The sequence below is a fragment of the Vanellus vanellus genome (genome assembly GCF_965231255.1).
Source record: "Vanellus vanellus genome assembly, chromosome: 2".
NCBI lineage: Eukaryota > Metazoa > Chordata > Aves > Charadriiformes > Charadriidae > Vanellus > Vanellus vanellus.
Genome location: NC_138906.1, coordinates 118,271,692 through 118,415,870, shown reverse-complemented (window position 1 = coordinate 118,415,870; position 144,179 = coordinate 118,271,692). Strand labels below are relative to the sequence as shown.

General features: G+C 40.7%; 1 protein-coding gene across 1 annotated transcript; it reads right to left on the bottom strand.

Annotated features, from left to right (window-relative positions):
- Positions 1 to 64,539: 64,539 nt before the first annotated feature.
- On the bottom strand, positions 64,540 to 143,632 carry MIB1 (MIB E3 ubiquitin protein ligase 1). Its single transcript, XM_082499669.1, has 21 exons — positions 142,990 to 143,632; positions 132,529 to 132,700; positions 129,593 to 129,722; positions 127,708 to 127,812; positions 120,118 to 120,184; positions 116,120 to 116,324; positions 114,355 to 114,538; positions 113,904 to 114,048; positions 112,589 to 112,722; positions 111,410 to 111,517; positions 107,430 to 107,627; positions 104,730 to 104,881; positions 86,467 to 86,599; positions 86,009 to 86,095; positions 83,070 to 83,231; positions 77,689 to 77,870; positions 76,191 to 76,383; positions 74,008 to 74,086; positions 72,318 to 72,431; positions 70,890 to 70,990; positions 64,540 to 65,728 (listed from the first exon to the last, which is right to left on the bottom strand). Exons 1-21 carry the CDS (start codon positions 143,216 to 143,218, stop codon positions 65,588 to 65,590), a joined length of 3,021 nt encoding a protein of 1,006 aa, XP_082355795.1. The 5' UTR covers positions 143,219 to 143,632; the 3' UTR covers positions 64,540 to 65,587.
- Between the last annotated feature and the right edge of the window lie 547 nt (positions 143,633 to 144,179).

The following is a 144,179-nucleotide window of genomic DNA, read 5'->3' as shown; positions in this document are numbered from 1 at the left end:
TTTCCCCCCCCTCAGTTTCCACTTGTTAATATTTGACTGAGTCTGTAGTTTGAACAAGTACTTCCCAAATATATTTCAGCTTTCAAAAAAAAAAAAAAAGCCACCGAACATTTAGGGTTCTCAGAGCATTTATGGCTGAAACTCGTTTTGCAGGTTCAGCCATCTGTCCTGCCCGTCCTTGTGTCCTTATACTCTTGTAAAATGCAGTCGGTCATCTTATTGGGGAACTCACAACGCCGCTGGCACCGCATTTGGTTCCTGGATATCTCACCAGGATGACTTCTTGGAAACACTAAAAGCAAGGAAGATGCTAGGAAGATGTGGCTCAAAACACTTACAGCTGCAAGGGGGAAGTAGGCTTCAAAATGCAGATAAAAATCTCTCAAAGGATCCACCTGAAGGAAGGACATACCCAGAATGAGGCATTGTGATCAGCTCCATAGAAAAACGATGATAGGACACATGCTTCTGACTAGGTTAAAGTGAATTGCAGTACTAGTAGGAACACCACAGCACGGCCAACATGATTACCAAGATTACCAAGTGGGGTGATTATCGTTACTAATCACTATCCACATAAAAGAGTTTGTCAAGGGGATCCATTCTTGCTATTTGCCATTGGAGACATGTACCTGAAATTTCACAGAAGTTGGAATAAATGAGGTCCCATCAACTCCAGAAGCTGCTCTTCCAAACACTTTGTGAAGGTCTATGCAGTCTTAGCACAGGTGACTGGATGCGAATCTACACAAAGGCTTCTTCATTCTGCTTTTGGCAACATAAACCATTTTAAAAAGGATATCAAATGATACCATTCTGGTGGAAGTTATAACAATTGTTCTTATGTGAACCTGTTCATCTATTTTAAATCTCCTTAATCCTATGCCAGGACAAATGTGAAATTGGAGAATTTTACATGCCCAGCTTCTTTTTTCAGCCATGCACATATATCAGACCTGGATTTTGTATTTCTGTACACAAGACTATTCCCTGTGTGGTGATATTGTTTGTACACCAAGATGGGGAAACGAGGATATTGCAATAATAATAACAAGGAAGCCCATTTTCCCTTTGAAGAAAAGCTCTTTGTTTTTTTAAAGCTTTGTGATAGATGTAAACAATTGTGTGTTCTTAGAAATGATAGGTATTTTTTAACAGGAAAATATGGTATTATTGTAATAACCTTCAGCAAGCCTGAAAGGTTTTCACATGAGCAAAGAAGGTGGTTGTGGGGTTCATCTCAAAGCTTGTCTAATTACACAGACACAGGAATTGCAAAAATAGGGTGGAAACTGCACTGCATGACTGCAATTCCTCTTTCATACTGCCTTGCTTGTGACTGGAACAAAGTTACCTTAGGTGAAGCACCGGTGTGCTAGGACAATTAAAAATTCCTGATCTCACCCAGTCGTGTGTGTGTGTGGGGGAAGTGTTGGGAAGACTAAAAAAGGGATAAAAACTTTATCTAACAGGTTGACTTCTAGTAAATACATAATTAAGGTCAATAACATTTATTAATGGTGCAGGATAAGTGTTTGAATCAAGTAATTATTTACCAGATCTGTCTCACTTTGCCATTAGAAACCTCAGAACCAAAGAAACCCCTGAACCCAAGAACAAAACCTAAAACCCGTTGCTGTCATCCCTGATGCTGTTTCAGTGCTGGTGAATTCAAACCATTTCACACTGCCCCTTGCAGACATCCTGGGTGAAGGCCCAGTTTTGTTGAGCTGGGTTTTGCATAGCCACTTAAATAACTAGGTAATTTTCCATTGATTTCTTCCCATTCCTATCCCAGGCCCTGGATGCTGCCTCTCCACCCTTGCCATTCTCTAGACTGTAGATGTTATTGCCACATCTCTACTGCCTCTCCTTAGTTATCCCTTTTCCCAGGTGTCGTTCGCCTTCATAGATGCTTATTCCACTGCACCTTCTTATCTTCTTCTAATTTCCCACTGGGAAATCACAGTTGGAGCTATCTTGTCGTTTTCTTCCTCGAAGACACCACTTTTGCTGCAGCACATGGAAAGATCAGGGTTTTCTTTTCAATAACACCTCACCAGCTCAAGTAGGTAAGCAGAGGCAACCTGCAAGCCCTTGTCTACAGGGTCTATGGTTGCTGCTGAACAACCCCTCTTTGTAGCGCTTCTTCATCCTGGAAATGCAGCCACAGAGCAGTTCACATTTTCAAAGAGTAAATCAGGCTCATATCTTGGATGCAACTGGTACAGTTAGAGCACGGTCTGTTTAAATCAGCTCGGAAACTGAAAACCAAATAATGAATGAGCACAGAAAATTAGCTTGGCAAAACTCCACCGCGATGATTTGTTTTCCAAAGTGCAGCTGATTTACAGATTTGAGGCCTCCATTGGTGCTCTCTAGGTTTAAAGCAAGATATTTCAACAAAAATTATAGCTGAAGAGCAGTTCTGCTGATCCAGGAAATGTTCTGAGGGTGACAGTAAACGCTCGAGGTATGTGCGAGAGGGCTATATCCCAGCTGGTGCTGTTACATCTCTGCACAAAGCGGCCAAGCAAGCAGACTTCCTGAATTTTTTGGCTTGCCAGATCCCTGTCCTGCCCACAGCACCACGGCCGCCCCACTGCCCCAATGGACCAAGAGCGGGTTTAGCCAGATTCCTGCGGATTCTCACCAAAAAGACACCCTCCATCCATAGTGGGCACACAGAGGCTCAGCTGCCTCTGCATAGCTCCCAGATACCCACCACTGAAACCATCCCTTCCCAAGGGGCCAAGGTGATTCCCCAAATAGTTTGGGTGCTGGGGCTGCACTGTAGACGGTGAGGATCAGAGCATCCGATTTTAAAATGGCCTTTTTTTTACCCAGTAGCTTTGTTTGTCATCATTATTGCTTGCTGGTGGGGATGGCTGCAGTGTGGTGCAGGCCCTGCAATGGGTCCCTCACCTCTGCCACACTGTGGAGGGCAGAGAAGGTCTTCAGGAACCAAACCACACATAACAGCCCTTGAAGGAAACAAATGCTAAATAAGCCGCTTCCTTGGGCCTGCTGCAGTTTTTCTTACACTGATAATAAAGGGGAACAAGATCTCCGTGTGCTCGTTCCTATCTGCTTTCCACCATAAATGTTTAACGTGCATCAAACTCTTGAGCGAGGAACCAGCAGTTCTTGGAGAGATTGACCTACATGCTTCGTCAGTTGTAATGGAGGTTTTATCCCTTAATAAACTGGAAAGCGACTCTTTTTTTGATGACAGAGACACTGGTAGCTGACACCAAATGGAATACCTGGCTGCACGCCTGCCAGTGGTGGGAAGATGTACACAGGCATTTAGGAGCTCTGTAGGATCGAGCAGCTTTTCTTTACTGCAGCATGCAGTTAGACAATAGAAATTTAAGCCTTGACAGGTTGGGAACTCAGGACCTTGACAGGCTTGAGAGGTGGGCCCATGCAAACCTTATGAAGTTCAACAAGGCCAACTGCAAGGTACTGCACGTGGGTAGGGGCAATCACAAGCATAAGTACAGGTTGGGTGGAGAATGGCTTGAGATGTATGCTTGCAGCCCAGAAAGCCAACCGTATCCTGAGCTGCATCAGAAGCGTGACGAGCAGGCCAAGGGAGGTGATTCTGCCCTTCTAGTCTGCTCTCATGAGACCCTGCCTGGAGTACTACCTTTGGCTCTAGGACCCCCAACATAAGAAGGACGCTGACCTGTTTGAGTGAGTCCAGAGGAGGGCCACAGAGCTGTTCAGTGGGCTGGAGCCCCTCTCCTATGAAGACAGGCTGACAGTTGGGGTTATTCAGCCTGGAGAAGAGAAGGCTCCAGGGAAACCTTATAGCAGCCTTTCAGTCTCTGAAGGGGGCCTACAACAAAGCTGGAGAGGGACTTTTTACAAGGGCATGTAGGACAAGGGGGAATGGCTTCAAACTGGAAGAGGGTAGATTTAGATTAGATATCAGTAAGAAATTTTTCTCTCTGAGGGTGGTGATACACAGGCACCGGTTGCCCAGAGAAGCTGCGGATGCTCCATCCCTGGAAGTGTTCAAGGCCAGGCTGGATGGGGCTTTGAGCAACCTGGTCTAGTGGGAGGTGTCCCTGCCCATGGCACAGGGGTTAGAACTAGATGATATTTAAGGTCGTTTCCAAACTAAACCATTCTATGATTCTAAACTATCTTAAGGTACAAAGAAGTGCCCATTAGATATTATGTAAGCAGTAGAACCCTATTAATTTATTTATAAATTATTAATAGAATTCTATGATTCTATTCTAATTTCAGTGTCCTGAACATAATGGTTTATACCCACTGTGTCAATTTAAAAAGCAAAGCCAAAGGACGATGCAAACTCAAGAGGTTGGATTGTGCTCTTACTTCAACTCCTATACTGTAATTAAGTCATCTGGCTTATGGATGTGATTGAGGGTGACAATCTGCCTTTTAGATGATGAGACATATTGGCTAGGAAAGTAGTGTGGATGTTTACTAATAGCTTTCTCACAAATAAAAATGGAGAAAAGGGTTCATTAAACTTTTAAACTTTTAAAGTTAAGAAGACAGATGATGTGAGGAACGAAAAGAGAGAGATCCTTCCACCATGGTGAGAAAGACGGCGAGAAAGATGGCGAGAACGAAGTTTCTAGCACACCTGAACTCTAGAAGTTATGAAGCAACAGAATGGCAGGTGATATCTCAAACTATTAATTTACCTGGGTCTATAGAAAGAGAAGCTAAAAAGTTCTGCCACAATATTCCCATAACCAGAAATACCGACAGTTATCAAACCATCCTCAGGAAGCTGGGAAATACTTTAAGAAGACCTTTGACAGGACAGGAATTCGAACAAGACACCCTGAAATTACCCAGAAATTACTTGGCTGCAAGAGGGGCTAGTCAGACACGTAAATTCAGAGTTAAAGGCATAAGATTTTTCAAGTGGCATTGTGACATCTTGCACAACACCTCCTGGACCTCTGTGGCATGTAGATTTTAGTGGTGTAAAACCAGAAGTGTATGGGGCACCGTCTCCAATGAAGCGATACAGAGATGTGGGTGTTGCAGAAAGCCCTGTCCTGAGCCCAGGATGTCCCCGCTGAATGGATAGGGGACAGTAATGCTCAGAGGCAGCCGGGAAACACAACTCGCACCAGTCCAGTTGGGCAAACAGGACTGGACCGACACTCTCACCACCACCCGGTGCCTGTCCAGCAAGGCTTTCGGGGGTTAGGAGCATTTTTTCAGCTTTTTATTAGAAAAAATAAATTGTTCCACATTTTCAGGGTTTTTTCTTGCTTCACTTTATAGCCCTGGCTTCTTTCATGCTACAAGTTCTTCCTCTTTATGCCATCTCCATGGCTTTCTTTTCCTCCCAAACAGAAATGGAAAAAAATGGGATAATAATAGAAATTTCTCTGAAAAATTTCTTTTTCTGAAGATAAATTCTGAAATTTCTTCTCTTTACTTTCATTTACAAATTTTCACCTTGGGTGCTTCCTATATCTGTAAAGTAGCCTTGGAAAGACTTAATAGCTCCTAAGGGCATGTGAAACCAAACTCATTGCCCTGAGACTTAAAATCCTCCGAAGGACAGCACTCAGCAATGTAAAGCGGAAGACTATTATTTCTTATATTTGCACATCATCATTATCTAACTGAAATTGTAGCTGAAGGAGAGAGAGAGAAAACCACAGAGCTGGCTTCATGTGGCTACCAGAGAAAATTTTTAATTGCCTTTATGTGGATAATATTATTTTTTCATAAATGTTTCCAGGATACAGTAAGGGGACAGCTCAGCACTGTACATGCCATTCACACAGAGTGGCACGTTTGTGGCATGAGCAGAAGTTTGGGGGTGTTTTTTTGTTTTGTTTTGGTTTTTTTGTGCAAGTGCTTCACTTTTTTTTTTCCAATAGATGTGGGCAAAGTTTTGTGTAATTTTCCAGTGACCTTGATTATGCAATTCTGTGTGGCTGCTGCCCTAGACGACATCAAAGATGCCACTCTTGTTATCGGGTGGCGGGCAGCCCCAGCCAGGTGAGGGACATCCCGAGGGCACCTGGCAGTGCCAGGGGCAGATGGCCCTCCAGCCTGCATTGATTACCGAGCTCTTCCTGGGGAAGACTCTTATTGGTCCCACTCCACTTTTTTGAAGGGGGGAAGTTACAGGGCTGGCAGTCATAAAACATACAGAGGCATCATCAGGTAGATGATGATATACCACAAATAAGCTGAACCTATTTATTTCCAAATAGAAAGAGGATGGTCCCAACCCACCACTAGCACGTGCTTAATTCCAACCAGGGGCTCAAACCCCACTGAAAGGGTTAACTTCAGCCCCCTTTGAAGTCGGCATGGGCAAACCTTCATCTCAATAGGGCCAGTTCCTCCTCCCAGCGCTAAGTGCTTTGATGAATCAGCACTGTAACACGAAAACGAGGTGCAAAGCAAAATCATCTCTTCCCGGGTGCCTCCCTGACGCAGGCATAACCCTTTCCAGTGAGACTGGAGCTGGGGTGAGGCCATGGCCCTTCCACCCTTACTCCTATAGACCATCAGGAATATCAGCGGGAAACACCACTCACATTAAGTCCCTGCTCCTTTCCGCAGCCTGGACACACAGGCGGGCAGACAGTGAAGGGTCATGATCCTGCAGAGGCAATGGGGAGAAGGGAGCAGAACCAGCATTTCCCGAACGCCTCTTTGCTATGGGAGTCCCTGATCTTGCTCGATAAACATCCTCACCAACCTCACAGGTAGAGAGGAAACCAGCTACAAACCAGAACTGCAAAAATGTGGCTAACATTGCCCAAAAAACCTCCCATCATAGCCAGATTCTCTTTCAATGTTACCGTAATTTAACCCTCCCCCAGAAAAAGATGAAAGCCAGCTACACCCAGTGTTTCAGGTGGTTGAATGTTAGTTATTTTTGTGGTAGGACCTGGAAAACTAACCTATGAGAAGTTTCTACCTGCTTCTTGTTGAATACTCCTCTCTTTTTGGCCCCTTTTCCACAATTTCTTTTTCCTGCAAGCCTGGGATGGAGGTTTTAGCAACTAGGTGATCTGTCTCCCAAGTGCTCTTGACACAGAGAAGCAAAGAGGAATGAAAATTGCCCACTAATCCCTGGTTTTCAGAATTGTTTTGCATCATGTTTCCTGCTATACCAGGTAAGACTTTTCTGATCAAAGCAAGTCCTTTCCAAAGCATGTCTTCTTTTTTTTTTTTTTTTTTTTTTTTAAAAAAAAAAAAGAAGGCAGAAAATTGAGTGAAAAATAAGAAGGAAGAAAAAGAAAAGATAAGCTCTGGTCAATCAAGCCCCAGGTCTCTTGTCTCCAGTTTGTGATATGTTTTATGATCTCAGACACAACAGATTGTGAGCCTGCAATGTTTGGAAATAGTAGATGATTAAACCTTCTGGCCAGGTGTAAATGCAACCTTTGTCTTCTGATGACTGTGTGAGAATTACCTTCCTTCTCAAAGTCCCCGGCTGGCCCTGTTCTCTTCACTGTTAAAAACGTTCCCTGCTTGGAGCTGCAACCACAATGTGCTTCCACTTTATTTCTCATCTATCCAGGCACCAACGCAATCCATATCGCTCCAATCCATATTGTCCTGAGATACAGAAAAAAAATTGCTGAGCATGCTACTAAAAATTTGAAAGAATGTGGCCTGTGAGTTTTTCTACTTCTTTTCCCGGGGGGATTTTGTACCAGGTAAATAATAAAAAACGTGTAATGATTGACTAGGCTTTTAAACCTGAGCTGAAGGTAAGTTTGCCTTGCTGTTCCAGTTAAATATTCTCACTAGCCCCCTTCTCTTTCTCCGTTTATCATGCCACAAAGTCCCCTTCAGCCTGATTCATTCTTTATTCTTTAGAAATTTGGGCAACAGTCAAATCTGACCTTTAGAGTCATAAACAAATTAAATTGTTTCACAACCAAATAATATGAAACAATATTGAATAGCTGGGCTTCCGCTGAGTTTCCTCTTAAAGAGAAAGAAGCCCCAAAACAGCACAGACACGGGAGACAGAGGGAGAGAGATGGAAGACAAGACGTGCTGATACTCCACACAGCAACGAGGTGGTGAAGCACCAGGGTCTGGCTCTGGACTGACAGATACCAGCACTTTGGAAGATGGTGTGAGAGGTGTTTATTAATTATTTACTCTTCTGGGAGCAGAGTGCTCCCCAAGAGGCATGCCCTGCTGCAAGCTTGTTGCTGCAGGGCCACCAGGCGCTGGCAGCACCCCACACTCTGGCTACTGTTTAAGGTGAAACCCAAAGGTGGCCAAAGCAGCCTCGGTGCCACCAGCTCGGAAACCATTTCTCCTCTCCCCTCTGTTTGCCTGAACTTTGGCTGTGCGTGGTCCGGCCTCCCTGCACACGCGGAACCTGCTGCCACTGCTCACGGTCCTGCTGACCGGGGCGAGGGGCAGGGCTGTGTCACCTGCTGTTGGATCTGCGAGGACATCCTTGGGAGTGGGGCCGTTCCCTTCCCCTCAGCTTGGACGCGTGGCCGGAGGCTGCCAGCCCCGACATGGCGAGCAGCGAGCCCTCTTTGGGGAGATGCTGTAGGGTTCAGCACACTTGCGGAGCATCGCTGGAATGTGAAGCATCTGGGGCAGATGTGGAGATGTGATAAGGCTCCTTGCTGTCCTTAAAAACACTGTGAAGTGGCCAGGTAGGGATTCCCCTGGCAAAGGGGGATTCCCCACCTGGCACGGAGCTGATCCCAATTGCCATCGAGGCTCTAGGACCATTACAGGCAGCCCAGCCTTGGGCCCCCAGGGGTATCCCTCTCCTGTGGGTGGCAGGGTGGCACCCGGGCGCTGGCTCACCCCACCCCCTTTGCAAGGGGACACCTCAACCAGGGACAATCCACCCCTCCTCCTCCCTTACTTGAGCAGTTATGCAGTTTTTGCATAAAAGCACCAGACAGGGAAAGAAACAGAACAATAAACAGTGCCCTGGGCCGATGCCAGCAATGCGGCACAGCGGCTATATTGGGAAGGTGGGGCCCACCACCTCCTTGCTCCTATGCCATGGGCAGCACAGGCTTCTCCATGCCCCTGGCCATGCATCGGCATGATGTCGGCCCATCCATGGGGCACCGCTCCACATCTGCGCTGGCACCGTGACCCCCCCAGGGATGGAGCGTTTCTGTGCCATGTCAGCGCTGAGCCCAGAGGATCTCACTGTACTTGTCCCAGCAGCACTCTAAGAATGGTGCGCTCACATGCACCTAACATAATGAGATCCCAAACTGCCATTAGTTCTTCCCATACATGATGTCTGCACACAAGACACAAGCAACGATCTGTTTACAGGAGACGTACAACCAACATGCAGAGCTGCTGCTTTTCTCCTCGGCTGGACACCCAACTACAGATGTGCTGTGGACAACCATCAACGGCCAAAGCTGCTGTTACTGTTACTGATACGAAAAGCCTTTAATTGTCCACTGGTTTGTACCATTTACGTAGTGGAGGCAGACAGACGTGAAGCACATTTGGATGCCTTAATTAACCTGAAGAATTATGAAGCCATTCCTGTAACTGAAATATGGTTTTGCCTTTTGTAAACCATTTGACAGAAGAATTATGAGGCTAAGAATTAGATGTAGGAATACTTCTAAATATTTATACTATGTTCACTACACCAGCATCTGAACGTATGTTTATGTTGTAACCTCCACTTCTACATCCGTTAATTTTGCCTTGCTGTATTACTCCGTGTTATCTAATGCACGGTGCCACCGGTGCCCTCCTGCAGGGACTGCCTGGGTCTGGGACGATTCAGGTAAAAACCCTTTTTCTGGGCAATATATTTCCCATGTTCTTGGTGCAAGACTCGCTGAGGCTTCAAAACCAGGACACTGGATTGAGCAGACTCCTGACCTAAACCCGTCTGGCAACCCCTGTGCCTTGTATAGTCCTGACAAACTAAACCCCCTCACATCATATTTCAAAGTCCTCTGACACAGAGCTGCAGCCACCACATTTCATTACGGCAAGGAAATGCTGCGGCAGGGATCCAGTAGCTGCTGTCATCAAAATGCTAACAGAAACTGAGGTTAAGGGTACTAAACGTTTCACTGTTAACAAAGCCAATGCAATGATGCTTCACTATTAACAAAGCCAATGTAATGTGTCTTTTTAGAAGATTGGGGAAAAGAGGACACTGCCAACAACGATCCTGAGATTCACGTAAAGCTGTGAAAATAACTTTGAATAACATTTTAGAAGTCTTCTAACTAAATAAAATGTATATGTATTTCAATCAAATGGTTTGCTCTATCTTTCATGATTTTTTCGTTTAAAATATGCTAGCCAAAAAAGTGAAGAAAATAAATTTTGGGAAAAAAAGTCAACATGCTTGATTTTGAAAAGTTCAAAACAGAACTTGTGCCTTGGAATTTCACCCCTGAAATACATTTTCCAGTAAATAAATTGTTTATCCAGAATAATCCATCTAATTCTACATTTATTCCAGTGAAAAGCAAAAAGCAATACGTTAGTAATTACGCACACACACTCACACAGGAATTTACCTCTTCTTTTTTGCCAGTGGAACAGAATTGCAGGCGCTACAGATAGAAGTTTTGGCCAAAGGGTGTTTTGGAACTTTGTATTAGAAACCTAAACAATTTGACAGGGTATTTCTATTTTTTCCTACAATATCCCAAGACACTTGCTCCTTATCCCATTCCAGAAGATCTCTTTTGCAGTCAGGGTCTTCAAGGAGGTGTCCCAGGAAAGGCTTTCCCTCGGCATCCTCCGTTCTGCCTTACCAGCCCATCTCTTCTGCCGCCCTGAGCGCCAGACGTGGACATCAGAGGTGTCACTGTGGTCTCAATGTATGACAGTCCTTGAACTGGCCTGACACTAGTCATGTAACACCGTCCCTTTGTTTCTACTAAGCTAATTAAAAAAAAGGTTTTGTCATTTCCATGAACGCATTTCTTCCCCCCCCACACACTAATTTCACCCGTCAATGCCCTCAGCGTGGTGCTGGGCAGTAGCAGCTCCCTTGCCATCCTCCCTGAAGAATGAGTTTTGCTTCGCAAAAGACAACTAATTTTTGCCAGCAGGATGGAGAGGAGTGCCACCCCACCCTTGGCAGCTGCATCCTCTGGGAAGCAAGTGGGAGATGTCAGCTGCCAGCAGGAGCAGAGCCTGGTACAGCCAACTTAGGTGGGATGGGGACTTGCCCCCTGCACACACGTTGGCAGGCGGCTGCTGCGGAGCCTGGGCTCCTCGCTCAGGGCAGTCTCATGTTTGCACTGTAGGGACATCTCTTACCTCCATCCCTGTGTCTAAGAGCAATTCTGGTTACTGGGACTCAGCCCCAGACTGTTTCATGCTGTTCCTGTTTCATCCACCTGCTATTATCTTCTGCTGTTCTTCAGAAATTACTGCCAAATTATGCTGCCTTTTTTTTTTTTTTCCCCCTTCCATCATTAATTTCTTTTCTAGGGTGGAGAGCTTCCCAGATCACCCTCCACCCACTTACACACATGCATGCACACACACTTTATAGAAAGTGTTTACTTATGCGGGGGCAATAGTTTAAAAGGTAAATGAAATAGAGGACGCAGCCTGGATTGGCTTAGCAACACAAACAGTGCCAGCAGGTAAAGGGCCCAGGCCTGTTCTTTCCCACCTCAGAATTGTTTTAAAATGACACCGCTTCATAATTAATTGTACAGCACCTGATTAGTCACTATTGACAGACCTAGAGCCAATTGACTCTTTTTTTTTTTTTCTACTTCTTTTTTTTTTTTTTTTTATCTGACTGGAGAGAAAATATGAAGTGCCTGTAGCCACACATACAATATACCTCCTGGTGATTACATCAGGCAGCTGAGCAATTAGAGCCAGTAGTATCAGCTCAGGAGCTGGAGGCTACAGTAGCAGGATCACAGCCCAACCTTAGCCTTTAATATGAAAATGAAGAAGGGAAGCAACAAATCCAATAAACCTTAGAAGTCAAACAAAGCCAACTGGGAGTTCGTTTGTTGATAAGCCGAAGGAAGAAACGTGGCTGATAAAGGCAGGCGCTTCTGCTGCTGCTCCAGTCTCTCTCTTGGGTGAGGAGGATTAAATTACTCAGGAAGCAGCCCAAACCCACCCAAATGGGAAGGCAACCTCAGCGGCAGAAAACATGGAGTTGGGTCAGAAGGGGTGCGTTTTTACCCCTTTCCAATTTCAGGCATCTGTGAGTGCTTTGCAAAGCAAATGAGTTCGCTCCGGAACAGGGCAAGGACACATGACACCAGGTGAAGGGAACAGAAGCTTTTGCTCACCTTGATCTAAAATAGCATTATCTTGCTGGAAACTCTGAAAGAACGAAGTCAGTCTCCGTTACCAAGAACGCAGCTGAGGTCCTCGATCTCCAGATCTCCAGCAGCCCTCTTCTGCAGATACACCAACTTCATGCACCTCAGCGCTGTATCAGTTTAACTCAGTCATTGTACAACCCAGTGAAGCTGAGTCCTGCCACTGTGCAAACACTTTACTGTCAAAGAAGAGGAATCCCATACAAGACCTTAGCCAACTTCAGAGTACTTCTGAGTAAGGTATTAAGCCAGTATCAGTGCCTACATAGGCACTTGCTCCAGTGTGAGTTAATCAGTTTAAACCCATAGCTTTAGATAAATACTTGTGGGCAGGTAGACAATGACTTGGGATTTGACCAAGGCTCAGTGAATACAATGTGAACGAATGTGTGCTCTGAATAAATAAATAATTAATTAAAGAGCCAGTAAATTAACGCTCCTCTGTGGTCATTCTTCTTGCAGAGGAGGCACCATACCAGAAAACCCAAGGGTCAGCTCTAAAGCAGATTACACAAATTTGGCGAAGGATCTGCTGTTGGAAGCTGAGGAGCTCATCAAGAATACATTGCTCTGGAAAAGCTCGCCTGCGTGGAAAGACCTCCACACAGCCTGTATTTAGACTTCTTTAACGCAAGTGGTTTTACATCCCAGGCATAGTGACTTCCAAACTTAGGCACAGCAGCACATTAGACTGCAGAGCAGAGATCCCACAGCTGACTGATGTGAACCTTCTTTGATCCAGGAGGAGTCCAAACCACCTTGGGTCCAAGGTGACAAACCCTTCTAAGCATGCCGGGCCAAGGACTGGGTTGGTATGCATGGTCCAAACGTGCCCTGAGATATTTTCTCAGTTTAAACCAGTATAAAATGAAGCATATGGTTAACAGAAATGACACCAGTTAAGAAAGAACTGAATCCCAGCTATTTATAGTTGCACATTAGGGTCCAGTTGTCCTTGGAAGAATGTAAATAGGGCACTAGTTGATGTCCACACAGCCCATAGATGAACCCTGGGATCAGGACCATATGTGTCCTTCTGCACTTGTTCACAGCTACTCCATAGAGAATCAACATTTATTGCTCAAAAGAATGATGCAAGGACTTTGGAAAAAAGAAACTGGGCCACATTTCACTTTTAACTGGAATAAATTTTTTTTTATTTCTGTAAAACCATTATTAGCCTCAACCATCATTTGTTTACAGGAACCATGACACAGCCTCTGTCTGAAAATGCAGTTTTCTGAAGAAACACACTAGAAATGTGACTGAACTTGCGCCCCCAAATGTCTGCAGAACAAGGGCCTACACAGAGGTAAGGAATCACAAGAAGGATGAGAGAATAGTGAGCCTACAGGGTAAAACAGCATATTGGGATCACAGTGGCAAGACAGCACAGCTTCAGAGAAGAGCGCATGAATCTCACTTCAGCTGTAAAATTTTTCTTCTGGTTCATTTTTAAGCCATAAATCATCTTTCAGTCTTGCTTTCCCTCTTATTTTTCAGGGAGGGATCTTACACCAGTTCTTCCTTCCCCTTTTCTCATTCCCTTCTAGAGTTTCTGCAAGGAGCAGGTTTTCTGCATTTTCCATTCCAGAAATCTCTTACAGGATTTGGCCCTACAGTAGATGTTGCAACGAACAGTCACATCACATATTTTATCCTATGCCTGCTGAAACAAACCACAGAGGTCCCGCTCCAGTAAAGGGTACATGTACTTGGATGACAGCTCAAAAGATGAGCAACTGAAGCTGTGTATGGAAAGAATACCTGAACTGGTTTACCATGGAGGAGAGGTACACAATTCAAAATGCTCTTTTGGTAACACATACTTGTACTCACACTGAAATTCAGACTCTCAGAGTCAATTCACAATCCATTTAACACGGCACTATCTAAACATTGAGTCAGAAATTTACAACCAGTTTCCTCTGACCCACCACTGAGCTATGCAGCCGATGTCTAACTCACAGCCTATACCTCCAGAAGGAGCATTTATACTCTTTTGCCCAACCAAGACTTGCTCTCTAGGTCCTTGCTTAACTTCTGCAGATGACTCCCTCTGCTTTTCAAAAGTAGCTTATATCTTCACCAGTAAACCATGCTCACTGAACCCAGTAGCTACCTGGATTGCCTGGCCTTAGTGACAGATGGCTTTGGACAACAAAACAGAGTCTGTTCCAGTGGAAGAAGGGTAGGGTAGTCTTTGAGGGGTTTCAAGTCTCCAGGTTTTGTTAAGAAAGCCATGCTCTTGCCTATACATCTCTATACATCACCTCAAGGTTTCCCTCTTGCATGTCTTCAGAGACATGTAACTTGGCACATAGGCTTTGTCCTCCTGGTTTGAAATCATTTCCCTGTCCTATTACTCAGCCAGAGCCGATCTTCTTTCCCTCCTCCTCATCCACATGCAGAGACTTTCTGACTCCCACAGCTGCCTCTCTTTTGCAAGACCTGTCTCCATGCAGCTGTGCTAACAGGTCTCTGCAGGATCCTGCCCGGTCCCCAGGGTCCCCCGCTGGCTCTCCAACTGCCTGGTGTCAGGAGGTCCGTCTCAGCGCATGCAGGCAGGCAGGTCCCACATGACCTGTTAGGGCACCCCTCATCACCTCTCCCTCTGTCCCACTCTGTTTTGCTCCACTCTGATCTCAGCACTAAAGCCTGCACAAGGGTGACTTAGCAGGGATTCAGTTTGCTGGCTCTTGTCCTCCTGACCTTCCTGCAGGAGTCACCCACTGCCCAGCCTGCTCCATCAGGACCCCTGGTGTTCCCTGTTTCCAATCAAGATGTCTCTCTTCTCACTTCTTTCATCTTCCTTGTGAAAATGAAAACCATACCTCGTAGCTGCAGTTCCAGTCTCCAGCACTCTGTGGTTGCAGGAACGGGCAACATAAGCAAGGAAAAGTCATGTTCTTGCAACCTGAGACACCAGCTTGAGGCTTGAGAGTCCAAGAGTCTTCTATGCCTAGTACTTCTCCTTGCCTTAACCTTGAGGTCTCATTTCACCACCCTGTCAGCTAGGTTCTTGGTATAAAAATGTCTTTGGGATACTCAGTTCAGCTGAAACGTGCACCCTGCATGAATGGATCAGCTGTTACCCCCGAAAGAGTGCTCTGGGCTTCCCAATCTGAAAGGCATTGGCATAGACAAGGAGGGAAGGACAGGCACAAGGAGCTATGTGGGTGCTTTCAGATACAAACGTAGGACACAGGGTTGTCAGAAAATGGAAATCCCTACTAACCGTGGTGGTGTCTCTGCCTTCAGTAACGCTTGAAGAAAATAAAGAAGTCATTCATTCCTGGAAGATGTACTTGACTTTTTTGCAGAGTTTGCAGTGATCTCACTGACATCTCTTATAACCCATCAAAGCCACTCCACAACTCAGCCCTGAGCTCTCTTAAGATGAAACAACCCTTCTCCACGGTGCCCAGTTTAGATAGCAATACTATGCAGGGAAACACTGCAAATGGGCCATTGCATGAGGTTAGTCCTGCTCAGGCTGCAGGTTCCTGTAGCCCTGCGGTGACAGCCAGGTCCACATCACTACAGCTTCTGAACAAGGGGAAAAGCCTACCCAGAAGCAAGCTACAGACTGCAAATCCTTGTTAAGGGTTCACAGGTGAGGTATTCAGTAGTGAGTTATATGATGAATGTTATCTTCAGCAGGACAACTTTTTTGCTGCTTTGCTTTGCAGGAAGTACCTGGAGAAGGGCTGAAGTCGGAAGTGCACTCATGGTGGGGGGAGAGGGGTGGTGAGGGGACACTGAGGCAGAGGGTGAATGTGAAATCTGCAGGCACAGCAGTGTTTAATGCTACCTGAGAGGAGACTCTAATTACAGGTGTCTCAGATGATGCCCAGATGTGAAGATCTGAATGCCACTGTTGGAGGAAGCAACCAAGAAACAAGGTCTTCCAGGAGTGACGCCTGTTGTTCCAGACCACCTAGGTGCAATTGAAGATGGGTGTTGGGAAAGCACTTAGGATGGGAAAGCTGGGCCTGATGGCCCAGGCGCTGGCATGGGAGTCGGGAAACTCAGGTCCTGTTGCTCACCTCTACATCTGACCTGCCACAAGGACTTCACATGAGCTTGTTTGCCTTTACCCTATGGTATCTACTTAGGTAAAAAGCATCCTAGAGGTTGTGATGTTGTCTTTGTGTGTGACAGCGAGATCAATGGATCCCCAGATCTCAAGGTGTTGCAGCAACACAAATGATCCTAACAAGCTTCACCAGGTCCTGAGCAGCTGTAATCCATTACAGATGACATTGTAATAAATGCTGATCATTATTTGTTTGTGGGGGAGAAGTGTTTGGGGGGTGAGAGGGCAATGTGTTCAGGCTGAGCGCTTTGAGCCAGATGCTGAGGAAATGCTGGCAAACCTGGATGGTCTGAGCATGGGGGACACCTTTCAAATCTCCATGGGAGTCCCACCTTGCTCATCAGGAAAGACCTACCAGTGAGTTTGTACTCCTGGGGCTATTTATCCCTGACATTGTCATGCTTGCTGCGGTTGTATTTTTCCAGTTTTTGAGTTTGAAGGAATGTGAGGGAGAGAGAAGAGAGGGAGACTGAGTCCCCCACATCAGGGTGGCTTTGCCTCCACAAGTTTGAAGCTATACATATGTAAAGGAGATGTGCCTGTACCCATATCAGCAGATATGCATTAGCTATAGGTTTATCTAAGGGATATTCTGTGTGTAACAGCTCTGAGAGTTGAATTATTACGTCTTCTCATAAGTAGTGGCTAGAAATTATTGTTTCTATTCTGCAGATTATTTCACCATTACAAAATTTTGCACCATTTTGACAATAAAGTGTAAACCTGTATTGCTATTTAATTTTAAATTACAGAATGGATATTCTGGAGGGCTTTGTTGGGATAATTCTAGAAAACTTCACTTTGCCAGAGGTGATTCAGTAGTTGAATAGAACCTACAGCTACTTAGAGCAAAACGCTGAAATAACAGATTTCAACTTTATCCTCCACCTGAAATACAGAAGACTTAATGATTTGTTTCAATATATTCAGTGCCATCAGAACAGGATTTTTTTTTGCATGAAATGTTTAGAAATTTCAAAAGGAACAATTGTTCCACCCAGGCTTTATTATATCCTGCAGTTATACCAAGCATCACTGTTGCTAGTTTGCATATCTTTTATTCTTTTCTTTTCCCCTTGCGTGTGGGCGTTAGTCTACAGGTAGTAATATCCAAGAAGCAGGCTGAGAGAGAGATCATTTAAAAGGCTTAGTAATCTCTGAATAATATGCCTAAGAGAAGCCACAAGTTTTGCCACAGTGGTCTACCTCTGACTGGCGGGATGCCCCACAGTACTCCCACCAGTACATCGTTATTCCAGAGGACCATTTGGTTCTGCCAACTTTTGCTCATTTTTCAGTACGTATTTGACCAGGGTTTTGTTCAAACTAGGGAATGATACCAAGACCATACCTGCACATTAGCAGTATTTGCTGTTTACTGTTTGCAGTGTTATCTTCTATCGTCTTCAAGCAATTGAGTAAAGATACAGGAACTGCACTGTGGGACTGGGGCAACGCGCCACAAGTTGTCTCTGAGAACTGTTTTATCAGATAAGGAGCATGTTGCTCTAAGAACCTGTCGCAAAAAGAAAATTTGCTAGATAGATAGCTTATTTCCAAGGAAAACCTGATCAGCTTGAAACTTTGTCAATCTGCTTCCAGCAGCAGTCAAGGCTTGGTGTTTAAAGAAAAAAAAAATATTGAAAAAATAAAAATATAATGCACCCGGAGAATTGTGCATTCTTGTTGCAGGAAAGAGCACTACCTCTGTCCTTACTGCTTCTGATAGGGTGTGAAGGGTGTAATGAGGTCCCACCACGTAGGGGCAGGGAAGTGGAGAGAGCACTAGTAGGATACTGGCTCTTGATCTGGGTGTCCACACTTCCAAAAATACCAAAAGAAGTGGAGGATGTGCAGGAAGATACAGATCAAAGGCACCATCTCGCAGGTGTTCAGCTTTCTAAACGAAGGCTGAGTTGACTTGCTGATGCTTCAAATTCATTCGGAAGGGAATGGTGTCACGTAGCAAAAGCTTCTTCTTGGTAGAGAAAGACACGACATAAATAGCTGGAAGTTGAAAACAGATTTTAAAAAAAAATTTTAAAAAAAGCCATGTGAGAACTAAGAACGATATTTTTACCAGTGAGGATGAACAGCATGCCAGCAAAGGGTGGCAGCCTCGCTGGTGGATGTGTTTCAGGCAAAGGCAAGCTGCCGGGCTCACTACAGAGACAACATGTGGGGAGGAGCTGTGAAGCCGGCGTTAGGCGGGAGGCCCACAAAGCTGCCCTGCCGGCGCCTTCCAAACTTTCACAAATATCATAGCAAGGACTAAAACTACTAACACTTGTGTTTAGCTGCTGCTGTCAGTAGCCACCTGTTACACAATTTTTCCTGATTGTCATCTTTCACAATCATTTCTATTCCTGGAGGAAAAGCTTTGGAACCTTACGAGCATCTTTATCCACTTACTTCAGTGCACATATAATTTTTCACAGCCAAGACCACCCCCGTCCGCTTGCTATCCCCTTAGCTTTCCCAGGCTGTTGCATTTCCAGATGCTAAACACTAATCACCAAGCAGGGAGGCGTGTGCAACCACCAGGAATAGATCTTTTACATCCGATGTTATGTCATGACAAATGATTTGCCATTAATTAATTTCACCAGGACTAGTGGGGTGGTGGTTGCAGGTGTGCTTCTCAGAAGTCCCAGCAGCAGACGTCTGAGGTATGGCAGCCACAGTGCAATGGTCAGACCTGTCCAAAAGACAGAGACGTGACCAGATGCAAGAGCCAGAGGGGGCTGAGGTCAGCTAAGACTGGCATTGCTTGACCAAATCCAAGCTGTACGTGAGACTCGTTGATTTAGGGTACTTTTTCTTCTTTTTCTGCTTTCTTTTTCAATACATCCTTACCCATAATGTGCCTTAACCTTTGCTCTTCCACCATTCTCCCGGTCTGTAGTTCCCCATCCCATCCCTGGCCTATTATTTCGTCATTACTGACAAAGCAATCCTCAAACAGAGGCAGCACCGGTGGGCTCATTACAAATCAGTGCTCCACAAAGTCAGTTTGGAGCTGGCCCTGCATGTCCCAAGGGTGGGATGGGGTCACATCGCAGTGCTTTCAGTAGTACTGTCGATGGCACCATGCTCTCCTGGCTGGGTGTCCTGCAGCTTGTCAGCCCAAAGGACAGTGGCAGAGGCAAGGCTTCCCGTTGCGTTCACACAGAGCTGCTTATTTCTTCAGCCCCTTCACCCAGCCTCGCCAAGAAACATCTTCCCTGCCCAGACGTCCCATGTTATGACTAAGGCAGAAGGCCACAGGTTTAGTCAGTTTGTGTAGTTTGCAATTATTCAGCTGTTTTAATGAGAAGAAAGACCTTGAGGCCCGTGATGTCAGAGATAAGAAAGTGTGGAAAGCAGCAGATGTGTGACCTTGCTGCTCTCCTATTGCTTTCTCCTTTGTTCTGTGTGCTGCAGCTCTTCAAGGTTTTAATACTGGGAAAGGGTGAGGGGAAGGCGAGATGCAGGTTTTACAGTAACTCAAACTCCTGACTTGTGGAGCAACTCACTGGCTTTTAATACAGGCCACTAATGGCAACTGAAATGCAGCAGCTGCTTGAGAGTTGGGATCTTGCAGGCTGCAGCCCTTTCCAGTATCTGGATATTTGCTCTCATCAGTAAGTCAGGATAAACGTTCTCAGTATTCAGTATTTTCCTGGACAGACAAGTTTTCCAAAAGAAAAACTTCAGTTCATGGACACTGAAAGCCTTTTTCATACAGAACAGTATCTCCACACAGGTGAACACGGTTGACTGAAACATTTCAGTTTGCGTGCGTTTGTGCCCTTTGGCCTAACTGGGAGAGCCGAACCGCCAGAGCTGGAGCCAGCAAACAGGCATGGGTACCTAAATCAAACCTTAACGGTCCCAGAGGCACCTAAGTACAAAGGTTGAGTGCTCCACTTTTCTGCCCGGGTGCCACTGTGCCCTTCAGACACCTGGGATATACGTGGCTTCTTAAGGCATGGCCAAGCTGAGCTGCAAACACCTAAACCCTATGGGTGTCTGTGCCAAGGTGTCCCCCCAGCTGTCTTGCCAGCGGCATCTCCTCTGCTCAGCACAGTCTGGAGGTGGGGTTGGCGTTGTCTCACGTGCCTTCAAAGCAGCCTCACATATTTTCAAGCAAACCAGAAAAACACAGTTTTGATGCAAAACTGGTTGGATAACCCAGTCCAATGAGCAGCTGGTTTTGATCTTTTGTAAAAAAGGGGACAGTCACAGAGGGGGATATAGGGCTGGTGCCTGGCTCTACCTGGCATCATTTGTCACAGCACGAGGAAATATAGGCTGTGACCACAAACCTGGGCAGATACAGGTATTTGGGAGAGAGGAACAGAATTTTAAATTTAAAACAAGGGAAAAAAGGGAAAATAATACTTTGTTTTGACAATTTAGAGAAATGATGTGACAAAATTCAGTGGGGAAGAGCGCAAGGATCTACAGATAGGCAGGGCTAATCAGCTGAACAAATATCAAGAGGAAACGTCTGGTTAAGCACCAGTTCTGTAGGAAAAGACTCTAAATCACAGTTACCAAAACCAAAACCAATAAAGCAAACATCATGTTGGAAGGAATAATGAGCAGCATTGCCCGTACAAAGAAATTACCCTTTTGTTCAGTGCAGTCCTGGTACGCTGCTGCTGTTATAGTGTGGCCAGTTTTGGTCAATGCATTTGGGGAAAGATGTGGACCCTTTGGAGAGAGTCCAGGGACAGCAGAGGTCTGGGAAACGCGACCTGCACGGGACGACTGAAAGAACTGGATGGCTTAGGCAAAAAAAAAGATGACTGATGGGGATGTAGTAAGAATCCTCAGCTACATAAACCAGGTCATAGACAAAGAGGGGAACAAGTCTGCTCCGCTGTTCATAATGGACAGGGCAAAAAACCTTTCTTATGGTAAGAAGAGTCCTTAAAAGTAGTGTAAGAACATCTTTCACAACACAGGACAAGTATAGTTGGTCACTTCTTGAGCAGAGAGATGCTTTTGGAGACCTCTTCCAATCCCTCTGTCCGTTTCTGTGCTCCAGGCACAGGATCCCCCCTTGCATGCAGGCGGGCAAGCAGCCACCCTTATGAACCCGGCACCAAATGAATGTTCTCTCCACCAGCCTTCAGGCACCGCTCCTTTTGAAATTATCCCACTTTGCACAGAATGACGATGGTGCCGTTTGTCTGGAGACGGATATCACGCTTGCCTGGCCCAGTCCTTGTAGGTCTGGTTGGAGTGGTGTGGATTGGAGAAGGTCATCACAGCTGCCAGTCCCTGGTGTGGCCAACCAGCAACTCTTCCTGGGGTGTTGATAGGAAAGATAGGCCTATTTGAAGAGTATTTAGAGCATCTGTGTTACCCCTGAAAATACTTCCTGGGGGAGTTTCTCTCCCTTTCTTGACTATAGAGTGACTAGGTGATCAGGAGCTAGATAAAGAAACTAGGGGCATTAGCTTATATGATCTCCCCCTTCCCCAAAATGCTCTGCTTGGAAAAAGCGGCATTTTTGCATACATTGCCCGGGATGTTTAATTACATTGTCGCCATTTCTCTAAGTAAGATGAAGACCGTTGAACCGTGAGGGGGAAATTAGGTATTAAAAACCATTAGCCAGACATGATATTTATTTTTCAAATTAAAATCCCGCAACAGCGCCTTATTGATTGCAGCTGGAAATCACCATGGCAGGCCAGCCCCACTCGCAAATATTTTGCCTGACACATCAGCAGACAACAGCTCCAAGCAAACTGTGCCAGCCACAACACTGAGGCAAATGGTGCCATCTCCCAGTGCTTGACCCTTGCCAGTGAGGGGGCCACCACCTCACCCCTGGCCCCGCCACCACCAAAGGGACGAAGCAGAGAGAAAGTAGCCACCCTCAGGCTGTGATATTGGGAGCTGCGCTCATCTCCATCTTTATTTGGTTGCTACGCTCGTCAAGGAAACTTTTTGGGATGAGGTGCTGCGTTCACAACGCCTGCAGCACCGTTGCACCCAGCAAATCCCCCTGTTCCAGCCATGTGACGGCATTCTTCCACTTAACTCCCATGGTTTCCCCAGGAACCCCTCCTGCTATGCCTTCAAACATATACGAGAGGCCAGGGACTGGTGCATTAAGCTATCCTGCATGGCAGGGCTCAGGACAGGGGGAAAGCATGGGCTGGGGACAGTCCCGAGGCCACCTTCCCTCGCCCCGTGGAGCAGGTAGGTAGCCAGCAGGGCGCTCCCCGTTTGCGGCCCGAGTACCCTATTGTAATTCTTATCGGGCCGATGCACATTTTTCGCTCAAGGTGGCAAAACGCCCAGGGGCTGCCAGGCTGCCAAGCTTTCTGCTAAAAATACCCTTCAGACACATTTCAGCCTGGGTCCATTAAAGAAAAGAAAGAGGGAGCGTATTCTGGTTGCAATGGAAATGACGTGGACTAAGGCAGGGGAAGAGAGAAAGGGAGAGGGAGACGGAGGGAGGGAGGTGGGACGAAGGCTGGAGAGCTGCCCATGGCACGTCAAAGTCAGGCTGAGCCTGAGGGAGGTGTTTGCCGTCCTCGGGGGTGAGCTGCAATGCCGCTGATGTGCCATCCTGCTCCCCCTTCCCATGCTGTAGAACACGTGCGTTCTTGCCTTGATCTCTAATCTTGGTGCCATTGCCATGGCAGTGGCAGAAGGGACACCCACTGGGCTGTCCCCCAGCAGTGGCATGGACAGGCAGGGACTTGGTGTAAGAGAGAGGGGGACCGGGGTGAAGGCAGGAGAGAGCCAGAGAGACCAAAGGGAGCCTAGACAGGGTCAGGACAAAGGTGGTCTGGCACAGAAACTGAGGAGGGTCAATGAAAGAGGTCGGGAGAGGGCCTGAAGCCCATGCACAGCAGCGGGGACAGTGCATGGGAGAGGACTGAGAGCAAAGGGAAGGTGATGCTGAGCCGCTGGCAGGAGAATGGGAGAAGGAAAAGATAAACAAAAAAAGAAAAAGAGAGGGAAAAAAAGAACAAAGGATGGTATAACACTCTTGGTATGAAAATCTTCTGGCCTCATTCTCTGTCAAGCAGGATGCCATTAGCTTGGAGACCCCCCGGGAGATCCCCACTTAGACGGAGGTGTGTTTTGGGAGCCCTGCAACGTGGCAGGTTGTTCATTGACTTTCCTGGCCTTCATCAAAACTAACGGCCATTAAACGTAGCTGATTATGTTTTATCAATATTGCAACTGGAATGAGCAATTTTGGGAAGCAGGTTAGGAAGGGCTTTATGTTTGTCAGGACTCACTGAGGCATTTTGCTTTTCTTCTTATTTTTAACGCACTCCTCTGTGTTTAAACTGCACGAGAAGCAAAGAACCTTCACTAACACAGGCTGTACTTCTCTCTGACCTTGCAGATAACCATGAACCAAAACGTGCAGCTCTCTAATTGCTGTTCCTGATGGCGCTTTACAAGCTTGTGCTAAATTTAACGAGGAGGAGGAGGAGAATGGGGCTGAAAACTTTTCCAAACGTTTCCTTCCTGCGGCAGGGGAAAGGATTGGAGGTGCAGGAGGAGTCACTGTGTGCCTCCTGTGGAGGGCAACAAAAGCGCAAGAGAGACAGAAAATTCCAGAGGACCCGACTTTACTGTATGGAGCTAATCCAACCTGAGACTGGAGTCTGCACACACATATCTCAGCATTTATATGCCCATATGCCCATAGCAAACGTAATCTCAGGTTTCCACGTCGCCAGTCACGATCCCTACGCTTCAGGTCCTGCCACACGTATGCCCACGAGGTTGGTACGACAGGGGAGGACCCGAGGCATGAGGAGCCACTCCTTGGCCAGGGGTCCTCCTGCCCTGCCAGCCCTGGGGGGTTCCCGCACGGTGGCAAGGACATGAGGCAGCGAAGTGCCGGCCAGCACACAGCCTCGGTGCCGGGAGGTACTGCTGACGTGCTGTAGCTCCTGAAGGGTATTTTATTTTTTTTATATATTTTTTTTAATCTCAGAAGATATTGTCTTTTTCTCAATTCTGTCCCTTCTGGCCTGGTATGTTCTATCTTTGTGATACTTCAGAGGAAGCAGATGTTGCTCCGATCACAGCGATTGTCAGAGTGTTCAATTTTATTAGGCTCTTAGGCAAACGACTCTCAGCACCTTTCACGAGCTGCATACACCAGCCTGAGAGTCTCAGGCAACACTGACGCAAAGCCATCCGTCAGGTGGATCACAGCATGTTCAAAGAAAGACCTTACAACCAGGAGACATCAGATCAGCTTGAAATCACTTGCTTATTGAGTTGGTGCTGCAAAAAAAAAAAAAAAAAAAAAAACAAAACCCCAAACTTGCCAGAAATACACAGAATAAAATAAAAGCAGGAATGTCAGAATATTGTTTGAAACATTCACTGATCAAACAAAAGGGGCTATAAAAATCTATTTAGAGTCGATGCCTGCTTCAGCGGGCAACTTAGAGCCCTTCATGAGCAGGAACCTGGATTTAATTACTCCTCACTCCGGCCCCAATATCTGCGTTCCTCCCTGCCTCCATCTGTCTTGTCTGAAAGGACTGCAAGTTCCTCAGGCCAGGGACTGTTTCTCGCTTGAGTTTTACACATTCCCAGGGCAGTGAAGCTGTCTCGGCTCTTTCCCCAATCTGCGCAGTGGCAGCAGCAGCAGCAGCAGCAAACCAAACCTTTGGGCACACTCGATGTTGACAAGTACCACCACGGACTGGGTTGACGGAGCGGAGACTTTGTACTGCAAAGGAGCCCAGGCTGTTGTGTCCTTTCCAATTGTATTGTATTGTTTGGCTTGGGAAAAGAGGAGAAACACATGACTTACAAGGATATGGGAGATTCTCCCATGTCCCCACTGCATATTTCAGTCAACCAAAATTAACCTCTTCACAGGAAGTGAAGATTTAGTGTGGGCAGAATTACGGTGAGGGTAGTGGATGCACAAGGAGGAGCAGAGCAGAAAGAAATCATTTCACAAACAGAGGAAACATAAAAATCTGCTGGAGATAATTCAGTACAAAAAAAAACCCCATGCACCAGCTGCAGAGAACTACCTGAGCTGGAAAAAAGGCTAAATAGCCTGTGCAACATGTGACGGATGAAAATGAAGGATTAGAGAGCCACATACTTGCAGGTACGTACAGCCAGATGTGACCATGGTAGTGACAGAAGTCACTTCAGCCTCTCAGGGCATATTTAAAGGAGGCCAGTGTTTTCCAGAGGGTGGGGGACAAGGGCATGGAAGACATACCGAGGGAAAGAGCTATGGATGAGCTGCACGTGGGAGAGAGACATTTGATAATACCGGCTTGTGTTGCAAAGATCTTGTTATCCATTTATTTTTCCTGAAAGAGCACTCAACCTTAAAATAGTGTAGGAAGCAAACGCCCACACTCCTGCAATGCAAGGAAACGGGCTGTCAGTACTTGGAGTACCTGCGCTCCGCTTTCTCCCAAAGGCTGTTGTGTTAAACCATCCAGCTAAAAACCCAAAGCCTTGCCCAAGCGTGCTGGGCGTTTGCCCACCTTCCCTTCTTGCCTGAGCGTGCCCAGGTGCCCGGCTGCCGTCCGGGTGCCGCAGCACGGGGAGAGGAGATCGGCACACAGCCCAGGACAGCGATCCCAGGGAGCTGCTGTGACACACCAAGAATTCAGCAAAATATCTGAACTCATTGTCAGGACTTTAGGGAATAAGCAACACAAGGATCTAAAAGGTGCCATAGGTCTTTCCTGTCTCTAGCCATACGTGGATGCGCTGGGATGAAGTACCTGACAGAGCCTACGTGAACGTTTTGTTTCATTTCTGCTGGAATCGAGGTTGGAGCTGCAACCCCAGCCACCTTGGGTGGCAGGAAAACAGCAATATTGGCAGAGTTTGATGAAAATGATGGTCTAAGAGCCAAAAGTACAGCTCTTTACATTGGCTTGTATTCCCTCCCTTCCTTGCCAGCCCTGGCTCTGAAGTCAACTGCTGAAAAAACTCTAACTCTACTGCAAGCAGTGGTGGGAATTCGCACCCAGAATTAACCAGTTAATAATAATCTCTATATTTTTCCTAACTAACTGCCATGTTCCAGGGCACTTGAATTAACAATTCACCAAGCATGTTCGTTTTGAATGAGTGCATTGAAATCAGCACAAACTCAAACAGGAGCCCTATAAAAAGCCAAAGCTTTATCGTGTGCTCGGTGGTGGCACCAAGAAGGCCGGTGGGAAGGAAACAATACCCGTCTGAGCGGAGTGAGGGTTTATCTGCTTGCCATCAGAACAGGCCAGTCATGTTGTTTTTCCGTCCGTTCACCATGTGAGCGGGCTCCGGTGTACAGTACCAGGCTGTGCAAAAGCCCGCGGCCGGGTCCTTCTGTTTGTAGGGCTTGCTGACATAAGGTGGAGTTGAGGTTATTGTGGTGTGGGACGTTTCCTGCCCCGGCCGCTGATAACCGCAAATCCCAGCAGCCTTACAGGCTCCCTTTGTCCGCCGGTCCAGGACCCGAGCTATGTATAGCCTATACCAGCCCAGTCCGGGGCGGGAACGCTCTCATCCCTGTGCCTGAGGATGCTTCATTGCACACGGACCGTTTCCCCGGCGAGTTGGGGGATGCTGAAAACCTTTCTGCAGGCAGAGTCCCACTGAACTTCTTACCTCCAGGGGCGAAGGAGGAGGCTGAGGACGGGTCTGTGTGGGGCAGTCCCTGCCGGCGAGCACACATTCCTTCACACCAGAAGTAAAAGGATTAAACTGACCGCTAAAACCCGGCATCATTTATACCGGCTGAGGTGTAAATGAAGGCTCTGCCATGAAAACAGCATTAAACTCGCTTTACATTGTCCGGCTCAGTGTCGGTGTGGACAGCAGCGGGGGTGACACCTCCGTGTCCCCTGCCCGTCCCCCTGCCCAAGCAGTCAGTGCGGTGGTGCCAGCCGGCACACGTGGCGACGTGACTCTGTGTGTGGCTCTCATGAGCAGAAAAGCGGTGCAAGAGGATGTGTTTTCATAAAGAGGTGATAGAAGAGTAGGTGCGGACAGTCGGTCAGGAGAAGGATGAAGTGTGGGGATGAGGAAGAGGGGAAGACAGGCGCAGGAAGGTTTGAGCATCACCTCCCAGGAGGTGGGCAGCACAGAGGGGGTTGCAGCAGGCAGCCTGGAGGGAGAAGGACCGCTGTGGGATGACGATGGAGCAGCAAGGGGGTAATAACCAAGACGGGGTAAAACTGAAGGCTGCGGAGTTCCCCTGAGAGTTCCCCTGAAGCCACGGCTCTCTTCCAAGCCGTGCTGCACGCCTGCTGCAGGATCACCCCAGGGACCAAGCTCTGCCTGGAGCCGAGTGCGCACTGCAGCAGGGAAGTAAAGGATGGTTACATCTCTGTAAGTAAATAAAATGCCCCAGGGCTGGTCCCTGGCCCCGAAGCCTGCTAGCCCAGTGCAGTTCACAGCCGTGCGGCCAGTTCTCGTGCCTCTCAAAACAGACCGGCCACAAGCCACATGCTCAGTGGGCACAGCTTCGGCAAACACCTGAAACGCTCTCATCTCGGGAGGGCGATAACTGGCATGGGTCAAAAACCATGCAGGTACAGTGCTAACAGTTCAGTGATATAGAACAGCTACGTCCTGGCCTCGTTTAATTTATTGGTGTAGATATTGCCGATGACGTGGAAGCTGTACCTGCTAGCATGGAAAAATTTCCACTTTCCTTTTTTGATCCTTTGTGTGTGGGCGACAGCCCAGACTGGATGCTGCCTGAGCTGCCCTGTACTGATGCTTTCCATGTCCAGACCCATCAGCCAAAGCACACAGGCCACCACTCCCGCTCAGGTGGGCTCTGCTGCCCCGACCCCTCACGTCAGATGCATTGTATGAGCCATGAGAGCTGAGGCTGGTGCTAGACAGGTCCACCCAGTCTGCTTAACTGCTTTTGCGCAAGGCAGGGCGTGAGAGTCCCTCCCACCAGCTGGGCATGGGGACCATGCTGCGGGGACCTCCGGGCTTGGAGCCAGCAGAGGAGTAGCTTTGAGGACTGGCGACCCCCTGCTCTCAGGGTTGGTGCCGATACTTGGCAGGGGGGTGTTAACAAGCAGCAGTATTTCACCCAGACTTTTGTGAAGGCCTGACAGGCTGCGCCCCGAGGCTGTGCTGTGCTGCCAAAACAAATGGCAGTCTCCCCGAGCGCCCCGGGGGCTTAATGAGGTGTCCCTGGTGCCATCCCTTCTCCCAAACTGGAGAGCTTCTCCTCCCCACCCTGCTCAGTGAACAGACCCGCTCTGCACGAAGGATGAGGCTGTCCAGTGGCACCTGAGGAGAAGAAAACAGAGACACTGCTGAATCCCTGTCCCTCACCCCAGTGCTCCAGCTTTTTGCCGAAAATCTGGCTGTGCAATGGCTTTGGTGTGGTCTTGTGCATGGCAAAGCAGAGAGTGTGGTGGGGGCAATTAACTGGAACACAGCTTGAGGGTCTTGGTGTCTAGACCTCACTCTGCATGAGATACGACTCACTTCTTGCCTCCACAAGGAGCTCGGCCACTCCTGTTACTCCCAGTACAGAGCTACAAGCTGTGGGACGTTCCCTTGCTCCCCCAGCAAGCCAAACTGGTGTGCCCTCCAGGTAGGAAGCACTGAAGACTTTCGCTTTTATACAATCTTTGCTTTATCGTGTTCACACCAGCTTGGGAAAACAGCACTAATGGCATCAGCCACCAACGTCTGTCTCCCATAATCAAATATCCTGCTCCCCATGAAACTCAGACGCGGGGCACCGACACTGCTGCCCCCATGGGGCTGCAAGGCAGGAAGGTCCCCCATCTTCTGAGCAAATTCAAGTGAGAAAATAATCTGAATAAATCCTGCTCACCTCCATCTGCAGCCACAGCGCCTCACACTCACGAATTACCCAGCCACGGGAATCAGACCAGATCCTGTTTAATGCAAATGTTAATTTATCAGGTGTTTCATCTCTCTTAAACGTTCATTTCGCTGCCATTTGATCAGGCAACATCCACTTCTTCCATTTGGGTGAGTGTTTCCCCACCCTCTTGAATGCTCAGGGCTCTCATTCCTCTCTTTTCTCTTTGTTGGCCAAAGAGTTTGCCCGACGTGGGCACTGCCATCCTCTCCGAGCCCTCTCTTTACCCCCTGTGGGGACAGAGCCCTCTGCCCAAGGGTGCTGCTTCACACCTGGCAGCGAGCGTGGCAGCAGAGGCTGGAAAAGGCCTCGGGAAAAGGATGTGGCAAACACAGCTGAGGTGAAGCCGCTCTTGTCTGAAGTCTGTAACACTAATGGTGTTGTGAGTCAGACCTTGGAGACTCCTCTTACCTGTGTGACCATTCCCTGCATACACACAGCAATGGTGGTAGTGGACGAGTCGTGGCAGCGGGTTCTCTTCCCCCGTCCCCATGGTGGCCCTTCCATCAGCCTGGAGGTAGTGGTGGTGGGGGGTGTCTCAGTATGCATCTTGCATGGAACAGAGACCCTTTGATCCTCACCTTGAAGGCAGTTTTTTGGGTATTATCACAGGAGTGAGGGGATGCCCTCCAGCCACATTTCAGCTGGAGCTTCTGCCCCGGCTTAGCCAGAGCCCAAGCAAGCTCCTCTGACCAGCTGGCCATGCTGGCCTGCACACCCACGGCAGACGGTATAAACCAACCTGGTGCAGTTCCCGTAGAAAGGAGGGGGAAATAAACAGGCAGAACATACAGGGCTGGCAACGTACGGGCTGAGACCGGAGCAGATGCCTTGGCTGTGCCGCGGTTCGGCTACGCTGTGCCAGTAGGAGGGAGCACAGGTTCAACGCTGCAGAGGGAGGAAGGCTGGGAGGGAGGGAAGGAGAAGCCTCGCATTAAATGACATTGGAAGGCAGGGAGCCCGGGTACAATAAGCATACCCAGGGTGACAGCTCAATCAAGGCCAAACGCTCCATCCATCTCTCCGTGCCAGTCACTGCCGGCAAATTTTGCTCTCTGTGAATATTCCTCCCGGCTCTCCTGACTCACCCGGGATAATGGCATTTCTATTCAAGTTGTTTAAACTAACAGCACCACAATTCGCAGCCAGCGGCTTCCCCAGCTTTGTGTTCATTTGCTCAATCACTCAATCAACATTCACCCCCTGGTAAGCGACTTTCAGGGAAAACTGTTACTGGCGGACAATGGGCTGGCAGTTAACAGCAGCCGTTTTGCGTCTAAATGTTTGCAGACGCTGGGGTAAAATGTCTCAACCCAAATTTAAAAGGACAGTCGCCTCCCTCCGGTGCACGGGGCTGGAGAAGCAGCAGGGAGATAAGGGTGGCTTTCCTTCAGCCCCATCCCTGTGCCGGGAAGGCTGGAGGAAGGCGTCTCAGGGTGGTGAAGCTCGGTGCCACTGCTGATGGATGGCCTCCCACCTTCCCCGGGTGTCACCGACGGGGACATCCCTCTCCGAAGGACATGGCTCTGCTTGGAAATACTGCTGCGAACACCCGCGCTGCCCGGGCTCGACAGTCCCCTGCCACCGGCAGCTCCCTGGCACGGCCCCCAAACCTCAGAACTTCATGAGAATAATTTGCCTCCCTCTCTGCGGCTCACTTAAAACATTTATTTTGACAATGAAAGCGATCATTAATTCCACCCATTGATTTATTTTTCCTAAAAGCCCATTGTTACCCCTTAAATGTGCATGATAACTTGCTATTTGAGATACCAGAAAGTGGTTTATAGACTTGTCTACCAGAAAAAGCCCTGTCAGTTTATAAATGGGCTGGTTAATGTGGCTCCCTTGTGGCAGTGTCCTTATTTTGCTTTGAAAGTAAAGCTTGATATTGTTTAAACTTTAGACAAATCATTACTTACTTAAATTGATATGATTTTCTCTCATGTAGCTAAGTCCTAACACCTCCTGGATTTGATCATGCCATACATGTACTCTATATAAGCCGATCATCCAGAAGCTACTGTTGGACGATAGGCTCCTTCTCGTCCTTCTAATGAGGACAAAGTCTCAAAATATTGCCCTGTGACCACGATGGAGAATGGATCAAAAATTATGGAGCAAGAAATGCTTTCAGTGTAATTGTTTCAGACATTTATGTGTGTGTCTGTAGAAATTCCCCAACCCTTTCCCTCCAGGCTGTGACTCTACCAAAGCTGCAACACAGTTGTCCCTGTCCCCAGCACAGCTTTTTGTGTCCCTCAGTTCCCTCCCTCCTCTCATCTGAGCACCCATATTAAAGCTTTGAGGACTACTCGTTCTCTGTAGACATATGGGTAGTTCCTTCCTTTTTCATCTCTCCCTGCCAGCCTTCCTCTGCATCTGTCCAGGGAGCCACATGGGGTAGAGGAGGACCATCCCTGGTAAGTGCGTAAGCCAGGAGAACATGTTGAACATCTAGTCTTTCACAGGACATTCAACATATATGTCACGGGATATCCACCACATACGTATCTTTGCCGTAAAATAGTGATAATAACTGGAGAAAGTACTGGTTTGTTTGTAGGCAGCATGCCCCAACCTGAGCCCCAAGAAGAGCTGTTCCTGGAGTATTGGGGTGAGGGTCAGTGCAGCTGAGTTTCTGCAGTGTTGCCAGTTGTCAACCCTTAGTGGACACCAGTGTGGCTTCCCTACAGCTTTAATTAGAGTCTTTTCACCATATATATATCTACTTCCACATCTTAGGAAAAATGAGTGGGCATTTCTAGCCTTTCTGGCTGCACAGTAAAGCTTGAAAGCCTGATCTTCTAAAGATTCAAAAATCAGAAAGAGAAAAATGAGGAGTGTCTTAGATTTGTCTCTGTTTCTTCAGATTTTCAAGAGTCTCCAGCTCTTTAAGCCAGACCCGATTACTGCATGTGTGAGGCTCTGGCAGCCTGGGCTCCTGTCAGGTGATGAAGCTCCACGTTTCACATAGCTTGAGAAAACTGCATCTGTTTTTTGCCACCGGCGTTTCCCACACGGCACATGTTAAAACGAAAGCTAAGTGGGCACACCAACCTAAATCACCCTGTGCACCTTCTGCCTGCTCACATATGCACAGAGACCTTGCCCACCCCAAGAGCTATTGCCCTTCAGAGACGTCCTCTCCCTCCCTCTCCCAATCACGCCACCAAGACCCTGCTTCTCCCAGGGGTCTTTCCCTGGGGATGTCCCACGGATATTCCTCCCCCCCCGGGACCCGCTGGCAGATTGATTCTGGCTCTGCGACCCGGAGCAAGGAGCCTTCCAGTGCAGGGTACCTTTTGGGAAGGTAAATACACAACCAAACTATCCAAGCTGCAGGGCGGCTTGACCTTCGAGTGACCCTTAGCCTGACCTGACGCTGGTCACTCTCACCAGCGGGTTTGTTTATCTTGGGACCTCGAGGCTCCCAACCCCAAAGCACTGGGTTGTCTCCCAGCTCCGAGGCCTGCCGGCTCTGGCTGCTGGCCCCGTTAGGAACGTCCAACGAGATGCAAGTCTTATTTTTAGTCCCATCCACCTCACACTAGGCAAGCAGCCGCCATCCTGACAAGGAAAAAAAAAACCAAAAAACCAGTAAGTTAAATCGGGGCGTGAGCCCCTTCCCCAGCCTGTGCAGCATCTGTGTGCACGCACTCGGGAAACGGCTCCGAGAGGGGCTTTTCCTTTTTTCAAAGCTCAGAGGAAGTTTTTCCCAGGGGTTTCCCCTCTTTTGGCCAGAGAACTGCAGCACAGCCAGGGAAGCAGTTAGGGCAGCAGATGCAGAAATTGGGCGGGGGGGATTTTTCTTACCGTAAGAGAGCAGGACACAGGGGGAGGGCGGGGGGGCGGCAGCAGGATGCATCATTTTGGGAATGTCTGCTATCCCAGAAGTGAGTGGAAACAACCCATCTGAAATATGCAGAGCCATTATCAGGCCGGGGCTTAAATAAACTTTACTGTCCATTCAGTGATCAACCTCCCTGGGAGCCGCCGGCTCCATTCATCACTGTCACCTTTTCAAAGTGACTGTGATGACAGTTCATGATCATTAACTAGTAATGGTGTGCTTTGCATTAACAGGAGGGCACATCAAACGGGCAGGCTCGCAGCTCGAAAGTTAACTAAATTATATAATAAACATTCTCTGGCTAACCATGTACAGATGGTGACAAAAGGTGGGACAAAGCGGCAGGCAGGAGAAAGCGGGGACGGGGGCATCAGGAGAAGAAGCACTGTACTGTACCTATCATGCTGCTCGCCCGTGACTTGCTATTAATTAGGAATAAGGAAACGTGGTGCTCTAGCCAGGGGAACCAGAGCCGCTCGCTGGAGTTGCAGAACTTTTTACTGTCGGCAAAGTTGCCTTAAGATTTCACAGATCTGCAGTGGCTGGGGGCTTTTTGATGCATTTTGTCTTTTTTCCTCAAATGGCATTAATTGCGGGCAGAGCTGAGGCACTCTGGGCACAGTTTGGATGGGCAAGATTGAAAATTGAAAAGAAGAGGATGTGAGTAGGAAGATTTCAAACGCGTCCTTCATCTCGGAGGGCTGGGACGGCTCACCATCACTTTCTATTGGTGCAAAGCACCAGCTTCAGCCCCCGGGCATCCTCGGTGCGTGCCCAGAGCCAGAAGAGCCCATGCTCGAGCAGGTCCACCAGCTCAGCCGGCTCAGGGAAAACAGCCTTGTTTGGAGAAGAGCTTGGGAGGCAAGAGGTCCCAGCACAATTCCCAGTGCAATCCCTACTGCCTGAGAAACATTAAAAAAAAAATAATAATCTGATTTTTTCCGTCTATTCACTAGCAGAAAAGGCAAAAAAGCCATAAATCTTTTTAGTACAATTTATTATACTAAAAAATACAATTTATTATATTATACTTGTAACAAGATCTTTCACACAGACAAAAACGGTGCCTAGAGTCGGGTTCTTAAGTCCATAATTCAGCACTTTAGGGAAATGGAAAAATATTTTAACTGGGACTTCAGTGGGAGCTGCCAGACGCTCAGGGGTTTTGCAAAAGTCCAGCAAACCCACTGCAGCAAAGGGGTCTCCTGCCACAGATGTCAGCAGCCTCTCTACTTAGACGCTTAACTATACATTTAAGGGGTTTAGATTTAGGCACCCACTTTTAACTGGACATCTTAATGTTTTAAATTAGTGCATGGTCACAATCGGGCAGACTTTTGTGTTCCCCATGACTTAGAAATGAAGAAAAAATCATCAGTCACTGACAGTTTGTCTTCGTTCACTTCCCCACACCTCAGTCCCTTCAGCAATCTCTCAGATTACATACTTTTCAATCATTTACCCAGTTTTTGTATCGAAATCTTCACAGAAAAAAGTCCCAGAAAAGGTAACCTGGACTCAGCTTTTATCCTGACCTGAATGGTTGCTGAGGGGGAGAACAGGGAAAGAAGCTGGCCTGATTTTTACAGTTTCTCTCCCAACAGTGCTTCCTTCAATCTGCCCTTGAAGAGCTGACACCTCTGAATGATGCAGAAAACATTTCTGGACATGTATTTTCAAAGACCACCAGTTTTTAAATAGTAAAATTATCTGCGAGGGGCGTCGACTTTTCCTCCACGCACGTAACTACGTGCTTCCATGCGCCATGGAGCAGGGTGACTTTCCCACCAGTTCGCTTTAGCTTTTGGGAAGTTGTTAGAATTCAAGTTTTCAAAAGAATCTTTTTAATTCTGGTCATTCACTGTTTGAGTGCATAATATTGAAAACCTCTGGCTTGACTTTCTGAGTTGCCCAGAGCTCCCACTTGTGTCAGGCAGGAACAAAATATACCAGGTCTGTGGGAACACCATGGAGACTAGGTCACTCATGCTCACAGGGAGCCAGGCGACTCACGGGCAGAAGGTCCTATCGAAGCATTTGAGCAGACAGACATAAATTCAAAGCACTTGAGCAGACAGATGTCAATTCAAAGCACAATCATCTGCTGCTGCCACCTCCCCTGTCCCCTGCACTGGGGCGGCAGCAGGAGGACACGAGCTCTCCTATCTCAGCAACATCCCTGTCGGCTCCAGCTGCTGATAAAAGGGGGGCTGCTCCAATACCGCAAGCTGTGAACTGCTTTGACCGAGATACACCTCTGCCTCTGCTCCTGCATGATGAGGCACCTTGGGGAAACGGGTAGAGCAGATGCCATCAACCACTTTGGCCACCTGAGCTCTTTCCCTCCCAAGGCACAAGCCAGAGCCCTTTGTGCTCCCCTGCCGTGGTGGTCACTTCATCCCCAGCCTTCTTGGGTCTATCCCGTGCTTTAAGCCTGGATGAAAGACTGGGACTTTTATAGCACTGCCTATCTGAGCACCCATGTGCTCTATTCAAGGGGGACAGAAGAGCAAAATAAACAGCCGTCAGACACTAAGGTGAAACATCATGTGAAGTCAACCATTTAAATAAGGAGGCACAGGTATGGCAACACCAAGCTGAAGAAACGAGAGAGAGACTTCACTTCCCATACCACTGCCCTTGTCTCCTTTAAGCTGCAGGAAAAGAAGTGACAGTGTCCAAACGCTAGCAAGCCAGCTGGGACACCCACTGCCTTTCATCCCTCCTCTCGTGCCCTGCCAGGATCACAGCTGGGCTCCGCCGCCTGCCCAGCACAGCATTTCTCCTCGGGAACATGCTGGGACATCAAGCGTATACCATCCTATGAGGGACGAAAGCCTTTCAGGAATCAGATAGGATGAAGAAGCTGCATTATTTCCCCAGATTTATATTGCTCATGGGATGTTGCTTAACAGATCTTTCTGTCCCTCTTCCTTGGTCCAAAAACAATGCTTCTGACAGAACAGAAAGGCGGAAAACTGCAATTGGTTTATGATTTGTTCTTTTATACATGCAGATGTTTCACAAACATTTAAAATAACAATCCACCCTGGGAACGTAGTGGGTGAGAGAGAGGCAACACGGGCGAGGACTTCTGGGTCCTATTCCTGGCCCCATCAGTCGGTGGCTGTGTCATCTCATCCGAGTCATTGCGGGATTACTTCGTGCCTCTGCCTCCTGCCCCTTTCTTCTGCTGCATTTCTTTAGATGGTGAGCACGTCGCAGGGCAGGAACTGTTTCTTTTAAAATGCTTGCGCAGTGCCCGAAATAATGAGAACCCTATGTGCGACTGCCTTGCAAATGAGATGCTTTGTATTTTAGTATGGACGTAGTCTTTCAGGCAGCCCTAAAGCTGATATTGAATGGGAGCTGATGGACTCAGATGTACTTAAAGCGAAAACAAACAAACAAACAAAAAGGAGCTAAGCCATAGTGTAATATTAACCATATGCCCCATGTGGGATTGGCAGAGAGATTTTGCACTTATTCCTGAAGGTCTGTGCTGGGCTAAAGGTTACCATATGCTGTAGGAATGCTCTGCAAACACCAACGAGTGGCCATGAAAGTTGAAAACTTGAAGTTACTATACAGTCAAAGGTGGTTAATTGCAGCTTCTACAACCTGTTTGCCCAGGTATATAGAGCATTCAACTGCTTGGTTACAAGGGATGTTAGCTTTTCTCCTCACACATGACCGACTAATTTTCTACATACCATTTAAAAGAAAATGCAAATAAAAGTGGCTTTCAAACAGAACAGGAGTTCTTCTCCAGTGGGGCCTCTACAAACCTTTATGAGTTCTGCGATGACTGGTCAGGAAGAAAAGATCAAGAGCCATAGGCGAGTGGCTTAGAAAGGAAAGGGAATGGAGTTTTAAGCAGGAAAAGCAAACTCGGATATTGCCAGGAACTGTTTTCTGGTTACGCTGTAAGGTCTCCTTCTATTTTGCAAGCAGTTATCTCCTTCCACACACCTCATGCATCAGGCAACTTCCCTTGGCCTCTGACGTGGGCAAAGGCATGTGATAAAGACCGTATTTTCCAAAAGCGCTCAACCCTTTTAAGTGCTATGGACATTTCAACCTAAATAAAGAGCAAGAATACAGATGGACATCAAGAAACATGGATCCACTGAAGCTAGGTTTATACCGACAAATGGTGACTGTCATTCTTCAAGGACTGTGAAAGCAGGGCCAAGAAAAGTAGGGCAGGCAAGCACATCAGAAGCATGTACGAGACAGGGTTTATATCACCATATTGTGGGACCCAACTATAACTAACAGAAATGGAAAGAAAATATCTGTATTGGTCTGCCAATATCACTTGGATGGAGCTGTGTTCAATCTGAGTGATACGTTTCCTTCTCCCAGGCATGGCTGTAGCTGTGGGGGAAGATGTTCCTCTGTGGGAAAGTGCCTCCTCATTCACAGCAACTACATGAAGGAACATGCCGATATGAGGAATGCCAAGCTAAAACACAATAGGAAAGTGCCCTTGAGGCACATATGAGTCTTCCTCTGCCACTGCAAAGTGTAAACTTAAGAACACAAATTATAGAATATACGGAGGTGCAAAAACCACTGGAAATCAGTCTGGCACGGAGGTGGAAAGCAGAGTGGGAATTAGGACTTCTGACAGTATAATCCAGCCATTCTCCAGTGGTCTTGGTTCAAATGTTCAAAAGTGGGTGGTGATTTAGGTTCTTAATTGCACCAGAGTCCACAGAGGCACCTCTGTCCCCACCATCTAAGCAGCTGAATAATCTGTTGCAAAATGTCTGCTCTGATATCTCAGCAGAAAGCTACTCCAAGGCACTGGATTCTTTGGAAACATTTGTCCCCACCCACACTTTATTCCTTCTTCACAAACAAACAAACAAAAAAAAAAAGCCAAAACCCCAGGAAAACAAAAAATGGCAAAGCCATTCCCACCTGACAGAGGATGAGAGAGACATAGCTGGAAAAGTGACTTGAGGAGGAAAGCACGTCAAAAGTTATTTTATTAATCCAGACAGATAGGAGAAGACAGGGTGCAGGATTCTGATGCTAAGCTTTGTCCTAAAGGCATAGGAAGTATAGACTACAGCTGAGCAAAAGGGAAACCAGAAGAAAGCCTAAATACCGAAGGCTGGAAGGAAAGCATTGCCCACCGTGCTCAGTCGCAGACCTGACCCCTGCAGCTGGATTCCCATTTCCCACTTTCAGGAAAAATGCTCTGAAAAGACAAAATGGCAAGCTCAGCGCTGACTAGGAAGCAGGTCTGGTTAACATTATGAAAGGAACTTAATTTCCCTTCCCCCAGCCTCTTCAAGGGCTCGAGATTTGTGTGCAAAATAGCTCGACTTTTTCCCTGTGGTCAAAGACTGGTGGTTTTATTTATTTACGGTCAGTAATGTTGGACTTCTGTCATATTTTGCAGTGGTACTCTATTATTTAATAAAATCCTGTGGACACTGGCCAATGCTTTTGCTTGACAGGGACTACTTTCTGACATTGCACCTGGCCAACAGGATCTTTTTTTTTTTTTTTTTTTATTGAGGGAGGAGGGGAATTAAAGGTACAACAAGAAATTGGTTTATAGCCCAAAGGAAGGGGAGTTGTCAACCCTCTCAGCGTTTAGATGAATACAGCTGCTTATGCCACAGAGCACTCATATGTATATATCAAGCTGCTTTTAAATCCTTTTAAACAGTGCACACCTCGGCAATTTCCCCTTGTGACCAAAGCAATAACGTGCCCGGCCACTGCTCGAGAAAGCATTGGGTTTTATCCTTTCTAAAAGTCCAGAGCGAGACCCCTCGAACAGCTCCTTATTCTCCTGTCCCAGGAAGGCAACCCAGCTCTCGCGGTCCCCTGTGCTGATAGACGTCCGCTGTAGTCAGATTTTATAGCCTTTCCTCAAGGCAAGGACCCTTAACGCTGCTCATCGCCAGCCCAGAGCCCTCGTTCCCATCCTGCAGAACTGAATCTTGAACATTATTAGACTTTTTGGATGGAGGCAGAACGCAGCGACACCGTAACACCAGTCCTGCTATTGCAGGGATGAAGACTGTGAAAACAGGGACTTCCCTGCCTTCTTAGTGAGAACTTTTCAAGACAGCAGCTACTAGGCCTGGGAAAATAAACCAGGGGAATTAGACAAGAGAAAATTATAAACTGTTGAAGTTCTGGAGTACTTCCAGGTATTCAAACAGGTAATAGATTCGTTTAAATAAGTGGAAATAGTTTCAAAACGTCAACTTTGCCACATTGTCTAGCTTCTCCTTTCTGGTCCAGCTCCAGTCCAGGAGGTTTCTTCATGCATGAGCTCAGAGAAAAGCACCTACTGCAGAAACACAGCAAAACCCCACAGCATTTCAGCAGGGGATTTTCAGCTGGCACATGTCTAATGCTTCCATGATTTCCTGTTGGGCAGACAGCTTTGGGGAACCGCTTATACAGTGTACTGCCCAAACAGCATCAAGGAACTATCCACAGAACTAAATAAGCAAGAACTAAAAATGCGACACTTCTTACTCTCCTCTTTGCCAGAGTCCTTAAGGCTGTTGTGTTCTTGATAACCCAAACAGAATTTTGGCCAGAACTTTACAGCTAGTTTCAATTAAGTGGGTGGCACAAAAAAGCAGTGGCCCTACTGACTTTCAAAGCTCACCAACAGAAACCAATGGGTATGTCAGAAATAAAAAAAAAAAAAAAAAAAAATTGTGGTATTTCCTCTAGGACGCAGCACATAAGGATATTTGCTTCTCACAGGGATAAGAGCATTTTGAATCTACGTGGATAACCTATTAAACACCACACACAGTTTAAGATCTTTTTACCTTCTTGATATCCAGTATTAATTTGGGATAAAGACTACTATTTGAGTCTTTCAAAAGCTGTTATTTTTCTCTGCAGCCCTGGCTAGGACAATAATAATGTACCTATGAAGTACAACTGTCTACCTGTAAATATTTTATAAATATGAACGGACTATAACTTCAGCACCTCTGAGATTCTGTAGGTATTATCCCTGATCCAGAGGTATGGGAAAACAAGGCAGATAGTGATTATTGGTTACTCACAAGAACTGTTGCTGGTTAGGAGATGACACAGATCTCCCAATTCTCATCAATGTTCACAGACTTCAAGACAATCCCCCTTATTTATGTTAATGATCACAAATCGGCTGCAAGATTTACACCATTTCATATTTGCTCAGCATCCTATGGAACTGAAACTCAGGCAAACCAAATTTGACAAACTGAACTCAGAGTTACCAAGTTCAAAGAAGCTTGAGAAAAATATACAGCTGCATAAAAGGGGGAGAAGAGGGAGGAGAGCGAGAGACCAGGAGAGAGCAGCGTGGTTCACTCATGGAACAGCTGAAGCTCAGAGAATCCACTCCGGTGAAAGCTGATGAAAATCTGACTCAGTTCACTCCGTTGCTCAGAGAGTGACTTGTTCCTCCATATGCTCCATAACAAAAGCACTCCTGATGTCAGTAACATGTGGAGAGAAAAAATATTTCTCAATTGCAAATGATTCATTGACTCAATAAGCATCTGGCCTAAACATCTGATATATATTTAAAATTCCATCTATTTCCTAAAAAATATTCCTTATTTTTTGAGTGATCAAAAGCAACGGACAACAGTAAAAAAAGTTATCAGGATAGCCTTTTTTGATGCCATTTGTGATCAGAGGCAAAAGCTGTTTACCATTGGTGTGGACCAGATTGGGAGCAATTCTTTGCTAAAGCCCTTCAGCTGCTCCTTTCTCAAGCAGAAGAAACCGAAGACAGGCACATAACTCTGGGCTGGACCAGCGATGCTACTGGGGTCTTTGGGGGAAACAATTCAGCAGGGGAGGTGCTGATAACATTCCTGTGCAGAGGGTTATTCCCAAAGGCAATTAGTGACTCACACTGCCACCGCACACCCACCCAGGAGGACATGGCTCCAGCTCCAAGTCACACCCTTCACCACTGGTCTCTATCAGATGACTTTTGCCATGCACGGGAACCAGCGTAAGGTACAGATCAATTTATCACTTCGGAGCTGGATCAAACACCAGCCCTCCAGGTCACCGCGGCTCCAGCCACACATGAATCAACATTTAATATGGCATTAAAATTCTCTTGCGATTGCTTTTAACTTTTGCGCAGCATGTGCTTAGGGTTGCAGAGTGGGGGTTCTCCTGCGCAGCCAAAGAATGGCATGTTGTAGGCCAGCTTCAGCTGCGTGTCCAGAGTTACATTCCTCCTCTCCCGGATGATCCAGAGCAAGACACTTCAGCTCCCTGCGCCCATTTCCCCTCTTTTCTCTATCTAGACGCAAAGCAGCCTGGTCACAGGGATGGCTGCACACAGCATCCCTCTGTGCCATGCAGCACGGTCGGGATGTGAAGGAGCACGACACAAGGGTAAATTGTTATCGTGCACTCCTCCAGCATTTTAACTTATTTTCTTTTTCTTCCCCATTTTTGCTGGATTAAGCTTTTCTAACATAACAGGGCTGACTCTGGGTGTCTGGGCTACATTTAAAGTTCAATGAGGTTGGTTATTTTCCAGGAAACACTCTTCCTTCCTCTCCTTCCGTGATTGTTCCCACAGGTTTTAGAGTTTCTTGTTGTTGGGTTTGGTTTTTTTTTTTCTCCCTTTCTGGGTTTGACATTTGCTCAGTTGCTCTTTTAGCAAGAGTCTTGTGGGCCTCACAGAAGATTTCAACACGGTCGTGCTCCCCGTCCAAAAGGGGACTCAGCTGGTCAGACTGCAAGCCTCAGCTTCCAGCATGGGCTCAACCAGTGCCTGGTTCTCACCTTACTCCACATCGTGGTTTACGCCTCCCAACAGACTGCACAAGGGCTGTTGCTCTCATCAGTTCAAGAGTTCGTTCCTGCCCATGCCTACTGCAAGCAAGGATGGCTACAAGAAAGGCAAGGTGTTTTTTCGCCTTTGCTTTGCAAAATTTACGGCACCATTTCTGGGAACTGAAATCCCCTATTGAAGCAGGAATCCCTTCCTTGACCAGACACATCAAGGCTTTTCATGAAACCTATATATACGTACATGCGTGTGTGTGTGTACAAAATAATATAGAAAATAATACAGAACTAAAATCTGCCATCTTCCTCCATCACATCCCACAAGTGTCTCTTCTCCACTGCCAGGTAAGTAGTTACCATCTAGCAAATGACAATATTTATTTCGAGCTGCCTAATACCACTCTACTGGCAGAGAAGACAAGACCTCAGAGAAGTATTACCTGACCTAAAGCTTCCACATCTTTTCCATCCTTCTGGCACAGCTCATTTGGCTCATGACTGCTCCTGCCCTTCTTTCCCAAGGATCCCTCAAACATCAGCCAGCATCACAATGAATATTGCCTGCTGTCTTTGCCAATCTGGTAATCCATGTACTAAACACTTTAAACATTCATCAGGTTGTCTAAGCTGCTCATATTGGAAGGCTCATCCAGAACCTCACAGCTCAAATGGTGGGAATTTCCCTCTTAAAACTACAGCCTGTGCTCTTAAATCTACAGTTCATGGTGCTCTGTACTAATTTATACTAACATATACTTCTCATACTTACTTATACTAATTTTTTCTTATAATCCTGTCCTTCAGTTCCAGCTACTCTACTTTGCACCTTTCCGCTTCTGTAGTTACTGAGTGTGAGCGAAGCTGGTTTAGCCTCTCACAAGACAGGTTTTCCAGCCTCCTGGTTATTCTGCTGGCCCTACGCTGCACCTACTTTCAGGGTGGACTGCTTTTTTTTTTTTTTTTTTTTTTTTTTTTAATTCTTCTTGTGAAGGCAGCTGCCCAGAGCCGTACACAGCATTTCACACGAGGTCTCTCTCACCAGCACCTGGGCTCGGCACTATGACTACAATGCTCCCCTCTTTCCTGGAAAGGGTTGCACCAACACCGCATCCAACTCGAACTTCCTGTGACTCACTACAGCACCCCAGCTTTCACCTCCTCTGAACCCTTCGGCTTCAGTTTGTTGCCAAAACATTTATTATTTCTCCCTAAATGCTGCGAGATCTCATCTTCCGCAGTATTACATTTCACATCACTTCTGCTACTGTGATTATTTCGTTCTCCTTGTGGAGATCCAAATTCCGCTCTTTATGGATAATGTTTCCCAACTCCAGCTCATCAGCATGCTCCTACATTGACGCTTGGTGAAAATATTAGTGCAACTTGGTCGCCAGATTTATTTTTGTAAAACTCTGCCAAGAAAAGTCCCTCAAATCTATTATTTCTTTTTCTCACATAAGTCGCTGCTGTTCCCTTATTAGCCAGTTCCTTACCCATGTCAAATAATAATTTTAGCATAATTCAAACACGATGAGAATAGAAATTAAAATATTATAAATGCTTATTAAAGTTGTGAAAGATGAAAAAATGTGTATTTTCTATCTATAAATACAGTTACATTACAAAAGGAAACAACCCTGCTAGTCTGTCATAAGTAGTTTTTGCTTCCCCCCCCCCCCCCCCCTTGGTCATTTGCCTGTGTGTATTTGCGTGCATGTATTTAATAAGCCTTTCCTTCAGAATCGATACTGAATATTTTTTGGGTATTTGAGGCAGGATTGACAATGGAGTAGGTATTCAAATCCCATAACACTGCCTTCTTAAATATAGGTACTTACATTTGCTACTCATTAACCACACATCGAATTCTCAAATTCCATAGTTGGAATCAAAGTTGTAATAAAAATCATGATAAATAATTTCATGTGTGAGTTTTTCTTAGCTTTGTGAGACAGAAACAGCAACGAAACAGCTTCTTTCTGCACCTCTTCAACTGATGTTACATGTGCCAGCTCTGCCTTCATTAACCAAAGCAAAAGGAATAGGCACTCTTGATTTGAGCTAGCTGAGGTAAAAATCCACGTTCAAAAAATAATCAAACTCGTAGGTCTTTCTGAGCAGGTAGGTTTTGAGTTCTAATAACCCATTTCCCCCAGTCTTTAATTCAATCTGCTGACAGATACAAAAGCTACGGTGTCCTTTACTTGACTAGACTTTGAGTTGATGCTGCATTAACACTCCCCTTCTGGTAATGCAGAGAAAACGTCAGACTAGCAAAATTGAACCAAGGCCCTCCAAATCTTCTGCACAGTCTTTTTTGCACATTTGGCCCATGACTCCTACCTCTCTCTCCAAAGAATCCCTTAAATACAAGCTGCATGAATTGCTTTGCCAGATGCCAATTGCAATTTCTCCTGGGAAACACACTGGTTGATGTTAATCTCCCGTGACATCGGGAGATTACAAATATAATCCCTCCGGGGATGAAAAAAATAGAAAACATCCTGATTATCTTCTTCTATCCTCATATAAAACTGGTTACATGGAAGAGAGCACCCCATAGGTATGCTGCCTACTGAGATACGTCTGTTCAATCCACCTTCGGCACCAAATTGCCCTGAATTTGTGACTCTACAGCTATGGATCGTCCATGTTTCCTTCATTCCCAAACAGTCTCATGGGTTTGAAGACATCTTACTGACCAAACACAGGAAGAAAAATCTCATTTCCCTCTCTTTGGATCAGATCTAATGCTGGAGACTAAATTAAAAGGAAAAAAAAAACAACCAACAGGTGGGAAAGAAGGAGTAGCTGCAGCAGCTGAGGACAAAACTCCAAGCCAGGACTTACCCAATATTACACAAGCAATTCTGTTAAACTAATAAAATCTGCGTGAATGCTAGGCAAGCAAAGACTCATACAACCTATCCATCAAGTTGATGGCACCAATCCACCTTTCTGGTAAGCCACCACACAGCCTCTGTTTTCAAGCTCCCAGTCCCCTTGTCAGGGCATGGCGGTGGACAAAGCCACTTGGACCCTTCTCCATTCCTGCTGGTTTTCCACCATGGCCTCGTCACCCAAGAGCAGGCCGTTAAAGACACACGCTCTGCTGCCAATACTCATTAGCCAGGACTCAACAACGCTTGCAAAGCGAGGAAAACCGGGGTGGCTGAAAGTCATCGAGCTCAGCACCCTTTCTTGGGGGGTGCCCAGTGCCTTGTGAAGCTCAGGCCCTCGGGTACTTGCTACGTGAAGACATGAATAGCCCTTTCTGTCCGCCCTTCCCGGAGACACTGGCAGCATTGTTAAAGCACAAGCGCAACCGAGTCTAACGTGGCTGAAAATTTGGCAGCGCCGCGCTGGCCTTTTTTGCTCCAGTGTGATCAAATGGCAGCATTGCTCCCAGAGTGCGCAGGGCATGAAAGGATTAGCCGCCCTCCCCCACCAAGCAGGTGAGCCGAAACCCTTTCCAATTCACTACATGTCAGTTTACAAGTAAAACATAAGGTATAAATGCAGCTATTGTTAAGGTGAAGCAGCCATCCTGGCTGGTGAGTTAGATTAGCAATTTACCCTTTGTAAAAGGATTAGCCAAGCCCTATTGTTTCAGTGTTTATTTATCAATTTGCATTTTTAAAAGGGGGCTTATATCTGACAAGGGCCCACGTTCGCCATGTACCCTGGGCCACACTGTTTTCTTCCAACTCCCCCTTGCCAGAACCTACCAGAGCATTTTACAGACCAGAAATCGTGGAGAAACCAAATCTTTGGCACCGCCAGCGCTCACACAACAACATTGTGTTGGGCTGGCTGGCATTCATGAGTCTTTCAGCTGAGGGCAACTGCCAGGTTGGTTGCTGCTAGCCACGTAGATCAAAAATCAGAACTGAGCTGAATGCACAGACATTTACAGCCCGTTCACCGTAGTTTCTAACCACATGGGCTGCAGCACCCGGTGTGTGGCAGGTCGCTCGCTCCCTTACACGGATCACGGACACCAAAGCAATGAAGCCTTAGCATGAAGCATCTCCATAATTAGCACTGATTCCACACGTGCAGTCTTCAAAACCCCTCAAATAATTCATACAACTTTCACTGGGCTCACAAAAGCCTGTTTTTCTCACTGAGGAGGGCGGTGGTGAGGAAATTACTTGGCCCATTAAGCAGAGAGGTTAGCACCAACACAGCAGCTCTTGGCATCCCAACATCTCCACCGGGTCCTCAGCTTAGGTTGTGTTGGGTGCTTATGTGGTCTTTGAGCGCCTATGTGGTCTTTGGGCGCCTTGTAAACGAAGATTTTTTTTTGCCGCAAAGACTAGTTCAATCTCCACATGCCGCAGGGACTCCTCACTGGAGTTCAAGTTGAGGGAAGAGGTTTCACACAGAGCCGTTCGCAGCTCGGGAGAGGGGGAGCGCCCCTCGCCCCAGCGGACTCGGCCAGGAGCCCAGGCTGGCCATTTGGCAGACAACAGCTGCTCAGTCGGATTAGGTAAAAATTCTTTCGGTAGAGGGAACGGGGATGTTTTGGAAGGTAAGTGGGAGAGCAGATTTTTTAATTAAAGTGACGCTGGTGCATTTGCGCTCTGGTGCAGCCCCACACCCTGCTTTTTCATAAGACGGCGATTTAGGAAGCTATTCTTTTAAACCATAAAAACAGTTTAGAAAACGGACAAGCATCCAGCTGTGCTAAATTACTTTCCTGCTCCCCCAGGACCCAGCAGCAAAATATAGTGTGTATTTTGCAGGCGTATGATTTATTTACATGGCGTAACATACAGGTATTGGTTTTGACCCGTGAAACCCCTCTACGGCCGGGACCCTACACATCCAAAAGCTTTCTCCCAGCCCAGGCTCCATCACCACAGCTGCGCCGGAGCAGGACCTCCATTTGTGAGAGGGGGAGAAGCGACTACAGGGTGTTCTCTGGCTTTTTGTAACTCCCTCCACCCACCCATTTCTTTTTCCCAAACAATTCTAGTTTGTTGATCATCAGACTTCTCACACAGGCAATTCATTTCTCCTGGTCATGGGGGGAATGGGGAGGCTCTGGTGGGCCATGCTGTAAAGATCTTAAAATATGTTCTGTGCTGCTGGCTTATTGCAGCTACTCTGATTCATAGTCGAAAAGGCAGGTCACGAGTGGTCTCAATTAAGGACATGAATTTAGGAATCATCAAGGAGCACATAAAGCAAGTGATAGGCATTCTGATCCGAGGACCATGTGCAAACATTTAATAAAAAAAAACAAAACAAAACAAACCACACCACACCACACCAAAGGAAGGGAGAGTGGCGTTTCAAATGCAAGGGACAGACCCTGTCCCACAGAGATTACAATTTACATTTAGATTAGCACAAGTAGCAGTAACATTGCGGGAAAGGTAGATAAGGGTTACAACAACAAAACTTTGTGGCTGGCCTGCATTGTAATTTCACTAATCAGAAAAAATGAAATTTTTAGTTAATAAATCAGTGCAAATGACATTTATATAAATTTGAGGGAGGTACACAAATACCTGTGGGATAAACTCTTTGATGGATTTAGCCGTTCTACTCTCTAGAGTGATGGTTTTCAATCAGCAGTCTCTAGGTCTGCTTTAAAGATATGTGAAAAGTATCTTAAGAAGAAACAAGCCTGTTCCCTAAACTTATATTCGCTGTATATCCTTGAATGTTTCTGGTGGGCAGGAAAGAACAAATCATGTAATACTGTAAGCAATTCCTCTAGAATGACAGACAGGGAGAAGATTTCTTCCTCTTCTTTCTCAACCGAGAAAATCGATTACCACATCCTCATGGACAAGGGCTGGCAACCTCCCAGTGCCCAGAGCTACTAATCTCTCTATAGGAACTGGACCAACAAGGCTGGACATTGGCGAGCCTTCAAGTGCCTGTAAACACCAACCTACGGACAGATGCCACAAACTGGCGAGCAAGTCTTCTCAACAGATCTGCAGAGGCCTCAGTCATCTTTCAGACCGGACCAGCATGGCTGTAACCAATAAATATCTAATTGCACCTCAACATAGCAACAGCCCACACACATTCATCTATCACCAGGTGCCATGGCTACAACACAACACACTGCAGCAAAGCAATGGCACCACCAGCACCACCACCGCACTTTTATCAGTGTTATACGCACCTCCCTTCACGAGGCAGCAGCATGCTCTGGGCAGGCAGTGGTGTTGGCACATGCCATTATTCACAGCTTCTCCCATAACACGGCCCCTCTTCCTTCTGGTTTGCCAAGATTCCCCTCTTGATATGCGAGGGGAGAAGTGATTCCAACCTTCCGATACCTCTTAACACTCCTCCAAAGGATGGCGATAGCAGCCTAAAATCCCTCTGTGAAGACAACCACCAATGCCAAGAACTGCAATGGGGTGTAGTTTCCGTCCATAGTTTCCAGTGCAACATTCAAGGTTTGATACTGTAGGTGGGACGACTACCAGGCATGGCTAAAATGAGAGTTGTGTGAACATGACTGAATGTATTGCTTGATCCAAAGAAGAACAGAAGGAAAAAGTCAGTTATTCAGCACCGAGAATGCCTTCCCATTTCGCTAGTTTGGAAACAGACCAGGGATCTCTTTGTATTGTTAATATTTAAGTCAGTTTATTTTTCTATACTGGATTATAATCTAGTAAAAATTGCACTTTTTCCAGCCTAATCAATACTCTGCTCTCATAAACTTTGGGATTTACATGAGGAAATAGAAATCAATATACATTCAAAGCCAGGTGAGCTTTTGGATGACAACCACATTCTGGCAATTTAGCAGAATTTGTGTAAGCGCATGTGTCTGGGATGGGACTTCTGCACAGAAACTGGAAACTGCTCCAAATCTGTTGCCATACTTCAGATTCCCTTTCCACGCTCTGCCAAAATCGCTCACTGAGTGAACAAGGCTTCCTGAAGTCAGCAGTTGGCTGGAATCAAGATGCTTTCTGCTTTAATTCCAAAAATACCAAAAGGCAAATCAATTATGGTTTTAGAATGGCCACAGTGGATGGATTGCTTTAAGAAAAACAAGAGGTTGAGAACCACTTCTTGTTTGTTTAGTTTTGAGGCAAGCAGAGAGAAGAGACATTGTTAGAAGAAAAAAAAAATCAGAAAAAACCCTACAGAAAATCTTAAATATTAATAAAGGTTTCATAGAGATATCCAAATCAGATGTCCAAATATGCTTCCTTCAGAAAAGCAGGCAGGTAGATGGCATTGCTGTGTACCACCTTCAGCAAAACCTATATTTTATTATTTGTCTGCACAATACATTAGTAACGGGGACTCCTAATCTCCTTCTGGAAACCAAAGATGTTCTACAGTGGCAATAAAGAATGGAACACAGAAAACACAGTGGTGTGTTCATGAAGCACTAAGACGCAAGACCTAAGGGAAACACTGGACTCCACCCTACTATATTCCAGGGATGCTATTAGCACAGAATAGCAATTCTGCTTCAAAAGATACTGTACTACTGGATAACCAGAGAGTATTTCATCGCCAAAGCTAAATGGACGCGAGTGCACCAGGTAAAATAGCTTCATCCCAGGAAAATATTCTAGAGAGTACCGTGACTACTGTTTAAAGGCAAACAGATAGAGTGAATTGATAAGACAGGGATCAACAATTCATTCCAATATAAAAGATTTCACAAAAAGCAGACCAGATCACGCTACAGTAACTTTTACTGCAGAGATCAGTAGGCCAGGGCAGCTATTCATAAGTATTGTATATACAAGTGCCTCATGCTTAAGCCAGCCAGCATAGAGCTAGAATGGAAGCATATAACAAATTAGCGTTAATAAGCAAACAATCATTAGAAGTGTTAACAAGTGATGGTGGAGAGGCTCTGGTTTTCATTTTATTACTGATCTCTAGTAAGTGTTATTATCCTCATAGAATAACATTTTATTATGAAATGCACATGCACAGCATTAAAGCCTTTGATAGTCCAAAGCTTGCCAGCAGCAGCAAAATTGTAAACAAAGTGAAAGAATAATTTCTGAAATGCCAACAGCCATCAGTATTCACGAAGTTTATAAGATGCAGATAGGGCCAATATGCTGCAGCGTAAATAACAGGAATTTACTATGACCCGGGGATCTAAGGAATCAATTGAATATTCAGTTTCTTCCCATTTTTCAAAAGAGTCTAAACATACATGCTTAATCTCAGTAGATCTGTGCCTGAACTAGGGTCTTGAGTCTGTTAGATATTTTCAATTCTTTTTAGCCAATAGATTCCTTCGACATTTCCTTCTTTTATAATACAGCAAACAGCTGCAACTAATCATTTTTCATTATGGTTTTGTATATCTGTTTTGGTTTACAACAAGTTTTACTTAAAACAACAAAAATGCAACCGAGCATCTTCTGCTTACTGTAGAAATGAGATTTTTCTGAAGATTGGCAGAACTGGACGTGGTATGAGATACAATTAGGACAATGTGTTTATTTTAAACTATAGCTACGAAAAGGACATGGGCCGAGAAAAAAAAACCCCAACCACTTTGAAATGAAGGAGCTTACAAGACAAGACAAAGAAAGACTTAATCTCTGCCTACTTTCTATTACTGTTTACCATAACCCGAAAATTATTGTCACATTTTTATGACTATCTATTTATCGCAATCATTCCTTCAGTTTTGACATACAATCAAAACAATAAGGCAACGGGGTTTACATTTCTGCATTGCAAATATGCGGTCTCCATCTATAGGGAAAAATGGCACCGGGAGCTCGACCTACAACTTCCTATATCATAACGGAGTAGCACCGAACCCCTCCTGAGCTCCCTTCAGCAGCAGCGCAACACGGCAAAGTGCACACAAGCCACTTTACTGCCATGTGCAAAGGAAAGTTTACTGAATTATTAAATAAGCAATTATGATAACATAAGATATTAAATCCAGATAGGGTTGTGTCAACCCAGCTATGAATTTTGGCTGTTTTTTTCTTTCCCATGGAAACACTAGAAACACTAAAGTAAGCACGACGCCTTCCCTTCCTACACGTATCTCTCTCTTCAGGAGATGGCTAAAAATCAGAGAAGAAAGGAAAAAATGCACATAATACAGCAAAGTCCTACTGGGGAATAGGGTTTTTATGAACACACAAAGCAACTAGGTGACATCTTTATCAGCCCTCATAAACCTTGATTGAATACACAGTGATAAGGCCTGTTTAAACTGTCATCCTCCCGATAACATAGGCAGAGACAACGCGGGCCTTAGCAACGACCTGTGTAAGAGAGGCCCTTCCAAAAGTGCAGGCACCGTTAGGTAATGTATATCATGTAAACAGTTCAAAGCTTGGGCGGCTGGTTTGTTTGTGCGACGGTGGGAGGCGGAGGGCTGGCCGAGAGGGTATATGCACATCTTCTCCCAGCACCGGCCTGGAAGGGCGCTTGCTTCAGAGCTAGTCTGGTTCTGGGGATGGCGAGCCAGCTGGGGAAGATGGGTGCATTGAGTCAGAGTGACCTTTAGCACTTAGATCTGCGAACGCCAAGAATTTCATATAAGTGGTTTTAAAGGATTTAAGGAAAGACTGCTCTGTGTCTTCTTTCTTTTTTTTTTTTTCTTTTTAACCCCAACATCATACTTGAGGTGCACATCCAGCACTAGGAAGCAAGTGGGCATTCGGGGCCAGCGTAACTATGAAAGCTGGCAGTAACATGACTTCTATCAGAGGATCTGGCCTTGGCCATCTGGGATACTTATTTAAATTTTTTTTTTTTTTTTAAGCATTTCAAACCCTTTTAAGCATCTCCAAGAAACATCTTGGCAACCACACAGTTAGTAAGCAAGGATTTAATTTATTTATTTCTAACTTAAAAAAAAAAAAAAACAAACCAAAAATTTACACTTGAACTTTTATTCTTTCTGCCCAAAATTGTTCTTCCCTCACTCCAATGGTTGCAGTGACACCCACTGGCTGTGGCAGGCCGAGTTTCAGAGAGTCATCACTAAAATGCTTCAGCACATAGACAAGATCACTAGGAGAGAAACCCAGAAAAATACTGCAATCCAAAAGCTGGCATTTTGTCAGCTCGCTTAGTATTATAGCTCAGTACCTGCATTCAATACAGCTTTCTTCCATTAATAGCTTTAATAAGTAATTAATGATCAACAATTACTTGATAAGTATAATAAAACATACATTTGTATAAAATTAGTAGTTAATTAATAATTCCCACTGCTTGGGCAGTGGAACATATTAGTCCATTCTATGCTTACGTGGTCTTTGGCAAGCCTGTGAAGTAGTACTAGTACTAGGTTTTAGTTTTTAATCTGAAAAAACACTAAACTGAGCTGGTACACCACTGCCTGCCTGGCTGGCAGAGGAGTCATTTTAGCTACTCCAGAACTCATTTATGCTTTTGTAGGCTTCTTTGTATACACCAGCATATTTCTTTTAGTACCCTCAAGCAGTATTTTTCTCATTTCACACATAGGAAAGAGGGGAAACACAGAACTAAGTGACTTAAGTAAAGACTCCCAGGAAACCCATGGAACCCAAATCTAACAAATCCCAATCTAATGGCCTCAATTAGAAGATGACTTGTTTCTTCAACTCTATTAGAGCAATCTCTCTATAACATATGTAAGTTCTTAATGTTTAAACAAAATTATCCAAGTTTAAGCTTGAACACAAACAAATAGCTCCTATTACACAAAGCGCTCACCAAAAGAAAAGGCTAAGTTTTAATTTAACTACAACCTGATGGCTTGGAAAGGATCAAGGGAAACTTCAGAAATACTTGGAATAAAAAATGAGGAAAAAAAAAAAAAAAGAGAACTACTTTTAGCGTGCTCTATGGCATGAGCCAAGAGCAAATGGCTCCTGGCTGTGAGCACGCAAGGTATGTTTGCTGACTTACTCAGATTAAAAGCATTTTAGTCAACTTTACGTTATTTCCCGCACCTCAGCCATAACGTTCTCTCCAGAGAAGGGTCAGAAGCAGAACTATTATATTCATGGAAAACACATTTATACAGGACTTCCCGCAGAGCTGAAAAAAAAAAAAAAAGTTATCCAATGCCTTCCCAGCCAAACTTCCTCCTGAAGTGAAAAATCCTTCCCTTTGATAAGAAAGTTGTGTCAGACCACATTTCTGTCCCTGACAAAAGAACCGCTCTCCCTTGGCTTGCTCCAGTTTTGGCAGCTGTGCTCAGCAGAACCACACTGCTCTTCCCAGCTAGTCACCACACTTAACAGAGCCACCAGCTTATCTTTGACCTCAACAATAAAATAAAAATGAACTACGCACAAGCACACAGTTACTGTGGGTAACACTACCCACCTCAGCTCCGAGGCAGTCAGTTCTCCTCTGGGTTAGAAATTCCATCAATAACCTAACACGTCGTTAAAGCCCTCTCTCTCCTCCCCCCTCTGACTCTTCCCCCCCCCCCCCCCCCTCCACTTCCAGACACAGCTATCTACAGAGGTCTTCAATGCTGCATATACATGGTTCACAGCAAAATAAGCTAAGCTTGTTGGCTTTCCTGCTTCTCTCAGATGCTCTTTCCATATCAGAAGAAAATAAAGTGTGGGGAGGGACACTTTCACTCAAACACTGAAAGCTGGTGTCTTTTAGATACCCTTGTTTCTAATCCTCTGACAACCAATCCAAGGATACACACAGCTGCTTAGCAACCCTGTTCCAGAGATTTGGGGTAAGTGTCCAGAGCACCATACGGTGGTCTATGTCCAGGTTCCCTGTGGAACTGACCTCCTCTCAGGCTAGCTACCCTTCAAGAAAAGCCAGATGTACCAGCTCATGAAGAATGTTATCTTATCATGGATGCACTGCACTTCTGCTCTCACTGCTAGCTACTACTGACAGGGTATTGAGCCACAAAGATGTCTTAAGCTATACCTACCCTTCAAGCAAAGGTGTAACATAGCATCACCCAAGTTAGCATCTGGCCATGACAGGGAAGAGCTTAACCTAGGATGTGCTGAGCCCTTACCTGTCTTCCCTAGAAAAACCTGCCAGCCGCAGCACACATCTATTAATATTCCTATGAGCATTCAAGCTGGCTAGCTTAATGGTTAAACACCTGTACCTGATAAAACAATCAGGCCTAATTGTGTAGGAAAGGATGGGCCAAATCCAAGAATTCCAGGAGTAGCAGTGATGCCCCCATTGATTTCCTCTCAGAACTACATGCTATCCGAAAAAAAGTAAGGCAGCCCTACATTTGAGAATTGAAGATGGACAGAAAAGAAAAAAACAGACCAAATCAACATGAGAGAATAAAGTCCTTTCTTTGTCCTGGAAAGTTACAGAGGATAACACTACATCTCCTATAACCCCACAAGCACATCCTCACACCCTGTGGAAGGATCTTCTTGGGAGAGATAGGGTGGTGGTGGGGAACAGATGGGACAGACACATGGGATATGTTTGATTTCAGCCAATCCAGACAGCAAGCAGCAATTATGGCAGCATTTTTGGCTAAATGAAAATTGGCAAAAGAAATGCAAACCAGTCGCAGTTCTCATCCAGAAAAGGGGGAGAAAAAAAAAAAAAAAGGTACTTCCCCTGCTAAATCCTCCTTTTTTTCTTAAGACTATTTGACTACCTCCTTAATGTTGAGAAACTCCTGCAAAAGCAAAGCTATGAAATCATCCAGTGACTAAATTTTCCTGGAGTGCTCAATAATGGCTTACCAAATCTTGGTGTCACCATTTGATTCAGCATAGCAGATACAGCCTAAAATTAAATGTCCGGTATCCCAACTTTGTTAATGAAGATATACTTTTCATATCTAATCCACTTCCATGCTACTTGTCCTGAGCTGACATTACTTCATGGGTAAGTAGATGCCCAGAGGGCTTGGCCCACTCAACTTTACTTGGCTGCAACACGGTGAAAGAATAAGTGGCCTTCAACTCCTGCCTGCTGCAGGGCAAGCACCTCACAGAGCTAATTACTGACCAGTTGATCTGTAGTAGCTTTTTACACTGCTGCCTGTTTGCAGGCACACACAGTTCACAGTAAATCCAAGTCAAGGTCACTTCCCCCTTTACATCCTTTTGCGCGTGTCCTGGGAAAAGAGTTGTATTAGGTGGAACAGCAGATTCATAACTTCTGCTACAGGGACTGGCTTGTAAATCCCACACCTTCCTTCTCCACCTGTGGAACAGTTCCAGTTTAACTCTAGGACATATTACTCCATGGAGATGTGGTGCGGAGGCACTTGTCTGCAGTGGCAAGACACAGGAGATGACAGGGTTACAGCAGGATTCAGTGTATCCATCACACAAGCTCTCAGGAGAGGGAACAGAAGAATTCAAAACTCTTCAAGAGACTACTCTGCTCACAGTCAAATTTGCCATCTGAGTTTGTCACCTCACAAAATTCTTAAGAATTAGGCCTATGACTGCACTTTAGTTTTAGGTTTCCCTGTGCCCTTATTTTAACACATTTTTCTGTCCCAACAAGGTCTGAAGTGCTTCCAGACTCTATGCTCTCCACACAAAGCAGTGAGAGTTTCAGAGGACAAGTTACATGAAGACTCCCTCAGCCTTAAATATAATCAGAATGACCTGACTGAAACCCAAGAATAGTATGAATTAGGTGCTTTAAGTGCCCTGTGCTATAGATCAGATAAATAGAGTAAAAAACCTTGGGCTTGATGCTTTGAATTGTAAGGGTATACTAGGAACAGCTTAACTAAGCCCTTTGTATTAGGACATGCAGCCTACATAGATCTGAAGTAGTCTCTATTTTACAGGTCTCATCACAAAGAAGGAAGAAGGATAGCATTGTCTTTCAAAGCCAACAAATGACATAACATGCTCATTGAAAAATAAACGCTGTATAAACGCTATTTATTTTATATCGCTTTCATACAGATTATCACAAGACACATTATGATCATATAAAGAGTGGAGATTACGCAATCTGGAAGAGTATTACTTGGAACGTGGTTTCAGATTTAGTTTATTCAAAGAGGTAGAACTTTTTCATAATTCTCTATGGAGGCAGCAAGAAGCCAAACAACAGAAACGTTCTCTATTCAAACCACCTATGCTCTTGCAAGCAATCCTACTGAACTGAACAGACTTCCTCCGGGCAACTCAAGTGGGCAAGATACACACGACTAGGAGACAGTAACCTCCATCCAGAGTGAGTTTCTCTGGGTAGTACCTTTTCAGCAAAAACAGAACATGAGATATGGTAAAATGGAAATTTCAGGCAGCCTATGGATATATAAAAAAAAAAAAAAACAACCCAAACCACAATTGAACCATACCACTCACCCTGAAACATTTACTTGTTCCTGATTTTCCTCATATGGTTGAAAACCGCTGCAACTAGACAAAAAGAAGCACCTCTACCCTACCACTGCCACCGAAGTGGTAGCCACAAACTTTTTTATACTGCCAATATAGAGAAATAAGGGTTGCTGATAAAGGGCTGCTAAGACTGACTTCAGGAACTCCCCCTTTCAGTACATGCAATTGAGAATGGAATCAGACACAAGGATAGGGCCCCACTCTGCTTACGTGAAGGCACTGTGCCAACTTCAGTGTAATGGAGATTAATTTTAATGAGTCAAGGAAAGCACTATATTGAGAAGGGACACATTGAGAAAGATGGGGGGGGGGGGGGGGCAGTTCTGCCATAAAAAAAACAAACAAAGAATTGAAAAGAGGAGTTGAGTAGTGAGGGACAGAAGCACTGGAGATATGAAACAAAAACTGTAACAGATGCAAAAGAGAGTGACAAGACTTGCAAACATGAAGGTAAGGAAGGCCCCTCGTTAATTCAGCACGTGTAAGTGAGAACCTGTGCCAACTTGAATGACATTGACCATATTTCAGATTCCTATTTGTGAAATATGACTTTGGTAGAAGGGTTGGAAATTTTTGTCTAGGGAATAGCTGTCTGGTCTGTTCAGCCTCTTGGTAGAAAGATAATGAGTTACTTCAAACTTCTGTCTCCAAGTAACTTGCATACTCAGGGAAGCCTTGAGAAGCTGGACATTCCTTCCACTGAGCAGACTGATAGGGTTCAAAGCATGTTTCACTATAAGCTGTGTTACTATAGGGTGGAAAATATTAATCAGCTCTAGCCATCTAGGGAGACTGTGGTTATCATTAAGAATATGCAGGACACTCATGCAAGAATTCTTTCCCCTGCCCACTGGACAAGCTCTCTCATAGTTTATCTGCTCCAATTGCATGCTTTTGAAAAAAAATCTAGACAAAATGAATACTTTCAACTAGAGCTAAAGGTAAACACTCCACTGGAACTTTGCCCTAATCAATAGTAGCAATGTTCATGTCACATGAGAGTCAGAGGATAGAATATGGTGCTTACTGAAGTCAGCAAATAAGCTAATTATACTTAGCCTGCTTGAAGAAGGGGACAAGTGAGGTCTGGTCCACCCACGTATTAATGCAATCATCATTATCCTTATCCCTTGTTTGCTTTGTGCTTATATTACAAAAAAACTTGTCACCAACGGAGGGTGATGCTGACCCCTTGTGGAAGAAATACTCGTGCGTTTTAGGATGCACAAGCGTCACTGGGGAAATCAGCTCAGACTTAAGTTTATCTAGCTACTTCCCTCAGATTTATTTTTAAAGAAAACTCAGTGAAACTGTGTTATAGTGTTGCGAGGGGTCAGTATATTCTCACAAGTGTATTTTCCTGATTTTAGGCAATTTGGCAGCAATTAAATTTTGTGTTATCATCTTTATGGCAGTCAAGTAAGCCCCAACAAATCCCAACTATAAGTAGTAGATTTTACACTAAATTTCCTACAACTTGAAAGTCTTGCATTGTAACAGGATAAAACTTTTACATTATCAGCTAGCATAGTTCTTGATTTCTAATGTAATTTAAACTCATTTCAATCCATTGTAGCATTACTAAAAACTTTTTTTTTTTTCCCAGTTATTTTCTGGATACCTGGGACGTACTACTGTCATCACTGCAAAAGAAACAAAGTATTTAAATCCCTAAAGTAACTTTCATCCAAAATCTTTTCAGAAGCATCAAGAACAGTGTTGATAGGCTTCATTCTTCAAAGTAAAAGCTTTCCTATGTATGCTACTTCTGTTGACTTGAATCTGGCTGCATAAAGCACAAGAACAAGATCTTCAATTATATTGGTTCTGACTAACTGAAATTACCTTTCCATCTTGTGGAATACCAAGCCTGAAAAGGAAGGCTTATCACTTTTATTCAACTACTGCTGCTAATTTTTCTTCCCTAAATAAAACAGGTTTCTCAGCCTTTCCTCATAACAGAGGTACTCCACTCCCTTGATCACCTTTGTAGCCCTTTGCTGGACTCTCTCCAGCAGTTCCCTGTCTTTCTTGAACTGGGGAGCCCAGAATTGGACACAGTACTCTAGATGTGACCTCACCAGGGCAGAGCAGAGGGGGAGGATAACCTCCCTCGACCTGCTGGCCACACTCTTTTTAATCCACCCCAGGAGACCATTTGACCTCTTGGCCACCAGGACACATTGCTGGCTCATAGTCGACTTCTTGGCCACCAGGACTCCCAGGTCCTTCTTTGCAGAGCTGCTTTCCAGCAGGTCAACCCCTACCCTGTACCTGTGTATGGGGTTATTCCTTCCTGGGTGCAGAACCCTACACTTGCCTTTGTTGAACTTCATTAGGTTCCTCTCCGCCCAACACTCCAGCCTGTCCAGGTCTTGCTGTATGGCAGCACAGCCTTCTGGGGTGTCAGCCACTCCTTCCAGTGGAGAATTGCCCTCTGCCTTTAACTAAATGTCAAATCTGAAGAAAGTCTCCACAGTTTCATCACCCTTGCTGCAAACAGATGGCTGCATTATTGGATACAACTAGAATTAGAACAGCAAAGTGCATTATACAGAGATTAATTATATTATACAGTATTTATATTATAAAGTATTAGATTATTATATTATACAGTATGAAGCAGCCTTCTCAAAATCTAAAAACATCAATATCAAACAAGCAAAGACAGCAGCTTCCGTTGTGACCAACATTAGAGGCTGAATCCCTAGAGACCAAGTCTTAAGCCTATGCCAATGCTGTTACCATCACTCTCAATGAATAGGTACAGAGAAGTATGTGAACTGCTTGTAAATCCCAAAGCAAAGAACAAGTGGCAATTAAAAATGTATTTTGACAATTTGGATCAATTGTTTTCAAATAGTAAGTTTAAAAAAAAAAAAGACATCTGAAAATACCATGTTTTCATACAGCTCTGTCATATAAACCAAGAAGAAATCTTGAAAAATGAAAAGAAACCAAGGAAGAGAGCAACAAACTTTATTCTGTCAATTCATTTTTCACCTGTACACTATGATAAATTAAAACACTAAGTCTGGTTGGTTTTGTTGCTTTTCATTACATTTTTTTTTTTTTTAATGCAAATGCATCCATTAAACTGAATCCTAAACGTATAAACTGTGATGCAGCAACTGTTGTCTCAGAATATGGGAGTTACCTTACCTGGCAGGAGATTTTTAAATGATCACATTCACATAGCCAGATCTGTAAAGGCCATTCAGTTATGAGTAAACCCAGAGTCCAATGTAAACTTAACAGCAGCTCTAATCAGTATTACGAACTGACTATTTACAGAAAAATTTGCACACATGCCACAGATAAAAATTTAAAATCCACCTTTTTGTTGTTACATAACCCACCCTTCATACTTCTTCTGTGCTGCTTAAACAATATTTGAGTATCTGGGAGATTCAAAGGCACATAACTTTTCCAATTTCGCTACAAACTCTTCAGGGATGCATTATGAAGAACCAGATTTTTTTTTTTTTTTTAAGTTTGGATTACAAGCTTTCTCAATAAATAAAGTCTGGTGCACTTTTAAACATTATATGTCAACAGCTAACAAAGTTACCAAGCATTTGTTCACATATACAATTTTCTAATTCCATGGTGAAATCTACAACTAAGGAGGAGGAAGTCAAATGAGCCACCAGTCCCTTCCCAATGACGTGTGCACAAAAATCAGTATTAGTTCAGTCCAATTACAGTTTTAAATCAAAGCTTTTGAGAAAGTCAGCATATATAATAAGTTTTATTAACCATACAGTACATTAGCATTTCCTTTGAAAAGCTTAGACCTTGCTAAGCAGTTTTAATGAAAGCAATTATATAATGCTAGCTGCATACAGAAATCCACTACATTGACAAAGGCAACCTTAAATTTCTCCAATAAACAGTCATGTCAAAATCTACAATTTACTGAAAATACAAAGTTGGTTTTAACAAAAGCAAAAATGTTCCTGTGGTTCAGTAAAATCTGTTTTCTAACATGAATAGTTTGCACTCATAAAGACACTAAGCTTGGGACAAATAAAGTATTTCCTAGAAGCTCAAAATGAGATTTAAATTTTTGTAACTATGAAATGGCATGCAAACATACAGATTTGTTGCCAAATATTTCTCTCTCTCTCTCTCTCTCTCATAAGAGACTTACTGGGCCAGAGTAAAGCAGGCATTTTTACATGTTTGTTTATACAATGGCCTCTCCCCTCACATTAAAAATGTCACATACAGAACATTTTATCAGCTGTCTTTGTCACAAATGCTGCTTCTGTAAATTTGAATACTATGCCCTTCAGACCTCCATGACTGGTGCAACAATCAAACAACTTTCAGAAGAAAGCTTAACAAAACCTAAGTTTGTCAATTTTCCTTTACAGAAAGTATATACAAGTTTATAAATCCATGGCAGGGCTGTTATAATTATATTAACATCAACCCATCAACTGGATTCAAAAGATACTTGCATTCTGTAAGGACTCTATGGCTGCTGCCCATTCAACAGTTCTATCAAGGCACTGTACAGTCATTAAATCTCTAATATTCTCCAAGATGTGATGAAGAATATTGTGAATGTGTTTAAGTTGTTAAAAAGCCCTGAGTCAGAACTTTTATGTTTACACAGGCTTAGCTATAAAAATGTCACATACTAAAACTTCTGCAGATAACAGTTTTGCTTTGTCAACACAAACAAGTTATGAAATGCATAAAAAGACAATATTACAAATCCTAGCAACTTATGCAAGAACGATATATAATGTACATTGTGGCAAATCACACGCTTCCATTGTACATAATTTATACAGTCAGTGAAAAACCTTTGCAATGTATTCAGACATCAAAACTGATGAAGCAAAACAAAACTGATGCGATCCCCATCCCTTCCCAAAGACAAAGAACAACTAGAGAGGAATTCAGTACTTTGACAGAAAGGAGGTAGGACTGCTAAAAGTTAGCCTGTAGTGTTGTTGTGTTTGGTTTGTTGTTTTGTTTTGGTTTTTTTTTGTTTTGTTTTGTTTTGTTTTGTTTTTTTTTTTTTTTAAGTGAAAACTTGACCCATACAGCACAAAGAACAGGACAGGCTCTTCGGTTCACCAGCTGCTACCAGAGGACTAAAATTAAGTTTCTGACATTTGATTTTGTAAAGGAGGCGTAGATGACTAGCTCAAATCAGCTTCTTCAAACAATTTAGTGTTTACACAAACTGCAATTCTGTGATTAATACTGCTAAAAATAATTAGGCGTACATAAAACTTCATCTCTAGAAAATATCTACGCGAGAAAGACTTAAATCAGATTATTGTTAAAGACCATTTCATGTCCTTAAAAGAAGCTAAAATACCGATCGTAAGACTATGCTAACAAGGCACAAGTACTTGTGCAAATCTGCTATATCCTCACCCAGTCCAAGTTAAGAACAACACAGCCTAATCAAACTTGCACATTTACAAAGTAACTTGTATATTCTCTTGCCAGTCTAATTTTCAGTGTTCACTTCAGCAAAATGGGATTCCTCCAAACCCCAACACATAAGTGCACAGTATTTCAATAAATGGGAAGTAGGTACTAATAACCCAAATTTTAAGAAGTGCCACGTAAGCTTAGCGTATAGTGAGTGACAGTATGGTTGGGGAAAAAAAGTCTTAGTTATACAAAAGTTAACAAGCTACAACTATTTAGCATACTCTGTTAGCCTCTTAGGTTGTCTTCATACTTTAAATCACTGTGTACTGATCATGTATGTGTTTTACTGAATCGGAAAAATGGAAAGTGTTGTACTTAAACATCTGAGCATACCTCATATCTGAACAATACGTATTATTAGGTGTCTTCTTGATTGTTCCAAGAAACAAACTGAGATATTTCATCCAATTTCATTTCAAAACTGCTATTAAATACTGGGGGATAATCGTAAGAAATGTAGCTTTCAAATCTTACATTTTACGATTTTATAGTATATTAAAGATAAATGCCTTACTGATTTTTCTCTCATTTTCACTTTGCTCCCTAATAATAGTTACAATAATGAGATTTACACTTTAATCTTTTGCTGAAGACAGAGGTACAATGACATATCCTCAATTCTCCCACTTATTATGATCCCCTTTGGCTTACAACCGAGCTTCTGTTTTTCACTCTTCGATTATTTGTTACCCAATTAAACATTTGCACTCTGTGCACATTGCACAGATGATACCAGACTAAATTGAGTGAGTGAACTTACTAACTTACTCAACAACACTAGTTCACCTTCTACATCAGAATCCAAAGACAGTGTGTGAATCTAAATATCTATTTCCGTAAGTGAGACTAGATTTGCAAACATTTTTCCTCAATAGGTTTTTTGAAAGACAAGGACTGTGTAGCCTTCCCAGTAAGATATAGCTCTTTCACAGGTTAATAAGAGGCCTATATCAATAATTTAAGCATGTTGGTTAGCTTGCCTACTTTCTCTAATTCAGCTGTTTCTCATGGCACCGTGATAGCATCAAGTTAAATCCCTGACATTGACATACTTCAATTTCAAGTGGCAGACAACATTGCCCAATGAGTCCAATCACAAACTTGAATGCAGTCACATACATCTGGTGTGACTACAGTATAGAAGACTACAGTTGCTCCCATAGCAATACCTTCAGTCATGGTCTCTATTCCCACAGGACCGTGATGGCATACAAGAATTACGAGTGTTAGAAAGTAACTTACTGCTTCTCTGTTGAAAAGTGTAAGACTAATAGAGCACTTGCTTATCTATGCTACAGTCTGTCTCCTGCACAGAAAGAGCACTTAACATTTTACTCCAGTTTCCCACCCAGGACACTTTCGATCTGTTCTTACTTAGCTGAATTATTCAACTGATGCAAAGTCGAAATACTTTCAAGTAATTCTGGCTTGTTCCAGTGAAAAAGAATTAGGAAAATGCCAACTGCTATATTGAGGTTTTGTTTTTGAGCTGCATTATCAAGAAGAAATCCACCCTGCCTTTGTGCTGACAACAGTTTACAGAAGTCACCTTGAAGAATAAATAGGACACAATATTCAAAATATGTCAGGGGAAACTGAGGTACAGATCTGACGCACTACAGGATAAAACTCAGAATGGATTGTCAAATGACATGTCCTGTTATAAAATTATTTTTAGAGGAAGACTGACAGGAAACTGAAGCCTACTGTAGAAAGTTCAACTGTCAGACATGCCACACACACAAAAAATAAATATTGGCCAAATGAAAATTGCAGCCAGCACTCAGGTGCACTCAGAGCTTAAGAGGAGATAGTGAAATGCCGAAATGGAATGGGAAAAAAAAAAAAAAAAAAAAAGCCTTGTATGAAAAACTTTCTAAAGCTCCTTGACATCTTGATATTCTAGAATAAGGACCCAAGAAGCAAGAAAAGGGAGGACTCTTTCATTTGGCCAAAAAGACAGATACACAGATTATCTGAGAGCAGTACTAGTATACAAAATGAAACAGACTAGTATACTGACTCCAGATTGAGATTGTGTCCAATGAAAAATTACCGAAAAGAATGATGAACATTTGCAATTCTGGATCAGGATTAAAGATGGCTATAGAAAGGCTGTGTATTACATCCCTTTGCTATGTTAAAAGCCACTCTACATACATTTTTCCAATATATCACTGTATTGTTTCCTGGAAAACTCTATATTCAGTGCTTAAAACTTACTGGTTAAAAGTTCACCTGTCTTTACAGTTTACTAGTAACATTCCTCTGAGACTTTTGCTAATGTTTGCACAATTCAGGCATACCAACATAACCTTCAAAAGACCAAGATTGATTCTCCGAAGAGACCACAATTTTGTGCCTGTACCCTTACATGGATCTTCCCCTGAACTATCCCTTTTGCCACATTTCTGACATATGCAATAAGAATTAAACGAGAAATTAATCTTAACTGCAAGTAAGGCACCTGAGTGACTCCAGTCTGGATTTCTTTATTGTTCTGCAAGAGCACATCCAAATGAAGTCTGCACAATAGCAAAGGACTGCATAAACTACGCACTCAGAAAACTGCCGAATCACTTAGGAGTAAGCACACATTCCTTTTAGCTACTAGAGATCCTTAAATCAGCATACTCTCTTCCATCCAAAAAGATGGAAGGATGTACTTGTTAACAAAATGTTAATAGTTTGCAGTTCCTGACAGTAGCACTTTCAGGGTCAGGAACACCTCTTTACAGCTACCTCCCTTCAGCCAAATTCAACTCACCTAGACACGGCTCACAAAATTCACTGCTCTGTCAGCAATATCTTCATTTGCAGTACTACCCATTGATGTTCACAGATAAGTCCTGGTGTTAACACCCAACTTAGACGAATAGGCAATATTAAATCTTCTCTTTTGCTGTGGACACTGTTTGCCTGGAGACAATAAAACTAATTTAAGACAGGAAATCTTGCCAAATCTCTAGTTTTTCCTAAATCATAGACCCAGAATTTTTAAATAGCCCACATATATATATGTTTCTCTACAACTGATAAAATTCACTCATCTGAAATGGATAACTGACCCATTGCTCCAATGTGTTCCTTTCCAGTCAAGTTAAAAACAATTCCATACAAAAGCATGTGGGTAGCAGAATTAAGAAGTTCACTATTTAAGTTAGCTTGAACCTGTTAGGCTAATGTGCAGTTTTGGGAACATAGTATTTCTAAACTAGATTTTTCTTTTCACTGTTTCCTTCCCACCCCATCGTCAGCAACAAAGGGCACGGTAAAGTTAGAATTACCTTATCATTGTATTTTGAGGCCTGATCTTACAGGAATAGTATAATATTTATTACTATTGTGTATACACCTTGTATTGATTTTACATTATTGTAATTTCAAGACAAAAATTACTGTGAGCCATAACTGTCACAGGAAATTTGAATATTCTCCAGAAAAGCATAAAACAAAAAATCCTGACTATCTGACATTAACTGATAATATAGAAAAACAACCCCTTACATCACTTGACACCTCATACATACATTAAAAAAAACATGAACGTAACCAAAATAAGATTGTCCCTTTACACTTTAAGGGGAATAAGACGACTAAGAAAATTAAAAGACTGCTTTAAATTAGCTTCAGGCTTAGATTTCTTTTTTTTTTTTTAAGAGTAATGCTAAAAGCTGACTGTTCAAATACTGTTCTCTTATTTGATGCGTTCACAGTCTTTAAACAATTACCATGCAATGAACATGTGCTACAGTATTAGAAATGTATTTGTTAGAACCCTTTACTGCCTTTCAAACTTACTAAGATTTAAATCATCAAAATGTCCTTACTATCTCATAAGCTAATAAAAGACACTGGTTCCACTACTTAATACAAAAGGATCCTTCGTTCAATTGCCTTGCGGCATATAGGGCATTCACTCATTCGGTCTCCACAAAGTTGACAAGTTCCATGGCCACAGAGAAAGATCATATTCTTCAGACGGTCCAAACAGACAGGACACATAGTCTGTAAAAGATTTTGACAAGTTACATAGTCAATGGCAGTAGTGATACAGTATTGAATATGCAATAAATAAATTCTTGATATTTAACAATAAATATGCCACCTTAAGCAGAGTAGATCATTGCCATAGCATAACCCAGCCACTAAACTGAAAACTAAGAATTTTCTTTTAAATCGCATTTATACTTCACGTTGACTTAAAATATATGGGCTTTTCCTACCCCATCATGACACAAAAACTATGTAGCTTCTTTCCAAATGTGATCCCTTTAAGTAAGGCTACCAAGTAGTAGGTTGACATCACATTTTCAATATCATTACTCAAGTTTGCAACATTAAAACATCTTTCAGCAACACTCCCCTTTATGTCATGTAATCTTCCAGTGAACACACAACACAAACAGCTTTATGTGTGCAATGCTCGGGTAATGATTTACCAATTTCGTATGCTTACCTTTAAACACCAAGCACTGAACATATGCAGAAGTAATAAAAATGCTGCTTAATCAATATTATACATAAAGATTCAATACTGGTAATTTTAGCCTTTGCTTGTGGAAGTTATCTGGATTTTTCAACCAAAAGAACACCTTGAGTTTCAAATTAAGCACAGTATGCGTGACCTTCAGTCATAACAGTAGCACAGCAAACTTTTAAAATCAGTTTTAATTGCTGAACGTTAAAGTGACAGCCAATGCCCAAAAATGATCTCCTAAAGTTCTTCAACAGTAAAGTTCATTTTGTACCAAGACACTACGGAACAATGTCCTTCACCTTTTGTCACATGCAGGAATTGAAGTTTTGGTAAGGCATGTTCCTTCACCATAAATATACTGTAGCCATATTAGGATTTCATTTATAACAGTTTATCAAAGGTTAGTAAATGAATGGATGTTATAACACAATAATTGTCAAGACCACTCTATAGTCCAACAAATCAAATCTAAGATGTCCTCAGATGTGAGACACACTACTGGTATCGAACACTTATAAAAGTTGATCTCATATATAATACGAAATACTGACAGGGCTCATATTTCAAACGCAAATTCATTTTATCACCACCTTGCACCTGTGACTTGTTTTCATACTCATCATTGGGGGGTTACGTCAGTTTGTTCATCTCATAAAACAGAACCCACAGCAGGAACCCCATTCAGTATAGCCTTAAAGCATACTTTCTATGGAATCAATAGGTATTACTTCCTCAGGTAGACGGCTTAGCTGAAGACCAAAAAAAATTCACCATCAGTCTGCTTATACAGTTTAAATTGGCATGGAATCCAGCCAAACGCCTATTTTAATCTCCAGGATACCAGTATAATGGGCTAGCAGGAATACAAAACTTCCAAATAAAACCTTATGTCAATTTATGTTTAAAAAAAACCCACCCTTCTTTTTTCTCAAAAATGCTGTGCTCCAGCTTTGTCAGAATTTCCACAGTACTACAACACACACTCAAACTAAAAATTTGCAAAAGACCAACTAACTATCTGTCAGTCAGTCCTGCTTATTTTTCCATTCACACCAAGTCATCATCTACACATCCCAATGGGGCAAAATTAAAGCATTCTTCCTCCAGTAACCTACAGTCTTCAAATATCAACAAAACAGCTATTTCCAATGAATATCTAGCTATCCTCTGACAAATGTCTATAACCTGATAGTATTGACATGATGTCCTTTGACAAAGGACTGACAAAGCAAACCCAAATCTTATCTTTGGAGAAAAAACTTGTAGCCTTTGTTCTACGTTTTTAGCATAATCGTTCGCTTTTGTGCCTAAATATAATGTCAGAATTACTGGTTAAAAGAGTCTGTTTCTCTCCAAATGTCACACCATCACTTGAAAATATATCCATCAAGAGACTGAAATAATAAAACCCAAAATCTGTTCAAATACCATTACTTTTGATTGTTTCATTCAGTGAAGCACAGAAATCCTCACATTTTCTTTTTATAGATTTCTGCAATTGCATGCAGTATTTCAAATTGCCCAATTTCTCCAGCTTAGTACAAATGCAGAGTATTTAAAATACATTAGCTGTTTAATTTCTTAATATAATATTATTTTAACATTTAGGTTACTTCATACAGTAGGAGAATTCAGCTGGCACGAACAACTAAGCTTCCTGTTTGCTACACAATTCTATTTTGACAAGGATTTTCTCGATTAGTTCAGCAGTTCCCCAGTGGCATACAAGTCCAAATAAGTGAGTTTTATCCAACTTTCAAGGAGCATTCATTACTTAACCACCAGCTTATATGCACTTTTACAGTGGAAGAAAGTTCATTGCATGCCTTATACCCAATCTGTGCCACAGCAGCAGGAAATGAGCAGTATCTGTTTCTATTGTACTATTAGTTTGTTAGAACATCCTCTGTGTGAAACCACACTCTACTTTTTTTTCTTTATCTGCATGAATCATTTGGCTTCCATCTTTTGAAATAAAACAAATGGTATAAAAAGGTACTATAGCTGTTCTATGTGAGAATTATTTCTTTGGGTAAGCTTTTCGTATAACTGGGTTTGAACTTCAAATCAACTTTTACCACTAACAAAGTGTTTTAAACTTCTGGAAATATCAATTCCTCATTATTATGATTAGTTTTTCCAACAATATACAGGTGCATAGTGACAAAATAAATTTATTTTTAAGGAGAAGGAAAGTGATGTAAGTATGGTGAAGGAACATACAGAAGATATTAGACAGATGAGGGTGATCATGTATGAAATGGAGTGAAGGTATTACAATTACAGTCAAAAGGGTTCACATTCAGGGAATCCCTGAAGAATGGTGTGGTCATCAGATGTGGGAGATTCTGTTGACATCAGCATCACTTCTGCTTGGCACCAGAAATGGTTTTAAAAGCTTGCTGCACTAACATATTAGATTATCATTGAAGGTATGAGTTGAAACATAGGATTATACCTGCTGAAAGAGAACAAATTAATTTTAAGTACAAAAATATCAATGTAACACGAAGATCGAACTGTTAAAGCACAAATCAAAAGAATACACAATTACAGTGGAATGCTGTGCATCATCTCAAGCACAAATTTAAAAGATAAGATGACTAATTTTAATCAAATCCAACTTGCTACTCATAAGTATGATACACAACTTGCCCTGACACAAGAATAAGCAAAAAAGACACTAAGGAAAACAAGAATGAGTCTCAAGCCAAGATGCACACAAGAACAACCAGAACCACTTCTTTCTAGTCAGAAGCATCAAACAATCTTCAGTTTTATACTGATTTAAAATAAATTATTGGACAAAAGGGCATTTCAAAGCACAGGAGTGCACTTAAATTCTCAAAGCATTCCAGTATTCGATCTTTCTTACTACTGCAAATACGAAAATCAGAAAATACAACTAGTATTTAGTTATTCTCTTCTCCCTAATACAGCATAACTTTCTGATATTAGAAAGCTTCTGGCTAGCAATTCCCAAAGACAAAGCTGTTAAAAATAAAAGAGTACCCTAGGAAAGCTGAAAAAAATTGAGATCACATCCAATCAAGAAGAAAAACTGTAAAATGAAGTAGTTTTCCTTTCATGTCCCTATACATAATAGCATACCAAAACCATACCCAAACAGAACTCCAACCTTTTATAAACACCTTAAATAAACTAACAAAAAAAGAAAAAAGATACCTCTGAAGAAAACAGCTTACTTGTATTTAAGCATTCATCTGCATGTTTTGCATACATGACTTTAAATGCCAAAGCAGTAACGTTATTCATCCAATGTTAAAAAGTAAACCAGAAGCTATACAGTAGATGTAAGAAGTCAGAGATATCTAGAAACTCCAGATGTTATCATCAAGATAGACATGCATTTTTCAAATGACAATTTTTAATCTGCATGTTCCTTTAAAGACAAAAACTACAAACGAATCTGTTTTGAATTGGATATTTGTATTTCCATTACTTGGGTGTTGGCCAAGTCTCCATATGACAGGAACAGCTCTTCACAGACATGCCACTGAGGTTAAAAGTTGACAGCATATAAGCTCTCAAATTTAAGGCATTTAGAGATACGGGCTCTAAAACTGACGATCTAAACACTTTAGTCTTAGCTTTCACGCACATAAACAGCTGAGAGCAACAGCTACCAGGACTAGATGTGATGCTGCCATCATTGAACTATCACTGACTGCTGTAAGCCTACAAGAGGAAAAGGCAAGTAATACCCTAAGAACACTTCCGTTTCCTGTATCCATGAAAAGTTTTTTTCCAATTGTTATACATAGGGAAGCCAAAAATCACATTATTAGGGTTCTAAGGGAGTAAGTTCTTACAATAGTCATATACCCTGGGTGCTTTACTGCTGAAAAGTCGCAAAATCAAGTTTTTCTTTGTTCAGATGGAAAAGCAAGGAAACCATTTAGTAATCTAACACAGGAAAGTTCTGCATGTAGACAACTACTTAAGCACTTCTAATGGAACTAGACTTACAGACATAACAAATTTAAATAGGTAACTGTCAGTTATCTGAAACATTAATTTTTGGTTTTCATTAGGTTACTAAATTGCATGTAACTTAACCAATGAATAATTAATACCATTTGTAGTCAATTTGTATAAATTTCCTCCTGCAAACACTATCCATAAATACAAAAGACAAACCTTATCATTCACAGTCCAAATACTCAAATTACATGTACAGTACTTTCAAAGGTTTTAATTTTGCAACCACAAATTTTTTTGAAGAGTAGATAAACTATAGCCTTCATACAACAGGTAACTGCCAGCCACTGTTCATGAACAGACAAGTAAAGATTCAGGTAGATACAGAATAGTGAAGAATATCTATTTTTATTACTGTTCTGTGAAAATGTCTTCTGCTGTACCTATACAGCTTGGTCAGCTAAACAGGCAGAGAACATACTGACTGGGCAAAGTATCCTTTTTGTTTTAGTCACACCAACACAGATGCTCTGATAGATGGATTACCAAAGATGACAACTTGACTTTTTTTTTTAACCTGTACATAGAAGATATAAAAGCCACAACACACGCAAAAAATATTGGTTATTTAACTAAAATCTAAGAACCGAAGCACTTCAACATGTAATTTTGTTTTAAATAAGAAAAGATACCTTGGCTTTTTCAATTATTTTAGTGGTCCATAAAATTTTTATCCAGCACTTTTACCTGTTCCTTGATGTCTTGTAACTGTTGCTGCAGCTTCTGTACATCTGCATTGACATTGGTGTTATCTTTGTCTTTCTGCAAAACTGGAATGTTTCCACTTGCTGTAATTTAGAGAAAATAAAGGTATGTGATTATGCATCATTCTAATGAAATAGGAATAATTATTTCCAGTGTACTAACTACAGTTTTTCAATTATCTGAAATAATGTTAGTCAAACATATCTGATAATCTAATTAAATTCACTATAACATCACTGCAGCTCAATTCATAATGAACTACTTTGAGTTTAATGGCAAAGCTTCTTTGACAAACATTTCCTCAATAATGATGCTCAGAATGCCTGTAGCCCCTTAATGTTCTGAGTGAACATTTGTTCTCATTTGCCAGTGAAGTTCCTGCAGTAATTTTTTTTGCATGTATAAAAATAAAGTCAAATCCTTGCACATTGAAAAGACTTTTTAATCTATACAGCCAATTCTATTCGGTGTTCAAAACTGCACAAGCATCTTGAAAGCTGCTTGTTCAAAAATTGAACAAGCTCAGATTAATATTCCTGTATTTGACTGATACAGGAAGCCATGTTACTATAAGAAACAGAAAAATTGAGAAGTATTTCAAATGAAAAATTTTACATTTCCAGTGTGAGCATTAAAAACCTGATTTTAAGGATTAGTCTTATCTATTTTGGAACAGTATGACTATAATGACCTGACACCTCCCCTGGAGGTGTTCAAGGCCAGGCTGGACGTGGCCTTGGGCAACCTGGTCTAGTGAGAGGTGCCCCTGCCTATGGCAGGGGGGTTGGAACTTGATGATCTTCAAGGTCCTTTCCAACCTAAACCATTCTATGATTCTATGATATTCCAATTCATGTAAACTCAATTCAAACACTGCATACTACACATACACACAAAGAGTAAATACAAAGAATTCATAGAAATTATTCAGAGAAGTCACAAGAAGTTTAAAATCTAGTCAAAGCAGGAGACGTAAAATTGAACAATCTGTCACGAAACTTGCTTGTACCTAGATGCAGAATATTTACCATTGCTTTATCAGTCAGAGAGTTCCAGAAGTAAAAAAAAAACCAAAAAAAAAAACCCAACCCAAAACATTTATTTGCTCATCTGCACAATTAGAGACTATCTTCAGCTTTTGCTTCCTAGGATATTAATAAGCGACCAAGTAGTCATATACATTTAAACTTCTACTCCGGATGCTGGAAGCAATCCTTCAGTGTAATGACTGGTGTTACCATTGCATCTGCTGCTACCAACATAGCGAGAAGTGCAAACAGATACCTGGCTCAATACTGTTTTCACTAAACTTTTCTTTAAAAAGGAGAGGAAAGATTTAGGTCATTTAAAAGAATGAGAATAAGAAGTCAGTGGGGGAATGTGAAAGAGTATGGTTTTGGAATCACTCACAAATATCATCAGTGGTATCTTCTGTACCTTTCCCTCCGCAGCACATTATGAAAGGCACTCTTCGCTCAACCACTGCCCGACACTGTACACATTTCTTCATCAAGCTTGCACAATCTGAGAGGACAGAAAAATAAATCAATTCTGAATCCTACTATTTCATTCTTCTTCTTTCCTATCTTGTTTATTCACAGTAACTATATAGCAATACCATAATAGTTGCTTACAATACAAATAACTACTTGTATTCATCTGCACATCATTTCCTGCAAATCACACCTATAAACAATGTCTCGGTTGGGATTCACAGTAAACCTATTCTATTTATGTTCTTTTAACTTATTTCAAGTAAGCAAGGTTCCTCTTTCTCCAAATGGATGTCTATTTCACAAGAATTACATAAGTTAAAAAAGTAAAATCACACACATTTGAGACCAGAACTTCCAAGAACGTCTTGACAACCTGCTTTTTCCCTTAGAACAAAGGATCTCACTGTCCTAATACTGCAGGGACAACCAGGTGTGGCTCCTCACCCTTAAAAGAGTAAACCTGTATCTTTTGATATAATCCTAGAAAGGAGGCTGTAATTCTACAAAAAGCAAATGTTTGTCTCGTAAATGCTGAAGGTTACTGTGAGTCAATAGAGCGGGTCCTATAAAACACACAAATTTGAAGACTCTCTCTCATCCTGCTTGAACAAGATTTCTTTCCAGATTTATCTTCTGGACATAAATCATCTACATCTGTTAAACCTTTTGCTGTCCTTGTTACAGCTTAGACTTGGTGATGTGTATTGTATTGCTGAAATGCTTCACCACAGCAATCAATCTTTTTGCTGTCCTCTTCCTGGGAAACTAATCAAAAACCTCCCCTCATCATCCTTCAACTGCAGACAGCAAAAGAGGCCAGATCAGGATAACTGTAAAGTCAGTGATTCAATGTCAGGTCTCTCGGCCAGAACAGAGGAAGAAACCAGACTACTTTAGCGAAACCAAGTAAGTAGTTATTTGGGAATGATTACCTTCCCTTTTACATAGATTGTCAGCAGCAAAGACTACTCTTCTCTCGCCAAATGACCCTTCAACAAAGCCCTGAAATGTCTGGTGACAAGGTGATGGCTGTATTCTTATCCACATATTCTCAAAAAAAAAAAAAAAAAAAAATCTGGAGATTTCCTATGTCTTTTTTTGCTACAGGAGATAAATCAAAGTGAATCGTAACTGTTGCTCTTTGCAAAGATTTATGATGTGTTTTTTAGGGAAAAATACAGTCCTTGTGCAAATCTGTAATTTATTAATGATGCATATTAAATATTTATTTACACTATTATTTTAAAACACTATTTGCACATCTGAATGCCCTCCAAAAGATGGAACAAAGCAACAGAATTAATTCTAATTACTTTAGAAGTTTTAACAATATACAGCAGGCTTCTATAATCTGAGTAAGCCTACTTACAATTAAATCATTCAGATGGAAGAGCACTTGCTTTCTGAATTTTTGAAAATCTCCAATTTGTCCTCCAATTATTTCATTACTAGCACGCCAAATAATGCCAAAATTCTGACTCTCACACCAGACTATCAAGTAAATTGGACCTGAAGTCAGATTACTAATGAGCTTTTAGCAACCTGATTAAAAGTGTTCCGTTTCAAGCTTACTTCAAAAAAACCCTTCTGTCGAGTTTACTTACTCTCACAGGCACACATATGACCACAAGGCTGGAAAAGCACCGCTGCCTTTTTGTCTGAACATACTACACATTCTTCAATCTGTAAAGAACAATAAACACACATATGAGAAAATTTTATCTCCTGCTTTCAACATTAATTTGCTTTCACACTCTCTTTGGCAAGGCATGTGGACTTTAAGAATCTCCATCCTGTGTTATTGTAACGAATCCAGCACCTCAAAATGCAACTTAAATGAGTTATCACACTGACTTCTAAGAATAGATATTTGCTGGCAATATTTATATGTTCAGTACACTGATAGGCACAGAGAAGCAGCTAAGACAGTATATGTTTCTTTTTCTTTATTCTTTTCTCCTTCTTTGTTTGACTATATATACTTAAATTAGGGTTGTTCAGCCTGGAGAAGAGAAGGCTCCAGGGAGACCTTATTGCAGCCTTTCAGTACTTAAAGAGGGCTTATAAAAAAGCTGGGGACAAACGTTTTAGCAGGGCCCATTGCAATAAGACAAGGGGTAATGGTTCTGAACTAAAAAGATGGTAGATTTAGGCTAGATATAAGGAAGAAATATTTTACAATGAGGGTGGTGAAACATTGGCACAGGTTGCCCAGAGAGGTGGTAGATGCCCCATTCCTGGAAACATTCAAGGTCAGGTTGCATGGGGCTCTGAGCAACCTGATCTAGTTGAAGATGTCTAGTGTGAAAATGTTGAAGATGCAGGGGGGTTGGACTAGACGACTTTCTATGATTCTATGAAATTAACTTATAAGAAACTTCTATAGTAATTTGTTTTAATATTCTGGGTTAGGGTTCCTCAGGCTCTTTAATGTGATGAACTGTATATAGAGCATGATCACAGACACCACATACCACTCCATTCATACTGGCCTGTACCAACCCTTCCAGTTCATAGAACTGTTGTACGGATTCGTTCATTTCTTAGCCTTGCAGATATTACCGTAAGTTTTTATACAGAAGCGTATAAGAGAATTATTGAACAGATATTCCACTCAATCTAATTTAGCAAAAGAAATCAAACCACAAAGGTTAGCTTTCACCTGAGAAAGCTGATTTCCATAGAATAGCTTGTTCAGATGGATGAGTGGAAGGAGAAGCCTTACTTTGCTGCTCTCAATCACCCAGTGAGTGGCAGAACTTTTTCACTAGCTATAAAGAAAGCCTAGAGAAAAGGAGGCCACACTTTGCTAACATTTGGCCTATGAAAATATGCATGGCAGAATACTGAACAGTGTAAGTAGTAAAAATAAGAGAGTGAACAGTAAAAACAGTAAAAATTCATATTTACAATTCCTATATTCACTCTGAGGCAGAGAAAAAAATACCACCAAAGCTGACTAGTCCAATCTGTTTGGAAAAAGATAAAAAGAATACAGTGCCTTTTTTACAGATCAGGAAACCTGTGTGTGGAACATGAGAATTTTTTGGTTTGTTTTTGTTTTCAAATAGCCAAAAAACAAGAGAAGGATAAAACTTGGTGATTATGGGGAATAAAAGAACACTCAAACAGAAAAGCAATGTGGTTGCATCTATATAGTCACAAATACTTGGGAGCAACCACTTGAGAAACCTGAGAATCTTACTGGGATTAGGTCCCCAAACTAGGGCACAACTGGTTGATACCTTAAAGGAGAAAGACAGCATAGTGAAATTCATGATTCCAAAGAGAAGGCGAAAACTTAAAGTAATTATTAACTTCAAAAACAAGCATGTATTAACTAACTCAGTTTACAGGCAAATCATCTTTCCAAGCAGCCCCAAGGAAAAGAACTCAGAAGAACTGAATATTACTGAAGGAAATTATACTTCAGGAAAAGCAGCAATTTATCTTAACATGGAAAAAAAAAATACCATGGCGGGGGAATAAATCTATTTAAATTAAGCATCCTCAGGTGACTTTATTAGGAACTCCAAGGATGTGAACAATAAAGACATTGCAAGGTAGGGAAAGAGTGAAGGGCAGGTAGGACATGATTACAGGCAAATAGAGAAGAGTAACATACAATGTTGGGACAAGACATCGTTATGATACAAAATTAATTCTATCCAGTGAGAGACACCTGTAAAACAAAATACCATTTAAAATATGCTACACTTCCTTGACCTGTTTTTTTACTTTTCCATTAAAAACAGAAAGAGAACCAATAAATTTTGGAAGTTTTTACCTTTGTCCTAGACTGAACTTGTTCTTTACAGATGAGGCATTTTTTCACCCGTGGTGAGCACAGAGAACATGTGGCAATGTGTCCACATGGGCCAAAGAGAGTATCTCTCTTCATGTCTGAACACACCATACATTCTTCTAAGGTTTCAGAATCATTGTTGATCATAGACGGACTTCGGGAGCCAACCTGACCACTATAAAGAAACCCCGCAGTCAAACTTAACTTTTAAGAATCTTTAAAATTATTAATTTAAAATACTCATCAATTGGCTGTTTATCTGTATACTCCTATGCACTCATGCATCAATGTATCATCACAAAGCAGTCCGAACTGCATTTTCCCAAAGGTACAGTTGACACCAGAATGCAACATCACATGCTCAGAGAAGACATTGGACAGAAACAGGCCACCCAAGTTAGAATAGCATCTTGTGAACGTAAAAAAACCCTTCCCTCCCATCCTAAGAGTTTTTTTTATTAATAGAGACATCCCTTGTAGATTCAGAACTGCAGAACTTCACACCTTAATCTTGAATACACTTCCAATACTTAGCAAATGACAGGTTTGTAAAAGAACCCCCAAACTCCCACGGTGAATTCACCTCGGATCTTTGTCCTGTGCTGCTGCTCACCCAGCAGAGGGAGCGCGTGTTGAACCAACCAGCTCATTCCTGAGGCCCTCACAAGCCCATAAGAGGTTGCGAAAGAGAACAGCCACAGGGATGAGGCTGAAGGACACACAGAAAACAGACTCTGAAGAAAATAAGTGCCTTACACACGAGAGCAGCATCAACAAAAACAGTCTCTCTTCGTGACATTTTGAAGGTACATTTTTGATTTCCATACCGGAATTAAGGATGAGAATCATGTAAGCCAACTATGGGCGCACAATTAGGATGAGTAGTGAGCTGAAACTTCTCATACTGCATGTACTCGATAACATGACATTTCACTGAAATCATAATTCCTACAGAAGTGCTTCTGAGACATCAGACCTACCTCCTCTTCCTCTTTTTACAGGATCATACATTCAGGTTGACAGGTACTCAGGAGGTCACCTGGTCAAAGCAGTGTCAACACTGAATTCACACCAAGTTATCCTGCGCTTTCTCCATTCCAGTCTTCAAAACTTGCATGGACAGAGATTTGACAGCCTCCCTGCGCAACCTATCGCAATGCTTAGTTATCCTTTCAGTAATTTCCGTCCCCCTTTTCTGGGATGGTTTGAAGTTCTACCAACCTCCACCTGCACGTTGCCACCTTCCCATTCTCCTCCCATATTAACACGTATGAAAGCCCCACGAGACTTGTGCAAGTTTCAACGAATGTACTTGTAAATAGCATTCAACATACCATATAAAATAAAGAATAAACTGAAAGTCAAGAAGAAGGTTGTATGTTTAAACACTACTGCTAATAACAGCACAATGTTTTAAATACATCAGTTAATCTATAGATAGCAGAGATGTGGAAACTGCGTATGTTATGAGTATACAAACCTGACTTTTTCTTTGTGACATTTAGCCAGTGCTTTGCAGAGACTGGGATCAGGGCAGAGATCGAGAGGAGACTGACCCTTCTTATTACGAATGCTGAGGTCAGCTCCGTTGGCTGCCAGGAAGCAGGCAATAGATGCTGCACTCTTCTTCTCTGCTCCCTGAGTGCCAAGTCCCATTATTAACTGAAAGAAAACAAATACGTAAGCAACTTGAGAGACTCTCTAAACAGTTTGGAGTAGTCTGGTTAAAAGAAAACTACTTGATATGCGCACATGCACATACGCACAAACATATGCATAAATCTGTAAGCCCAAGCAAGCATCTCTAGAACTAAAATCAAAACAATCATATGGTTGCTTAATTTTGAGTCAGCTATACTCAACTCCCCTTTAAGGAACTAAAATTCAGCAAGAAATAGTTCAGCTACTGAAGCATTCAATCTCCTGCACACCTACGCTCACTTGTGAAGTGGCTGCCCTTCTATATAAGCACTGTAAAGGGGAAAGTCCCAGTGGGTATATTCAGAATACACTCGAAGTATACTGAAATTGCTGAGTTCAGACAAAATGCTACCAACACCACCACCCTTGGACTGAAAACATAGTTGGGCAGCAAAATGAACGCACACTTACTTTTCATCTCCTGAGTAAAGCACCTGCCCCAGAAAGACCTGATTTCAATTGCCATCTCAGCCTGGAGGGATTTAAACTCACATACCTGTCCTGTCCTAATCATGTAATGCTCCTTTGCCCTTTTACAAGTATTACTGTATTTATGTATTAGTGTACCTATTATGTATGATTCACGGGGCCAGCTAGAAAAATTGAGAGAGAAGGCTCCCTACCACTACCCAGCAAGGAGAGGATTCACCTACTCTGGGCCTGTTCCCAACATCTTTTTATATTAAAGCTTGATCAGAAAAAATGCATAAGTATAATGCAGACTACCCATAATGTGAAACTGCTGGCACCATTAAGAATCCCTCAGCAAACTACACTAGACTATTCAAAGGAACAGCTTTGGTACAGCTGGGACAGCTCCAATTCAAAGAGTTGTAAGTGCTGAATTCCAGAATTACAACGGCTTCAACACTAGGATAGAGGCAGAATTTTGTTTGCACCTCTTTCCCATTAATTGATCCAAGTGCACAACTTGACTGATGTACATCTTTGTATGCCACTTTCAGTTTGTACAATCTACCCCTGCAGCTGGTCTTCCAAAAGCTAGGTGTCAAGAATCACCCCTAAAAATTAAGTAACTTTGGCTGGATTAACAACCATTTTATATTTGAAGAACTAAATGTGCTATTTCAGACACAACAGCATACAAGAATAAATTTGAAATACCAGATACCTGTCACTGCAGCCCTAAAGGCTGCATATCCTCAAGTCTGAACTATGAAGAAAACAGTTTTCAAAACCCATCTCTCTAGTTATTTCCCCCATCCCTCAGAGGTGACTTGTGAAGAAAAAGGCTTGGGTTGGGTCCATGTCTTGCAGCACATGAAGTACGTATTAGAAGTCTTTACCCTGCCTTGATAGCTGCAAGATTATCCTTCTCATCATATAGCCACCCAGTTTCATAGGGAAGCAAGTTTTTTAAACCTCAGTCTATACATTTTTTTTCCTAGTTAGGAGTTCTTATATCAGTAAGTATTACTGAGGTGCTATGAGACTCTTGAAGGTCATCTCATGAATTCAGATACTCCCAGTCCCACATTTTCCCTTATGATCAAGAACAGTATAGCTTGAAAGTCTTTATGCCAAGAAAACCAGCAAGTTATGGAGAAAAATTGTTTTGTGTTCAGATCACAGACCATTTTTGTTTATAAATTCAGACTGTTTTTCTGCACCTCAGTTACAGCTTTGGCTGAAGTGAAGCAGAGATTTTTATCTAGGTTCAGTCCCAGCACCTTGGACCATATCAGTAACCCAGCCAAGGTAGCACAACATCCAGTGAAAGTTGATTTGCTCCAAGACTGGCAGATTAGACATTTTTTGAAGGCATGCCTACACCAAACAATTTACTGTAGTCCTTTCTTATTTGCTGGGACAAGCTTATTTGCTTTTGCCATCCACACTTGCACCTTATGGGCTCCAAGCTGTTCCTGAAGGGAACTGCCATTGTGTCTCCATGAGGAAAATCAAACACAGGTTTGCTTCATTTGGTGCTGATATACACCACACCAACAACAGCTCCTCCACCTGAACAGTCATCAACATTATTAAAAAAATCCTGAGTCCTAAAATGCCTCTGTGTGCTGTATGCTTTAAAAACATCAAGACAGTATTGCGGCCCATGATACTTCTCTAGTAGTCTGCAACATTTCAGGCACACCTAACTGACTAACATTAGAGTTTCTTTAAAGTTCGGATTTAGGCAGCAGCATAATTTTGAATCTTAGAAGTGTTTTAAGGGTCTAAAAGATACCTATATTAAAATAAATTACACTAAATGAGCCTGGGGAATACTACATTTATTTAGAATAAGAAGCACTCTAGACCAAGGAACACTGTATCTGCAAAAAAGCAACTGAAATGACTTTTTTTGTGGTGGTAGGGACTGTACTCAGAGAATTTCTCCTCCTCCCAGCTGTACAATCATTGCAATGTGCTGGATGAAAAACTTCAAAATTACTTAAAGAAGTGGGATTCACCACTCATAGCACTTGAACACAGTAATGTTTTTCATATTGATACCTAAAATGTGTAAGGCTTTGTGTACTATTGAGATTGCTCACTACATTTGAAATAGTCTATCAAAAAACAGCTGAAGAAACCTGACAAAAATTATTTTAGTTATGACAACAGTTTAATATTGAAATTCGTAAGGAGCTACTAAAAATCAATGCTAAAGAATTCCTGCCATATCACTCCACTTATGAAATAAGTTCACAATATCAGTAAAAAGTTTCATACGTTAAGCCATGCTCAAAGCAAAAAGCAACAAATGGTAACATTTCAATGAAGTTGCTGTCCAACCAACTTCATCAAATATGAAAAATATCTCAAATCCTGCAAGTGAAAGTTTTGTTCTTTTTCAGTTTATTCAACTGAAAAAAAAATCATTACTTATTGAAGTACTATACTACAAAGATACACCCTATGGAGTTCAGTAGGTTGTTACCTTCAGGACAGTAGTCCAAAGTTAATTAAAATTTAGCCAAGCAAAAATGAGCTCTAAAATACTAAAGATTTATGTATCAGATTTGCTATCACATAGACTAAAGGAATCTAACATGTTTTCCCAATCTTTAAAGGAATTATAAAAATTAATCCAAAAAATACAGATTCCATCAATTTAACTTAAGTCATCATATTCACCAAAAGAAAGCCTTACTATTTCCCAGACTAAATTATTAATCCTATTTATCCACTACTATCCATCACCTGTATTTGCAATTCTACACAAGACAAATTACAAATGTGTCTTGGATAGCTTTAAAGGTCCAGATGCCTGCACATATGCTAGCAGCCTACATCCTGTCTTTTTTTGATAAAAGATTTTGGGCCAAAGGTGGCTCACTATTAAAGCTGTTTACTGGTAAAATTTGGTTTATAGTATTTTTACATTACCTTTATTTAAATAAAGGTATATAGGTACAAGTATTGTTATCACTGTTTTCCACAAAACAACAATTTCAAGACAGTTTGATTTACTGATCATCTCAAAGAGTTTTCAAGTATATTTTATAGCCAGGCTGTACTCCACCTTTTACATTTCAGCCACTTCTTGTTGCTGCCACATAAAATTAAAATAAGCATGTTTTCACCTCTTCTCTGAAGGCACATATCTTCTCCACACCACTTAAACATCCCAAATTTGTTTGTTAGGCAAAAATTTTCTCTGCAGCTAAACAAAGTGCAAAAAAATGACCAACAGTTTGATCCAGCTAATATATAGAAGGTACTGGTTGAGCGTGATTTATTTTTTTTTAACATTAGAATGTTTTTAGGTGATCAGAGATACAATCATGCAGGGATTTTATTGTTTGTTTGTTGTGGTGTCCTCCCCCCCTCCCTTTTTTTAAATTATAATTTTAATAGAAATAAACCGAAAGTTTAATTTTTTTTTAAACCAAGGATACATCTCAAATGAAACTCGAAGAAAAACTTAATTCTTTGAAACGTAAAATTCCTCCAAACTAAAATTTAAAAAGGCAGCAGAAGAAACCCCCACACTTCTTGTGTTAAAAAACTCACAACTCAGGTTTCTCTGTTGCCCATCTTATTAGTGGCATTCACAGTGAAACTAATTTTTGAAATGTTGAATCAGAGAAAAAGTATTTCTCTACTGTTCATTTGTTTCACAATTGAATACATGTACACGAAGTATTTTGGCCACCTCTCACAGAGTCCGTTTCAGAACATGGAAACAACTGAGCTGTAATTGCTTTCCTCTCCTCACTTAAGAGGACACAAGCATTTTCTTTCATATGCCAGTCATATTTTAAATCTCTTTTCAAAGCTTATTCCAGTGTATTTCAGTGAGATTAAGTAACCAGCCTGAAAAACTTTTTTTGTACAGTGAAATTACTGTTTTGAACAAAGGTTTTTTAATACAGTTGATGGGGTTTATTTTGAACGAAATGCAAAAAAACTTCCCAGCCACAGTAATAATCAGAAAAAATATGACACTGGTAACTAATGATTCAGCAAATCTGACTCACTGTTATGCTGTGCATCTTTATTAAAAAAAAAAAAGTAGTTTGTTTTTCTCAGTCCCAATCACTCCAGAATTTTATTTCTCCTTTGCTTATCAGCAAAATTATAAACTTCATCTTTGCAAATGGGGTTCACACAGCTTTTAGGGTGTGAGCGTTTCTTTTTCAATAAAAAATTTGATTTTTATTACCTGGAGTTTCTTTGACTATTTCCTTACTACAGCACAATTTCTGAAATTAACTCTGTTACGAAGATACATAACGAGAAACATACAAAGATTAAGAATGCCTTGTTCTAACAGAAAAACCTTTCAGAAGGTTATAGAAGCAGCTAAACAACTAGAGCTAAAAAGACATGCAAGACACAATCACAGAAAACAAACTTAGTCTTGTTCTGTACTGTAATACTGTTTATTTCTCTTTTTAAAAAAACTGCTTTTGATTTTTTGTGGCAGCCGTACATATTGACTATGGAAGACAGATTTGTAGAAACATTTTGAACTGAATAACCCTATTTTTCTTTAACAAAGGTAATGACTACATGTGGAAAGCCACATATAACAATATGATTTCTGCCTACACTGCAGTTTAATGCAGAATGTCTACGTAAACTTATGCTGCCAAAACCCAGTTCAACAGTACAGAACTAGACAAACTAGACAAATAAAGAGACAAATGTACAGGAAAAAAAAGGAATAAATAAATGCATTTTATTTACTGTGTTCTTTGATGGCTCCCAAGCAGTATCTACCTTGCCCACATCTTGCATGTCTTGGAGTTGGCGAAGCTGTGACAGGGTGTGGTGTCTCAGGGCTTCATGCAGGGGAGTATCCCCATCTTTATCCTGAATATCCAGCTTAGCACCTGCACGGACTAAAAGCTGAAAAGAGAGAGAATCCAATTTAAAACTCAAAAAAAAGCTATTTATTCCTTTTAAAACTAATTTCAGGAAAATATGGTTTAGGATGCTCTAGGAGGTCCAAAAGGGTTATTCTTTTATCTTGCTACAATTTACAGTTGAGTTTATTTAAATTTATTTTCCATACTTGGAGCTCAGCCCTCAACTGAAGCATTTATCTCTTTCAAATATCAAGCTCATTTCAGCAGAAGCCTAATGCTTGCCTGTGCTCTGAGGGAACACAAGAGATGCTATTTTAGAGGATTCTTTCTACTGTCCAAAACCTTTAATTCTTACAATATAGCCTACAAACGAACAATGTAACATATTACAGCAATATATCAGAAACAGAACAAGCAAGCAATACTTTATACATGTACATATTCTTTACTGTTAGGTTTCAGTGACCTCAAAAATCACCACCTTCATACCATGCTAAACTTTACAACATAATTTACAGTATCCTCCCATTAGCAAAGTAGTTAACCATGTAGTTAGGTTTATCCTTATTCAGCAGGAGGCATAAAACTCAATGACACTATTAAATACTATCTCAGAACACTTTGGAAAGTAATGAACTGTAAGACTCATCTTTAAGGCTAATTTTAGACACACACTTTCCAGGTCACATGACATGAAAGCAAGCATAAGGCTGCACAGACCCTCCTATTCATGTTGCCTTTGCACACAGCCCTCCCATAATTCGATGCACCAGTACTTTCTTAAATACACTGTTAAACAAAACAACACCTGCTGACAAATAACAATTGCCCCTAAAAATTAAACCCTGTCGCTGTTGCTATTCAGAAACCTATAGATAGCAGCTGAGGTTTTAACTTTAGTTTTGAGCTTCTGCTACTCTGCAAAATTCAGATTAGCAACCGAGACAAAACGCATAGGCTAGAAAAAGGAATACACGAAGGGGGATCTCCCTCTTCAGAACTTGCATGCTTGCAAGGATCTCAGCCTCTCCAAACCAAACAATCTCAGACTCTAGAAAAGGCTAAAAGGAAAACAGTTTAAAAGGAATTCAGAACTTAATTTTCAAGTAAATATCTGCCTATAATTGACTGCAGTTCACCATTTTCTCCATCTTTTCTTCCACAAGTGAAACCAAGAAAACCAGCTAATAGTTGCAACAGCCTCCCACCAACTTCTTATACTCTCTAAATGGACTTACTCTGGCCCTGTTTTTCTTTCTCATATTTGTATCTTGTGTCTGCCACTAGCTATTTACTGCTTAAGAGTTTCTCCTGGAAGAAAATCTATAAAAGAAATCTTTTCAGAAAAACCTGGAATCCTTGGCTACCATGCAAATTCAAAGCCTTTGCAGAAGTTAAAGAAAAGTTGTTTTTTTTCTTTTATTTTTTTTTTTTTTTAAAAAAAAAAGCAAACCACTACCCTTTGTCAGGGCAGTGGGGCTTTTAAAAGAACCCTGCTACCTTTGACCACTATTCCGCAGATGCCTGAGAGTACAACCCAGCCCTGGAAGGTACCCAACAGGAATTAATTTTGAAATACAGAGCCAACATGTTCTTTGCATGGCTGCATGAGTTATTTTAGGACTTCTCAAGGCTAATCCAACTCTGAAGTACGGATACTCTACAGGGTCATTCACTTAGACATTCTCAGATATAAGGACATCAGTCCAATACATGTACTAGTTCTTCTACATGCCTACCTTCCTGCTCATCTGCTACATTAGTATTGTATTCCCAGGTACTGTGTCAGTTCCAGAAGGGCACAAGAGCTCACCAGATATAGCTGCCAAATAGCTTGCAGGATGCAAGTGACACTGACTCTAGGAAACCATTCTTTTGGTAGCAAGCAGTTCCAGATATAGGGCCATATCACATGTTTCACTGTAATGGGATCACATCCATCAGCTCTTGGAGATGGAGAAACCTTACGTCGAAATAATGCTAAACAGAACCACAGATATAGGTCTGTGTAGGGTGAACAATTCACTATAGGCCTGAATAAGAGACAGGTTTTAATATGACTCTTACTCTGCAAAGACAAACTACAAAATTTTATGCAAAGGACCAAGGCCAGGTTGATGTAGTCACTTATAGGGAACATCTCCTACAGCACCAAGTGCTCGCTGAGCCTCAACAGGCCACACTAGCAATCCAAACACTAGGTCACAGGCCAGAACGGGCAAGCAGTGCCAGTAACAGAGTTTTGTTAAATTGAAATATCAGCTTTTGCAACCGTGCAAGCAAAAAACAGGAATAGCATTACTTTCACTGGTAACGTACTTCTGTTACTGCTTATAGCTCCCCCAAGCTAAAAACAGGGAAAATTACACACTCAGAAGACTGAAAAGTAGTTGAACTCGTAAAAAGATGTTTCACTTAACTACAGTTTGCAAATCTATGAGCAAGAATAATTACTCATACAGCAAGAGGCATAAAAATTGCTATTTGAAGGTCCCATTACAAGACCACAAGATTCAGACAAGTAACAGAGGAACACATTCTCCCTTATTCAACAAGGATGGATGCTGGAATTGGCAACCACATAGGGGAAACTATAATGTACATGTACAAAAACTGAGCACTCCTGAAACATCCTTCATATTACCTACTGACCTTCTGTGAAAGTTGGCAGGTTTCTGAATTTATCAAAATTAATCACACAAACATTCAATGGCTACATACTGTTAAACATTCACGAAGTACCTATGTCTTAACTGCTACAACCAGCTTGACTCAAGTACCATTAGGCATATGGCTTATTGCAAATAAGATACTCACCCTAACAATTTGTGTATGCTGTCGTTCAACGGCAAGGTGCAGAGCAGTTTGCTGGTTAACATTCTGGATATCCAGGTTAGCATTGCCCTGAAAGACATTCAAAGCATTAGAGCGTTATCATCCCAGCAATTCACCTACAGGCAAGGCAGTCAATTAGGGCACTGAATACTATTCCTAGTTTGGAGATTTGAGAGCAGAAGTTATTAAATGTTTTAATTATTCACCGTACAGATGCTGATCTGTGGAAACAAACTAGGTATCACATTTTTCAGTCCCCCTGCACCATTAGGCCATGGTAGTGATCTTAAAGGCAAGTTTGACCTTTAGAGCTCACCACATGTCCTTCCCTGCTCCATCGCTTCTGCATTGCGATTGCAGGCACCAAGCAGCGAACTATTTTCACATCAGATGGTTAAGTGAAGTGTGACATTTAAACCCTTCCGAGAAAAGAGTCCTACCTGATGCACCAAAAGTTCAGCCACTTCCACATGATTATTGAGAGCTGCCAGATGCAAGGCGGTGTAACCATCATCTTTTTTCTCGTCAACAATCCATGGTCGTGGTAACTTGGACAACAATACACGCATTGCACTGAAATAAATATGCAGAGATCGCATAAATGCATGTATAATGTATTTGTTGAGTAACAACAGGACAATAGTAAAACATTCATTCTCAGAACTACACAGTAGTAGTAGCTAAAACAACATTAGTAGTTTTTCAAAGAGAAAGTGGGTGAAAAGCTATACCAACAATTCCAAAGCATAACAATTTCATGTTCAGTTCCTTGTAGTTAAAGCACACAAACAAGCCATACAATACCCAAAACAGCATGGAAATTGTTTTTTCAGAGGAAATGTTATCTAACAGTCAAAATTACCTTTAAAAAGTATTCACACAAATTCTGAAACCTAAACAAAAGTTGTTCTCTCTGAAAATCCTTATAGCATTCTTTACTTAATTATTTAATAAGCAAGTTCCACTACATTAGATTTCTTTAAAATGGTCACTTTATAAACTGATGCCATTGGCTGTAATGGTTAAGACTCAATTTCTACGATAAAACTGGAGTAAGATCTCTTAGGCACAGACAAAACAAATGCTGAAACTGTAAAGTGAATACTAGTGGAATACAGGAATTTTCATAACAGATAGTGGCTGTGTATAACATACCATGGCAGTGTCTAGTACTCCACCCCACTTATGTATGCGCTTACCAAGATGCCTACCAAAGGAAGGGGATTTATTATCTTGCACCTCAAATTCAAGGGTGGGGAAAAGCAACCCCTATTATTAGAGTATTAAAGCAGACTAAAAGCCCTCAAGTCCAACGACTGCAATGTTAAGGGTATTAATAACACAACACTAGATAAACAAATTGGTCAGAAATATACTTTTCTCAAGCTCATGTGTCTCCACTTAGTTTCTGGAATAGGTAAATAACCAAACTAATTCCCTTATTCTCTTATCTTTATGAATAGCCCATACAGCTCCCTTTTGACAGTTCCTCAGAGACAAACAGAAAACCAGAAACTGCTATAGTATCATGCCAGGAAGCCTCTTCTATCATCTAATCTTTCCCTACCATTGAAGCAACGTATGATTTACAAGAAAAACAGAGCTTCACAAAATTCAAGCTTTAAAATCCAAGTAATACTAGCTAATGCAAGTGGAAACACTCAGTCACAGACTGCCTTGCAAGGGCAGCTACTATAATTGAATTAAACAGTTCTTCATTAGCCACCTGATATTCAAAACATGGGATCTCAATAAGCCTCAGAAATATCCTCACAAAATGAGTTCCTCAGCTTTTAATTAAAAATATTCTCAACAGATAGCAATAAGCTGACTGCGCTGTCAAGTAATAACTGAGCTCCTAATTCATGCCAATAACCTGTTACCTGGAACATCCACACCACCATTCACTCCTAAGCTAGTATGCCAACTAGTTTCCTATAAAAGAAACAAACAAAAAGTTGTGGTTCTGGGGATAGCTCACTCTAATAAGCCCTCCTGAAAAGCAGAATTAAGAGTCCACGAGGTAGACAACTCTACCAGTAAGAACATGCACTTCTTCCTACACACTGCTTGGACTATCCTAACTGACTCTGACTTCTTAAGCATCTCCTCATGTTCTCCTGCTACTGCACTGAGTACACGTAAATCCTCAGTTTCACACAATACACCATTCTGGCAGTTGCAGGATAAGTCACCTTTTTCCTCAGATTCAGTGTGTCTGAAGGAACTACAACCAAGCAACTGCGTCTGCAGGCCACAGGACTGTACAAGCCTACAGGAGACCCATGGCCAACTGCTATGTGGTGCATCCACAGCCAGGCTGCTCTGGAGGTTCATCCTCTGCAGAGCAGACACAAGCACTCGGCCAGGAATCGAATGCATTTTGTAGTCTGTGGGTTATCTCAGTCTTTTTAGACTCCATCATAATCACAGCTTTCTTGAGGCAAGCAAATAAAAAAGAAACCATTCTCAACCTCTTCAGATTTTTTGTTTTCCTGGCAGGACTGAGCTTCTCACTTCCTTGCAGTCTAAATCACTTACAACACAGCAGAATAAGGCACTTAACAGATTGTACATTGCTCACCTCCTATTCATAACACCTTCTACAGCTCTGTCACGTGCTAGGAAAGACGACTAGAATATTTGGAAAACAAACAAACAAACCCTAAAGCAAAAAACAACAAACCACCAACATCAATTTTTTGAGAGGTTGACTTATGCAGGAGTTTCCAAAATTTAAGGATATAATTTAGTAAAACACAAGTTACAAAAGCTTTATGGAACGGGGCAAAACAGACAAATAGTAGTTGCATTGATAAACATAATTTATTTTGTAATTAAATGATGTATTTTCAAATCTGGAGTATAAATATGTCTCTGGTTTGCAACATCAGAACTGTTTCTAGCTGCCTTAGAGAGGGAGCAAGTCCAGAGCACTATGGATTTGTTCACATCATATCTAGACTGTACCTGGCGACACCACCATCAGCTCTTTACAAAGCTGGGCTGATACAGAGCACACCTCAGGAGCAGCAACACAACAAGCTGGTCTACTTTGCACAGTGGCTTCCCACAGGCTATCATGTCATGTAAGCTCTTCATCTTCACCTAGGCTCAGTGCTTCTAAAGACCCCATAAAGCACCAGTGTCTACCGTAGATCATCTACAAAGCACAACAAAAACTACCTGAAAATTTCTTATGACTGACAGAAGCAATATGACCACTGTAAAGTGACCAGTAAAAGATGAGGCAACAATGACCTACAAAAAAAAAAAAACAACCAAGGTCAAGAAATGTTATTCACAACTGCAACTACAACTTGAGGAATGCTATGGGAAGGCACCAACACTCAAATGTGCATTTCTCTAAATATAGCTAACTTGTCTCCAGAGTAGCTCTAGTCGCTAAACAAGGAACCATCCTAACCAACTCAGATGACATTTTATATCCTTCTCTTCAGTAAGGAAATAAGGAAACTGCTAACTCCACAGATAAAAAATAAAATCATGTTGAAAGTACATTCACACACTATAATAGATGCACTGAGAAGTGAATATACTTCAGAAACATTACTGTTGCCATTTCTTTAACATTTCTCATCTTTGAGAGAAAAGAAATTAACTGACCTAATATTTTTTATGCTATGAAAAAATTCACTCATCCTAATACTTGCAAGACTGCTAGCCTTACCAGATCCTCATTCAAATCTTTTCCTATTTAGTTTGCCATCAAATACCAGGAAGATTTTCATCTGAAGCACAACTGTAAAATATTTGGGGGCTAAGACCACAGCTTGCTTTCATATAAATGAGATGCCTGCCACATTTTCAGATGCTTTTAAAATGCATCGGTCCTACTGAAAAAACAAACAGCTTCTATGTGTAATAGATTTTTATCTTTTCACAGTGAAGCATCAGAGGACCAGTAACTACTCCTCAGTTGCTTCTGGCTATGCAAGCTAGAGACCACATCTCTCTCTCCCAGACTGTGCTAAATTACTAAACAGCAGGATGGAAGGTCAGTTTTATGGACATGACACGTTAAAATTCTGCAAGATATTAATATGCTACAAATAGCAAATTCTTTTAAGATGTTCAGTGGCTGCATCCTCCTTCTCGTTAGCTGAAAGGTAGTTTCTTTCTGTGCATAAGATCCTGTTCCTTCACACTGCAGCTTTCTTTCCTACAAGCTATTCTATTTAGCAGGATTTTCTAGAGCTGCTGCCAAAATTTTGACAACTTAGCTAAGTGGCTACCATTCAGAACAGTACTCACTGGAACAGTCATGTTAATGAATTAATGTCACATGCCAATTACACAGTAATTCTTGATTCACTTTTCCACACAAAGTATCAAAGAAGCCAAGTTGTACTGCTCCATTTTTAGAACCACAACACATATGTGGTCCTGAAAACTTGCTCTTATCTTGTATACACTAAAACAGACCACAGACTACCTTCTCTTTTATTGTACTGAAAAGAATAAGAAATCAGCAAATCTAATGGTAACCATGACCATGAACTAAGCTGAAGAAAACTCTTCCGGCTGTCATCTTCGGTGTATTTAACTGTACAGATTACATGGCTAATTGAGTAGCTTCAAAGATTATTGATAAGATGCTTAAGAACATTATGAAAACACTGAAATTCTGTCATCGCTATGCTATTTAAAGATCATTACTAAAGCTTTACTAATAAAAAAAAAATTCTAACAGGAAAGCTTTAGCATTTGTTGGTCTGCAGTATTTTCAGATTAGCCGGAAGCTGATAAAGATTTTGGGCCTTTTTCAGTTGGATGATCTTTTGCAAGTTCTGAATTTTTCTAGATTGGACAGCAAATAAAAAACCTCAGTGAAAATTTTTGAGGAAGTTGTAAAGCTTTGAAGGAGGTGAGGAAAGTAGTTCTTTCATACGAGCTAAACACCTGCTCAGTGACAAAGGTAACGAGAAAGCACATGTGTGTACAGGGGGCTGAGACCAAGGTATCTGTTGCATTCCCAGGCTCAGCTGTTGGGGGTACAGCAAGTTATAAAGCCCACCATAATTCATCCCCATAAAACAGTCTAGGCTCTAGTAGTTGTGATATGGTAGAAGAAACACCCATTTATATTGTGTTACATTTAATTTGAGATGTAGAAGAATAACAGCAAGTGCTGTTCCTGAATGCACCTTTAATTTGACCAACCACATGAGGTTTTTGGTTTGGCTTTTTTGTTTGGTTGGATTTTTAATTCAGGTTTTTATAGAGTCTGGAAACATGGCTTAACTTATATATGATGTATTTAAGTTATAAATAATAGCAGAATGCAAATTCAACAGCATGAATTTCATATTTGCAACATAAAATGCATCACAGATCTGAACAATACACTAATTCATTTTTAGCCACAGAGCAGTTGTTTCAACACCACTTAGCAACAACAGACATACCAAAAACAACCCCAAAACACTGTTATAACCAAAAGTTTTAACATATGGTGTATTATTCATTATCAACCTACATATAAAATTTCTTTCCTTATGCAGTATTTTACTCAGTTTTTACAGATGCTCATCAGTGTTACCTGAGAATACCACATACAATAATGGATTTATTTGAAAAATTTACAAGATAAAAAGTACTTGTAGCACAATGAAACTTATAGAAAAGATTCCAGATTTAGCATTCTTAACTACAAAGGTATCCTTCCACCCTGTCTAAAAAAACGTATGAAGAAAAACTAGAGAAGATCCTCTGCTACCAACTGCAATTTGACTGCAGAATGATTTAAGTGGGGAAGATTGGGGGTTTGTGGGATGGTGTTGGGGTGGTTTTGTTTGTTTCACCTTTTGGGTTTGGTTTGGTTTAGTTTACAGAACAGATACCTAGGCTCAAAAAAAAAAAAAAAAAAAAAAAAAAAAAGAGAGGCTACTTCACAATCAGTATAAGCACATGTAACTTAAACGGCCACTGAAAGACACAATCTCACTTTTCCCTGCACTTCAATTCCTGCATTATGTTGGCTCTACAGACACATCACTGTCTAGCTAGTGAAGCAACCTGCCAGATTCTTGATTTGGCAAGTCTGCTTTCAGACAGATCAATGAGATAAGCCAACTTACCCTGTGACTTTACAATCACTAGAAGCGATAGGAATAAGGAAATGATGAAGCTACGGCTGCAGGGAGGGCAGACTGCCCTTTCCAGAAGCGAAGTCTTAGATCAGCATAAACTTATCAGGAACCATATCTCTACAGGTTGCAACAATTCAGTGCACTTTCTACGAAAAGTTTCTCTACTCTCCCGCTGTTCTCCTCCCTCAGGTCAGCATTCCACTGTCTCAGTGTAACATAGAAGATATTTTACAGCAATCCTGGCTGAAGTACTCTGCTCCAATACCCCTCCCCCCCCGCCTTGTCTGCTTATTCCCACCACGGCTCAGCTAAACGTGTTCACCTGTTTCCTGTGAAACAGGCCTCAAACAGTTGAAGGAACAGATCAGATTTAACGACAGTTTCCATTGCAAAGTTTTCTTTTAAGGCTATGGAGTCTGACATGCATTTTGCGACACAATAGAAGCAAGACTACTTTTTACTAATCCCATTCTTGTCCTCTGACTACCACCTCTGATCACCACCACCCCCACCCCCCCCATGTGGTTCCAACACAGCATCTAGAAGGTCACCCCTTTTTGTTGGATTATTTCTCATGCAGAATAGTACTCTGAGCCTGCCCACTGTGAAGCCAAAGAAATATTTGTACCAACATAGTGTAAGAAGTAACACAGGAGCAGGACAGTGCTATTTTTGGCAACAATATGATCTTAAGTGCACGTCAGCACACAACTTCCAGCCAAATCAGTTCCCTGATCTGGTTCACACCACACTCACTGTGCAGCACAGGGAGCTGCAATGGAAGAACGAAGGCGGCAGTATCTCTCAGGAACACGTAACAAAGAATAGATTAATACCTTAGACTGGTATTACTGAGCACGCTGTATATTGAAACTAGACTTTAATATTTCATAACTGACTGATGGCTCAGTTGGCAGAAGTCTGAGTAGGCAGGCTGTTTCCTTCATTTTGTCTCTCAGATTTTCAAGTATCTCTTGCTATTTGAAAAATCAATTTCAATATATATGAAACCGAGGTACATAAATTTACATGGAATTCACAAATATGTATTGTTTTAGCCTAGATCTTACAATGTCGTCTTCAGCATAAGATTATGAAATTGAAGAAAGAGAAATGAAAACACGTGATTTACACCAGAAAGCTAAACAGCAACAGTTATGGGGTAAGCAGCTGCCAAGCACAGGACAAAGTCAACACAAAAAGACGCAGCAAGGAAAGTATAAATCCAAGAGTGGTCCGTTCAGGACTTTGCAATTCACACTCCATCCTACAGTAATGAACTTTGAATATATTAGTAACTAGTAAATACATCAGTATTCACTGAGATGACATTTTCATTTGATAAGTTTGTTTAATTTTAGATTGAGAGATTTTTCAGCTTTTTCACTCTTCTTGCTTCTAAGCAACATAAAGAATTTTGTCTGAAAAATACAGAGAGTCTTGAAGTACTTGGGTTCCCGAGTGATGTATTTAAATGGCTAAATTTCAGTAACTTCATTCTTTTCTGAAGAAAACACTGCATATACTCCCTATGATTATGAAAATCCCCCTCTTCGTATTTTGAATGTGTAGTTATTGGTCTTGTTATAGGCCAATCTGACATGAAAGATTAATAACTGAGCTGTTCACTTGATTTTTTTATTCTTTTCTTCTAAAACATTTGAGTTTTTTCAAAGAACAGTAGCACCTAATTTACACATTCATCTATTTTTTGAAAGCAATTTTATAGCTAAGTATTATAAACAAGATACTATGGAATTATTAAACACCGTGGAGTTACATGAATTTATGAACAAAAGCAAATGTATCTGTTTTTCAAATAATTTCTAACTTGATTTGCATACCGAAATGTAAGGCCACAAATCAAAACTAACTTCTTATTTGCAAAATAACTGTATGATTTGCAGTTGAAAACTTAAAACTAGATGTAGAACAAGGCCGCTTAGACCTCAGGTTAAACAGTATGTCATGACTCATGGCATTTTTCACTGATCAAGAAACCAGGTTACACAACCTGCCATGGCAGCGCAGGATATTTATTGTTCTATATCTGCATGAAGTCCTTGCCTTGGTACTAGCAGGGCTGCCTTTTTTTTTTTTTTTTCCTTCCCCTCCCCTCTCTCTCTCTCTCTCCCCTCCTCCCCCCCTCAGTGTTTCTAAGTATAGTGACAACCTCATCAGGGTTTACTAGTAGCAGCGCAAGCTCAGTGAAAACCTGGGAAATCTAACTGGAAACACGAGAGAGCGCTTTATTTGGCAGTGCTAAAAAAACCTGGGGACAAATGGCTGAGCGCAGTGGAAGTGCAGGCTGCACAATCAATAGGCAGAGAGCCGGATAGCGGCTCCCACCGCTGCCGGATCGACAATCGACAGCTGAGAGACTATTTTTTGCAATGGTTGACTAAATATGGTCAGGGAAGAGAGAGGCACAAGAGAGCCCGTTTGCCTGGGAGTGCATGTTTCAAATGCTTAGCTGCCTATAAAGCCGTAACAGTTTTGCTCGTGCCCTCTGAGTGGGAAATACGGTTAGTGTCTTCTGTAGTGTGCGTGCGGGAGCCCTGACCTCGCGAGCAGACTTGACCTCTGAAGATGGAAAGTAGCTTCAACACAGACCTGCCTACAGTTAAGCCTGGAAACATAACCTCAAGCAAGAAAAGATGCAGTGCAATATCTAAGGAACTAGAAGAAACCAATATTTGCCGGGGGAGGGGGGAGACGATCGCGCTTTTTTTGGTGCCTTTTTTTTTTATTTTTGGAAGCGACTCCAACTTTTGGGGGCTTGGCTTTGGTTTTTTGTTGGGTTTTTATTTTTCTTTTTGCCTGTGATTATTTTCATCTGACAGTGGGCTAAGTTCACCTTCCCTTGGCTTCCTAGCATCTGTCCTTGGAGTCTTAACTCTCAGTCCAGCAGACATAAGGTATAATTTCTATACAACATCATCCATATTTTAGCATTCCAAGAAAGGCAGCAGGTGCCAATTAGGCACCCGTCTATGCCTTTTTTTTTTCTTTTAAGTTTTATCTATTTGAGGTGGTGAGGTACTGTATGCACCGACATTCACCCCCCCCCCCTTGCCTCCCCCTCCCATATAACGAAGAGCTGATTCAGCGAATAGAGTGAGAGAGCACTCAGGATGAGATGGCTGCTGCTGATGTGTCTCTAGGTCATTACCTCTCTTCCAACTGCAAATGCTGCATGATACTAAGCTTACAGGTAATAGAACATCAAGAGACCTGCATTATTCTGCACGTTTAAAGGATGCCTATGACTTTCTGCATGTATAACTTATTTACTAGAATGTTTTTTTTTATTGTTATATTAATCCCTCTACTCTGGGAACAGCTTAATTTTGAGCGTGTTAAAGTACCACGCATTTGTAGTGTAAAGAGCAGGTTGAAAGAAAACAACATTAGTCCAAATTTCATAGCAAAAAAACCCCAACTTGCTTGGTAGGCAAAATTCTTTTTAAAGAAGATAAACTCAAAAATTGCAATGCCATTAACTGATTGTTCATTTCAGTGAAATATATTCTTATCTTCCTGTGCACAACTGAAAAAAAATTACCAACTTTAAAAAGAATATCTAATAAACAGTGTGGTAGTGCAATGCTGAGTTCTCAAGTAGATCTAAGCAAAATTTTCAAGGTGCTTTATCTAAGATGTACATGAGAACAACCTACTTAAAAACTAGAATGTGACTGCTGTGATTCTAATGCTGCATTGCTGTTTCTCCTTGTAGTACCGAGCTAGCTACTGCTACACTCTGATTTGCTCTCTATCAGCTGCACTAGGTTTTTGTCATGAGCTGCAGAAATTCTTACTTCCTCTGCTCTCAGCCTTCCTTACCACTATTACGTTTACTAATTGTTAAGCTTATTTCAAATTTACCTTCTAATGCTGTAAAGACAAAGCTTTCTCTTTACTGTAACCCAAATCAAGTCCTGAAATGCAATTAAGCAACCATAAGCTATATCCGACAGCCCCTTAGAAGTCAAACCCATACTGTTCATCAAATATTTAACTACCATTCCAAACCACGGTGCACAGTGTCTCACGAAACAGGGTTAAACTTGGAGTTTCTTTCTTTGAGGTTGTTGGTTGTTTTTTTTTTAGTTGTCATAAATATTTCAACTGTGGACAAGATTTTGACTGAAGCAGGTGAGTGCCAATTTTACAAAATGAGAAAAGCTGCTTGCAGAAGTGTTGAATAGGTATTAGCTTTCACATGTGACCTTCGGCCTAACAATCCAAATCCTGTCACAGCAGTTAGAGGTTGTTTTCTTAATTCCATGTCATCACCTTTACGATAAGCGGGATCACTGATGGCATGTGCTGTTATTTTATTACTTTTTTTAAAACACTCTGAACTACAGTGTAAATAAGTATAAACTTGCAAACAGTTTGCAGGATACCAGATGGGATGCAAAAAGCATGGAAGTGGGATTGGGGAGGGCAGGAAAATGAGTTTATAACTGCTATATTAGACAAGTCTATACTTCCCTTCAGGACACTAGATGCAAACTGCACCCCAGCATGGACATCTGCTAGAAGACCTGGGAGGAAGCTGAAGTTTTTACAGTGGAATACAACTACTACTTCCAAGAAAACACGTTGCAAAGCTACCAGTGATTCAACTCTCCACTCAAACATGGTTACTCAGAATGCACAGCAAGAGGCTGCAAAAATCTGGAAATGCACTTCTAATGTCCATGCCATCCCAGAACAATGAATTATAACCGGCTTTAAGCCGCTGTGCAGGTAAACTGGATTGCAAAGTTCAGTTAGAATAATAAGTTTACTTTCTAACATCAGTTAATCATAACATTGTTCTTCTAAAGAATTGTCAGCCTGAGTTTTACCTAATGACAGCAACGGAAATGAAAGTAGCAATATACTTTTCAGGTTCATCTGACAGGTAGTCCAGCAACTCCATGTGTACCTGCTCAGAGTACATACTTCTTTATGTACCCATATGAACATACAATGCTATGGAATGTAAAGAAGTATGTATTTTTGGCAGGCACGGAACAACCAGTAAGAGGAAACTAAACAGCTGTTGGAAGAAACAGGTTTCCCTCTTGTTTGAATGACATTCATGTGACAAATTAACTTGCTAAGGGTCAGCTGGTATTGCCAAAATAACTCATACTTGTTAGTAACAAATCACAAAACATTAAATTAAGTGACTATAAAAGTGGGTAGGAAGAATTGCTAACAGCTGATAAGCAGAACATTAGTGGTAAACAAAGAATTCAAAACAAGGCTGGAAATGAACCCTTGAAATGCACCTATTAAGACTGCAGCATAGCTGCAAATTTTACCATTACTCGTCACTTAATCAGGCTTAAGATTAGTTTAGGATCTGTTATCAAAACTTATCTCATTAAAAACAAGTCATTGTTCTATTAATCACAGCCAGTTCTGTGTACTTCAGATGTCAGAATTTAAATTTACATCTACCATAGAATATTTAATCTGCAGGTTGCAACTAAGACACAGGTAGAAACAGCTAAGAAATTATGGCTGTGATTTAAAGAAAAGGATAGCCAAAATAACTGAGTATGATAACTTCTGTAATTTAATGAGACTTAAATTAGAATTTTCTCCATATCAGCACTGATTATGCTCACTGAGCTCTTCGATACAAAGTGCAGTGTCAGGTTTATGCACAGAAAGTGACAATACAGAGATTTCTAGGCCACAGTTACTAGTCAGCGGATTAAAGCTATTGACAGATTCCTAAATGAAAACACAAATGACAACTACAACCTAGAAGGTAAGTTATCTTAAATACTATTTTCAAATAAGCTGACTTTATTTTAAATCCAAATTTAAGAAAATTTGGCATGAAAATGCAACTTTGTAGCATCCAGAAAACTGTAAGAACTACATGAGAAATAGATCTGCAACAGTTTAAATGTCTAAAAGAGGTATTAATTAAAATAAACCAGCACATACCGTCCCTAACTAAAGACACTTAACATCTAATTCAAGAATAAGGAAAAATATGAGGAAAGACCTCTTGGATCATCAATCCAGCCATTCCCATTCATGACAGCAGCCTTCTAAAAGAGGTTATTAAATAGGATATGTCCATGATAAGTAGGCACATTTGGCCCAGATTAGAGATTCTAACTGTACCCCTGTGCTTACTAAAATGTCTGGGAGACAAAAAAATAAAAAAAAGGCAGTGCACCAATTTTAGATAGAGCATCTTATTTTTGAATACTCACATAATTCTCAAATAGCTAATGCTATATACATAGGCCGCTACTTTTATTACCCGAAACTAGAGTAACATATATACAAGAATAAACATTATCTTATCAGAGCCATTTTCTTAAGTAAAATATTAATATTTGTTTTAAAGCTATTTCTCTTATGAGCAGAAATTTAGGCATGAAGACTACAGTATCTTAACATCTTAATTAAAACCCGGTTTATAGTGGGAAACAAATCAAATTGTAGTAGCTTTTTTTAAATGGAGCAATGCCATTGAACTCAATCATACTCACAGAAGTAATTCAGTATTACCAACAGTTTTACAGAAGGGTTAATTGCTAAGCATTAACTTCTTTTCCTGAAGAGTTTCTGTCCCCACCACCAATTGATTTGGCTTCCACTATATCATGAGACCAACTCTTTTACAGTTAAAATTTATTTTGAGAGGGTTTTGGTAACAATTCACGGTGTTGTGTTCTTTCTTGTCTCCTTTGTATAACATTGCAATGCTATTCCGAAACAAAATGACAGTTCAGAGTGATACAAAAGTTAAAATTATACGTTGACATTGCTTCCTGCTAGTTCATGTTAGCATATCTCTAAGAATACATATCCAGTCACTCTAAAATGTCACATCCATCACTTAGATCAGCTGTTCAATTTTAACTGAGCACACGCTGAACTTTGGGCATCTGCTGACACAGTTGTAACTCAAACATTTCAACTGTGTGAGTGACAGGGATAACAGATGCTGACATTATCAAATGCTACACGGCTTTTTTTCCACGGCCGTTTTTTGTCCCGATATGGCCAGTACATGAAACTGTATTGCCATCCAAAAGCGCACTTGAGCAGCTGTATCTGTAAAAGAGTTCCTCTATAACTGGTAAAAATAGAAACTAATTTTATAGCCATCTTTAATGCTTAAGTCCAAGTGACACACCTGCTATGTTTCTATTAGGATACATGGTGTTGGGAATATATTTACATAAATCTTCTCACCAGCATCAGACTATGCAACAAACAGATGTAGACTATACTTGACATACTCATTACTAGTGAATGGCTTGAACAAAGGTTGCCCCCTACTTCCCACTGTAGACAAAGCTCAAAAAGAATTCAGCATACTATATATAAAGAAAGCTACATGAGCATGCCCAAATGTATTAAGGACACTAATTTAGAAGAAATCAGATGCAACCCCAGATAATTCTTTAAAAGCTGTATTTTTCTAGCATTAAACGCTTTACATATATTATCAGGATTAAAAAAAAAAAACAAAAAAAAAAACACTATCCTGCTGTATTATATAATCATTCCTAAAAAGTTAATGCTAACCAGAGATATAGTAATGGAATTGAAAGCACTTGACATTTATACATGTGCTAACCGACTACAGCATTAAAGCAGCTGCAAAAGGGAACCTGCCAGAAAGTGAATGGGGGGAGGGGAGGGACACGAGTGGTGGGGGGGAACCAGAACCTTCTTCCCCGATAACGTTTAACACGCAGTGACAAGGGAGCTCTATGCAAGTAGAAATTGTAAAACTACAGTTCCTTGTCACTAATCTAGAATTTCATTATTGCAGCCAGAAAAAAAAAAAAAAGTTAAAATTGTAACTATAATTTGATTTGAGACTCATCCAAAGAGCCTCAAGCAAATACTCGAGGAAGGAACAAATCCAAAATCCAGATCCTGTACATGCCTTTCTGGTACACAGCTTTCCATTTTACTGTCTCCAAATCAGAGGAGGAATTTAAGTTTGCAATGGCTAGAAAAAAACCACGTAATACACAAGCAAGCCACATGTTCTTTGTGAACTGTTCATGTACTTAAAAACGTGCTACTGAATTATAAACTTCCTGCACTCCAATGCTTTGCTAAAGCTGGTAAAATGGAACCAAATCACCTCTTCAATGGATTTGGTCCCCTTCAACCAGCTGTAGCTATGCATTGATCACTACAGGACTTCTCTTTTAAAACTGGACATTAGATCTACTCAAGACTAATTACGCAGTCCTCTCTGCAGCTGAGTTCAATTATTCTAGGCAGCTTGAAGATGGAAGGTAACACGGAGCGTAGCAAATTCTGTATTCCAAAATGTCAAGGTTTTATTTGTAAATAAACAGCTACTGGTGTTTAATATTCTGTCCACAATTCATTGAAAACTGATCTCTTACGACATTTATAAAGAAGATAGGCAAACAGTGAAATAAACGCATTTTCCAATGATTTACTGTCTCTTGTATCTTTCCTCAAGCCTGCTGCCCTTTGTAGCAGAACTGATCATAAAAAAAACGATCAAAAGGAAGCAATTGTGAATAGTACTGGTAACGTAGGACAGGTCTACTTTCTGGGCACCCTTCTTTTCCTTACACACATCCCTCCCTTTTTTTTTTTTTTTTCCCCCTCCTTAATTGCGCAAGGGAGGAAACTCCACAGGGTAGGAACTGTATTTGCTACCTTGTACATCCTGAAGACTTTATTTACTATTTCAGCATAATAAATTTGTCACTGACCTCAACAGCTACAGGCTAATCTGCCATCTAATTATAGGTTTGCTCATGGAGATTATATTCTTTCTCCAAACCAACCCGAACAAAAGTATTCTTTCAAAGTATTTTCTGACATAATACTTTAATAAAAGGTTTTAGGAGCATTCTTTTTTTGCCCTCAGCTTCAACTAAGCTTCAACCTTCACTTACTGTTGGAACTGCAAATATGAATGCAAAAAAAAAAAAATAATCACTTTTACTGGTTTAGAAAATAATTGTACAACTTTGATTACCTCAACTTGTCTCTGTGAGGACCTCCACGACAATACAAAAGACCCTGATACGCTTGTTAACACTAAGCACAGGTGAGAACCCCCACCTCTCAAATAAATCACTAAAAACAGTTAAAAATGTCACTGCCAACGAGTTCAAACCATCTGCAAGTCTGAAAACAAGGGGAAATCTACTAAATAAGACAAGCATGGGGAAAAAAGTATAATTCCATTTTAAATCACAATCTCCTACTTGTTAGCTTGTGAACATAAGGATGACATACTCCTTGCTGTTGGACAGCAATATATGAAATCTGCATCTTACCCCAATTTTTTGATTTAAAGTCCAGTAGAATTTATTGCTCTGAAGAACTGGCTGCATGCATGTGCAAAGCCAGGTCAGCTCTAAAAGCAGCCTTTATTTAAGGTGCTAGCTGCAGTGTGAATAAAGCTCTCTTCACAAGATACAATGCAAATCTAAAACTAACTGGGGCAACAGATACAAAATACGCCTACACTTCACAGTCATGTCTTCAGCTTAAAAATCTGAAGTCGCAGGTATGTGAATAGATCAAACATAACCAAGAGTTGATAACATGGCAAAAATAACCAATCTGTACAGTATTTTCAAATTTTACTCTCCTTTTTTCTGTCTGAAAAATCTCATTAACACTGAAGAGGCAAAGTCTGCCAAGCTTTGAGGTTCACAGTACTTTGAAAGAAGTTCAAAATAAATGCACTTTTAATATGACTGACTCAGTTAAAAGTTATGAGCAAGAAACCATGTATTAAATAAAATCTTAACTTCTCCACACTTCATTTAAAATTTCTTTTTAGCTCTATCTCCCATGCACAAGTTAAAAGTTGCTGTAAGCATGAACTGAATAACGTCCATTCTACTTTTCAATATTACACATTAGCCTGAAAAACAAAAGTTCTGTTTCTGTACCAATTCACAAGGTATGAAGAGAAGCAAATTACTAAAACGAGACATACTCCACTAACACTAGGATGCTTTCCAAAACACACTACACCTTGACTTCTGCAACACACTGCCAAACTGTCATGGGAGATAAAGTGCTGACAAAAATCTCAGCTATTTGACATGAATCACTATCTTTATTGTAATATTTATCTCATATTCAAAGTTAAAAATAGAATATATTTATTTTCATATGAAAAATTAAAAGCTTCCAAATGTTCTTCTCAGCATAGTTTGTGTGTGTTTTTTTCTTGGAGATTTATCTCCCTATTGTTAATAAAGGTCAGAACTCAAGCAAGAAGCAGAAGAGGGTTTGCACTGAAAGTAAAATTGGTTCTGAATAGCTATTTGATATCAACTGTAACAAATTCTATAGAAATCTAGTTCACTTTATTGTAGTATCCATGCACCTAACACATGCATTTATTTTACTATCATTAACAAGGAAGATGGACGTGGACTTCATTAATACTTACATACATAGCAAGTATTTTAGTTTTGTGAGTATAGATATACACACACACATCCACACTTATATGAATATATGTTTAATTTTTATAAAATAGCATTTATAAAGTAACATAATTATATATTTGACCTTAAGGAGAGTTTAGTGCACTGTATTCCATATAAGGCATGACAGCCTGAAGCCACAAAAACTCCAGTTTAGGTGAAACAGGAAAGCTTAGATTAGGAAAGATAAATCCTTAAGTAAGGTTTGTAAGGTTTCAAGCAGAATATATTATGTGCTGCTTGTGACCCATACCAGCTACAAGCTAAAGTTCAGGGGGTTATTTTTAACAGCGTTTTATATAGCTTGTGCTCGGTGCATTTAACAGATTAGTAATATCCATTGTTCCATATCAGATTAGAAAAACAAAGTGGTAATTATAAAACTTTGGTTTCATTCAGAAACAGACCAGTCATAGAACTACAGAATCAAAAATAAAATAAAAGACTATCACTGAAGTCTTAAAATAAAACTTAACTCCTCAATGAATCAAACTATTATAATGATTTTTTGACCAGGGAAAAAAAAAATCCTAAAAATTATTCAAAATAGATTTCTTTTGGTTTTATTTTCATTAATTTCTTCCCAGGGTGATGTGTAAAATATCTAATGTTGTGAACAAATGAAAATACTACTTCTGTGATGGAGACAACATTCTCTCTTTTTACATGCTTCAGAAGTGCTCAGATGTAACTGCAACCAAAGCAGCAGATATCTAACAGCTTTAGATATTTGTTTTAGATGCAAGTGAAAGCCCATGTATGGGAGAACCTACACAGGGTTCAAATCATTAATACTGGAAATATTTTCTTAATTCTTTCAACAAAAACTTTCATAAAGCAGAGAGGACTCCGGGAAAAATTGCACTATGCCTCACATTGTACCAACTGTCAAACTGACCCAGTGCGAACTACAATTTGGATCCCTCAAAAAAATAAAAAAAAGCCTGCCACTCCTAAAACATTCACCCTCAATAAATCTTCAGCATGCCTATGAAGAGCCTTTTTTCCCTTATACTTTCTGTGCATCTCATATTGAGGATCACACAAACCAGCTATCACAAGAGCCTAAGGAAAGCATCGCAGAACAAAAAACTAACAAAAAATACCCTGCCTAGATAAATGGAGACAGGAAACAGTACTCCTGGCTAATGGTGTTAAGTAAATATGGAGAATTCACATTAAGTGAAGAAGTTACCAAGTCAGACTTGAAAAAAATTGAATTGCAAAAATAAGCGCCCTTCACTACGTCCTTGACCTGTTCTCTTGCAGACCTTTTATGAGCACTGTACAAAACTGTAAACACATTTATTGTTCCTATCAGCACTTCCAACCACTTTTACTTTGTGAAATGTGATTCCATTCCATATACTATCAGTCTTGACAGCTATATTCTAAGAGACTAACCCAGATTTTATTCCTATATTAATATACAGCCTTATTTGTCCAACTTCACTCAACTGAAAAGTAGAATTTAGTAAACATGTAAACACATAAAATAAGAAATGTTTGTAAACTACACTTAATTCTCCACCATACAATAAAATATTATTGAAGTCTTGCTAGAATGACAGCTCTGAAGAACACTATTTATCCCCAAAGTAATAAGCAACCAGCAATGCACCAACTTTTCCATTAAGTTCTATCTATGCAATATAGTTTTTGAAAGCTATCTTAACTGAAGATTGAATGTAGATGTACAGTATGCAGCTAGAATAAAACAAATTATGCCTTAAAACTTTTTCAGATGAGCTGCTATATAAAAGCTGAAATAAGAAACTCCTTGTATACATACTTCTAAGAAAACATGATTAATTGTTTCTTATACTGACAAGTAAGTATTCCTTAAAAACTCAAGTCCCTTTCCCAATTCCAATATTCAAGAAGGGAAATATTTTTACAAATCCTATCTTAAGATCCCATCTTAAGAGCTTACTTAATAACTTTTCAAAACATTATTGGCAAAATTTACAGCCACCACAGGAAATTTCCCAGGGATTTTCTAATGAAGGTTTAAGGATCTTTTGAAATAATACTGTAATTCTACCCTCCCATGCACTTTTTTCCTTTTAGAAATGATAAAAATAATCTTTAAAAACAAATCTTTACCTAGGGTTTCCTCTTAGTGCAGCATGGTGAAGAGCATTAAACCCATTGTTGTTGGTGATAGTAACATCTGCTCCAGCTTCTAACAACACAGCAAGAATGTCATCACGCTTTTTACTTATTGCATCATGAAGTGGAGTGTCACCTTCAGAATCCTAAAAGCAGAAACAGCTTATATCAAATTTTGCACATATCCACATTAAAGAAAAAAGATGCTTAAATATCACTAAGAAAACCGACTACACAAACACAAAACAGCTCTTAAAACCTTAAAGTATTGCTATACTGCAGAATTCAGAGCAAGCTGCTTCTGATCTTGCTCTGGTTTTGCAAATGCTTCAGAGCGTAATCCTACCCACAGCTCCAGTATTCTACGATTACTCTACTACTGGAACTCAAACCCAGAGCCCGAGTATGCCTTGCATCTCATAGTACTGAAGACACTGGTGTAGACATTAACTCCTGTATGCCTCGTATCCAGATGGAGTTGATGCCCAAGTTAAAACTTATGAGTAACAGAAGAACAGCAACAAAAAACTAACATAACAGAGAGGAGACTAGTCAGGCAGGAGGAGGCGGGGAATTTTGAGTAATGAACACTAAGATTGAGCCAGCAATTAACGATGTAAAAGACAATTCCGTAAAGATAGTGTGAAATAAAAGCATAAGCAAATCAAAATAAAATGCAGTCCAAGTAATAAACTTAGGCACATCTGTTTTAACTGAAGCAGATCATTTTCCATGAAGCAAAGGCTAATGTCATAAGCAACATTAAGCTTTTAAACTTGTTATGAATAATACCAGATTACATTACACAAAGTACATGAAAATATTTCAGTGCATAATTGAACAAGCAAAAAAATCTGTATTTTTAGCTTGACGTTTTATTTTTCAAATATCCCAAATAAGGGAAAAATACTTCTTATTCCTAGAAGCATTTTGTACATTACTTATTCAAGAACCCAAATGGTTGGACTGAAAAGGAATGCCCTAGACTAACAGTGAGAAAACACATCCATTTAAGCTTATTTGCTGTTATATAGGCAAACTCTTTAGATTTATGCTTCCAGTAAAATTCTAACACCATATAAGTCAGGAAGTCTTTTGTCACTGACTGACTCAACTGCAAACTGACTAACACAGGAACTGAACATTTTAACAATATGCCAATACAAAAACAAATATATACAATCTTTACAATGAGAATCAAAAACTGCCAAACAAAAAGTGCCAAAAAATGGAAACACTTGAACCAGTGTGAACCAGTTTGCCAAAACTAAATTATGCAGCTTTTATTTGGTTATAATTGATCATATTTCTTGAATTTACTGTTTACAGACCAACTTATGTTTCTGTTTACACAGTGAATTGGCTTGAGTAGAGTGCTGGCCAGTTAAATTCCAGTCATGCCTCAGTTTGACTCCCCTGTCCTCTCACCCACCAAATTAATCACCTGATCACATTTACACATCGGAGTTTCTCAGCACACACACAGAATCTGAATATTCATTGTTTCCAATGACAATTACATTTTCCAGATGGAGTTTCATAGCACCATTCTACTGAATTTTTCAATCCAAACAGAATTCTATAAAGTCAGACACATCTGCTTCGGCTACCCATATATCACACATCATTATGTGACATACAGTCACGCTTTACTGGGCTTAACACATCAGACTCCTTATTACATCTACTGTTCAACAAACACTAAATAGGGTTGGGATGGACTTTAGCTGGCTAAGAGCTCAACCTCAGCTGGCTGACAGCTCAACCTCAGCGAAAGCAAGACAACACCTATAAAGCCAAGTGGAAGCAGATAAATAAAAAAATCACTATATTCACTAATTTCAAGAAAGTTTGCACATTGTTTGTTAGATAGATATACAGCTTCAAAAAAAAAAAAAATCACTGATTATTGACATGGCAAAACAAGGAGGTAAATGTGTTATTACGCCATATCTTGATTTGCCCAGGACATTACAGCTTTTTCTTTCTGTTGCAAACCTCTTCAAACTTACCCATTCTGATTTGTTTTACTAATATGCTGCATGTGGCTGCATTCAGCTCATGCAGAATGTGGATACTTGCTTATTTGATAGCAGGTTTCCACTCTACCTTCTCAAAAGAAGGTTGCACTCATATGTCACGCCTTCCACCACATTCACTATTATTGAAAAATCCCCATGAAATTATGGTACTTGAGGCGCGATGCATGAGGACTTTTTAGATTAAAGGCTGAACATTTAAAAGAGAATCTGGCTAAATAGTTCTATCAATAATAGGTCAATTTGGAAAAAAGTCTTGGTTTGTTTTGCTTTTAAAAACGAAACACTCCACACTATCATCAGCCAAAAAATGCAGAGCTGTAGCTTGCACAAGGAGCAAACAGCTGTGGATTCAACAGAGGAGGAATTAATCTGGAAAGAAAGTTAACAATTACAGATAACTACAGTCTGTGAAAATACCAATTAACATCAACAGGCTAGGATAAATCAGGTGCCTATCTAGCTGTCAAGAAACCAAATAGATTTAAGAGCATCTTTATTACAGCTGATCACATTGGGGTAGAGGCTGGGACAGATACCTTAACAAGGTCTGTTCCTTTCAATCCCATTTTCCATAATTTCTTGTTTCACCTACACACAGCAAATTATAAAATTTGGTGGCTAAAAAGTGAATCTATGTTAATATTTACTTTACCTGGAGACTAGGATGGCAGCCAAAGTCCAGTAAAGTCTTCACAACTTGCAGATGGCCTTTGTTGACAGCAATATGAAGTGGAGTCTGCCTGCGTTTGTTGCGAGCATTCAAATCTGCACTGCCTCGGTGCAAAACCTCTATCACAGCACCCTCATCACCGAAGGCTGCATGATGGACAGCCCTGTCTCCATCTTTGTCCTAAAGTAGAAACATTAATTTTACCCAGTATATTCCACATTTCCTTCACATCTAAACACGAAGATTAATTTAAACTGAACAATTGTGCATATTTGATTTCTTTAAAGAGAAAGAAAAATCAGACAACAATACCATTCAAATACCTAATTAAAATAATTGCTTAAACCACAGCAATAGAGGATGAAGAGTCTGTTCATATATAAACATACATATTCTATGAGATACGATATTCTAGACCATATACAACTATTGCCCTAAATCTTTCTGTGATGTATTCATCAGAAACTCAAATGGATTCATTTGGGTTTCAACTACAAAACAACCACTGTCAAAAAAAACCAAAACAAAACAAACCCCACCCAAAAAACCCAACCCCAAACCAACAAAATCCAACCCCCAAACTCCGAAAAACATTACTCAGTAACCCAGGGTAATCCTTCCTGTAACTCAGGAAGTGTTACAGATTCCAATCATGGTATAAGACAAGAGAATTGCCTTGTTCATACAATTAAGCTAATATTTATTAGGGTTTACAGTGAAATTAGAAGTTCTGATACTATGATGGTGATTTACAGCATTAAAGCTCTGACTAAATTCAGTTTGTTTCAGTTTCACCCGAACTAAGAATTAAGGCATGAAAGTCATAAATTTGTCAGTTTTTGTTATTTTAACATCCATAAGAGTGGACTATACTACATGAAACATTTTCAAATATTAATCAAGTGATTTCAACATTAATGACAGGACACAAAAGCTAAAAGTAAAATGGAAGGTATATAAAAGATTTCAATTAAACAGTAACTTCCATAAGCTGATTTCTAACTAATTTTTTGTGCACAGTGGAATATTACTACGTATTTGTAGGATCTAATTTTGACACCAGAGAAATACTGAAAATTGTAAGGAGGAGATAAAACCATGACTGATCAAGGATGCACTGGATGTCTCTCTTGGGTAAACTTCGTTTCTCTTATCGACTTGCTTCTCCTTCAGCAATGTCTTTCGAAAGTAATTTTTTATTATGTGTAATGCATTTCTAATATATTTTACACCAATGTAAAAATTAATAGTTCTTAGCATAAACTGTATTTGCACAAGATAACAATGAAACTAGTTACAGCATTTAAAAAAATGGTGGAAGGAGACTTATCTGCTAACTATCAAATATATCTTTTTGGAAATACGAATACAGTTTTCAAGAAGGTCAGGGCACTAAACAGCAGCTTCAATAGCTTTTGAAGACTATATTTTTATGCCTTCGAAATCAATTCATGCTACAAAATTGTCTTGTAAGATAGCAGTATTCCTTCTCAGGATCATCTAACAAACAGTCAAAAGAAGCCAAAGCTTGCCCATTTGGAAGGGGGAAAGGATCAGAAGGGAACTTGTCTGTATTTCTCATCTGGTTACAAAAATCATTATGAGGTGAAACTTATCAAGAGCAGTTTAACACTACTGTCATGCTAAAACATTTACATTTACAGAGCACTTTGTTTTACATGTATGTGGTAATTTCTCTTTTCATATTAGCAGTCTGCAAAGAACAATGAGATACTTATTGATGAAACCCCATATAATTTATTAAACATTTTACAGTTTTAAGATATTCCAATTTTGAGACTCAAACCCCTGATTTTATAAAATCTTAAATGCATAGAATTCCTAATTTGATGACTAGAGGTCCAGAAAGCATGTGCTTTTTTTTTAGCTCAGCATCAAACCAAATAATCTCAGGAGCTAAATCCCACAGTGTGGCTTCTACACAATAACATACTAATATAAATAGAAAAAGCTAGCAACTAATCAAGCATCTGTCCTAAGACTTATATTTAGGTATAAATCTAAATATTAAAAGTACTATATTTCTATATATGCCAACAATATAATATTGACAGTATTGTCAATACAATAACTGATACCCATAAATTTCTGCAGACTAGAAGGCTACATAATTTTACTAGTAATATCTACATCAGGTTTTATGAGCTCTGTCAGTAGCAAATTGTTTTCTGACTGAACAGAGGCGACTTCTACTCTACATTAAGCTGAGACATAGGCACAGAGGAGACAATATGAGGGCATCCCCAGAAAACGTCATCATGAATGTACATACTTTGCAGCAGTGACTGTAAGTGTAAATATATCCAACCTAGCTATAAAGCAGAAGTAAGGATTTTTATCCATTGCTTCCACGCCACAGACCACAAGGGTGAAGTAAATGGACTAAATTTTTGCTCTCTGCTTAATCGGATGACTGCTGTGTTTTCACATCACTAATTTATAGACAGATGACATTTTTTAAAGCCTGAAACCATATCATCATTAATCTAACCATATTATATATATGAGTAATAGTATAATAATTAGTGCAATTGTATAATTAAGCAGGAATATCATCTTCACTTAACCCGGAGTTACATGAAAAAGGCTTGAAAAGTCAAATAAAATCCCTGAAAATATTCTTTAATGGAGCATTACGATACTTCTGAAGCCTGAGCAAACGTGAACTCTTAACAATTCTCCTGCTGATTACCAGGTGTATTACCTTGAAGCTGTGTAAGCTGTGCTTCTACTTCCCTCTCTAACGCTTCTTAACCATTCCTTACACCAGAGAAGTATCAGTCCACCACTTAACACGGCAGCTTTGATCCCATAGTGCAGACGAAAAGCAGCTTAGTCTAGTTTGTAACAATATATGCTGTGTACTGCAGTGAAAGCACTACTTCTAACATGAAGCTACTTCACAGAAATCAGACCACAGCAAGTATGTACTGCATCAAATCTAAGCCATCTTTACCATTTAGCAGAAAACCTTTATAAAGTAATGGTGTATCTGTGAATATAAAAATAATTTTAGTCCCAAGGATTACATCATCGCTTTATCAATGTATTAACATATTATAATTTCTGTATATCCAATACAATATAAAGCTAAATGCCCAAGCATATAGCTATTTCTCTGTTATGCAAACAATGAGCTATGCAAACACAGCTAACTTCTAAGCATTTTATTAGGCTTTAATTTATATTCTTAATAAGAGAAATTTGACAGATCCTTCTTGTTTATCACAAAATGAGCAAAGGCTGCAATATCAGTGCATTCTGTGTAAGTAAACAAGGCAAAAATCAACTCAAAATGCAAATATCACAGTATGCTGACAGATAATTTTCTCACAAACAATAATTCTAAAAAAAAAACTAAACAAAAGAAATCCTTCCATTTCAAGTGAAGTTAAAAAAAAAAAAAAGGCAAGCCAACCCTGAAAAACTGGAAGAAGAGTTGACAGTCCCTACTCAAAGATACTGTTATTACTTTCTGCTCAAACTTGCTTTAGTTAAGAATGGAAAAACTTTCTCCTAACTGAACAGTGTATAGAAGAAGCCCGGCGAGGATCCGAATTGGAGACGCAGCATCCAACAACATCTTTTTCTCTGAATGCCACAGGCAGTGTGCTAGCCCATTGCATTCTACTGTTGAAATGAAATAAAGGAAACAAAGGAGGGGCTTCATCCACTACAATCACATACTAGCTTACATAGCTCTAATATATTAGCATTATATTTCGCTTAATTAGAGGTGCTAAAGAACTGGATATGGATCCTTTGTAACATTGTTAGTAGGATGCTAATTTGGGAACATAAGAGTTCACAGTAAGAAAAGCATTTTTTCACTCTCTCTGACATTTAAAAAGAAGTCAACGCCAATAGAATTGTTACTTCTGTATGTAGCAAAGTATAAAACTTAAGGAGACACAAAGTATATTTTAAAATATTTAGGTTACCTCTGCTTCTACATCCACGTTCTGTTTCAGAAGCAACTTCAAAATGTCAACGTGGCCATTCTGACTAGCGGCTTGCATGGCTGTGTGTCCAGCACATTGTCCATTCACCTGCAAGCACATCAATACTTTCAGATAATTTGCAAGACACACATACCTGTGAGACACTTTAGCAGTACACATACAAATGTATTGGAAAATTTAAAGCAACATCACACATATGAAAGTACCAAATGAATAATTCTTAGACAGCTACCTTCCTGGCATGTATAGACAATCTCCTAGGGTCTTTTCTATTTCATTTCTATAGCATCAGCTAGATTGAAGGAAAGAATCAAGAAGTTGATTTATTTCCAACATTACTATCTTGAAAATAGTTGGATTAAAAACTTTCATCTTTGGGCTACTGTAAAGGCAAGATTTTGAGAACAGCGCTCAGAATTATACCAGTCCTCTGCTTTACAGTATATTTAACTTCATCTTCTAATTTATTGCAACAACAGGAGTCAGTCTGAACAAAATACCATGTTTTGTGTAACCTCGAGCACACCTTTTGTGTAAGCTCGTAACCAATCCTCAGAACTGATGAAGTTTAGTCTCTTATCTGCAAGAATTACTACTGCTGTAATGGGAAAAACATCTGATTGTGATTTTAAAACATGTTCCCTGAACCAAGTCCTATAATTCTTAATCATTTTCTTTCAGACTTTTCTCTACTAGGTGATTAGACAAGTTGGTAAAAGGAATCTGACAGACAGCAGATTAGATGATTTACCCTGTGAGTTAAAAAAAAAAACCAAACCAAAACCCACAACAGCAGCAACAAATCCCAAAAATCTACCCTCCTTCCTTCTACCCCTTCAAAACAAAAGAACTTGAAGACCCTTCACTAATTCTGAGTGTTTGGTTCTCTGCCCCAACTGGCAGACAGGTTGGAAGGTATCTTAATTCATGGCAGACAATAGAACACAAAATCTGTCCAGCGAAAAAGCGTGTAAAGCACTATTTTCAGACACACCCCATCACATTTCATAGGACAACAAATGGGAGAAGAAACACCGGAACCAGCTGTACTACTTCTATGCAGATGGTTTAGTGACTGGCAAGGAGTATGTAGGACAGCTTAACTTCCTTTAGTATTACAGGTCCTCAGAATGGGTCCTCCCAAACCAGAACACTCACATCTACATCTGGTCTCTTTAGCAGGTCTTCCACTTTAGCAACATCTCCATTGGCAGCAGCTTTAACCAATTCTTCATTGAGATCTCCAGATTCTTGGGTTTCAAATAATTTCTTCAATAGCTGGGATAATCTCTCTATAATTATTAAACAAAGGACAATTAAGATTCCAGTTCTAATCACACAAGAACAAAAAAATAACAGCTAAATATGCTATGTTTCTAAAGGCACATGCACAGTAATACACAAATCGCCATAAAATGGCAGCTCCAAGTTATTATTCAGTTCTGAGTAAGTGATGCACCTCAATACCCTTTAGATAGTCGAGACTGTCACATCAGGCACTTCAAAATAAAGTTGATTCAACCACAAAAGGCTTGTCTACCACAAAATACAGAAGGGTGGGGAGGAGGTAAAAACATGAACTTACATAATGATTCAACAGGCTTTTTAGTCTTCTAGCTTAACTTAGGGTATAGCCTGTCCTCTGTGATTTGAAACATTAATTCGTATTACTCTTCTAGCTAGTTTTATGGCCACTGTGGCTTTATCTTTATTGCAGAAAACTCACTTTATGTATGCCTCCCTAGTAAAAAGTCTAGAAAACTATGTAGAAAGGTTTCTTGGCATTAAAGCAAATATGTGAAGAGGAAAAAACAACTAGCTATGACCAAAAAGAGGAAAAACATTCTAGTTTAATTGATTTGTGAAACAGCCAACAGAACATAAAACACATTGGACAGTCTTTCTGCTTCATTACTAGATGAATGACAGCAGTTTCAACAGAACTGAAGTGTGATTACATAGACAAAAAAAATCCTACTGTAATTAGTCAAAGGGCATCTGACTAAATTTTAAGATGGCAGTATTAACGACCGAACATTATCCTGAGTAACTGCTTCCAAGAGATCCCTCACTTATGCTTGCTATACCACACCACCTATTAAACAAGAAGTCTGCTTGCTACAGCCAGTGACACTCTCTTCCTGCCGCAGTCCCTATTCCAATCTAACGTCCCTTCCAATCATTTAAAGTCCTTACAGCAGACCTCCAAAGACATACCTGCACTGTGGCCAAACAGAAACCCAAATTCCATTTGGAGTTTTTGCACCTTATCAAGATAACAATCACCAACATCTCCATACCAACTGCAAGCTTTTTCTTGTATCTTTGTATCTTGTATCTTTTTTCTTGTATCTTAGCCAAACCCCAAGTCTAAGTATTAACCTTGCATACAAACTATGTACTAGTACTTATAAATTTTTAATTAACACAAATACTCGCCATACATACATTACTGGTTATTCTTCAAACTTACCACCAGATGCATTACTTATGGCAGATCCCGCTGATGCCACCTTTGAGACAGCTGCTGGATTATACGTCCAAGATGTCCCACAAACTTCTACCTTTAAGTCACTGTCTGAATAGATTTGCTGGACCCGACCAACTTTACCTAAAGTCTGTATTAAAGAAAATGTCAAATGCAAATAATACTGAAAATAAAATACTTGGAAATCTGAATGTTGTAAGAAGTCACAAATTTTATGAAGTCAGTTGTACAGTCACTAATCTTTAGCTACTGTTCATCAGGCTAAGCAGATTACTACATCTGAGCAAGTATTATACCATGTTCAATGAAATATACTTTCTCTAACTTAAAAGAAAATCCATTTGACTCCTACAACCTCTAGGTATTATTAACAATCATAACTAGAAATATTATACAAGTTTTACCATTCTATGAATCCAAACATACAACTACTTACCGGAAGCATTGCTTCAGCCCACTCTCCATGACCTCTCTGAAGAAGCTTGATTCGCTCTAAGTCATAACATACTTGAACAAGGTCACCCACTTGAAATTGAGAGGTACCTCCTTCTGCACCTTGAGCAGCATCTCCACTTCGGACAACATTGGCTTTGGTGAGAACGGCTGGATTAAACGTCCACCTAAGTAATGAACCATTTAAAGTAGATTTTAAACATGCAAAGTGAAATAGATGTTTAAAAATTACCTGTTGGACAAGATTCTGTTGTATGCCTACAAGCTTTCCGCAATTGGATACTATGGCATTTTTGTTGCTAACCATTTTTTTTGCCCATAAACTTGTCTGTGGCTCGTTAGGGGAATATTTTCAGGGTAATCTTCAAAGATGTACATTTGTAAAGTAATGAAGAAATATCCTGCCTAAGGGGAAGCAAACCAACAACATAGTAGTCCTGAAAGTAGCTGTACACTTTGTTTATTTTTCCACTGAAAGGAGATGACTCTGGTTGAAAAGGGGAAGATGGAACCTGCTCACAAGGGCTTGGACTGCCAGGAAACAACATGGGAAGAACACAGGATTTTGCCCCCTCCCTCTTAAGTCAAAAGCTCCAACATTCAGTTATAAAAATACTCTTCAATCAAAGGGTTGTCGTAGATAAACCTCAATTTTTAACCGAACTATTCTAATTCGTACTATAAATTTTACTGTTTTAGAAGCATTTAGCTGTTTTTACGCTGAGTTATCTTCTAATATATAATACGGTGATCTCTCCTTTACATGCCATTTGGTCTGGGGTTGACTTTTATTCAGCTATCTAATCTAGTTGAGAAGAATCAGAGAAATTCTATAAAGCACAAAGTCTGGGAGGAAACCACAAGATAAAGCAGCTCCACTCACTGGCTCGCAGCTATGACTGTCAGAAGAAAAGCCACTTGCATCCCTTCAGCTTGTGTTAGCCAGGAAAACAGCTTTAATTTTGCATTACTTTGCAATATTAACAAACAATATCTTGAGGGAAAGCCTGAATGAACATGTTAATCCTTTGTGGACAAACTGAACAGGTCAGTCTCCAGATACAACTGAAATGGTATTACATTCATTAGCTGCTTTTTAAAGATAAGCCAAATACTTGAGAGCAAGACAACACAAAACCATGTGGACATAACAGCTCAGCTGTAGAACTGGGTTTGAATCCTGTTAGCACGGATGCTGCTCATCAAACTTCAAACCTTTCTGCTTGAAAGGAGTGGTTTTGGCAACAGCTTCCTCAACACTACCCATTCTCAGTCCATATTTACACGAACTAACATCCTTTTGAATAAGAAAATGCTAGATATAGATCATGCCAAGGTCACTTTATATTAGACAAGATCCCCAACATAAAAAGTGTTACCTGTCCTCTTAGCCCGTTTTCCTGAAAACCCACAATGCATTGCTACTACCATTCCCCGTGAAATCATGGGATACTTTGTAATGAAAAAAAGAAATTACTGCTTAAAACACTAAGTTTTGGAAATAAGAGTCCAGAACATCATTCATTATTTTGGACACAAATTTTCACCTAGTGAGAGAGGCAAAACCCTCCCTTTTCTCGCTAAAACATCTTTAAAGGTTAAGTCCTCATTGTAGAAGGAATATAAAATTTTCAAGGAAATCTTAACAGGCGCAAAAGGAGAACAGAAAGTTTCTGGCACCAAGCGATCACAACTGCTGAAGGCAAAGGAAATTTGTGAGAATCGGTGACGAAGGCTATATAACAAACCTGTTGCCACTTGGGTATTGTACTACAATGTCATGATCCTCATCAATGCCACAAACTGTTCCAGTTGTTGTTAAGGTTTCAAACATGCCATCGGTCCATCCTCCGTGACCATGCTGCAAAGACTGTACAATTTCCAAATCAAGGTCAATGTTTACGAGGTCACCAATTTGCAGCCCACCAGGGTTTCTGTTACCATTCTGCTCACCTGAAATGTAGTAAGAAGAAAATGTTCACACAATCACACTAATTTTCCAAGTAATCTCAAGAACAGAAATTAATTTCTGAGACATAACTCTTGATATCTCTGGCTACAGGATTCTGTGTTTCTTGTTGAGTTTTCAAGACAAATAACAATGACACTGGTAAATACTAAATGCTTGTGACAGGCTCCACTATGGCCTCTAACTGGGATGGTAACAGCTATCATATGGTGCTAGACGTCTAGAGATATATAAAAGCTCTGATAATTTTGAGCCATACACAGAGTGCCATCTTTCCACGCATAAGCTGAAAGATAAGCAGAATGCCCACAGAAAGTGGTTTTGAATTGGGTCAGTCCCTGAATGTGGAGAAAGCACTGGCAAAAGACTATCTCCAAAATGAGCAAAGACAAAAGTCTTTAACCTTGTAAGTGGGGAGATGACTATAAAAAAAAAAACAAACAAACACACCACCCCCAAAAAACCCTGCCGTTTTTTGTGCAAAAAAAACTTTTATCTGGACAATGCCTGCTTTCAAAAGATACCTCGTAGCAAAAAAATCTTAAGCTGGAGGGAAATGGCATACATCCACACACATCAAGTTGTGCTAACTGATGAGAGAAGACACTTGTGGACCTGCTTCCTGCCAGAACCAGAGGATGGTATCTGGTGCTGTCCACAGAACAGTGAAGAGAGCAACAACTGCAGAACTTGTTGTTGAACTCAGTCTACAACATCAGTGGCAAAGGACAGAGTGAGCAGAGTTCCTTTAGTAATATTGCTATCTCTAAGGCGGGGTGGGGTGTGGGGTCCTCTTCCAAGAGAGTCAACAATGGAGAAGGGGTCCTCACACTGTAACAATAAGAATAAAAATAGCCTGAAAACCAAAACACAAAAACATTCTTTGGAGAAAGTCTGATGACAGAATCCGAAATCCACACCGGCTGTTGGTTGGCAGCACTAGCTGCAGCACTAAAAGCCTTCAGAAGACCAAATGGCAAAGAAGATACTCTGATACTACTGAAGAAACACAGCCATGAATGGATGCTCATGTTCAATGCACTTTGACTTCTTCCCAGTTTTAGTTTAAAGGACCAATAGATGGAACACTATTTTCAGTCTGCACCCTTCACCTTTGCAACAAAACACACATAACATGGAAAACGGCCACTTCTGCAGAGGGCAAAAAGTTAAAGAATAATTCTTCAGAAAAGCTACTGATATGGAACTCACTAGATAGAAAACTTACAGACAGCAAACATCCGAGAGACAGCCCTGATGAGACTGGGAAGTCTAAGAAAGGAAGAGATATAAACCAGCAAAAAATTATAGAAGCATTAGTTGGTGGAAAATATCTCTGGAGGTCATCTGGTCTGATATTCCACACAAAGCTGAACTAATAGCCAGCTGTGGTCAGCTGTGGATTTGTCTGAGTCCTGAAAGCCCCCAAGGACTGAAGTCCCACAACCTCTCCAAGTGACTTTTTCCAGTGCTACAATATGGAGCTGTAGGTGTAACAGAAAGCTTCTTCGGTATCTGATCCGAACCTCATGAGTCACACCTTAAGGTCACTACCATTTGTTGTCATGCCATTTGTCACTACTGAAATTTTGGTGCCATCATTTTCAATCATCCTTCAAGTGGTTGTAGGTGGCTAGTAGTTTACCTCTTAATCTCCTTCTTGCCACACTAAACAAGTCAGTCTCTTAACTGCTTTAGCAGGCCACCAGTAGGCCCACTATGTTTTCTGAAAACTCGGGGGAGGGCAGGGGCAGGGAAGAGGAGATAGATGGGCAGTGACACAAACAGAACACAGTATTCTAGACACAACCTCATAACCATTGAGAAGAGGGGGATAATAACTTTTCCTATTCTGTTGCCCACCATCCTCCTAATAGAACCCACTATGAAATTTGCCTTATTTGCAATGATGGCACATTGCTGTCTCATACAATTAAGTATTCGCTGCAACACCCAGGTCTTCCTCAGCAAGGCTCCTCACCCAGGCATTCACAACTCCTAATCTAGGAATTCCTGGTACACAGGATTATTCCAACCAGAGTGTAAAACTGCATTTCTGGTTGAACTCCATGAGGCCTCCGTTCACCAAATTCTTCACTTTCTCAAGGCTCTTCTGAATATAGCTCTACTTTTACCCACACCTCTCTGCCAACTTGCTATCACCTGCAAATTGTCTGGAATTGTATTCTGTCTAATCATCAATGTGACATTGAACAAAATCAGTCCCAGTATTTTGCTCCGACGACATCCTATTCTGTATTAATTAGGCCCCTGCTGGAGTATTATTTGCACTCTACTTTAAATATTGCAAAGCTTCAAGAATAACTTTCTAGTTTTTAATGCAAACATACATTTAAATTCACAGCATGAACATATCTGTGAACTATGTTCAGAAGACAAAAGGGACAGATGTTCTAACAAAGAGTAAGACTAAGAAGATGGAGAATAATGTCGTAAGAATGATGAACTGAGTTCATCCTCATCTATTAAGAGCAAATTAATATAGTGGAAAGGGAAGAATTTAACAAAGAAGAGTCTCCTACTATCTTTGGTGATTAATATTAATGTATTCAAGTACATACAGCATCACTCTAAAAGTAAGATACATGCAGAAAACAGACTTGTACTTCTACAGCAAGAACCAAAACGAATAAGGGGCATGCATAACAACCTAAGTTTACCTATGTAATAAAGAACCAGTAAGATCCTATTACTACTTTTCTATTTTTATTCATGTCAGACTAAAATGACAAAATTAATTTTAAGTACAGAAGCAAGATACAAAGATCAGAGTGCCTTTGCTTTTTACTTTCAAACAACACATCTACTTGACAGTAAATATTTAAGTGACTTCTTGGACAACCCTTTTTGGCGGTTTTTGGTTTTTATGTTTGTGAGTTTTGGGTTGGTTTGGTTTTGTTTTTTTTTTTTTTTAAACAAAACAGACCTTTACTGTTTTCACCTTTTCACTAATGTTGTCAATAAAACAATAGTCCCTGCAGGTCATACTTCAAGTACTTGTGCAAGGTATTAGATTAAGACTAGTAAATAGAGAATTCTCATCACTTTAGGAAAGCCAGTATTATCAGCTAAGTATTTTATGCATATATAAGAAACTCAAGAAGAAAAGCAAAATTTTCTGTAGTGTCCAGTTTTAGGACCAGCTGTTTTGCCAAGGAAATACACAATTATTAATTAAGAAATGTGTGTCCAATAATCTATAAAATTTATCCAAACTTGCCCATATTTCAAAAACCAAAACACCCAGCAATTATTTTTTTTATAATACACTGCACGACTGCAGCCCTGCCAAGACACTAAAGGAGTAAGTCAGTGCAACAGCTGATATAGAAAACCTCAACCAAGATTTCACAACATATAGTAATATTAGTATAAAATAACAGCTTAAGTTATATGTTCAAATGACTCCTGTTTATGGCCATGTACATGCTACTTTGTTGAACATCTCTGAATATTTAAGACAATTTTACAAGAATGTACAGCTAAGCCTGACTCTTTAGAAATATAGTGCACAAGACATATGACTCCATTTATTACTTAGTCAACACTTGACAGGTCCCTTGCCATCCATTTGGCATGCTGATACCAAATACATCTAGAAAAGCATTACAATTTATTATTAATGCATAGAAAAGCTGCCATTTAAGTTTCACTAGTAAGGACAGTCCTTTTACATGATGTCTTAAAAGGAAAGAGAAATCTAGACTAAGTATAATTAACACATATCAACATAAATTTACTTTATCTTCAACTCACCTAACACAGGACAATGGTCCCTGTAGAAAGAGCCTCCTTTTGCATCTTGGACACATTTCAGGTCAGACTACGGAGAGAGATTGAAACAGCTTTAGCCTTCACTGACTGAGTCTCCAGGTTAACATAAGTCAGTGAAACTAGAACTTAAATATACTCAATTGAGAAAGACTGAAAATAATGTGTACAAAAATCATGCCCCATAAATTCGTTACTGATGCATATAATCTCAAATACTTTCCAATCTATCAGTGTTGACATTCTTAAAATTTTAATAACCTTTACCAATATAAAAGGCTATAAAGGATAGACATTTTTCACTCAAAGAAATGTATTAAAATAACACAAAGCTCCTTTGCATTGTTCTATAAAGCTATCTTTCCTTTAAAAGAAAGCGTGTGAACACAAGGAAGGAAAGGAAAAAAGAAATATCTTTAGACAGCGCTCAAAGCCACAGCCTTTCCTGTACCAATCACTTAATGTCTGCCAGTGCTGGCCCTTCTTCCCAACCCTTTTTAACAGATATATGTTTAACTTGGAGAAGAAAACCTGGCACACAAATTCTACAAAATGAAGAATTTCCAATTAAGAATATACAGAACACAAGGATATTACTTTAAAAAACAAAAAAAAAACAAACCCAAAAACCACTATGCTGAGATAAACATGATCTTTTTAAAGATAAAAGTTCTAAAGCTCACCCTCCAGAAAGACTCTGTTTCATATTGTCTGAGAAACAGAAGTTTCAAATGTGATAACCAACGCCTATTCATTCATAAGACCAGCAGAGTTCCTACAATTCTCCTCTCCTCCAGCTTTTTTCCCTGTGTAACCCTTAATGCCAAATGGCTACCATCTGCCATTGCTCCTTACAAACAAGTCTCACTAAACAAAGGGCATTTTGTGCACACGATGAGTTGGGAAGGTGATAGGAAACTGTTTGCAAAATGTGTCAGAATATTCTATGGGATGGGGGAGGAAACTGAGGACAGGCAGTGGTTATGATATAATCAACCAGAACTACACAAATACATCAATTATTTTTCCCACACCCGAGATTTATTGACAGACTGTGCTCCACAATACCACCCTCAGCGACCTCTAACTGCTAAGGCACCAGAAACAATCCAAAATTCAGCATATATCCTGATCTATAAAGAATGCATCACCACTTTTTCAATAAGTGATGAAAAAAGCCAGATGAAAATAATGAGATTTAGCCGCTCTGCAAATCCTCTGAGAAATCAGAGGAGGAATGTGCTCAGTCCAGCAGCAGCAGGGCTGCGACAGAGTGCTGCCACCCGGTGGGCAGGTGCTGGGCTTAACTCGGCCGATGACAAAGGGGCTGCGCTGACCATCCCAGATGGCAAAGCTGATTCATTCATTGCCCCAGACCAACAGAGATTTAATGTGCCCGGCAGCACTTGGGGCTCACCCACTGAATACAAACTCTTCATGTCGTGCAACAACCAGCTGTCTGTGCGGGAGTCACGAAGGGGTATACATGCAAGAGCTGTTTTCACATCCTTCAGAGAATTAAGAATAGAGCGCAGAAGAGTCCTGGTCGGTTCTCCTCACAGACAGGCAAAATCTGGGCAAAAGATCGCTTGTGTTTCAGCAGGTGTTAACATACAGAGCAGACCGATGGCTAAAAGCTAGCAGAAGAAATAAAATTTTCAGCAAAAGGCTAATTACTATCTTGCAGCAGAAATTATTAGGAAGCAGGTTAAGATACCTTAAATTTTACAGGGGAAAAAAAAGACCCAGAAATCTACAAGCCTGCTCTGGTTTTCTACCCTGCCTGTACCGTGCCCTACACACAGTTTATTTCTGGAGTATAATGATATACTTGGTTGTAAAACTAAGTGGTAGCTTGATGTTGAACCTCAGCTTCACATCTGTCTTCCTTTCACTTACATGGTGAAGTCAATGTTAGATCACTATGGAGTAAAACAAGAGTCTGATGCAAGCATCACAGAAAAGCAAGGTAATGTGCCTATTTTATTTACATAAGCCTTCACCAAAAAACTGAGGATTCAAAATGCAAAGAAAGATGAGGCACTGGACAGAAATTAAGGCAGTAAGAAACTAACTTGTACATACTGTATATACAGCAAAGCATTCCTTCAGCAATTTTGCAAACAGCATTACTAACAAAAGTAACATCAACATGATAAAGGCATGCAAATGTCTAAAAAACCATAATCAAATCCCAAAAGGATCCTGGAGCTTTAAGACAGGAAACTGTGCTTAGTTGTACTTCAGTACCATGGAAGCTGGGTAAGCAACTATAATACTACTTCTAGCACGCAGCTACTGTATTTATCAGAAAAGGAAAACAAGCTTTCTTCTGCCCAAGTAGTTCAAGTAAAAAAAAAAAAAAAAAAAAATCAGGGGTGGTGTTAAGCTCCTGGTCATCCTCCCCTGGGGACCACATGGCGAGAGGCCCCCCAAGTGAGGACGGAGCAGAAACACCCCTGAAGCCCGGCCACAGCAGACTGCCAGTGCATCCCTACTGCCAGCTCTGGTGTACCTCACTTCTGAGAACCCTGCCGGGCTTTTTACAAGTCTTAGGAGTCTCTGAGTCTTGTAAATGGATTGAAATAGCAGATTCTTTGGAGACAAGATGTACAAGTGCAAAAGGGAATGAACCAAAACACAAGGGATGTTAAAATGCAAGTTTTAGACTCACAGTAACACTGCGTGCAGAAAAAGTAGTGACAACAGTGAGGCTGGGTGTAAATTTGTGGTGGAGACAAACGTGCAAAGATGAAACAAAACAAACTTTTATACAGTAACTTGATGGAGAAACCATTCAATGAACCCTGAAGAGGATTCTTTCAAGAAAAAGAAAAAAAAAAAAAAAGCTATAGATTTTGTGGAATCTGTGTATAGTTAGAGAAGAGATGGAAGCCCCAGTTAAGCTGGAAATTGTTACTATGAAAATTCAAGGAAGCACACCAGCACAAAACATTGCATAGCAGGACTTTGAGACCAGTACTAACAGCTGATGCACATGAGCAGTGGGTAATAATGGTTTTTGCCTACAGTGGAGAACTTTGGTCTTCTAGCATCTACCCTCTGACTTGCTGAAAAACTCTTTGTATTCCAGCTGTATGTGACTGCATTACATAAAGATCATTATCTGCTGAGCCAAAAGGGAAATACAGAAAACGTAACAGTTTACTTTGACTTACCATCCAATTATATCATTGAAAAAACAGCAGCAATTTCATCATCATAAAAACTTCAGGGAATGAAAAAAATGTACATTACAGCAACGTCAGCAGTGCTGGCAGATGGTGTAAAAGCACCATCATCCCTGACCTTGAAGAGGAAAACAATGCTGAAGGAGCAGCTGCCTACTGGAATCACTATTAAGATATTCCAATCAACATGGAATGCCATCCATCAAAACCAGGGAGGAAAGTCTACAGACTTGATAAGGAAACTAGGTGTGCTGCTAAGAAAAAGAATGTTTGATCTAGAGATGCACTGAAATAGCATCTAATACCAGCAGTAAATACCAGGAGATAAATCAATACTGATCTTACAGATGTACCAGCAGGAATGGTGCCACAGCTGCAGGTGTTTGAGGTAACAATTAATACACCCTTTAAAGGTCATTTTAAGTCTTTAAACTCACAACAGCTTTTGGTAAGGAAACAAGCCCTTACAAGGCAAATAAAGGAAGCTCATCACATGCTGCTTTGTCAACTGATGAAATCAACAAGAGACTGGATAAATCCATAACTTTTAGCTAAAGGTTTATAGGAAATGCTGTATTTCAAATGTAATGAACTCGAATCATGCTCAGTTCCAAGAAGCTGAGAAAAGTGCAAACAATTACAGGAGAAAGTGGAAGACGGTAGAGAAATGACTAAAATGATAAAGAGGTGTGAGGTATAAAAACAATATCAACAGCTTCTTACAGAAGAAATCAGACTTCAGGCAAATCCTAAGTGAACTGTTTATGTAACCTTAATGTCTATTGATTATAGGCACTTATAAAAACTTTCCACATGTAACTTTTTATTTGAAAGGAGGATTAAGCCTTCCTTGTGGGTTAATACTGTAAATAAAACTGGAAAAGGATAAGTAAGCACATTTCTGATTAACAGAAATATGTTTCTAAGCAACTCAGTTACAGAGAGATGACAAAGTTGGCTTGGTTGAGACTACAGGAGGAATGTAGAGAAATACGACTACATAAACAAGAAGCGAAACAAAGTCTGCTGACAAATGCAATTAAACACACAAGGTATACATAAATATCTCCTTCCTCTCTGGGTTCCAAAACAACTAACCACCTAACTTGGGCTGTGCTGCGAGTAATGTAATAAAAACAACTGCTGCATGTATAAAGGTGGCCAAAATTCCTTTCTGTTTCTGTCTTTTAAATCAGTTTTGATCATCACCTAGAAGCAACAGAAGGACACTAAATGAACAAAATAATGAAAATTCTTGTTGCTCCTTCCTAAACCCTTCAGTTTGAACATACTGGGGACAAGACAAAGGACTAGAGAGCTGAAGATCTGACTTACGTTACAGATTAACAATTGTAACTGCACCAGAAAGCCCATTTCTATATATTTCATAACACTCGCCTGCAATGCCCAGTATGCTAAGATATTTACTTTGGTTTTATTTAAAAAAGTGTTAATAAGTAATTCTTAAAATCATTTAGAGTAATTTCAAGGATTACCTTTAAGGGTAACCCAAATAAATATTGAGGAACACACATTAGGTATCAATCAGGATAAGAAAGTTTAAAGTAACATCAAAAACACAAGGGTAAGGAATCCTCCCAATTTCCCTTATGCACTCAACTATTCAGAATTCGTGGAAAAAAGTACACAACCACAGATGGCTTACAGATTACTGAGACAATGACGGACGGTAACTACAGTTACTTCTTTCAGAGGCTACACAGATGAAAGGAAGATGTCCCATAATGAAAAACAAGAGGAGATTAATCACAGCAAAAAAGGCAAGAGCAAAGAAATTTGGTAGCACAAAAACAATTCCTAAATAATGAAACTGATTTAGGGAACTCCTGCTGACAGACCTATTTTCTTAAGTTTTTATAGCAAAGTAATTCTATTAATAAGTAGAAGAATGTAATGCTTACTGAAAGCCAATGGAAGTTACCAGCTTTACATCCTCAGCTGTGCGATGCAAAGAATTAAGAACTAGAAACAAGTTCAAAAAGCTAAGTCACATTCTTCTCATTAACTCTCTAATTCCACATAGTGTATCTTTTTATTGCAAAAGGCTGCGTTCACACATTTCTAAAGCAGGTAGTAAGGTTAACAGCTCACTCCGGCCCTAGAATCTGAAGACAGATACAAAATGCAAGCAGTGTCAATCATACTAGCCAACAGTACTTTATTCCTACTAGGGATGTAGGAAACATGTCATTCACCCTAACAGCGTCATAAAAACAGATTTCAGTTTGGGAATTTGAGGCAGCAGAAACTCCCAGATTTAAATGCCAGGCTTCACAAAGAAAGGCAAGGTGCACCTCGCTCAATAACTTTATATGTAAACACAGCAACAGCAAACCCAAATAAAAACTAAGGATCTGACCACAAATAAATGCAAGTTTTCAGCCAGCACCTGCTGCCCAACCAGCCAATCCTTGTCTCTCCCAAGGAAAAGCTGGCAGGCCGGATAGATTAATTTTGAGGACCAGATGCAGCCTGTCAGCTATCAAACAAGCAACCCTGACTTACAATAATAAGCTGTGTTTTTTTAATCAGCTCCATTTGCCTCCGAGTCAAGTGTTATTTATTTGCAAGTAGGGGTCTCTTCCCAGCTGTATTTACATGGGCACACACTCTGAGTATTGTTGATTCCACATTCTCTGGACATTCTTTGCCATTTTTTAAGTCCCAAGGCAAGTTTTCCCCAAATTTACATGAACTCTCTGACAGTCTATTAGCCAGCTTTACATAACAACACATAAATAGTAGTAAATAATCACAATGAATTTTACACTTAGCAAGCAATTAACCAGTTATAAAATCTAGCTTTGCATTCAAGTGACTATTTGTCACAGATATCCAAGAATCCATTCTGTCTGAAGTGAAAATTACATTTGACAAAGATAAAATTATTGTAGGAATGGATTACAATCAGGTAAGCACTACTTATGAAGCCACAAATTATCCTTTTTATACATATGTATGTACATATATTATTTATATATTATCCAATATATATAAAACCTATACATATATGTAGTTTCACAAACATTTTAACAGTTTTTTGTTGTTAACAGTTAGAACAGAATATAACTTATCTTAAATGTATTTTTTCTGAGGCCAGAAGGAATCTTTAATGATTCCACAGCACTCCTACTATGCAGTGCACAAATTTTAACACAGTAACTGAAATAGCAACACAAAAAAAAAAAAAAGTCAGTTGATCTGCATCTCTTTCTATCTAGATTTTGTAATTGTGCTCCTTTTCCATGCATCACAATCAAATATAAGGGGGAAGATACCAACCATTGGTTTAATAATATTATACTACATAAAACTACATATAATTTTCTCTCCCTTTTGCCAGTGTATAAAGAATTTTTTTTAGGACTGGGGGAAACCATGAAGGTACTGACACATTCAATACTGACACATTTTTTCCTTAGCACCTTCATGTATGAGAAAAACTGACCTGCACTAAAGATGTTTACTCTTTTTAAAGCTGACAGTAAAATATGTATTTACTGTAAAAGTGGTATTTAGTATTTATTTTTTATTATAAAAATAAACTTTAAAGTGAGGCTTCAAAAAGTAGACTAGGTATTGTTTAACATTTTATTACTGATATACTTCTGACGATGACACTACAATGTTAAGTTAACATGGATTTCCTCTGCAGTACCAAACAAAAAATCATGCAATGCAAATGCTAATTAAGACGTTATAAGCAGTTGATAATCAAAGTAACCTTTCCCTGACCCACATTAGGATAAGAAAACCTAGCAACAGAAGGCATTTAGGCTAGAGTCTGACCCATTTTCTCTCTAAAGCTGTAGAAGTAGCTGTAGAAGCTAAGAAGTGAAAAAGAAAAATATAGTGATAAAGCAAATTAAGGTTGTAACTTAATTCAACACTTTTCCATTGACATAAAATATGATCTCAAGAGGATTCTGAGTGTTGCCAGTAATTTAAAAACTGCAAATCTTGCAGTAATCACACCAAAATCTGAAGTTAACTGAAGAGTTCAGGAGTTAAAGAAACAGAGTCTTTAAAAAGTTCATTACTAAGCTTCTTTTTCTTTTCTGAATTTTAATTTAAGCACAATAGTAGCACAGTAAGATAATCATGTATGCGATGTAAATATTTACTATACTTGGGCAGGAACCAGCCCTTAACTTTAAGTTATTTATATGTTTTATAAATTCCCAGATCAGATTTTCTTACTAATACATATGCATGATCCATACAGCTGTATTCACAATGACCTGACTAACAGCATGCAAACTGATAAAGGATATTACAAAAGCAGGATAATAAAGCACAAGAAGTTATTCTTGCTACCCTCCCCCCATCACGCATTTTACCCTTTGTGTTCTTTTATACTTACCATGCCCTCAAAGCCAACTCTGTAAAGGTTTTTAGCACCATTGTCCCAAAGAACATATGCTGCGCTGTGTGGACTCGACGCACTCCAATCTTGGATTTCAGTTACCTATTCAGTTTTAAAAATAAGAAAGTTGTTTCTAAAACAAAGACTTAGAAGCATGATTTGAACTTAAAAGCTTATTCATCTCTTGAGAATAATTCAGGATATACCAGTTCTCCTGAATTTATTAAAATTTATTCTGAAGCTGTGTTCTGTTTGATACAAGTGTTCCCTAGGTGTCTTAAGATGGCAGCTTGAATATATACTTTGTAGGCCTATTTTTCTTTTATATATTTGGTTGGTCATCTAACTACATAAGTAGAAAACAAAATCTGAAATGTAAAAATTTATTTTATGATGCTTTGATATGTTCTTACTAGAAGCAGCAGTTAACTATGGAAAACAGGATGAAAACTATTTTAATTGCTTCAATTTGTCTTGTTTAACCTGCATTAGCTTGGTGGTACTGCACTATGTTAGGAGACAAAGTTTTATTTCCAGAGCCAATCTGTTTAACAACAGTACAAAAGAAGGAGAGTGCAAAGGACTTTCTGGAATCATGAGGCCATGCACCAAACTCTGAAAACACTTCCACTATTAAAAAAAAAAAAATAAATAATCAATTTCCAGAATTTGTCTTCATTCTTATTTGTATTTATTTCAAGGTTTTTCCTGCTATCTGCCATCTGCTCTTCCTTGTTAAAAACATCTACATGCATTTGTACATTTTTTCAGCTTGCAAATAATCCCACCAAGTTTAGTACACAAAGCAGACAATGCAGGATAAGACTCTTATTTGCAAAGTTTCAGAGATTTCAAAATATCTTGCCAAATTCACAGCAAGGGGTAAACAATCAAGATGAAAAAAGCTGCATCTGAATATCCCTTGTTTTAAGAGATTTAAATTTATTATTTTCTCTCAATAAAATCCAAAATGAAATCCCCAGATGTCCTAAAGCTTCCATAAATGTCTAGGATATAAAATAGGCTAAATATCTTATTCAGGAACTTCCCACTTTCTTCTAAATCCTTATTAAATGTACTAAAAATAAATGCAACAAAAAAACACCATTTCACCAAGATATAAGGGCATCCAATTCCCCTTCCATCTTATATTTGGTGATAAAAGTCATAGTATATTTTACACTCCCTGCTGTATGGTCATACTTATAACAAACCTTCATTAGTTCTCAAGCTAAATGTAAGTCATAGACCGAAAATTTGCAAAGGTGACGATTAGCAACATAACTTTCCATGCAATTTTCAATAAATCAAATTTTTTTTTTTATACAACTATATCAAAACCACTCATATAATGACCTAAGCCAGCAATATAATATCCACATCCAACACTTGCAAAGTTTTTAATTTTAAACTGGAAAAGCCCCTATAATTATTCGGGTGCAAGCACTGAAAACCAGGAGCAAGAGAAACACAAATGTGCTGACCCACAAGCAGTAAGACTAGAGAATGCAGGGATGACCAGAAAGAGCTATTCTTGAGAGCTCCGTTTTTATACCAGCTCTCTAGTAATGCTGAGATATGCCCAAGATCTTAATGTTGTTACAAGTCTGTCTTAAGCAGAACAGCCAAGACAAAAATTTAGTAGTTTTAAAAATTTTGCACTGGTATTGTAAAAATTTAAATTTAAAAGAACTGGTCATAGTATACATCCACTCCTCTTTCTAAATGCTTTAGCATTCTAGAGTAAGATTAAAAAATGTCCAGCAAATTAAAATAGTAACTTTCATGATGATATTTTTACTCTACAATTAGAAAAGCTACGGAGGCCATTACATGAGCATGCAGAAATGCATCTTCTCATTTAAACCAGTTTTATTTTTACCTTTCCTCTACGTCCGTTGCCACCATCTTGATCTTCCCATTGCCAGTCAACTCCTCTCACCACCCTGGCACCTGCAAAGATTCCTCTGGCTGTAATTTTCTTTGATTTACGGCGAGACTCCAACAACACCCTGAAGTTATTAAAAGAAGAACCCACAAATGTCAAGATAATATAGTCCATGAATCTTTGGGGACAGGAAGGAAGGAGAGCATCTTGAAACAAAAATAACCCCACAAATGCAGATTTCAGTGCATGAATCACATCCATTCAATTCTCAACTTGAACAGCAGCCCACAAAATAAAAAAACATGATCTTCCTAAATCTGATTTATTGTGTGTTTATAATTAGTCTTTAATTTCAATTAATTTTAATGATAATTTCTTCTCCAAACTTCCTACTACCAGCAATAATCTTGAAACTACTTACATATAGATCCGTACTCATAGTATTAAAATAATTAAAGAAACATACAGAGTCATATAAACAACACATTTCTGTTTCTCTTAGATGCACCTAGGCAAATATTACTGTCCCACAATTGCTCTGCCATTTTTATCCAGAATTATGCTATTAAGTAAGAGCTATATTTCTTTCTCCTCCATGTCTCAGTTTATTTTCTACATACTTCATATAGAATATCCTGGCAAATTTAATTCAATACATCAGCATCCATTTTTTCAGTCATATTATGTTATTTTTCCAAAGCAAACCTCTTCTTTCCCTCTGACTTCAACAGAGCTGAAGCAGATAAGCCTAAAAAGAACAGTTTGTGAGTATTTAACTTACAAACAGAAACAAATAGACAAACGTTTTCCTGCCTTTTCAGTCATCTCAAAAAGCCAACAGTTTGCATGCAACCAGATTTCTTACTTCATGCCAGGAAAATGTTGCCAGACAAAAGTATTTTTCAGCTGAAATTCTGAATGTTTCCTGACCTCTTCAGGAAATGTATCACCCTCCTGCTAAACTTTTAATATCCAGCAGATGGCAGACAAGGAAAAAGTTAAACTGTTAGAATTAATGCAAAGAGTACATGACAATATTAGCCATTTTTATCTAAGTAACATAAAAGAGTGTTAGAAAACACAAAGTTATGTTGTTTAGAGCAGCATTTTAGAAAGATCTCAACACCTACAAAACTGAGATAAAACCGAGCATACATTACTTTGGTACACTGCCCATATGATAACCCAGACTCAAGAATAAAATAGGTAGAGCTCAATGCTTTCCTTCATTCAAACATCCTTACGTGCCTCTTGTCATTTTTCCTATGAGATATCCCTCAAATTCAATAGGACTGCTTTGCCCTTTTTTCCTCCTTCAAACAGTTGACTTTAATCAATTTTTCTCAGCTAAGCTTAACGCAGTAGAAACAGCTCCTTGGCAGATGAAGCTGCCTTCTAGGTACCAGTTGCAAAACAGAGCTCAATGGGAGTAAACAAAGAGAGGGAGAAAGCAACAAGAGCAAAAGATTTCTTGAAATACATTGCATACAATCTATCTCCAAAATGAAAAATTATGCTTTTTATACCAGAACAGACCACTTGAAACTATACAGGAAACTTCAGCTTAAAAAACCAAAAAGAGTATGGCAAGCATTCTCAAAATCAATGATATTTTTATAAAGAAATAAATAGAAAACAGATTTGTATTTTGTTACCTATTTTCTATTAATTACACTAAGCCAGCACTTTCTGCTCTTGGATTCAACTTCTAAGCCTAGTTCTGCATTAGAACATTATAACTGAGACACTAAGCTTAAGATATCTGTTTGGTACCTAGATCTACTGGCATGAATCTCAAAAAAAAGCCAGAAGTTACTTTTTGATTAAGCCCCTGACCTGGCCTGAAGTTAAACTTCAAGGCAAATGTTTGAGAAAATAAACAGAGTCCCTAAAATCCACAACATGAGAACACAGTTTGTGTGCTCTAGCCACTTCTCTTAACTGTAAAAGCACCGATAAAAGCACATCAATGAACTACAACATATTTGTAAACCTTACTTCTCTAAGATGAGATAAATTTTCTTACACATGCCACATTTAATTGAGTATCATATCTATAACAAAAGCTTCCAATGATTTAATGAAAGAACATTCTGGAGAGTTAACACAGAGGGGATACAACAGCAGGTAGCCTTTACACAATGCTTTACTGTAACTCTCCAAGTATTTAGTAACAGTTAAATATCACTGTTCTTGTTTAACCGGTACATAAATCACGACAGAGAGGGGCTTTGGATTTAGCAAGTTATTTGAAGTCAAGAATACAAGAACAACTATGCAAGAGCACACTAAATGCCAATTTTGTTCAGAGTTCTTCAGAGGGAGACAATAATAGATGCTTAAGTAAAGAACGTAAAACCCAAGGCAAAGGCAGAACAACCTTTCACAGCATCTTTTCTCTGCTTTCTGCAGTGAACAATTTAAGCAGTTCAAGTCAGAGGTTTTGTCTCCGGATCATTCTGGTTTGGTTTTGGTTTTTTTTTTTTTTTTCCCCCCACAGCCCACAAAGAGGATATTTTCCCCTCAATCTGTCTACACCATTTTTGAACCTAATTAAATTTTCACATTCAGGAATTCATTGACAAATCATTTTGTGATTACACATTGTGTAAAGATAATTGCCTTTGTTTTAAAGCTGCTATATGATAACACAAGAACTAGGAAAATTGAAATGAGGCTAAAAAAATGAATAATCATATCCTAACTTTTTTCTCTACTCCATCCTTTTCCAAAATTTCCACGTTTTCCAAGCTCCAAAGATTTGTCCGAGCTACCCTCACTCACAAAGAGGCAGAGAACCAGTAACAGAATCTACATCTCAAGCCACTATCATACCTAATACAAGTTCCAGTAACCAAGTCTGCAGTTGAGAAGTTAACCACAATTAACTGTTCCTATTTGATTTCATGAGGAAAAAATTACATTTTTACCTTTCACTTCCTGGTGTAGTAATTCTGTAAAAACGATGCCTCAAGTGATGTTTGTCCCCGTGATAGCAAACTGTGCACAAGTCATAATTTGTGCATTCAGCGCACTTCCATCGGATGCCAATGATGGGTTGCTGTCGACAAGTATCACACATAGTCCCATCATGCTTGATACCTGTGGGCAGAAAGGAAAAAAGACTAACAACTTTGCTACATTACTGCACATATTTCTGTTACGCACCATTATAATTTGAAACCATGTACTAAAAAGTTAACAATAAAGAAAGGCTGCTAGTGATACCCTATCAGCCTATACAACTGAAGGAAAAGATAATGGACTTTGCCCCATATCTCCAGTCGTCAGTCTGTTCCCAAAATGTTCTACCTTTTCCTCAGCTCAAAAAGCTGAGAAAGCTGTGTTTGTTTTTTTCCATCTATACAAATCGGAGAAAGAAAATGAAAAATTCTATAACTACAAGTTAAAGGGTCAGAAATGCGTATATCAAAATGTATAGGCAATCTGGAATTTTATCTCTGGATTAAGACTATCAACACACCTTATACCACAAAGGGTACCGTGTTCAACTGTGCATGACAGTTTGAAAATCATTGGTTTGACTTGCACATTTTGTACAGTGGAAAAGAGTGCTTATCTCTATTCTTTTTCATATAGGAAAAAATTAATCTCTCTTGGATAGATGCCATTAGCTTCATGAAAATCTGTTACCATTTTTGAAGTGTTTTACTGCTTTGTATGCTGGTTTTTTTTTAAAATGAATATGCCAAAAACAGACCAGATGTAACCCACCAGCTCTGCCCAGCCTCACACAAAAACTGAGTTCAAGACTACTTACTCCTACAGCTTTCCCAAACTACAACAGAGTGAAAGTGATCAGTCACAGACAGCTTCCATCCATGCATTCTGAATACAATGAACAGCCACAAGTTTATTTAAAAAAAACAAAACAAACAACAACCCAATTCTGCTGCTGTTTGGAAAAAAATGAGCAATAGCGGAGAGAAGCACTGGCATTCAGTCTATAGCACAAGATAAAAATAAGCACTAAAAGGTTGGAGTAGCACAGAATTTTCCCAGTCATTCACGCTTAAAAAAAAAAAAAAAAAAGCCAAAAAACCAGATCACAAATTAGTGGGGAAAAAGAATGGGTTTTGTCCCTCCAAAAGGCATACTTTTGGAAATGATTGCCAAGTTCACTACAAACCTGTTAGTTACTAGTGTGCAACAGCTGAGCCACCTGCAGTGAAAAAAAAAATGTCAACAGTTGGAGAGGCAAAACTGAAGGAAATGCCTTCTTGTCAGATCGTTTCGCAGAACCACATAATAGCTGATGTTGGAAGCAACCTCTGGAAATTGTCTAGTCCAATCACCACTGCTCAAAGCAGGGTAAACTAGAGCCGGTTGCCAAGGTCCATATCCAATCAGCTATTGAGCACCTCCAAAAACACAGACTCCACAACCTCTGAGCAGCTTGTTCCAGTGTTCAATCATCCCTAGAGCAAAAATGTTTCTTCTTATGCTTAAGTGGAAATTCCTGTATTTCAATTTGTGCCCTCTGCCTCTTGTCCTGTCACTTTACACCACTGAGAAGAGTTGGGCCCCTTCCTCTTTACAACCCCCATGAGGTATTTATATACACTGGTAAGATCCCACCAAGCCTTCTCTTCTCCAGGATAAAGAACACCACATGCCTCAGCCTCTCCTCATACCAGATCAGATGCCTTAAGATCCCTTAAAATGCATCTGCAGCCCTTCGCTTGACACACTCAGTACTTTCATATCTCCTTTGCACTGGAGAGCCCAGAACTGGACACACAGCACTCCAGGTGTTGCCTCACCAGTGCTGAGTGGAGAGGAAGGATCACCCGCTTCGACCTGCTGGCAACACTCCTCCTAATGCAGCCCAGGCTACCATTGTTCTTCATCGCCACAAGGGCTTATGGTCGCTTGGTTGTCCACTGGGATATTCAGGTCCTTTCCTGCAAATCTGCTTTCCAGCCAGTCGTCCCCAGTTTGTACTGGTTACTCCTCCCCAGGTGCATGACTCAGCCCTTTCCTTTGTTGAATTACATGAGATCCCTCTTAACCCATTTCTCCAGCCTGTCAAGGTCCCTCTGAATGCCAGCAAAATCGTCTCGTGTACTGTTTCTCCTAACCAAGAAGGCTTCTCACTCCATCCTCTTCCGACCTTGATTATAAGCGTATTTAGGAAGATTTCTGGCCTCATGATTAAAAATTTTCCTGATGCACCAACATTGGAATAAATATTTAGTTAAGGCTGGAAAAGGCAACACATTTGGAGCAAAGACTGCACATAGCATCACAGAGATTTGAGCACCTCTTCAGGACAGCCAAAGATAGCCTTCAGTGACAACAAAAACCCTGAAACTGCTGATGTTATCCCAAATGATCACTGTAATTCCTGGAGCAGTTGATGACTAAGGCAGCATCCAGACCTTGACCACAGTCTGTGCTGACATTTTGAAGGTCTGGCACAGGAAGTCCTATAATCTGTAACATTATTGGCCAACTGCAACTGCACACACCTCGTATACCATAATCCTAACCTTCTACATTTAAAAAGTATTTGCTGCCTGGTAACAACAACTAAAAATGCTATTTTTCTACAAAACAAGAACTTGGAAATCACCCGTACATTTTCTCCCCCTACCAGCACTCCATCAACAACCTTGTTCCCCATGTGGAGGTTTAATATCAAGGAGCAAGCTATCTTTCTTGTTATGCACACTGAGACTTCAATGTCTGGTATCTGTTGATTAACTGTAACACTCAAAAAGATAGTATTAGCTATGATTTCATGGTGGCTGCCTCACTGCTATGAATTGTATTGAACCATTTCACTACTTTTCTGGCAGTCTTCAAGAGCAGGTGCATTAAAAGGACACAGATAACCTGTTACTATTTTGTTGCCTTGCTTAGAAAGTCTAACTAGTTACGGCGCTTGGGATTGAGGGGTGGTAGTTGTGGTTTTTTTGGTTGGTTTCTTTTTTTTAAATTGATTACTAAATTGGTATTTCACATTGAAACAGAGAAGTTACACATCTTTGGCATTTTTTAACAGTTGCTGAACTTCAGGGCAGACAGTTTGCCAAGGATGACATTTATTCTGGATGTAAAAGGACCAAGGAATTGGGTGCTGCAGGATTCTTCAACTTGTCCGAGAAGCAGGAAAGAGGGCAAAAGAGAGGTATAATCATGAGTCATCTAACATAGAACTAGGTCATCTCATAGTAAACCTAAATAAAAACTAAACATTTCTAGCCAGTGAGGCAAAAGCTGCTGTGGAAAAACTCAGAAAAACTTCCTTAGGAAAGATTAAGGAAAAAAAAAAAAAAAAACAACATACAAAGATGTTTGACTCAAAAGTCATTTTACTGAATATAGTGTCTGGAATTAAAAGAGAACAGCACATGTCTGTATCTGGAGTCTCTGGTCAAGAGAGTCACATCTCTCTCTCTCACAGATCCCTAAACACCACCTGATAGATATAGCCTTTCTTCTTCTATTCCCTGACACATGACTCCAGCAGCAACACCCACTTCAGTGCAAGCCTCACCTGACCATGCTGCTCCATTCTTTCCATTATGTCAGCAAAAGGTTTTTGCAGACTTGAGCTGTAAACTGGATCAAGAAACATACCCAGCTGAAAAAGAGGCAGGAGGAAAAATATTCAGCTGGATTGGTTTCCCAATCCCATTCTTTGTGGTGCTGCACAACACTGCTGGCTCAACAAAGCAAGCATTGCAGGGCAGGAGCAGGCAAGTAATCCCATTACAGAATGTTTAACCACTGCACTGGAGATCTGGAGGGAGAAGCAGGTCTGTATGCCTCTGGAGACAGTGGACTAAGAGAGAGTTTTAACTTCATCTGCTATAAAAAGATACTAAAACAAGATGCTACTACTGGATCATAAAATGTGATAGCTAAACTGTTATTCATGTTCATAATACAAACAGAATGAACTATTTAAATCAATAGTATGTTTAAAGGAGGTTGAAAGAATAATTTTTTTTTTTTTTTAAGTTGAACTAGATATTGTAGGCACACAAGTGTGGCAGGTTGACCTTATACAGCTGCCCACCCAGCCGCTCTCTCACTCCTGCTCCTCAACAGGACGGGGAGTGAAAATAAAATGAAAAGCTTGTAGTTGAGATAAAAGTAAAGTCACTTACCAATTACCATCACAGGCAAATCAGACTTGACTTGGGAAAAAATAAATTTATTGCCAATTAAAAAGAAAGAGGATGGTGAGAAAGACAAAAACTAAAACATTTTCTCCCTATACTCCCCCTTCTTCCCAGACTCAACTCCACTTCTTCATTCCCAACTCCTCTATCTCCCTGCTTCTCCCCAGGGGAGAATCATAGAATCATTTTGGTTGGAAAAAACCCTAAGATCATCACATCCAACCATTAACCTAACACTGCCAAGTCTACCACTAAACCATGTCTCTAAGCACCATGTCTACATGTCTTTTATATACCTGCAGGGATGGTGACTCAACCACTTCCCTGAGTAGCCTGTTCCAATGTTTGATAACCCTTTTGGTGAAGAAATTTCGGTGAAGATGGGAAATAGGGACTTATGGTCAGTCCACAACAGCTCCTCGCACTTCTCCCCTGCTCCAGTATGGGTCGTCTCCACAGGATGCAGACCAAGAAAACACTGCTCAAGTGTGGGCTCCCCATAAGCTGCAGCTTCCTCCAGGGCATGTCCAACTGCTTCAGCATGGGGTCCCCCACGGGCTGCAGTGTGGATACTTGCTCCACAGTGGCCCTCCATGGGCTGCAAGGGGACAACCTGCATCACTGTGGTCTCCATCTACTTATCACCCTCTACTCACCAAAATTCAGTACTGAGGACCTGATGTTGGCACTACACACATTTGGGGAGAGGGAAGGAGACATTATTTCTAACGTTTCAGACTAGCTCTGCTCTAGCCCTCTGGACTGAATGCTCACCAGTACTGAGATCATATCTTTCAATTTACTTTCACCAAAAAGTAAACCAGTTTGCATGCTCCAAAACCACCCTATGACATAAATCGAAGCACCGTCCACAGGAACAACCAGGGGACTGGGTCAACTGTAGGCTCTGCAGCCTAAGTGAAATCCTGACCCAAATACAACCTGTGGCTGTCACGTAAACCACTTCTGCTCTTTGAAAGGAAGGCTGTTTAAGAAATGTTGAGAAACACAAACTTTACAAAGTTTATATTAGGAAAGAATTCCTTAATTAAACTACTGGAATACTTTAAAGTGCCATAAAAACTTCAGAATTCAAACATCAGCCCTGCAGCTGGTCAGCTGTGAAACAGAAAAGAACTTTAGGTCTTTAAAAGAGAGATTAATGCAAAAACTGAACCTCTAAATATTCTTCAAAATTTCCCAGGAGCAGGTTATTTCAAAATGAAACAGGTTTTGTATCATCCTCCATACTGCACTGAAAAAAAAAAAAAAAAAAAAAAAAAAGAAACCAGACCAGGTAACGAGATGGGTACTTTCACCATTCTTTCACCATTCCTAATTACTTATGAATACCTGCCATTTCCTAATGTCCCTCCAACCTTAGTACACCATAAAATCCAGTATTCCTAATCTCCACTTGTCATTAATATTTTTTTTACTACTTGCATTTCGTACTAGTTTCCTTCCTTTATGTCCCTGACACAGTTATTTTCACTTTGTCATCTATTCCCAAATCTTCCCTGGATTACCTAGCACACTCTGTCACCACTGATTTAGACTTCAATTTTACAGCTTTTGCTTGCAAGTTTTTAAAACCCATGCTTGTTCTCTTAAAGCTATGAAATAGAAGCAGTGTTGCTCAAATTGCTATTTGAATTTGTTATGGATATTTCTTTGGTATTACAAATAATTTTCAAAGGTAACAATATATAACTGTCCAATAAAATAACATTTTAACAGTAAAGTAAGACGTAGAGGGGTATCCATACCACTCATTGTTAAGCACAGCAAAATTCAATAGTGATTTCAATTACTTCTCAGAACCAACAAAATCTGGTTTCCAGTGGCCTTGTTATTCTCTACTGAACTTTAATAAGCCAAAATCCTTTCATATCATAATAACAATACTACCACCAGACACGGGATACCATAGACTACTTAGAAAACCGATTAATTTACACCCCAATTTAAAAAGCAATAGCAGTGTTTTGTTCTTTCCATTCTTCCACTCAAGATAATTTTGACACTATGGCCACATTAACCAGATTCCAACAAATTGTGTGAAAACCCAGATCAGTGTCCCCACAAACATAACTCATCTATTAAATATCCTGTTTGGCAGCAGCCAGCTGACCAATTATTATTTCGAGAGATGCCAGACTTGCAGAAGTATGTATCCTATCTGGTAAGGGTATCACAAGATACATGAGGAGGGAGAGGATTATTGTGTAGGAGACATGGGGGAAGGGCAGGAAGAACAAAGGACATGTTTATATAAAAAAACCCAAACCAGGCTTCCTGCGTACCACTGCTTATGAAGGTATTAAGGTTTTTTCACCTGTGAGAGGTTTTGTAAGTATTTACAAATAGCCACTAAAAAAATCCTGACTAAGACAATTTTCCTTAAATTACACTCGATATACTAAAAGCGAGGACAGATAAACAAATACATAGGCTAAATCACCCAAGGTGGTCTACCTTTTAAAATTTTCTGACATGTGTGACTTAATGATGATTTATGCAACTCTTCAGGTTACAGAAATCTATTAATACAAGTACAAAAAGCCACTCAGATCTTCAACAGATAACAATATTAGCAAAATACAACACAGAGAGCTTTCCATGCTGTACAAATGCTTGCTCTAGCTGCGGGATAATTCCACTTTGAGATTCCATTTCCTGACCCCAGCCCCTCCACCACCTCCCCTTATTCAAACACAATTGAGTAAATATATTTTAAGCAGGAAAATAACATTGTGACTTTGAACCAACCATATAAAAGAGGAAACGGATGACAATTGAATTTTTGCCTAAGCTTTGTAGAAAGCAAATCTTCAGAAAGAGAATAAACACAGAAAGTTTCTGTAATCATCATGCGTATTATGTGAACATAGTCAGGAGTGCTCTCCACAAACATGCTACTGTACAGCCTTTACCTTTGGCAAAAGGCTGCCTTCCCTTCTAAATATAAAGCTTGGCTTTATACACTTTTAGCTTCTGTTCAGAAGCTCTGAAGACTACTAGTTTTTGTTTCTTTTCCACAACACTACCAGAAAAAGGGGACTCTCAAGACTCTTAGATCCTGGCAAAAGGCCACTTTATAGAAAGACCAGAATTTATTTGCAAATAATTGGGCAACCACAATGCACTGCTAATGCATCGCATCCCACCATTTACTCCATTTGGGAGCTCACTACACAGGACCTAATCAAAGTTTCCTTTCTCCTAAGTGAAATTTCCTTTCTTTTCAGATTCTTAGTTTACTAATTCCTCTGAATCGCTCTGTCTTGCTTAAAGAAACGCTAGTCAATGTAAGTATGATCACCAATGACATATATGAAAAATAAAACACATCAGAAATCATTCATTATCCAGTTGACTACACCTGGAGCAAATGACTTACAAGAAATACTCGACATAAATCACTGGTGACTTTTTATTTTAAAGACGACCATCCTAAAATCTTAGTACTAAGGCTACTTAAGTTTTATAAAAGTTAACATAGTCTTGCAATGCCAGTAATAGCCTACAACCATTAAAGTACAAGAACAGTACATCATTAAGTCTATGAAACATACATATGCACACATATATATGCACATACACACACATATGCACATACATGTATCACTCAGGTTTTTGTTTGCTTGGCTGTTGTTTGAGGGTTTTTTTTTTTTTAATAGAATGAGTTTCAAACTTTACTTCTATAACACAATGGGTTCCTGATGCATCACTACTGTTTCTGTCTGCACAGGCTTCAAACTCATCAAAGCAGCAACTCTGGCTGCAAGCATTGCTTTTAAGAACTTATAATTAAGTCTGGTTTTGAATACCTAATAAAAAGAACTCTCAGCAAAAAACAATTTAATTTTGCGTTCTACTTCTGTATTTTCATATTCATTCTCACTATAAACTTACAATCATGTTGTGAGTGTACATTTATGAACCAGAGATTTTTTTTTTTTTCATTTTTAACTAAAAGAGCCATGGTTTAACACTGTGGAAAGTACGATCAAACCAAAACCCACCCCATATTTTACAACATTTTCTTGCTCAACTGCATTATTATTAATACTACAGTTACAAATTCCTGCCACCTAATCCCACTTTTCCTGTAACTATATGAAAATTATCTAGATGCCCCTAGAGGTAGTATCAAACTATCATCCAAAGTCAGAGTCCCTTATTCTAAACAATGGATAGTCACTACCATGGAGAAAAATAAGTAACTACAAAAAGGTGAAAAACTGAAGAAGGGAAGTGATTTGCCCAAGAATACCAAGTGAATCAGTAGTAAAACCAGGATTTCACTCCAAACTGACAGCATCTTAATTCCATTAACTTTTCCCTTTTGCTGCTACTACTTTACAGATTTTTATTCCTCCTATGTTCTGGGAATTATGACCTCAAAAGTAACTCCCTCTAGCAAAAAGCAACCCTGGGTTGCTACGTGCAGCAGCTCCATGAGGATGATACACATGTTGGCAAAAAACTTCAGGAAGAGAAATACTATTTTGCAAAGCCTGAAAACAGCAATGTTTATGAGTTTTTCCCACAGCAATATACACAGTCCTACCTGAAGCAGAAATTAAAATTCTAATACAAAAGTATAAACATAACTGAAAATCAGAAGGAATAAAGCAGCAAAAAACCCAATAAAAACAAAAAAAACAGAGACCTAAAACTGAGTATTAAGTGTAGGCTTCCATATGCAGTTAACAGGATGCTGTCAGCTTGCAAATACATCAAGCAGAGCTAGAATAATATAATGAGCATTCAAGGCTCATATTCAACATTTATGCATACACTTCAGATTTAAGCAGAAGTGGTCCCACTGGTTTCTACAGGACATTAAATGCAAGTAAAGTTTCAAAGCATAAACATCTGCAAGACAAGGATCAACAACTTGAAATACTACTCTCAACTTCTTGTTCCAAGGTCCACCTCAAAAAGATTTTCAGCTCATTTCAATAGCATCTACCATCCAAAACAACAACAACAAAAAAATAATCAAACAACCATGAAGCCAGGGGAGAGGCAGGTACCCAGACATAGAAAAATTAAATCCATCTCAAAGGCTCACTGTGCAACATGTGGTCTGTTTTTTTTTTTTCTTAGCAACATTTTTGTGAGTAATTTGAATGAATTCCGTGATGCTGTCTCTTCAAAAGTCTGTTAGCATCACACACTGCTATAATTTTCTTTTCTGCAACACTACACATAACTGGCTCAAAGATGGTCTCTCCTCTCTATCATATTCTAAATGAAATACACATTACAAAACCAGTACATCTAAGTACCCCAACAAATCGTTCCAATCGCCTCATTGTTGAGGCGATCCTGCCCAGCCCACAATTCGCCTCACTATATTTCCGATTAAACAGAACAATATATTTTTCTTTGTGAGTTTTCACTGTAAAAACATGTGCTAAAATGAACATTTCTCTGCAGTGTTTGCAACACTAACGCTGCCGCATAATGTCAGTGCAGATCTAAATCCATTGTCCAAACTGACTAAATTTAAAGCATAAAAATCAATTAACCAAGTAATTAAAAGAATGAACGAATGCTTCCCCCCCCCCCCCCCCCAGTACTTCAGCTGTTTTACAAGTTTGGCAATACAGCTAAAAGGCAACATGCAGATTACAAGACAAAACAGTATTTCAATCACTTAATGTAATCTTCAGCAAAAAGGTGCTACACCTCTTTTTCTGCAATCCTCCCTACACTTCACTCAGAATGACTGTCACCATTTTACAAAACAGCTCTGAAATATAAATTCAAACGAAGGGGGGGGGGGGAATAAAAACAAAACCAAACCCTGAGGTACCATCCTCTCGGTTCCCTCCCTCCACTGACCCCCCCCCCACCACCAGCACATCGGGAGCCTGCTCTCTATGGCAGACCACTTTTGCTTTGTCTACCCCAATTTAAAAGTCCCAGGACAACTTCTCCTCTCCCCACGGCCGCGCTATGTATTTATTCTAAGTCAGCGTGTACATACATACACATATGCACGAACGCATACAGACACCCACGCGCAGCCACGCGAAAGGAATGAGGGAAAGCAGCCGACTTTCCCCCCCCAAAACCCAGAGGGAAAGGCGGGGAGCAATCCGCCCGCAGGATCGAGCCCCGACCCTCAGCCCGTTGCGGGGGACCCCCGGGTGCTGCCCCCCGCCCCCCCGAGGGGGTGGGGGGCTCGCCCCTTCCCTCTCGCCCCCGGCCGCCGCTCACCGGTGGGCGCGCTGTCGAGGATGCGGAGGTCGTAGGCCCCGGAGCAGCGGTAGTTGGCGGCGGTGCCGTTGTCCCACACCACGACCACCTCCTCCGGGCTCTCGAAGCTGCGGACGGTGCCCACATGGCCCTCGCCGCCATCCTGCTTCCCCCACTTCCAGTCCGGGCCCCGGACCACCCGCGCCCCGACTCCCTCCACCATCACTCGGTTATTCCGCGAGCTGCTCATCCCGGCGACGCCCCGCGGGCCCGGGCCCCGGGGCGGCAGGAGGGGCCGCGCAGCCCGCAGGCGGCGGAGGGGGACCCCGATGGGGACGGCTGCCTCGGGGGCAGGGAGGGAGGACACGGGCCGCGGGCGCCGGTGCGGCGAGGGAGGGAGAGGGGCGGGAGGAAGAGGGGCAATCCTGGCGCGACGGTGAGTGAGGGGAGGGACCCTTCCGACGGTCCGGGGCGGCGGGAGCCGACGGACGGGAGTCTCCGGCCGACTTTCCTCCTCGATTCTTCGCTTCCTTGCTTCCTTCCTACCTACGCACCCATCCCCAGCGCCGCAGCGGTGTCGTCCCCCTCCCCCGGCCCGCGGCGCCCGCCCACCACAGCGGCAAAGCCACCGCCGGCCCCGCGCGCCCGCCGCTACATCCGGGAACTGCGGCCGCGACGGCGGCAGCACCAGGGAGACCGGCGGCGGCAGCAGCAGCCGTCAGCGCCCGCCCTGCTCTGCGCATGCGCTCTCGCGCGGCGCCTCTGCGCAGCCGCAGCGCGGCGGGGCCCGGACGAGGCGGGGCGGCGCTCGAGTCCCGCCTGCGGAACTGGTGAGGGAGGGCACTGGCCGGTGTGGCTCGTGCTCCGGTGCCACCGCTCCCTCCTCACCTTCCATTCCCGAACCGGCCGCAGGCTGGTGAAACGGGAGGAAGCCGGAGAGGGAGCAGGGGTTTATTTATCGCTGCCGGCAGAGCTGCTCGGGGCTCCCTCGCATCGCCCGCTTTGGCGGTTTCCTCTGCGGGCGCCGGCAGCGGCCCCGCCCGGCGCTGAGGTGATTTGGGCGGCATCCAGGGTGCTCCTGCGGCCAGGCTACCCAAATCGCCCTCTTCCCTCTCCATCCAGGCTCCTGTCGCCTCTCCTTTAGTGACAGAGAGGTTTATCAAATAAATTGCGTCAACAAAGTCGGGCACCATCTGGGTTAGCTAAATCTG

Coding starts and splice junctions, on each gene's coding strand:
- MIB1 (XM_082499669.1), bottom strand. CDS start 143,218: ATGAGCAGCTCGCGGAATAACCGAGTGATGGTGGAGGGAGTCGGGGCG. Junction 111,518..112,588: donor TAAAGAGACCAGATGTAGAT/GTGAGTGTTCTG, acceptor ATGTGCTTGCAG/GTGAATGGACAATGTGCTGG. Junction 77,871..83,069: donor GGGAGCCATCAAAGAACACA/GTAAATAAAATG, acceptor GTTTTCTTTCAG/TTAATAATGGGACTTGGCAC.